Below are 122,234 nucleotides of genomic sequence, written 5' to 3'. Positions count from 1 at the left end.
ATTACATGCCGCTTTCTAGACATTTTTAATAATACTGCACAACCTTCCTTGGAGTTATATTCCCGCATTGCATTTCAGGTCGAAACTATGTATAATGTGAGAAGTTATTCTTTTATTCTCCTGAAATGTTGTTTTGTTGTTTGCCGTGTTGTTTTTATTGTAATTATCTGTATGTTTTAATAGATTGCATATAAAATATATAAAAGTTTTAATTCTGTTAATGTGTAATTGTTTTTTAATGATCCATCCTATGTTTTAGCTGCTCCTATTTTATCTGTAGGGACGCGGGTGGCACTGTAGGTTAAACCACGGAGCCTAGGATTTGCTGATCAGAAGGTCGGCGGTTCGAATCGCCGTGACGGGGTGAGCTCCCGTTGCTCGGTCCCTGCTCCTGCCAACCTAGCAGTTCGAAAGCACATCAAAGTGCAAGTAGATAAACAGGTACTGCTCTGGCGGGAAGGTAAACGGCGTTTCCGTGTGCTGCTCTGGTTCACCAGAAGCGGCTTAGTCATGCTGGCCACATGACCCGGAAGCTGTACACTGGTCTCCTCAGCCAATAAAGCGAGATGAGCGCCACAACCCCAGAGTTGGCCACAACTGGACCTAATGGTCAGGGGTCACATTACCTTTACCTTATTTTATCTGTAAGTCCCTGTTAGGGGGAAAAGGCAGGGTAAAAACAACAGCAGCAGCAACAACAACAACTGACTCATTTATAATTTAAATCAGAAGTGGGGAGCTTGTTGTGAACTTCAGCTGCCAGCACCCTTGGTCAGGGATGAAGAAAGTCTAATTTAGGGTTGACATATGTCCAGAATTTCCCAGACATAGGTGGCAATCAGCTGTTGGAAACTGTGTCCAGATGGGAATTGCTGAAACTTCAATTTTCTTTGGCCAATTTTTTCCCATAAAGCTCATCAACTTTTCTGTTTTTGTTTTTTTAAATATCACAACATCTGGAGGGCCCACATGACAAAGGACATTTTTCAATTCACTGTACCCTGCAGGGAATACCTCCCCTTGGTAGAATGGCTGCTTAATTATTGACACCTGAAGCACCTTAGCAACCTGGGAGGGATTGCTTTGAAGACTGAAGCAAGAACTGGCATCACAATGGCTGAGGAAGCTCAAGTGAGTTTTCAATTAGCCAAAGTAGTTCTTTGATACTAGAAACCAATTTTGCTTATATTTTCAACAACAGCAACAAAGGGGTTGGAAGCAAAAGAGAGAGAAGAAAGTATTTTGTTTCTGTATCTCATTGCACAAGTCTTGTTAGGAGAAAGGGGCCGTCTTGTTTGTGAATACAGTTTATTCCCAGTAACACAGTAATTACTATTTGTGCATCTGTTTTTTGAAGCCATGTGGATCAAATGTTGGGCCCAATGAAGTTGCATCCAGACAGCACTTTATTCTGTTTCCCTGACATTTCCTTACCTGATAATCCCATCATGCTATATTATCTTTCACTACTGCTTTATTCTACTAGTTTTCCAGAAGTTTGGTACACATTTTCATGTTACTTGCTTCCAGAAAATAATCTGTTTCTAACCCCACTAATCTGGAAAAGTGTGGGGATTTCTGCTCAATAGCAGGTATTTTCTTCTGTTCTTTTGTGCTATTCAATGTCATTTCCTCTCCCATATGTAAAACCAACAGATGTCTTCTTTTTGCCAAGGCTTTAACTGACCCTTAATATCAGATCTTGATTTATGTTTTTGAAGTCCTCAAATTCCTGTTTAATTTCTTTTCTTAAACAAAGCTCTATACTATAGTTTTATGCCATGTTTTTATTTTCATTATATTGTTTCTTATATTGTACAGTATTTAGGGATTTTTTTTAACAAAAATGCTAAGCAGCTTATACATGCTTTTAAGTAAACAAATAAAAATATAAGAGTATTTCAGCAAATGAGAACAGCATTACTCTGCTCCTTGTGGTACACTGAATGGTCACATTCGCGACATAGATTTAAAGCACTCGTATGCCACTTTAATGGTTATGGAGAATCTAGGAACTGCATTTTGTCAAGGGTGCTGGGCATTGCAGATCTGTGAGGTTTACACTCTTAACAAACTATAGTTCCCAGGAGTCTTCCAGGGAAGCCATGACGGTAAAATCAGTATATGACTGCTTTAAATCTATGGTGCGGATGTCATCCAAGTTCCATCATACTGGGAAATAGCTTCTCCTTACATGAACCAACCTGGATCCTGTGGTCATCATCTGAGCTCCATCTTTGTGTGCCCCCTCCACAAGAGGTCTGGAGGGTGGCAACATGAGAGCCTTTTCTGCGGTGGCTCCTTGTTTGCAGAATGCTCTCCCCAGGGAGGCTCATCTGGTACCCTCTTTACATATCTTTAGATGCCAGGCAAAAGCATTCCTCATCTCCCAGGGCTTTGGCTGATTGAACAACCTGTGACCTTTTCAATGTTTTGGGGTGTGTTTTTTGGTCATTATGTTATGTATCTTGTGATTTAATTTTCTGGTTTCATGTTGTAAACTGCCCTGTGATCTTCAGGTGGAGGGTGGTCTATAAATTTAATAAAATAAAAATGAAGAATTAAAAGGGGAAAGCATGCACAGGTCCTAGTGTAAAACTTAAATATTTCTTGCTGACAACTGGCCAACTACCAGACCTGACTGCCGCAAAGGTGATGAACTGGGAAGAACCCCAGCACCAAGTGTAAAGTTATTTTCTCTCTCTCCAGGCATATTATTATTTTCACCCATTTTAAATTTATCCAGTTGAAATGATCAGTGTAAAGCTTTGGACAGAATGAGGAAGTCTATGCAGTTGTTGTTTTTTTTAATTATATTTTTATTGGTTTACAAATACAAAAAAAGAAAACAAAGTTGTACATTCAAACTTCTTAATTACCTCTAAATTCCATTTTTTTACTTCCCTCAATTTGTCTGAACTTCATTCATTTTATAACTTGGAAGTCTATGCAGTTGTGCAGTTAAGTAATAACAGACTCTGGGCTGATGGTGCTAACACCTCTACTCTTTTAAAATGGCAGTATGCATTACTCCACCTACTTCTATATGTGGTAACCCAGCCTTGCTGCATTCCAGGATCACCCTGCTCATTCTCCCCCCAAGTCGTGCTTTTATGGCACCGTTGGGTATATGTCCAATCTTCATATAAGAGTACTTTGTCTTTCCATTTGTCATTAGAGATAAATAAATGGCAAAGGAGGCAGTGAATTGAAAGAGAGCACCCTGCGGATCCCCAGGAGGACTGTCATCTTAGATGAATATTACAGTAAATGTTGCAGCAAAAGAAATCTTGGTGGAAGCTTTCTGTATCTCTTATGCTGACCTCAAAATAAAGGCTGTGAGGCACTTGGAACATTTGTGACAGAGAATACTCAGGGTCAAGTTAAGCATGCAGAAAGAGCACTTTGTTCAGGTCTTCTTTGATGCTCTCTCTATTTTTAAAAATAATATTTTATTAATTTTTCCAAAAATAACAGCTAAAGCTTCATCAACAAATTTTTAAACCATAATTTTGGTTGACTTCCCTCCCCTCCTCTTCTCGGTTTCATTGTTTAATACTCATTCACACACGTCCTTAAAACCTTATAACTTAATATTTCATTTTTTAACCTTCTTCATCTTATTACAAGTGACTTTTAGGTCTTCTTTGACACTCTAGACTCCACATGGGAGATCATACATCTGAATGCCCCATCTTGTACGAGTATCAGAGAATCCTGACAAAAATGGAAAATGAAGCAGAAATTGCTGCAGTTCGATAGTTTGTCTGTAGTCAGGAATGGAAATCAGTCAACAAAATGCAATCAGTATTCATGTTCACATTGTTGTTTTTTTAAGTCTGCAAAGGATAACAAACAAATTACTCTTTTAACTAGTTTTAATGTTTCCTTTGCATTGAAATGAATGTAAGTTACATTACTGATAGAGTTATGTAGCTTAAGAAACGAGAAATAACAGACAGTGAGATGAATATCATAGAATCTGGTGGAAAGTGAACTGTAGTGGAATAGAAACAGGGCTGATTTTGACAAAAAAGTAGCAGGAACAGAAATTGTTGCTTACTTAAACCCCTACCTTGTCTAAAACACAAACCAATATCATCCCTGCATCCCTGACTAGAATGTCAGGGAAATACTTTGTGGATTGTATGGGATTTATGTCTTAAAACAAGAGTGTCAGGAGTGCGTGCAGGAGCCAGGCCTTGTGACCAGCAGGGTTTTGCAGGACTGGGACCTTCCTAAGTTTGTTCTGGAGAGGCAAGGTGCGGCCGCATAGGTGAGGCCACTTGGTAACTCACTGCACCTGGTGGCAAGTGCCGGGAAGGGATATAAGGTTACCATTTCCTTTCAGCTCTTTGCCACAGCAACAAGTTTCCTGGTTTGCTGCGTTTGGCTCCTTGCTTCCTGATCCTCAGACCTCGGCTCCTTGACGCCTTGCTTCTTGATCCTCAAACCCCTGACTTCTGAATTCTCGTTCCTGCTCCCACCCTGCCATCTTGCCCCTGGTCCCGACGTCCTCAGCAGGGACTTTGATCACCCGTTGACCGGACCGTGACAAAGAGAGACCTGTAAGAAAGTGTTTCTTTCTCAGCCTAACCAACCTCACAGGTTTTTTGTTTGGGTAAAAGAAGTGGTGGAAAGGAACTGCATGTGTCACCTTGAGCTCCTGGGAAGAAGGCAGGGATGTATGTGTATTAAATAAAAATGCATATATTTGGAGAGTCACAAAACTTTTGACAATGCCAATGCACAAATTTATGACCCGAGAGCGTGAAAAGCTGTGAATTCCTGGTTATAGGAAAGTGTACATTTTGAAGTTATTATTTCAGACATTTTTTGGCAGGGCACGCTGCCAAGCCCTATGGAAGTGGCTCCCTCATTTGGCTTGCTCTTTGTCATTCTTTAAATCCCTCATACACTTAATGTAAAATGTAAAGAGTGTATCTATTTCCCTCTGTCAAAGACGATTGGAGGGTACACACTTGATGTGTTAGCCAAATGGAGATCTTTTCAACATGATTTTCATTTTTCTTATATGAATAATGTAACTCTTAAATGCTGTCAGAAAGCCAGTATATGCATAACATTTTAAGGTACATTCATATGCTTGTTCATCTGCATGTCGATAATGGTTGTAGTGGTCTGGAAAAGCCTGTGTGGTCTATAGGCCTGTTTGATTTTCCATGGTTCCATCAGCCTAGAATCTAGTGTCTAGATCATGGAGACCAGGAACAGATTAATTATTGGATAATGAATGGGCAATTCACCTGTAATTCTGCCTGACGCTGAACAGAAAGCAATTAAAGGCAAAGGAAAGTATTCTTTCTGAAGGAGAAAGCTGCTTATTAAAGGTACAGTAGCCCTGAAACACCTTGTTAATGTTTTTCCTGTCCACATTTGAATTGTTTTTTAAGTGGAAAGTAAATCCACAAGCTGGATTTGAGAAAGGAAGGGTAGACAACACAGAAAACAGTGGAACGCAATGTGTTGGATAGAGTGCTGGATTTATGTATAAGCTAAACAAGCTATAGCTTAGGGCCCCACTCTCTTGGGGGACCACAAAAGAATTTAAAGGGGAAAAATGCAATTACTTTGATAAAATACATATTTTGTGTTGTGCAAATGGCTTTAGATACCTACTAGGTCCATAAATTACCATATAACATATATTCAACATAAAAAACAGTGACAATTTGTTGTTGACAAAGGATAGTGGGACATATAAAGAGCCCCATTACCTTCAGTAGCTTAGGACCTCATCAAACCTAAATCTGGCCCTGGTTGGATAGCATCTAGGCTCCCTGTATAAAAGTGATTAATTGAAGGGTGTCAGTTTCAAGACAAAATAGCTAGTGTGCAAGCAACCATTAACAGCGAGAGCAGATGAGGAATGGGAAGCTGTGGGGAAAAGGTCTAGGATGCAGGGGGTCTAGAAAGAAATGGAGCTCACCTGGGATAGCAAAGTAGAAAACAGACTGAGAAGCTGTGAAGATGAGTGGATGCAGACCAGAGGGAAAGGCTGACAAAGGAGTTGGGGAAGGGGGACAATAGGAAAGTTGGAGATAAAATGACTTGCAGAAGGGACAGAAAGGAAGAAAAACAAGAGGAACTTGTACACTGGAAACTCCAGATCAGGAAACAGAGGAGATGTGTTTTTCTGCAGTTCATAATCCCAGTGATGCACCACGCAATATAGTTAACACACATGCTGTGTGGGAGTATGAACTACCCCAATGAGATAGCTAGCCAGTCACTTATTTACAGAACATCAGAGCATGGATAGAGCTGCAGAACGCAATGTGCTGAACTTGCTGACCTAATTATGGTCCTCTGCTGCTGTTGCAGGGACTGGGAGTGAACCAGTATGAGCTCAGCTCAGCTCAAGGCTTCTTTGATTTGCAGAAATCCCCCAAAGGCCCAATTTGTATGCACACAGGATGCAAGAGGACTCAGTCATCTTTCCTTTCTTAAGAATACTTTTATGAAAATTCACATTCAACTTTGCTCTTAGTGGCATAGTATGCTACAGATGTGGCCTCATAAAAGCAGCTATGAATCACCAAATGACATAGAGCTGCCTGCCACACACCTTTTGGTTTCGTAACAAACACATCCAACTGGAGAGACTTGCTGGCTGCAAATGAATAGGGATAATAAACGCTCAGTTCTCGTCCAACCTATAAAAAGAACATTTTTCAGCAGAGGGCAGCACAGCTATTAATCTTTATTTATTTATCAAATATGCTGCTCAGCTCTAGCAATTAGTCCAATTTCCTCAGTTAATGGGGTAAACATCATTGACTGGTGATCTCAGTTTATCAAAAAGGTTGGCCAGTAGTGGGAATAGCTAGCGGGGCGCTGAGCAATGAAAGGCTTTAAGTGTTCACCCTGCTTATGCATAACATGCCCTGTTCCCAGCATTCAGTGTCTGTGACAACATTAATAACCTTTTTATCAAAAGCAAAAAAGTGCTGTGCTTTGTATATATAAAATGCAATTAAAAGATACCCTGAATACTCACGTTGGATCAATATTTTGCAAAAACTGCAAGGTTTTTAGCTGGGGCAATTAGAATAAGTTCTATTATTTGATTATATTGATGTAAACCTCCAAAATGTATTTTGTATAGGAGGAGGAGGAGGAGGAGGAGTTTGCATTTGATATCCCGCTTTATCACTACCCTAAGGAGTCTCAAAGTGGCTAACAATCTCCTTTCCCTTCCTCCCCACAACAAACACTCTGTGAGGTGAGTGAGGCTGAGAGACTTCAAAGAAGTGTGACTAGCCCAAGGTCACCCAGCAGCTGCATGTGGAGGAGTGGAGACGCGAACCTGGTTCACCAGATTACGAGTCTACCATTCTTAACCACTACACTATGCTAGTTAAGTTTTTGCCTCTATCTTCAGTACATTTTAGTTTATTGCTATGGCTAGTAGCTGATGCAAATAAAGACTCTTCTGATCTGACCTTGCAATGGTTGCAAGATATGAAGGCCTCCAGAGTTTCGTATCACTCCCTCAGCTCCCTTTGAACACAAAAATCATGAAAGGGTACAGGAAATGATGTATTTAGTGTACAAGCCATGAGCCTACATGAGAGTAAAACCATTAGGGCCTCAGTGTCTATTGCTATAAACAGCGGAAAAACGTCCAAGATAATTGAGACAAGAATCCAGGGGAAGTTAACTTGATGCCCTCCAATTTATTTATTTGCACTCTTAGCAACCATATGCATCCACACATCCATTCTTACACAATGGAATATTGATAGATAGGCAATGTCACTGTCTTCCAGGGACAGTCTCAGGTTTACAGAAACCATCACAGTTTTTGATTTGTTCCCAGAATGTCCTGCTTTTCCATAGGACATCTCTATTTTCATCAGAGATATGTTGGAGGGTATGGAGTAGGATGTCCCTGGTTTCATCGGAGAAATGTTGGAGGGTATAGGATAGATAGAGAGATAGTGTAAGAAGACGCAGAAACGTGTGCTATTTTAAACCAAAAATCAACATTTTATTTAGAATATCCATATACCAAAAATAAAATCAAAATCAAAAATTTCCTTTGTGTAGTGAAATATCAATATTTTGAAAATGGTAAAATAAAGCTGTTCCTAGTCATTATCTCATAGATATTTTACAGAACTACTTGAATCTGAATGTACATCTAGCTCAAGCGTTAAGACACTTAAGAGCCTAAAGCACTGAACGGCTTCGGAGAAAGCAGACGAGTGAGTGAGAACAAGAAGGCTTACATGTGGCAACCCACATAACAAATAGAACAGCCTTTGCCAGCCCAGCACGCTCCAGATGTTTTGGACGACAACAGCAGTGCAAACATCCGGAGGCACTAGGTTGGCAAAGGCACTAGGTTGGCATTGCAGGGAGGACATGGGGGTCAATGGCTCCATATTTGATACATGAGAAGAACGACTCCAGACAAAATTAAACACTTGGGATACTGGTGGCATCTCATGCCTGGAAATGGACATGCTGAGGCACTGGGACTCCAGCCTACCCAGAATGTCTCAGTCCAGGCATCAGCAGAACTATGGTGGTGTTCCATACAGCACCTCAACAGCTCAGCTGCAGCTCAGACAGACTCTGTTGCACAAGTATGGGAAGCAGCAAATGTTGCTGTATGGAATGACAAGTGAGAGGAGATCATTTCATCTCTTCCCAGTTGCCCATGGATAACTTTAGCTGCTTTGGTACAAAATATTATCTGTGCTGCAATAGCTAAAGCTGATCCAAAGGGCTGGTCGGAAGTAGCCTCCCTCAGCAAAGCTGATGGAATTAAGCTAAGACAAATGGCTTCTGCTGATTTTGCTAGGTGGTTTAAATTGCTTTAGCAAGGAACACAACATACTACTTGTTTTGACAACAGAATCAAATATACATACATGGACTTTGCAACTTTGAGAGTTAGTCTGCAAAAGCAAAGCGTTCAACAACATGACTTGGCTTCCTGTAAATCTCTGAGATGGATTTAATTGTGGAATTGGAAAAAAAAAATAATTACTAGCGTTTTTATTTTAATGCCCTGGGTGTTTTTGTGTGTGTTTTTTGAGCCTTTGAAATGTGTCTATTTTTAAAAACATCACAGCAACCTATTACAGCACAACCAAGCAGGTCTACTCAGAAGTATATCCCATTGAATTCAATGGGACTTCCTCCTAGGTGTGCATATAGCATTGCCGCCTTAGAGAAACTGTTGCTGAGTTTGATGGACTTTGTACTAACTATTTCATGCGCCCATAACTAGACTCAGGGATCCAGTTTTATCTAGTTGTGCTTTGTCACCTGTGACACCTATGGCCCTGGCTGAAGAGACACCCCCAACCTTACTGGGCATGTCGATCAAGTTCAAGGGGGCACTGGTAAGAATTGTGCAGCATATCAGCATCCAGATGTGCTTCAACATCAGCTTCCTGTGTGGAAGGGGAGAGCCCTTAATAGATCGGGGCAACCTTCTATAACAAAAAAGGATGGAGAGAAATGGAGTTGCAGTCTTAATTATGCTATGAAAACAAGCAGCAAATTGCCTTAAAAGGTCTAGCTCTCATGCTTCTTTTTTGATGACTGGGTCACACCTTTTACCCATAATTTCCAAATGGTGAATACTTCTAATAATTGCACCCAGTGGACAGAAAGGTCTGAGATTGCTTATGACCTAGAGCACCAGACTTGAACGTTCTTTATGACGTGACTACTACTCGTGGTGAGAGAAGTAATGTGCATCAAATGAAAATAATGGGTAAAATTGGCATTAGTGGAGATTTACTGGGCTAAGACTGTGACTCAGTGGTAGAGGGCATAGATGTAACACCTAAATATCAGTGTCAGTAAGTCAGCTTTATTGTACATGGCCAAGGGCCTTTACAAGCCAGAGGTCTTTTCATTTTAAAAGAATGAAGGTGCTGGGAATGACCTCTGTCTGAGACTCTGGAGAGACATTGACAGAATAGACAATATCGACAACCGGACCTTGTAAAAATGAAGAGAAACTTGGCTTGTTCACAGATCCGTAGCCTTATCCATCTGAGTCCAAGATACGTTAGCGCTTTTCCAAGGGTCAAACTAAGTGTGACGGCTGTATTGTTTAAACTGGGACTGCTCCAATTGTGTTAAAAAATGACTGGTTTTAACAGCAAAAGGGGCAAGCAAGTGATGCGCTTACTCCCTGAATCCATCTCCCTGAGCTCTTTTTGCCCAGCTGAGTTTTGGCATTGGAGATTATCTAAGAAGAAAGGTAAGTCTCACACAGTTTGCTCTTCCCATCCACGTGTCCCCATTGCTGCTAAAATCAGACAGCACCACATCCTTTTAATTGTAGTAAATGGAACTGATGCCATCCCACCTAGTTTGCCCCTAAAGCATTTCTTCTTAGGGTCGCTGGCTCATAATTCAAGCATGCATTTATTTTAGAGGGCACGTATCCATTGCTACAAGTAATGCTGCAAGGATTACTTCACAACTCACTCAACCCAACGAGATTTGAGCAGTAGCACAAGTGGCGCTGGGCATAAGAAACTCTTGCCCAGGCTACAGCGAAGTAAAGTGCACAGCTGAAAGATTACAGTTCCTATACACTAATAATAAACTCCCCTTCTCTGAGCATGGAACCTTATGTAGCCAAGATGGCACTATCCATGCACATGAGTGAGTTATCAGCACATTTTGAGAAAGCCCATGATTTGAAGAATGAGAAAGAGAGAGGGTGAGAAATGAAGGAAAGGAAAAAACAGCCCAATGTGGATTTAGCATGCTCAGAGGTAATAGAATGCTGGCTGTTGCTGCCTGGGGGCAGGGGATAGAATGGAGTATCCTGGCAGGCTGGAATGCTGAACAGGAGCACGCTACACTTCTGTTGTAGGTCACATTGATACCTCCTATGACCAAAAGCTAGGAAAATAGTCTCTAAATATGTCCCCCCCCCATTGTATAATGTTTTTGAGTTTTCATTTGGTTTTCTGCGCCTGGTTTAAGTGTGATAATATAGGTGTGTGAAATACTTATGTCCCCAGGATGCCATAAAACCTGCAGTCACAGTTAAGGAGTTCTAAGCCCATGTGGTTACCACCAGCAGTCACAGCTTTCCTCCAGATAATAGCTCATGGATGCAGGTGCCATGCGTATAGAGACTGCTGCACCAGTTAAAAACCCTTTAAATGTAACACCAGGCAGAATGGAATCCTGTGCAGCTAAATGCTTTATACATACCAAAAGTGGCTCGTGTAAATTGGGTTCCAGCCACGAGAGATGGGAAGTAAGGACCCAGATTCTGGATTTCTGACCAACATAAAGCAAAGAGAACTGTCAGCCATAGCTTCAAGCCATTTACTACTTTGGAGATTTGGGCTTGAACCAAGTCTCATTACTGAAATCGGTATTTGAGATATCCATTTCAATGTTAGTTAAAAAATACTGCTTCATACATACTGTGTTGCATAACATTAAAAAAATCACTGGGAGGTTTATTTTTCTTGCTTTCAGCTACAATTTCTTACTTTCAAATATATGCAAAATTTTAAGAAATGCTTCATGTCCTTTGGCATTCCAGATGTTGGTGAACTACAACTTCCATTAGCCCTAGTAAGTATGACCACAGGCCAGGGATGATGGGAGTTGTAGTTCAGCATCTGCCCTAAATCAATGGAATGATCTTCAAATTATTCTAAAGTGGGAAAACAAGTGGAGGGCATGCACACCTAAGTAACCATCATTCATGACAAAGTGTCACAGATTTCAGGAGGACTGACTCATGAGTAAGTGTGCTGGAGCCTTTTGCAGTCTTGCGAGCTATGTATGCCATTCTACAGAAAAGAACACTTCACACATGCTTTGTTCCACTACCCACCATGTTGCTGAGTCTGCGAGACAAATCCTACCCACTTTTAAACATGCATTTTAAATGCAAACTTCCAGTTAAATAGCCTGACTATTGTTAACTTGTGCCACAATTTCCACACCTAAGAGGTATCTATTTGTATAAGCAATGGCCAAAAAAATCAAGATTAATGGAAATAATGAGAGCATATGCTGTTCATATGTAGACCCAGATGTTGTGTTGGCTGGCAGTGTTTTCAGGTAATTTGGGTTCTTAAGGTGTAGAGATCATTCACTTTTACATTGCATATCTGAATCAAGAGATGAACACATGTGGGAAAGCTCTCCTATCCATAATGTTGTGCAGTCCCAGAACAGTTAAAACAATAGACACTGCACATTAGAAGCTGGTTAAGGAATCTATGGGCAATAAACAACTATATCCTAGAGCAGGGGTAGGCAACCTAAGGCCCATGGGCCGGATGTGGCCCAATTGCCTTCTCAATCTGGCCTGTGAACGGTCCAGGAATCAGTGTGTTTTTACATGAGGAGAATGTGTCCTTTTATTTAAAATGCATCTCTGGGTTATTTGTGGGGCATAGGAATTCATTCATCTCCTCCCCCCCCCAAAAAAAATATAGTCTGGCCCACCACATGATCTGAGGGATAGTGGACTGGCCCACAGCTGAAAAAGGTTGCTGACCCCTGTGCTAGAGTATACCAATTAAAATCAACGGAAAAGTCCATTTTTTCTGTGGGTCTTCTCTGAGCATTTCTTAGTTGGATAGCAAAGACCCTTTCCCCTTATCGAGATTCAAAGATTGAGGTACCATCGGTTTCTGAAGGGCTTTTCTGAATTACTTTGAGTCTCATAATTCAAACTCATGAATGAGTAATCCTTCTGAATTCAATGTGATACTGACCCAAAAGTCGTGGACAGGATGGAGCTATTAATAATTGTTTTTATAGATTTTGAGAAGAAAACTAAAGGAGGTGTAAAATGTCCATTTGTCTCAAAATACTACACATATCAGCATAAGAAAATGGGCACAATCAAGTTAAAATTAAGCATTTTTAAGAACCATTGGTTTCAATGGGAAAGTTAGCTTATGTTTACATTTTCACATTTCAAATAATGGGATATAACAGTGCAGTCCTAATGGGACATAACAGTACAATATACACATCTACTCAGAAGCAAGCACCGTTAAATTCAATGGCACTTACATCCAAGTAAGTGAGAACACATTTCTTAGAATTATTACCTCTGTAAACATCCTATACTTTTTTTTGTCAATAGCTTGCTTGTTTCTTGTGATGTTTATTTGGGTGTTTGAACACAAAAAGTCTGAATAACTAAATGCAATAGCAACAACAAGAATAGTAATCACTGTTTAATCATGGTAGAAGAATTGAAGCATTATTCACAAGTGATATTAAGAATACCTTTCTTCACCTCTAAACTTTGAGAGTCTAAAGTATCATTGCCGTTAATGCAAGAGTGTAAGTGGAAGAAAAACACATTTTGAAATTTGCAGAGCAATCCTATATCTGCCCACTCAGAAGTAAGCCCCATTCATTTCAATAGGACTTACTCCCAGGTGAACATGTCCAGGATTTTAGCTTCTTATGTATGCTGTGATTACTGTTGTTTGTTCCTTTGGTTTATAGAGAAAAGAAACTATAATGCAGTATTGGCTTCCCTTATGAAATACCTTTTCATTTATTTCAAGATAAGATCTGTGGAAGTGTTGATTCACCAGATCAGTCAGCACAACAGGAGGAACAAGAGTCACAAAAATGAATGGCACCATTGAAAGTTACTCACTACTGCTGCCCAATAATTTTGTTATTCTATAATAACTGGTTTTGGTTTACTTCAAATATTAGAAACTGGGGAGAAATACTTAGGCAGAAAAGGCTCATTGTGGAATAGAATCTACTCCCAAACTGTAAAATAACATTATTAATTTTTTATACATTTTAATTGATATTTCCATTTATACAGGAGTCTATAATTTAAGATCATGTCATATGTTTCACTGAACATAACAATTTGCTTGGGGAGGGGGGTTTGTACCATATAACAATGTCAGAACATTAATAACTTAAATGACACAGACAGAAATTTCCCCCACCATTTTTCACAGTTATGATTAAACTCCAGAGAGCTTTCCAATTTCCTTTTCTTAAAACACTGTTCATATAATATAGAATGCAGCAGTTTTTCTACACATGGTGAAACACTAAAAGCCCTTGTTATGTCTAACAGAATATTACATCAGCTTTTTGTCATGAATGGTGGACAGCACAGTTGAAGCAAAAATAAGGGAAAATATTACTTGGTATTGTACAGTCTCAAAGCAGGGAAGTTGAGAATATTTTGCATTAGCTGGGGAGGGTGGAGATTTTGCCCCCACCCAGGTTTTTATTTTTTATTTTTGGACAGCTCACATATGTGTTATGGTTGTAGTTATAGGCATGTATGATTTTTCTATGTAGAACAGCAGTTCTTAATTGGTTCCGCTAGTTCTTCTAATTGTTTAGTTAAAACTACCAAACTGATACGATTGAGAATACTATGTTAACACAGTTATAACATCAAGTTTACACACTTGTTTCTTTGAAGTACTAGGAACGTTTACACATTTTATTTGGCTTTGTAAGGACTGAAATCTTACAGATAATACAATCTACTTTTCCTTGTAGAAAATATGGCTCTTTTCAGCTATTTCTCTGAGGTTGTCCTTTTATCTGCAGCTGACTGAAGAACCAGGTGTCTTTTTAAGCGACCAAAGATGCTACAGTATATTTTTCTACAGATTTCATTTTTTTAAAAAATTAAGAATAGTTCTCTCTGGACATTAGAGTTAATTTGTTGCAGCACAATTACTGCATTTAGGCTTGCAATCCCTTCCCATTTAAAACCCGCAGTGTGATGACGCCAAGCGTATGCCTTTTACGGTAGTATCTCCGAGTGACCAGATGAGGGCACTTTAAACATCTTTGCATTGCTTGTGAGGCAAATGCAGAAGCACAGTGTTACCTAAAGTCACATATAATCCTGTAGAACACTATTAAGGTTGCAGATATCTATTCTTCAAAGTTCATAAAAATATAAAATATGTACCATACCACAGGGTTGTTTTTTCCTGAAGTTTCCATCCAACACTAACAACACCCTCTCTAAAGATATTTAGTTTTCCCATTTGTCTTTGCACCTGTCACTCCAATTGCATTTACTGACTGCTGTAACTTCAGGGCTGTTCTGTGTTTATAGCAGCTGCTGTTCTCGTCTGCCCATGATGGCTCATTGCTTGCTCATGGTTCTTGGGATTTTGGATTTATGTGCTAGGAGCAGAACCGGACATTTTGCATGTGTCTCCTCAAAAATAATAATACTATTAAAAATCACAATTTTTCTTTCATGAAAATGACTTTGCAGATCATGTGGTGGGAACCATCATGGGCAGCGCTAGAATCAAAATGGAAGCTGCCACGATCAGGATATTTTAAAGTACCATTTCCTGTTCCAAAGACCAGTCCACCATAATGTTTTGCATTCGCAAGATGGCTTTTGGAACAATTCCTGTGGTGGATGTGTGAACACAGGGCCAGCTCAATATACTCTGCTGCCTGAGCTGAATCAGAAAATGGTACCCCCAGGAATTGGAATTTGTTAATGGTCCTGGGTTGGCGGAGGGATAGGCAATGTTAGGTTCATGGAGGCAGGATCAGCTGCCCCTCCCAGCTTGCCAGAGCCTGCTGCCTTGAGGCAACTGCCTCACCTCGCCTCATGGGCCCTGTGTGCATAGGGAAGCGTCACATCAGAATCTATTCAGCTTCTCGAAAGAGACTGCATGAAATGGATCTGTCTGTAGGGTGGCCGTTTGCACAGCACCAAAAAAGAAGAAATCACCGTCCCCCCTGCCCCCCGCCAAAAAACAAACAAGAGGGCACAGTTAGCATAAAATTTGCATGTTCTTTTTATAACGATAGATGCCAATTTGGAAAGAATAGCTGAAATTTAAAGAGAAATATAATACTTCTCACTCTAGTGAGAATGGCAGTCCGTTGCCTGAGGGCTGGCTGTGGTTGGGCAACCTCAAGACTCCTTCTTTCCCTTGTTATGGTTCTTACTCTTTAACCTGTGCTTGATGAGTCCCTGGAATTGACTTTGGGCAAGTGATGTTGGTGATATATTCCCAACAAAATGCACCCACAGCAATCACACTCGGAGCCATCCTGTGCGAGAATTAGACTTCAGAAAAATAAATTATATACTGTACTATGACTCTCAAACGCTTCTCACCAGTATTTTGTAGGGCACGTTGAGGACTGGCCTACTCTGCCTTTTCTTAGCTCCTTGATTCCTTTTCCCTGCTCTCCTTTATTACTAGCCCCAAGCATATTTAATTATAACTGACTGTATATTAAACTGCTCTTCTATACACATTGCTTTTGACCAGATGATACACTGGAACACATTCTCTCTGATACTGCATCTCAACAGTATTTAATTCTCAAATCAATATCTCATACCAGGTCTTCTCACAGCATAATACACAGTACTAAAAACAAAACAGAAACCCAACCAATTCCTCTCCATTTATTACTTCAATTGAGCTTAAATGGCTGTCTATAGCAGGCACTCAAGATTAACCTTTCATTTTCACATTGAAGCTTTTAAGGTTCAACTCTTTCAAGGAGATAACTTTTAACTTTGCAAAAATCTGGTATTGTTGGGGGTCAGAGCTCAGTGGGAGAGAAGGTACTTTGCATGCAGAAAATGGCAGGTTTGATCCTGGGACTCTTTGAGTTTTTATTTTTATTTTTTAATGGCTGTCAGGTTGCAGAACATCTGCCTGAGACCTTGCAAAGCAGCTGCCAGTCAGAGGTGACTCTATGGGGCTAGATGCAGCTCTGACAGGTCAAAGTCCTATGTTCATATGACACAGATTGTGTGTTTCCTCTGCTCAAATCTTGTTCAAGTTTTGTATTTTAAAAACAACACGTTAGAAAGTATATATAAATAATTAGTTTGCTTTTTAAAAATAAAAGTCATCTATGCTCAGGGAAACCATTTCTTTTAACATTTTATTTTGCAAAATCATTATCATCTTTTGCTTTCCCCCCCTTCTTAAAAAAAAGTGTGGTTGGTTTTTTTTAAGAGCAGTAAGATGTCTAAGAAGGAAGATGTCTTACAGCAGCCTTTTGAGATGCAAGATCATTCAGTGAGTCCTCACCATGACAGGATCATAAACTTACTGGTTTTGAACAAACTTAGCTGTCCCTTAGCTGCTGAGTTTTAGTTGCACCATATATAAATGTTTCCTTCTTGTGCCATTTCTGTCCCCCCCTCCTCTCTTTCTCTCTCTCCCTCTTTGTGTTTGCCATTTTGTGGATGACCTGAGCAGCTGCTTCCTTCTCTCTCTCCTTTCTAGCTTTACTCGGCCTTCCTTGTTTTTCTGGTGCTGCTAACATATGCGTCAAAGAAGAAATGGCAGAAGAGCACAAAGTAGCTGAGGTACATAAGAGAACACCAGATGACGTTGGAAATGTGTGAGTGACACTGGCCTTGTTGCATCCAGGCGAAGACCAGGTAGTTGATGATGCAGCCCACGAACATCTGTGTGATCTGCGATAGTGTGATAAACATGGCAAACTTCCGGGACACTCTGAAGCCAGCAGCCCGCAAGGCGTAGTAAGTGTACATGAGTGCATGCACTCCATAGTTCATGGTCATAAACCAGCCACCACCAGCTACCATGTCCTTGTATGAGTACCAAGAGTAAAGCAGTACAGTAATATGGTGGTACCAATGGAGGAAGATAAGCTTCTGTTTCCTAAGAACAATAAATATTGTATCTCCTGGGGGGAGGAAAAAACATAAGAAAAATGTTAGAACCCTGAAGCGTACTTGTGAATTAGGTGGCACTCCTAGCCATGGAGATCATCTGGCCCTCTAATAACAAAGATGCAACCAGGACTACCCCCAAACTATGTACCTGCCCATTTAGACATTTACCTGCCCATCCAAAACAGGCAACTTATCTTCCAGACATGGAAACCACAAAACTTCAATCTTCCCAGGGTTCAAACTCAGTTTATTGGCCCTTACCCAGTCCATTAAGGCCCTGGTCCAGAATTTGCACAGCCTCTTCTGATTCAGATGTTATAGAGCAGGGATGTCCAACTTCCAAGAGACTGTGATCTACTCCCACTAAAAAAACCTGGCAGTGATCTACCCATTGTATTGACCAAAGTTGTTGAGCTTTCTTGACGATCAACCAGGATAGACCAGGGACGCCCTGTGATTGACCGGTAGATCGCGATCGACCTGTTGGACATCCCTGTTATAGAGAAATTGAGCTGTGTGTCGCCAACATGCTAATGGCACCATGCTCCAAAAATTCTAATGGCCACTCCTAGTAGCTTCAGATGTTAAGCAACATTTGAGACCAAAGGGTGCCCTGCAGAACCCCATAGCACAAGAGTACTTGCCCAATGTTATTTTCTTGGGTAGGAATGGAACTAACGTAATACAATATCTCTGATACCTCTCCTATTCAATTGATCCAGGATGACACCATGGTGAATGGTACAAAAGATGCTGAGAGATTAAGTAAGCATGGCAGGGTTGCAATCTCCCACTACCTCTCCTGATTCAGGTCATCCAGTGGGGTGAGCAAAGTCAATTCAGTCCCATAACCTGGCCTAAACCCAGACTGAAGTGGTTCTATTGTAGATCATCCGTGTCATCCAGGAACATTTGCAGTTGATTATACTGTCAAAACTATGTAAGGTCATTTAGGAATTTTTTGTCCAATTTAGTTGCAAAGATCAATTTTTCAATGAGATTGATGCTGCAATTCTACTCTCACTAACCTGGGAGTCAGTCCCATTGAACTCAAATGGGACTTTTCAGTTGACATGTATAGGATTGCAGTGATAGAATCGAAAGTCAGCTTATGACTGGGTTTGCACGAAATTTAAGCAAAGGTAGACATTTCACAGAAAATATTATTGAGAAAAAAACTAAAATACATTTTTGAAATAACCTATTATCTTTCTAAGCATGGATAATGGCTATTTATCTTGTATTAGCCTGAGGAAAATGGAAGTTAAATATAGATGAAGAAAATGCATATCAATCCAAGCCCTAATTATACTATGGTCTCTGAAGTCATTACATTTAGTCAGGTCAATAGGTTCCAACACAAATTAACTTTACATTTAGGGAGAAGAAAAGTACTGTGCAAATGAAAAATATTGTGCAACTGGAATCAAATCCCTGAATTTTGCCTATAGAGAGACAAATTGCTTTCTGAACAATGTACGACTTTAGAAAGAGCGTAAGACAGAAAATCTCCCCACAACTCAGTTCTTAACACACTACTTAGAAGATTAGATCTATTCAAAGAGACGCTCCCCAGCTAAAATGGCACAGCTCTCTCATAGACTGAAACATCACAGCGTCCAGTTGGGATGTTCTTATTGAAATTGCCTCTATGGGAAAACTCTATCAATATCTAAACATATCTCTTTAGATATGTTTAGAGAGGAAAAGATTGCAAGTAAACAATGCCCTATCAAACTTAGTTATTCCATGATTCTTTCTAAGATCATTTTGTATATTGTGAGGGAGGTTGGTGTGGTACTAATGCCCCAGCAGAGCCAAACTGGCACCCCCACTAATGTGTGTGCAATGTGCCAACGTTCTCACTGCCTCACCCCTCTGGTAAGCTGCAGAGACACTGGTTCCAGGAGGCCAGTAACATCGCTGCCCTGCCCTGCAGCTGCCCCTGCTTCAAAACTCAAACGAAAGAATACTAGTAAGGGATATGAACCAGTGTCTTCATTACCTGTAACCCAACTCCATATATATTTATTGCAAAGAGGAAGGGGGTGAACTGGTGGTGCTTAGGATGGTAACCTAAATCAGCAGTAAAGCTGATTAGTAAATCAGTGTTCATATTTCGCCAGGTCATTTTGTGACCAAGTGAAGATGCCTGGGCACCAGGATGGCACCTGACATCTCCACCATCTGAAGACATCTCCACTATCTGGAGGTGCATGTCTGGGGATCCTTAGATCTTGACTGTTTTCACACACTAATAGCACAGCCTGTGGAATTATATCCGTTATATTTTATCTGCACAATCAGAATGAATTTCAGGAACCAAAAAGTCGTATTGAAAAAATACAACTTTCAAGTGGTCTGGCCCCCAAATGGCAACTAGACATTCCATTTTGGCAACTATAATGCTGGTTTAAGGAAATATTTAGTGCCTAGCTTATATATACACGAGTTTCTAACACTGCCCCATTTCCATAAGCAACTGCAGGACTCACAATAGGTTTTCACACATTCCCAGTGCTTTTTTTCTGGGGGGACGCAGGGGTATGCATACCCCTAAACATTTTGTGAATCTAAGTTTGGCTTCTTTGGGGGGGGAGTATTTCAGTATGAGTAGGAAAATGAGAGTACCCCTAAACGTGTGGTTTTTTTTAGAAAAAAGCACTGGACATTCTCAACAGCAGTCTGAAGGGTACAAAGTGGTACCATTCTAAATGATGTGGAGCAGGTCTGGCTCTGGCCAGTGCTTAGATGAAAGACTACTTGGGAAACACAGGTTCCCTTGGTCCCCAAGAGGAGAGTAAGGCAGGATACACAATAAAGTTAATATTGTGTATCTCCTTCTAGCTGATGCTGAAAATCAGCAATGCACTGAAACAGCATATTCTTAATAGTCATCATTGTTTTGTTGGGTCGGAAGCCTTGTGAGGTTTCCTGAGAAACAAGCTGTGGAATGTCTGCCAAATCACGGCTTCCTATTTCCAATTAGAATCTGCCTAAGAAACTTTAGGATAAGCAAACATAGATGTGCAAATGGCTTTGCTACTTACAAGCTTTTTAAAACTACTCGTGAGGAAACTGCTTAGACACATCTTCATAAACTAAGTGATGAAGGGAGACTAGGTCTGGACATTATTTCTAGGTGAGGAATTTGTTAGACCATCCTGTTGGCAGGCATATGAGCAGGCAGTTAAATATATGACTGATTTCCGTATTATTGTTTTTTCCTGTTCTGTTGGCCCTTGAGAAGTTTGACCCTTGAGAAGACTGTGTTGGTTATATACAATATTTTGATAGGAGTAGAAGTACTTCAGAATGAACAATATACGACCGTATCTGTGTTAGGGAGACTCTGCGCCACCAATGGGTTAAGGTTTTTTGGCTGCATTGGCCATTCACTGGGTTGGTGAATGGTCACTTTGTGTGGTTGCTAAAATGCTACTTTCTTGCTCTTGGAAGATAGTTGAGGAACAGCAGCAAATATAGAACCCATGAGCCTTAATAATCCAAACAGTATGAGTTAAGGACAACTATTCCATCTGGAATTTTGAGAGTCTTATCTGTATTTGTTGTTTTTTTCACAAATGTGACCCACAATGACTTAACTATATTACAATTTTGCTCCACTGAGGAAAACTCATTTGAGACCACAAATACAAGTGGTTGTACAGTGATTAATATATTGACTGAATGCAAAATTTTAAAGGCATTTTTCGAGCACTATTAATAAGCAGTCAAACAAGCACCTTTTTCAAGCACATCAAGGTGATTTACAAATATATAGCATAAAACAAGAGAACTGCTAAGGAACAATCCTGTCACACCTTTGTCCTTTTGCTCCAAATGTACCCCATGAAGTGAAAAAGGAGAGAAGGCACTCACCTAGTTCTGGTGCTTTGCTTAGCACAAATGCATAAGCCCAGAATTTGCTGACAGGTCCATTGTAAAAACTCTGGTCACAAACTGACTGCTTCAGTCCTTTGGTCATCAAAATGTACACCATATAAGCACCCGTTCGAACAGCACCAAATATACTTCATGACCATAAAGGGAAAACAAAGAGCAGTTGGTTATCATCAGAAAGTAGAAGATAAAATCCTTAGAGAGCCCAGATATAGTTACTGAGTGCAAGAAGCAGGAAGTACCTTCATTGTGCCTATCCTGACCTCCATTTAAGAACATGAGACGAGTCCTGCTGGATCCGGTCAAAGGTCCAGTAACTTGTTCTTATAGCAGCCAACCAGATGCTCATGGGAATACTCGAATAAAAAGTTCCCACAGAAGAATTTAGTTAAGGATGCTGCTATTCAACACATTTATTGGAAACACATTCCTTTGATTTTGTTGGACTCCAACTTCCATCAGTCCCAGCCAGCATGGACAGTGGTTATTCTCCAACATAGAGCTTATCATGTAGATAGCTCAGCTGGTAGAGCATGGGACTCTTAATCTCAGGGTCCTGGGTGAAATATTCCTGCATTGCAGGCGGTTGGACTAGATGACCCTTGTGACACCCTTCTATGAATCTATGTGGGAGTTCAAGGCTACCCCTTTACAGACAATGTACACTTCCTCCATGTCTCCTTTGTGAGAGATACTGCTTCTAGTTGGGAGGATGATTGGCGAGTCAATAGAGTTTAGCGCAGGGGCCTTCCAGTTGTTGCTGGACTCTTAACTCCCATCAGTGCCAGTCAACAATGGCCAGTGGTTCAAGATGATGGAAGTTGGAGTCTAACAACATCTGGATGTCCATAGGCTTCCTATCCGTGCCTTAGAGCAACAGAACTCTTGAAATAAATATGCAGCACCATATCCTCTCCATAGCATTTCACATCTAGTTTCTAAGTAACCCCCTAGAATGAATCAATACTGAATTTCATTGCTACAGAAGTCTTTGCTTTTGCAAGATTCCTTTATTTTGAAATTACTCATCCGCTCAAATACATTTGTGGGTAAATTCAGCATTTACAAATAAATATATCAAAGCTTCCATAATTATGCCAAAGTCTGCTGAAGGGCTTGCGGAGACTGGGGCATAACCAATAAAATTTTTTATTAAGGAAATATCTTAGTTCCGCCACATTCACAGTTAACAAGACTGGACAGCTTCTGGATTTTATATGCAAAGGCAATACTCACTTTTTAGCTAAAACTCTGTTTGGCAAGAGATCTCATTGGAATTAAGGAAGCCACTTAATAATCTTTAGGATGGCACAGGAGGGATTCATAAGCATGGTATAACACTGAAATAATCCTTAATGAATACTTCAGGGATGTAGCCCTGTGAAGTTACTGGGGTCAGCGGGAGAGGGCTAGGCTCCAAACAGAATCTGAAAATACTGCAGTAATCTGGAGATTTGAACAGTAATCCGAAAAGGCAGAATACCTGTTTCTAGAGGATACTCTTTAAGGTTCTTACAAGATCAAAGGTATCCAGTTGTTATAGCAACTAGAATACTTAGCCCTGAAAAGTATGTATCTATGTGCCTGTTGAAAATTATCCTGAGCAAACAATGAAAAAAGTAAGAAAGCCGTGAGGCAAATGAATGAACTCAAATGAGGCTAAACTATAAAATAGTTTAAGCAGATTATAAATGGCATGGAAAGTTTCGGATGGCTGGAAGGAAAAGCTGAGTTCTAATACAATTATAATAAATCGGTGAAAAGAAAAGGTCTTCAATAGGAGGATCTAAGCTGTTTTAAACTGGGGTTTTTTTCAATTTTGTATTTCAAATTGTGGCTAAATAAATAAATAAATAATAAAGGGAGGGAATTTCAAAGTGCCACCTCATTAAATCTCTGATTCTTATACCAAACACATGGAACAGTATCTGCAGGAGGCGCTGCACTGCACAGCAAAGCAATCCATTGGGTATCTATGTTATATATAATTTTTTTGGTATCCTGGTCCCAAGATGTGTAGGGTTTTGTATACCAGTGCCATCACCGTGAACTTAGCCTACAGCTAACTGGCACACCAGGGTACTGTGGGAAATTAAAATGGCAGTTCCCAGACCATTATTATTATTATTATTATTATTATTATTAGTTAGTTGCTTTATCTTGCACAAGGCAACCCAAAGCAACTTACAACCAAACAAATCCCACATAGATATGTTGTTAAAACCAAGAGGAAAGAGAAAAACATCCCACCCACTTCTAAAAGGCCACAGATATTTAAAGGCCAACAGCCTGGCTATAGAGGAATGCTTTAGCTTATATTAAAGATGGGGGACTAGATCAGGCATCAGCGGTGGTAACAAAAATGGCTGCATGCTGATGTCAGGCCTGATTGAAAGTTACACTGTTCTTTTAAATCATACTTTATTGCAACAGCCATTAGGTTCCATGCAGAAAGCACACTTTTTCAGGATGTGAAATCTAGACTCTTGCCACATGGGGGTGCTTTCACCATGTGGGAAACATGTTTGCATGCCTTTCATTTATTTCCATCCAGCCTTTTCAACGCCTGTTCCTGGTGCAGGTACCAACTGAATGCCGAAGTTTGCAATGTTAGGGCAGCTGGCAGTAGCACAATGCAATTTTCTCGCTCATACACTTTGCCTAGCCTTGTGGTTGTTGTCTTCCTTCCTGTCGCAATGCTTGTAGTGTGCTGGAGAAAGCGGTTAAGAAACCGGCAGTAATTAAAGCAGCCTTCCCCCACCAAGGCCAGATTTAGGGCTGTTAAGGTAGTTCCTTCACACAGGCCGCTGAACTGAGGGGGCGCAGAATGGAAGGCGAGAGGGAGTGAGCTCACTGCCTGGACCTCCTACCTCCTGTCTGTACTTTTGATGTCAAAATTCCCCAACCGCAGAGGCTGCTGGGTTACAGAATTAGCTTTTCTAAGAACTGACAGCTTCTATAGTAGCTGGTTTGTGTTGCCTTGCTACTAAGGACTAACTAAGCAGAGGTCAAGTGGCGGGTAAATCACGACTGAACTCGTGTCAAGTGGGTCTGTGACCTGGGTCCAAGTCACAGGAAGGCATGAAAAAATGGGGAAATGGAGGGGGGATTTTATCCTTGCTCAAGGTGCCATATGACCAAAGACTGCCCTGGCCCCAACCTGGTGCCCTTTATCCCGTGAACCGCCTTGAACCTGTGGGTGTAGGAGGGCATATAAATTTAATAAATAATAATAATGATGTAGTTAAACTGCATCTCTCACCATCACTGGCCATTGGCCATGGTGTCCAGGACTGAGGGGAGTGGTTGGCTAAAACATATGGAGGATATCAGTTTGGGGTAGGCTGCATTACAGGATATTGATTAAGGGGCATTCTTGTCATATTCCTCTACTTACCTGAAGACTGCCAGGCACAGAGACCAGAGCACTAGTGGTTTCCTCAGTTCAAATTTTGCTCGTTTGTTCATTAGATGTCGACCACCAAATATAAAGGCAGCATAAAGAGCTGAAAACAGGAAAGATTTTTTCCTGGGGGAAAAAACACAAAACCCACAATCACCAAAAGATATTCAGTGAGCTTTTTAGCTGCATCATCATCATCATCATCATCATCATTATAATAATAATAATAATAAAATAATAATTTATTTATACCCTGCCCATCTGGCTGGGCTTCCCCAGCTACTCTGGGTGGCTTCCAACAAAATATTAAAATACAGTAATGCATCAAACATTAAAAGCCTCCCTAAACAGGGCTGCCTTCAGATGTCTTCTAAAAGTCTGGTAGTTCTTGTTCTCTTTGACATCTGCTGGGAGGGCGTTCCACAGGGCAGGTGCCACTACCGAGAAGGCCCTCTGCCTGGTTCCCTGTAACTTGGCTTCTCACAGTTAGGGAACTGCCAGAAGGCCCTCGGCGCTAGACCTCAGTGTCCGGGTAGAACGATGGGGGTGGAGACACTCCTTCACATTTACAGATCATCAAGGTTGCAACCCCAGATCCCTATATCTGTAAGACCTATTAAACTCAATGGGACTTATTAATGATTGCCCTGTTGGTTGGGGAAACACATTTGGTTTGGAACAAGTTAGTAGAGATGTTTCACACAATACATTCTTTTGTCCCTGAAAGCAGGTATATTCCTGGGTCATGCTGATAAACTTTGACCAGTTTGCCGCCAGAGCATTAACCACAGATTTCCTGTCTAGACTCAAGAAGCATTCACAATGTTCTCAGTCTGTAAAACAAACAAACCGCATAGTTTCTTGGTCTGAGTTAGTTATATATTTATTTCAACAATTTATATGCTGCTTCACATCACAATCTGTTGAATAAGGGTACAAAAAGATACAACAGAGATCTCTACATCAGAACCTGACCAATGTTTCTCATGCACAATAGAAATACATCATGACTTGATAAATCACATGCAGATAAATCTGCCTGTTTTAGTTGCAGAAGGGTTTTTCTTTTTTTAATAAAAAAAATTATCCAGATCACACAGGCTGTACAAGTGTGCCTCAGGAGCTGCATGTAACCAACAGGCCATATGTTGTCCAAATCTGCTCTGCTGAGTTATTTTCCATCAAAGATTTGCAGTCATCATACACAGCCTGAACCAAAATCTAGTGAAAGCAATTCACCAACACAAAGGCCAACCCACAACCCAAAATTTAATGGATTTAAGTTTATTTATTTATATATTGCATTTATATGCCACCCTTCTGCCAAGTCAACCCAAGGCAGTTTACAATTTAAAATACATTAGAATAAACAAAATATATTCTCTCCCAAGCTTCAGGAGCTGGCGGCTATTAGCTCCCTGCCCTGCTCTTCTTCACTCCTGCCTTCCCTCAGGGCACTGCAGCTAGCAGAGTGACATCTCAAAAGTTCCTGTCACATGTTTCTAAAGCAGCATATATCATGCCGATTCAGGAAGAAAAGCCAAGCCCAGCTTTTACCCTCCAGGAAAACAGGTTTGTAACCTGAACACAGCTAGACACAGTGTTTTGTGAACTGCCCTGAGACCTCCAGGTATAGAGAGGTATATAAATTCAAATAATAATAATAATAATAATAATAATAATAATAATAATAATACAGTCATACCTTGGGATGAATATGCTTCAGGTTGAGCGTTTTTTGGGTTGCACTCCGCGGCGACCCAGAAGTAATGGAATGCATTACTTCTGGGTTTCACCACTCATGCAGACACTCAAAATGATGTCACGCACATGCGCGGAAGCGGTGAAACACAACCCGCGCGTGCACAGATGCACAGTCACGTGTTACGTTCACTTCAGGATGCGAATGGGGCTCCAGAACGGATCCTGTTCACATCCAGAGGTACCACTGTAATAGCTAGGGCTGGAGGAAGAGGGGTAACTTCTGCCTGAAACCCTGGAAAGCTACTGCTAGGCAGTGTAGGCTAGGGATCTTTTCAGCCCAAGGGTCAATCTTCCTGGGACCACATACCAGTGATGGGCAGGACCAGAGCAAAAGTAAGTGAAGCAATGGATGTTGATTTTACCTTTCTATAGCAGACTAGTTTCTACACAAACACCCCTCTCTATCCTCCCTCCAGGCAAGCAAGGACACATTCCAGCCAGGCAAAAACTCTCAAGGAGGGAATGAAGGAGAGCAGCAGATGTGCCTAAAGAGGGAGGGTGGCCTGGAGAAAGCCTCAAGGGCCAGATAGACAGGACTGAAGGGCCACACTGGCCACCAGCCCTGAGATTCTCCTCCTCTAGTATGGATAATACTGATTAAGATGGGCCAACTCTCTGGCTCAATATAACACAGCTTCCTGTGTTCAAATGCTTTATCACTGAGCTACCATCCTTCCCCAGCTGCTTTTCTGCCAGTGGGATGTGGGAGGTACGAGTCCCCCCCCCCCATATTTCCCCCTCTACATTTGAGAAAAAACACCATCTTGTCCAGCATAGTCCTAATTAGCCCCTCACAGAGCTACATTTCCCAGAGTGCCCTGGGAAGAGGGATTGATTGTTAAGCCACTCTAGAAGCTGGGGTTGGGGAACTGGGTGCAGAGTTGGGGAGGCTTGTTCCAGATCCCACTTTCCTCTCAACCTGCTATCAACCTGAAGTTCATTCTCCCTCACCATTCTGGCCGAACCATTCCTGTCAAAATAAATAAAATCACCTTGTTGGAATCTTTGCCACAAACCAATTCCAAATTTCTTAATAAATATTGTAGTATCACCATTGAAAAAGCCACTCTAGGAGCTGTTGCTCTGCAAGAGGAATAGGGGTCTACAACTCTTGGCACCCTTGACAAACTACAGTTCCCGGACTTCCGGGGGCGGCGCGAACGACAATGGCGGTCCTCTTCTGAACGGGAGAGGAGGCTCCGCAGGCAACGGGTCGTCCGCTACGGCGAAGCGGAGACCCACATCGGAAAACCCCAGGCGGCAAGAGCCTGGGGTCTTGAGGCTCGGTGGGCGCCTAGAGCGACCCTCCAAGTGCAGAAGGAACCCCGTAAGGGGCTCCGGAGCACGGAGGGGGGTTGCGGCGCTGTGAGCTGTTTCGCAGCCTGAGGAGCGAAGCCGCGCTGCTGCTGTCGGTGAGCGCTGATCCCTTTTCCTGCCAAATTACGGATCCGGACGAAAAAGCAACTAATTTGTGAGTAAAAGACTGAATCACTTGGAATTTGAGATTTTAAAAGGGAAATTTAAATTGGCTTGAACTTGGCTGTGAGCGGAGAGACGTGGAAGCAGGAAGTCCGTCTTCCGCAGCCATTGAACTTGAAAAAAAGCAATCAGCTGGAGGAGTGGAGGCTGAAAAGAAAGAGACTTTAAATTTTACAGATCTAAGCATCTATTTGAACTTGCATTTTAAAGTAAAGACTTCAAGTTAAAGATTTGGGATCTTTATTTGTACTTGACTTTCCTCCTCTTATTGGATTACAAATTTAAAGGTGAAACCCAGAGTCAGGAGCTGCCTGAGTACTAAGGGAGCTGTCAGTACTGCAGATTTGGATACAACATATTGGAACTGGAAACAATCTGAGGGTATTGATACCTTTTAAATTTGAAACATTCTTTTTGGAAATAAATAAGCACTGTCTGCAACAAGGTAACCATTTATAAACTCTGCTAAGTATTTGTATCTGAAGGTTCTTGGACATTAATTTAGACTCTGAAAGATAGATCAAGCTCCCTCTAGAGGACTGGATTATAACAGTGATTTTACATACACTTTTTACTTTCGATTCCCTTGCTGTTTGCTTGCTCTGGACCTTTCCATTCCCATGGGAACAACTCAGTGTGACCTTGACTGATAGATAACGTTGGAATGAGTGGCACAAGAAAAAGAGGGAGAGCTAAACAAACAACTTTAACAACTCTAACCTCAGCCTTACAGACACGCAGATCATCTGTGCCTGCTTTGCCCTCAGAAGTGGAGGGTGAGGGCGAAGCGGAGCAGTTACAATTGGAAGATATGGCCTCAGGAGCATCTGCCTCTATACTAGATAAAATCTTTGAAAAATTGGAAGCTTTGGACAAGAAAGCAGATGCCCAATCAGCAAAGATTGATAAAAATACAGAATGTTTAAACAAATTAACCACACAAGTGACACAGAATGCACAAGCAATTGGACAGCTAACTGAGGCCTCAGCAGAAAATCGGAAATTGACTGAGGACACTAGACAAAGATTTGAAAATTTAGAGCAAGAGGTAAGACCACTCACTAAACAAGTTGGGGAACACCAGATTTATCTCTCGATGATAGAACTGCGAAATCGTGAGAATAACTTAAGGATTAGATCACTACAAGAGGCAGAAGAAGGAAATCTAACTGAGTTTTTGACTAAAGAATTCTCCAAGTTCTGGAACTTGGAAGAAAAGGACTTTAAAATTGTGTCAGCTTTCAGACTTGGAAGATTCATAAAGAAGGAGAGGCCCAGAGACTGTTTGATAACATTGAGATCAAAGGAGGAAAGGGATAAGATTCTGGGATTACACTTTGTAAAATCACTGGAGGTGTTGGACAGAAGAATTGAAATTTATAAAGATATCCCAAGATTACTGCTTGACCTCAGAACCGCCTATTCTGAACTTGTTAAACTACTAAGGAGCAACGCAATTCCATTTAGGTGGGAATTTCCTCAAGGATTATCTTTTACCTTTAGAGGGAGAAAGGTTAAAGTTAGAACACTGGAGGAGAGAGACAAATTCCTGTCTACACACGGAGAGGACCTTCAAAAAAGAATTGAACTACCTGCTGGGCCTGAGGCAACGCCAACACCAACATCAGCACCTGTGGAACCTGAAGTTCTTGAGAAGATACCACCCCTTGAAAAATAACCAGATAATTCAGGATGTCTCTGCAACTGTTGAGCTGGAATATTAATGGCTGTAACATTCCGGAAAAAAGGAAGAAAATATTTCATATATTAAAAAAAGAACAATTGAACATTATTTGTTTACAAGAAACACATGTGACGAGGCTCCACAGAAAAGTGTTAATAAATAAAAGATTGGGCCAGGAATTTGCATCTTCGGACAAAGTTAAGAAGAGAGGCGTAGTGATATATGCAAAAGAGAGCCTGTCACCTAAATTCCTATTTAAAGATGAACATGGAAGAATTTTGGCCATTGAGATACAACATCAAGGAGAGAAAATGCTGATATTAGGAATTTATGCACCAAATGAAGGGAAATCGGAATTTTACAAGAAGTTGCAGGAGACAATGCTGGATTATCTAGACTACAACAACATCATAATGATGGGAGATATGAACGGGGTCGTATCAACTAACATGGACAAGTCACAAAGTCAAAATGTTACAAAAGACGGCAGACTACCTAAAACCTTTTTTGAAATGACTGACAATATGGACTTGATTGACATTTGGAGGACAAAGAACCCACTAGGAAGAGAGGGAACATTCTTTTCTGAAGCCCAACTGACCTGGACAAGAATCGACCAAATATGGATTTCTAGAGGCCTGGCACCTAAGGTCAGAAAAGTGGAAATCTGCCCAAAGACCTGCTCCGACCACAATGCAGTAAAGATGGATATGACACTATTACCAACTGGATCCTTTAGATGGAAGATGAATGACAATTTGTTTAGAGATCAGGAAATTACCAAGAAGGCCCAAAAAGTTTTGAAGGATTATTTTGAGATAAACATGAATAATATGGTGGAAAAAAGAATAATCTGGGACGCAAGTAAAGCTGTAATGAGGGGATTCTTGATACAACAGAATGCAGTGAAGAAAAGAACACAAAATGAGAAAAAAGATAAGATCTTGGATAAAATAAAAGAACTAGAGAAGAAACTAAGAGTGAATCCGAAGTCACAGCCAACTCTGAGAGAAATTAAACTTTATCAAACACAATATTCCAAATTGATAAATCAGGAAATTGAATGGAAGGTTAAATTAATGAAACAAAAAACGTTTGAGTCGGCGAATAAATGTGGAAAACTGCTAGCTTGGCAGTTGAAGAGAAGACAAAGATTAAATACTGTTACAAACTTAGAGGTTGATGGAAAAAATATCCAGAATCCAGTGGACATTAGAAAGTGTTTCCAGAGATATTTCAAAAAATTATATACCCAAGGGCCGCAAGATGACGTTGAGATTAAACAATTTTTGGCAAAAAACGGATTATCTAAATTGTCACAAGAAAATAGGACAATCCTGAATTCTAAAATAACACGACAGGAGATCGAACAAGCTATCCAGAACATGCAACTTGGCAAATCTCCAGGACCAGATGGGCTGACCTCCAAGTACTATAAGACATTGAAAGACTACTTGATACAACCTTTGATGGAGGTCAGCAATGAAATTATGGAGGGGAGGAGGGCACCGGAGTCGTGGAAGGAAGCGTTTATCACATTAATACCAAAGTCGGAAGCTGAAAAGACACAACTTAAGAACTACCGTCCCATCTCTCTCTTAAATGTGGATTACAAAATATTTGCAGACATTTTGGCAAATAGATTTAAAAAAGTTTTAAATGAAGTAATTCATAAGGACCAGGCTGGCTTTCTCCCAGGAAGACATCTGTTTGCTAATACAAGGAACATTATTGACATTTTGGAACTTTTGCAAACAGATATAAATACAAAAGCAGTTTTAATTTTTATAGATGCGGAGAAGGCCTTTGACAATATCTCCTGGAAATTTATGATGGGAAATTTAAAAGAGATGGGAGTGGGACGGGGTTTTGAGAATGGGATTGAGGCGATATATTCAGAACAGAAAGCTAAACTGATAGTTAATAATGTGGTTACGGAAGAGTTTAAAATTGAAAAAGGGACACGACAAGGTTGCCCTATTTCCCCGCTGTTATTTATTTCGGTTCTGGAAGTGCTATTGAACATGATTAGAAGGGACCGGTTGGTGGAAGGAATTCAGGTCGGTCAGAAACAATATAAATTAAAAGCTTTTGCAGATGACCTGGTTTTGACCTTGCAGAAGCCAGAGCCCAGTACGAAAAGAGCATTACAACTGATTAATGATTTTGGTCGGGTGGCTGGATTTAAATTAAATAAACAGAAAACTAAGGTTTTGGGGAAAAACTTGACTAATACAGAGTCAGAACGGTTTCAGAATGAGATGGAACTTAATGTGGTAAAAAAAGTAAAATACCTAGGGGTAAACATAACAGTAAAAAATCTAAGTCTATTTAAGGATAATTATGAAAAATGTTGGACAGAAATTAAGAGAGACTTAGATAGTTGGTCAAAATTGAAACTTTCTTTGTTAGGCCGAATTGCTGCTATCAAGATGAATGTATTGCCAAGGATGTTGTTCTTATTTCAAACACTTCAGGTTTTGGACAAAACGGAGTGCTTTCAGAAGTGGCAGAGAGATATTTCCAAATTTGTCTGGCAGGGCAAAAAGCCCAGAATTAAGTTTAAGATATTAACCGATGCAAAACAAAGAGGGGGCTTTGCCCTGCCAGACTTAAAGTTGTATTACGAAGCCGCAGCGTTTTGCTGGCTAAAAGACTGGCTACTTCTTGAAGACACTGATGTGTTGGATTTGGAAGGGTTTAACAATACCTTTGGATGGCATGCATATTTATGGTATGACAAGGTTAAAGCAAACAAGGCCTTTAAGAACCATATTGTCAGAAAATCATTGTTTAATGTCTGGTCAAAATATAAAGACTTGCTGGAAAATAAAACACCAAGGTGGCTTTCACCTTTGGAAGCCAAGGCCCGAAAAAGACCCAATATGGAGGCTAAATGGCCAAAATATTGGGAAATACTAGAAAAGGATGGAGACAAATGGAAATTGCAGAGTCTAGAGAAAATGAAAGACAAAGTGCGAGATTGGTTACACTACGCTCAGATCAAAGAAGTTTTCAAAAATGATAAGAAATTAGGGTTCCAGGTGGAGAAATCGAAACTAGAAACAGAATTGTTAGAACCAAAGATTAAGGTACTTTCAAGGATGTATAACTTGCTGTTGAAATGGAATACACAAGACGAAACGGTTAAATCGGCTATGATAAGGTGGGCACAGGACATTGGGCATAATATCATGTTTGAGGACTGGGAGAGGTTGTGGAGTAATGGATTGAAATTTACTGCATGTAACGCCCTGAAAGAAAATGTAATGAAAATGATTTATAGATGGTATATGACCCCAGTCAAACTTGCTAAAATTTACCACCTGTCTGATAATAAGTGTTGGAAATGTAAAGAGTGTGAGGGAACGTTCTTCCACCTCTGGTGGACTTGCCCTAAAGTGAAGGCGTTCTGGGAAATGATTTATAATGAACTGAAAAAGGTATTTAAATATACCTTCACTAAGAAACCAGAGGCTTTCCTTTTGGGTATTGTCGGCCAAGGGGTGGCAAAGAAGGACCAGACATTTTTTATGTATGCAACAACAGCAGCAAGGATACTTCTCGCAAAACACTGGAAAACTCAAGATCTACCCACACTGGAAGAATGGCAGATACAACTGATAGACTACATGGAACTGGCTGAAATGACCGGCAGAATCCGTGACCTGGGAGAAGAGAGGATTGAGGAGGATTGGAAGAAATTTAAGAACTATTTACAAAAACATTGTAATTTGAGTGAATGCTAAATAAGATGCTAGACTAAAACAACTGAGCACCACTAAATTTAGAAGTTTTTTAAGAAATTAAGTAAGACTGTGAAAATTTAGCTCCTTTTGAGAATTATATGATTATGAAATATAGAAGGGATATAAGATTTTAAATAAGATGATAAACTGCTGACAAAATGTTTTAACGATGAAAATGGGAGCGGGAGATGTGAGGAAGTCCAAAGAAAATGTGAAAATATGTTAAGATCGATGTTACATTGTTTATTATGTCTATTTTTATTGTAAAATTTAATAAATTGCTTTAAAAAAAAAAAAAAAAAAGACAAACTACAGTTCCCAGAATTCCTTGGGGGAAGCCAGGGCTATCTAAGTGCTATAAGGGTGCTTCAGACATATGGTAAGGCCATGGCCAAGGGCTAATTTGTAGTTCAAACTCAAAGCAAAGAATTGGGGGGGGGGGTTTGGCGTGAAGAGACAAGATGGGATGGTGTCTGACATTTCAGGCTGCTGCCTTTCTCTTTTGACTGCACCCAGGGAAGGATTACTTCCCACACAGCTGGCTCTCTGCTGGTCTGTTTTCTCTTAGCCCCATGAGGTACCTCTTGTGTCTTCCTTTGCAAGATGGTAGGCTATTGGTGGGTGCCACAACACTGAGGTTTAGCCGATCCTTACATTTCCCCAGGGAAGCCAATTAAAAGCAGTCAGATTTGTTTATAGCCAATCAATGGCATCCTCTGGGCCCATGGGCAGAGTAAAACTACCTACAGCTCATATTTAAAATCTAAAACTACAGGACAGACTCAAATCCTTTCATGTAGCTAAACAGCTCTTTGGCTCTTTACCTCTGTTGTGAATGTATATCAAGCCGAATAAAATTACAAAACCATTTCTTCCCTGTTGAAATAGAACTTACATCAGTGCAAGATAATAGACTGGAGAAACCTGACCTCTCTCCCAGTTCTTTGATTTTTTTTTATAGGCACAATGTAGTTATTTAACAGAAAATGGCACCCAAATTACCCCTATTACTTTGTGTTCAAGCTGTATTAAGTAGGTCAGCATCTATAATTATATCTTAGGTCACTTCACAACTTTTTAATTAGCTCCTTATTTCTGACTTTTAAAGGTCATACATTCTACATTATCTGCCTGTCTACATTATCTACAGAAGGCGTTATTGCTGGGGATCAGTAAAATGAATGTTTTGCTTCCCTGGCAAGATATTTAAACAGCAGACCCTACAAATGGGCCATAGAGGCCTAAAATCTGTGGGGAAATGACATTATGGAACAAAGGAGTGATGGCGTTCAAAGGAGCAAAAGAAACACAAAGAGTTATGGTGAATACAGAAGACCACATCAAAGTGTGGGAGTCTAGTGGCTGGTAATCCAGTCATCCATACTGTCATTCACAGGTGAGGAGAGCAGGAAAAGACAGCAACCAATAGAAGAATAATACATGGGATGTTAGAATGATGTTGGATTGAAGTTAAGTGGTTTTTAGCAGCAATGTTATAAAGGAATATGTAAAAATGGATTGTTAACAGGTGATAATCTGAAGTTATAATATATTAAGATAAAAGATTAAGATAAAATCTTAAGGGAAAGGATTTGCTGAATTAACTAATTTGAACTGGAATACAAAAAAGGGAGGTGTGAGGAGGTCAGGGAAACAAGCAAATGAAAGATAAGATATGGAAAGACTGATCTGTTTTTTAACTGTTTTTATCTTGTATTTTCATTTTCTATTTTCCCCCCTCTTTTTTTTTTCTTTTTTCTATTATTTTCTATTATTTTTGTAATATGTTGAAACTTTAATAAATATCTTAAAAAAAAATAAATAGAAGAATAATACATGGGGTAGCAGAGCCTGAAATTCCATTTGGTTCAGGTGTAAATCTTGTGCGTGAATTGGGCAGGCTGAGAGAAGCATGCAAAACTCTACCCTGGCATCATCCTCAATGAGCAGTGGGAGCTTGCAGATGCTCCCACATATCTGGATAGCTCAGCTGGTTAGAGCATGGTGCTGATATCTCAAAGGTTATAGGTTTGAGCCCTGTATGAGACAACTGCATATTCCTGCATTGTACGATTTAGAACCCCAGTTATGCAGGGCATTAAATCATGCAGGGAACTTCTATGAGTAGAGGAGACTTCTCACTCCCTACAGGGAACATCCCCACTTGTCTCTACTCAACCTGCTTGTGTGTAAGGATTACGTGCAAACAGAACACCCAAGTAGAGTTGAAGAGCATCAGGGAATTGTGGTACAAAACCAATCCATCAGAAAGACTGATTTTTCTGAGTCATGAACCTGAGTAAAAAAGCAAGAGGAAAAAGAATGGCCTAAAATGAAAGAGGGGGTCTGAAAGCATGGGGGGGGGGAAGGGTGATACTACAGTACAGTGGTACCTCGGGTTACATATGCTTCAGGTTACAGACTCTGCTACCCTAGAAATAGTGCTTCAGGTTAAGAACTTTGCTTCAGGATAAAAACAGAAATCGGGCTCCGGCGGCACAGTGGCAGCAGGAGGCCCCATTAGCTAAAGTGGTGCTTCAGGTTAAGAACAGTTTCAGGTTAAGTACAGACCTCCGGAATGAATTAAGTACTTAACCCGAGGTACCACTGTACAGATAAAGGTAAGGTCTTTATGCTGTGCCATCAGTGTGCGTTCATGGAGTACAAAATCACAGATCCCTGCCCTCTTACAAACTAACATGTGACACAAGCGAAACAACAGATGGAAGGGAGGGGATACAGCAGCAATGTCTCATTTATATTCTTTGTAAAGTACTGAGAAAATTTATGGACCCACCACTCTACTAATCTCATAAAACAGTCTTCCCCAAAACCCCACCAGTTGATGTTGGATTCCAGCTCCCATCGGCCCCAGCCAATATGGTCAATGGTAAGGGATGATGGGAATTGTAGTCCAGCTATTATCTAGAGGCCACCAGGTTGGAGAAGGATGTCATAAAATTATAGCTCTGGTACCAAAAACACTAGACCAGGCACTGGCTGTGGTCAGTGTCATGCTAAACCATTGTTTAGCATTACATGCACAAGCATGAGTGAGCCAGGATGAGGCTTTAAAGATATTTATTTCCATTTTCTCTGAATCTTGGTTTCTTCTGTTATCCAGAGCAGGGATTGCAGTTTATAACAAAATCTGATTAGTTTAAGAAGCCAGGCTCATCGCTGATACTGACCTTAAAGAGCAAATGAATGGAAAGCAAAAATGTATGGAAATGTGTCATCGTTTATGGGAATGTGCCAGAGATGTACCATTTTCTTCCCTGAAATAAAATATTTGGCTACCACATGCTAAATAATGTGTTTCTGTGGACTACCAACATTGGTTTATATTTTCTATTCAAGTATATTTTGTTTGAATGAACAGATGGTTCCAGCCGCATAACAGATACATAGAAATATTTTTACATTATATTTGGAAGATTGTGGGTTGCTTCAAATATAAGCATCTAATAGTTGATGTGAATCTCCATTGAACTCAAGTAAGGGAATTCCAGGCTCAGCCCATCTGAGCTGTATATATTAGAAACCACATAACATCCATTGTGATGGCTTCCCTTTGAAATCCCTTCTGTACCTTTCTCCACAGTGGACTGACAACACAGCAACGGATTGTAACAGACAGCAAAGCCATCTCATTTACCTCCCTGCTCCATCCACAGATTGATTAGCTCATAGTGAGCTGGACAACATCAGACAAATGCTTGGAGCTGGCTGTGCTCCAGTAGTCTTGGATCAAAGACCTGTCTTCTCTGTAACAGGGGGAAATCCAGCTGTGCATATTTTCTGTGGTCAAAATGGGACCTTGTGTATTTTGGTTCTGTGGTCCTTGAGAGGTGGACACCTACGGAAAAGGACTGCAGAGCCAGAAGGAGGGCACCTATGGTCCAACAGAACAAACATTGGGGGAAGGCTCCCAGGAAGGCAGGGAAAGATTAAACAGGCAAAGGGGGTTGGAGGATCTTGGGCAGGGCCCAGTAACCTGGCTATAAAAGCCCTGACCCCACCCAAGGGGAGAGAGAGAGGGAAGAGGAGAAAAGAGGATTGAAAAGAGGCAGCAGAGGAATAAGAGAAACAGGAATTCCAGATCTGGGGGAGGTGTTGAAGGCAGAGGCCCTACTAGCAAAGTCCACTTTTGGAGCCTCAAAGTCCTCCACTATTCTGAGGGCTGCTGAAAATTCCTACTACGGATTTATTACATTTATGTCCCCTCCTTTCCTCCAATGGTCTCAAGCGTCAGGGACTGGCTGGATGAGGAGTTGTGGAAGTCGCTTGACCAAGAGACCTCCAGGGAAAGCACAGAAGGGGAGGGTTTGGATCCTGACTCCTGGTGGTGGGAAACCAACCACACCCCAGAAGAGGGGAAGAGCTGGGAAGTACTGGAGGCTGGGAGCTTGAAGGATGATGAAGAGGAGGAAACAGGCAGGTGCCCCAGCACAGGGAATCAGACTAGGCAGTTCTACCACAAAGCCACCCTGACAGCTTCTCTGCTGACAGTCTGCAAGCCCCGCCCCCCCCACTCCCAGAACAAGGTGTCTATTGCATGTTAAAGAGCAGAGAGCCAGGCAGAAACAGAGAGGGTCTCTTGGGGCTGGCCGTAGGCAGAGGGAGGGGCCTGACACAGAGGAATAGGAAGTGAAGGGGGCAGTTACAAGCAGTCCGAGCAACTGCTTCATCTAAACAGGAGCAACCCTTAGAAGTCTTTGTGTGTTTCTGTTCTGCTTTCTTAATAAAGAAACTAACTGTAAGTTAGCCCGTGTTTCTTTGTCTTTCTCTGATCTGCGAATGCCCTGCTTTCCTTGTCGGCTCCCTGACATCAAGTGATGTACATGGTTTCCTCCCTCCCCATTTAACTTCACAACACCCCTGTAAGACAGGTTAGGCAAAGAGACAGTGTCTGTCTCTAGAGCACTGAACACTGTATCTCTCTGTGTGTGGTGTAAACTCTCTTTCTCTCCCTCAGAAAAGATGATTCAATGCTTCCTATGGTCCTGGGAGAAGGTAAAATGTAAGATGAAATTCACCTAACCGGAGCACAGCAATTTTTTTTACTAACCATGGTCAAAGATGTACAGAATTTAAATGTGAGTTTCCTATTCATCATCTTCCCTAACCAAAAAGATTCAAACTTCCTGGCTGAGATTCATTGCCTGCTTCTACCCCAGATAATGCACATGTTCCAGGTAGGTCTCAAGATGACCAGATTTATTTTAATACTGTGTATAAACAGGGTGAAGGGGATATTGGGGAGAAAGGAGAAATATACTTCTTGTTGTTTAATTGCGATCTCATCAACCGCAAAATTCACCAGCCACCATCAGCTATTACCGAATGTTGAATTATCCTTGCAGACATAAGCAAAGCCAAAGATATAAAAGTATAACATTTCCTATTTTATCATTGTTGTTGTTTTGTAGCTATGTCAGAAGCAATGTATTTTCAGTGGGAATTTCTACCTCGCCTACCACTGTTCCAGCAATACAGCAAACATTAAGTTATGTTGCTACTTGAATCTCCTAACACCACAAACATGTCAAAAACTGTAATTCCATAAATGTAATAGCTTTCAGTACAACAGGGAGCTACATTAATCCATGCCTAGATGAATTAGTTAGGAAACATATAACATATTTTGTACAAACATAGTGCTAAAGCCAGCAATTGTCAAGGCAAATCAATTTTCTACGTCTATCTATAAGGATTTCTGAACTTTGTTGCCCAGGGAATTTTATGGGCAAAGACTAAGATGATAAAATTAGAAATTAACAAGACATCCTCCATACAGTCATGTGAACTGTACCCTGTCTCCTGGAACCATTAATTTTCATTGAACAGAAAGCATAGCTGTTCATGGGGGAAGGGAAGGGGGTAGTTGCCCCAGATGAACCATAAACTCCAGATTCTCAGCTTTCATTTAAAAAGAAAGTAAGGGTATAGTCACACTAGCACAGGCATAGGCAAACTTGGCCCTCCAGATGTTTTGGGACTACAATTCCCATCATCCCTGACCACTGGTCCTGTTAGCTAGGGATGATGGGAGTTGTAGTCCCAAAACATCTGGAGGGCCGAGTTTGCCTATGCCTGCACTAGAAGCTTAAAATGCAGCAAGGTCACCCCCCCTGATAAATTGCATGCAACATTTGCATGGGGTTGTTCACATTGGAGAGGGGTTATATTCACCTGATGTGCATGACCACCTTGGTTTCCCTGCCCATGGTACCCCCCTGAAACTCCTAATCATTAGGAAATTCTCCAAAATATAGACTTATGGGCCTCCATACATCCAGAATTTCCTGGACATAGCTGGGATGTCCAGGAAAATCCAGACATATGGCAACCCATAAGACACTTTTGTGTCTGGATTTTCACTTTCTGAAAGATGGCAACCCTGCATTAAACTGTAAACTGTACTTGTATGTCCATCTGCACCTGCACAATCAATCATTTTATTTGCATGTCATGTTTCCAAAATAAAACCATGCTCAAGGCGGCTTACAACATATAAAAAATTACATAGCTACAAAAATAACAAAAGTAGTGATAAAAAATAAACCAAACATCAAAAGGTACACAACCAAACTGAACACTTTCCAAAGATTTAACAGCAACAACACTCGCAATACCTCAGCCCAATATTCTGTTCAGCAGTCTCAGCTTTTGTAGCTGGAGTCAATCAGGGTTCCACCCTCACAGACCTAAATATACCAAATGAGGACAAGTTGGGTATATAACAAGCTGGGTAAGTTCCGATCTTTCTTCTAGGGCCCACAAAGAACCTGATAAAACTTGTTTCTCTTCTCTTCTTCTTTTTTCCTGCCTGCCAATGTGGGGAACCCAAAACCTTGGGGTTTAGCTGAAACCTTTTGCCAGGCCAGAAGATATTGCTTGTGAGCAGCAGTTGGTTCAGTGGGAAGTTGCACAGGTCCAGGCAAAAGGGAGCAAAAGGGAAGCCAAAAATTGCCTCCATGCTGCTTCAGAAATAAGACAGTAATGTTGTAAGACAAGCCTTGAAACAGAAGCCTCTGGGGAATACGGTTAAGGCGGAACTTACAAAAAAAAAACCTGCAGAAAAGAGCAATGTTGGAGGGGAAGACAATGCCACCTAAAATGAGGTCAGTGAAGGTGCCTAAGGCAAGACTAATAAATATCTTTGCTCCTCAACTCTTCTTAATAGAGACTTTCACCACGATGGCTTTATCTTGTTAAGAAAGACTGACAGAAGTAGAAGACTCTTCCATAGGGGGCTAGAGGCCCCTATAACTTCTCACCCCATAGTTCAATTGGTAGAGCATGAGACTCTTAATGTCAGGGTTGTAAGTTAAATATTAAGAGTCTCTATAACTTAAATAATAGCCAACATAAACAATGCAGCCTGTACAAAACAGCCTGTGCTTGAAAAGTAGATGAATTCCGGCACTGAAAATAATACATTATATTTTCAGAAGCATTTTATCATTTCCCCAACTTTTCTTTGTCAGATAAGGCCCCGAGAGACCAGGGTTCAAATCTCCATTCAGCCATGAAGCTCACTGGGTGATTTTGAGCGAGTAACCGACTCTCTGCCTAACCTACCTCACAGGGTTCTTGTGAGGACAAAATGGGGAGGAGGAGAACTATGTATGCCACCTCGAGCTCCTTGGAGGAAATATAGGTTATAAATGTAATAAAACAGACAGTCGGGTGGACAGACAAATAATAAAAAATTGTGATTGCTTGAATTGTTTATACTTCTGTGTTGTTAGCTGCATTGAATTCTACTGTAGAAGAAAAGGAAGATATAACAAAAATTAAATAAATAGCTGTGTAGCACAGAAACCTGAGCATAAATGTAAGACATTATTTTGGATCTAAGAAAACCACTATGGTAAAAAAGAAAAAAGAAACCAACCAGCTTCAGGAGCAGAAGTTGTGAGAAAAATTACCTTTAATTATCCTGCACAAAGTTACAACTTCCCACGCCCTTAACAAATTACAGTTTCCGGAATTCTTTGGGGGAAAGTCATGTGCTTTAAATGTATGGTGTGAATACAGCCATGGTTGTAAATTTTGCAATGCAAATGGATTGCAATGCAATGCATTCTGCAATGCAGAAAAACAGGACGAAAACAAATAGACAGGTCAGTGTCTTTTTAATTATTGAGCCTACATTATAAATATCTTAAGTATGTAGATAAATATATAAACAGGTGAATGTGCAGATGATATAAACATAGTATTTTCCTTTAAACAACCTGTAAAATTTAGATTTATCAATATCAAGTGCATAAATAGTTGTTCAGAATGAGAGTCAAAAACTTATTTATAACCTCTAAAAGAGGGCTTAACAGTAACCAAGTTACCGTACTAATTAATTCATCTTTACTTAAAAATCGCACATAGTTTATTCCGATGCGTGATATTCATAATTCTTTATTGATATATTGTGTGACAAAATTCCATCTGTTCATAAAGTATTGATATGTCATAACATCAATGTTACTTTTTAATGTTACCCAAAATTGGTCCATTATTATCCTGCCCTGGATTAAAAGTTTTCATCATTTTGTTAGGCCCTGCTCCTTATTACCCTGTCAGAGGAGTTCTATTCACACAAGGCTTTCTTGCCCCTTCTCCAACTGTAGGCTTCTGAAATCCTGTTTTTAATGGTCAGGGTTAGGGGCCTCCAGAATGGTATGCTGGGGCTGCAACAAGAGAAAAAAATGTAGATTTGGGGGTGGGGAAACTCAACTTCTATGGAATTGGCTTTCTACTCACAGAATAAGCCACTTGCATTGGCAACACTATATTTTGTTAATGGTGGACTTCTATTTATTTCTTTAATAGAATGTTGTTTACAGTGTTTGAATGTATTTTTGCAATTTTTGCATTTTCTGGTTCTCGTCCAATGAATTAATAACATTAATATTTTATACTGGGAACTGGGCCTTGTGCATTTTAGTGCTGACCTTTGGTTTTAAGCAAATAAATGACTGACTGAATTAACAGTTCATTTTTATTGTTCAATCAATGCTATTTTTTTAAAGGAAAAGTAAGCATATAACTAGTTAATAGCTTTAAATAAGAGCTTGTGAGGTCAAATGCTCCTGCTGTACTAATTGTATCACATAATGTGCCTTGAAAAGGAAGACATTGATGAATCTGTACATTTTACTTAGGCATGTAATTTCACTGGCATCATGACAAGATGCCATTATTACATGATTCCCAGCTGCAATGATTGTTTAAAAACAATTCCTTGACTTTTAAAGTGTTGTTAGATTTTTAAAATTGTTCTTATTTATTTGTAGCTATGCTGGAAATGGCAATGACCAAAAATTTCATAAGATGGTGTGTAAGCTTTCGAATTCTCCAAAATTCTTCATGGGGCTAAATCAGGTGTGAGGAACCTTGGGCTCTTCAAATGTTGCTGTATATCTGCCATCATCCCTGGGCACTGACTACGCTTACTCGGGCTGATGGGAGTTGTAGCTCAACATCTGGAGGGCCACAGATTGTCCACACCTGGACTAGATGAGCAGAGTAAGGGAGGCACAGAAAGAGCCTCATTTGAATGTTTGCTAGCTCCTCCCATATTCCATCTTGGAATGCAACTATTATAAATGAACAAATGGCTCCAACATTTAAACAACACCCCCACCCCACCCCAGCCCCCGGTCCTATCCCTTTACCATCAAGCCTAGTGACATTTTGGTTAATCTAATTAAGGTTTTGTCCAAATATGGATTTCAGAATTTTCTTCATGGGTGAGCAATGCTATTTACATTTTGTGTATAAATACAGCAATACTAAAATAATGTCATTTCTAGTGTGGCTGTTGTGAAGTTAGGAGGGAATGAAGTAAATTCATTATACCACATTATTCCTTCATCCTTTTTGGGTGTAAACCCAAATCTATCCATGTGTAAACGAAAACATGAGGGGGATCTGAGGCACACTGCCAGGCACCCCACCCATCACTTTCACACCATTTACAGTTCTCCACAAGTTTTTAGGGTGAAAGTCTGAAGTGGGGGTGGGGAAACCCTGTACTTATCAAGTCTCCCAGAGAGATCTATAACAAGGGGCATAGGAAGGGGTGGGATGGGGTTGCGGTCTGCCCCCGGTGCCATCCTTGAGGGGGTGTGTGACAAAATGGCACACCGTGGGGGGCGGCACTTACTGCAGGGCCTGGCCTGAAGTGTGCCCAAGCCACACTTTTCTCCTGGGAGTGACGTGGTAGCTCAGGGCCCCATGCTGCCCGAAACGGCAGCATGGGGCTTGCGTCCGCCAGACAGACTCCATGGGCAGCTTGCTGCACCACCCCCCAGGGTGGATCGCCCCACCCCACCGCTCCGGGTGCCGAAGCAGCTAGCTACGCCCCTGTCTACAACCTTGTTTGTACTCATTAGCTCCATTTCAAAACCAGTGGCAAAATGTGAATACAGTGGTACCTCAAGTTACAATTGCCTTAGGTTACAAATGCTTCAAGTTATAAACTCCACTAACCTGGAAGAGTTACCTCGAGTTGAGAACTTTGCCTCAGGATGAGAATGGAAATCGTTTGCCAGTGGCACAGCCGCAGCAAGAGGCACCATTAGCGAAAGCACCCCTCTAGTTAAGAACTGTTTCAGGTTAAGAACGGAACTCCGGAACGAATTAAGTTCGTAACTAGAGGTACCACTTTACCTTGTCAGCTACTCAGTTACCAGTTCTAATTATTAGCCTTTAAAAAATGTCCAAGGAGCTGCCAAATGACATGACGACCAAGAACAATGATTGTGGCAGACAAGCAGAAGAACAATGCTTGGATAGTGTGTGCAACCATTGGCCCACAAGCTTCAAACAGCATAAAATGTCAGAGTAACCCTTGGTGAAGTCTGCAGCATGTGCTCCTTCACACTCAGAAAGCTTGTGATGAGTGGAACTGCCTCCTAAAAACTATTTTTAAAAAGCATGTTTAATTTATTTCAAGAAAAACTGGAAAGGGGTGCAATGATTCTGGAACCCACAAATCCCCAGGATCTGAAAGCATGGTTCTAAGCATAAATGACCATGTGGAACTCTGGGGATCGGGAAATCCTCTGAGGTTTGATTGCCTGCTTTCTGGACTGCAGGTATGATGTTGTAACAAGTTAAGTTAAATTTGTGGTTAAACTATCAAAGGTGTGAGGTCCATTCTCATAGCACCCCTCTGCAGGAAACACCTGAGTTAACTTGGATGCTTTAGGTAATGCGTGAATAAATGCCTGTAGTTGAAAAGTACATATGGAAAGTACAAAGAAATGTGCCAAGGCGCATGTCTTGGACAACCAGGATGGCAAAAGCTACCCAGTCACTGCTCAGTCTCAACTGTGAAACCTGTTGCAAGGGGAAATCGCTGCTGATTTTTGTACACGTTTACATTGGACTATATGAGATTTTTCTTTGGTTGTCTACAGGAACTCACCAAGCCTGGAGCCCAGGACAGAGAGCCAAAGAGACACAGAGGAGCCATCATCATAAAAAAGAAGAAGCAAGGATGGCTCTGCTCTGCTGTCTCCACCACTGTGAACATGAAGAGCAAAGAGGACCTTGGATGTCTGAGAAGACCTGATCCATCAATGTTCTCTGCTCCTGGAGTAAAAAAATCCAGACAATCTGCCTAACCCAGAGAGACAATGATCTACATGAGAGGTATAGTTTGCTTTGTATGTGCTTTTATTAGCCTCTTATTGCTAAATGCGTTATGCTAATGTGCTTAAACAAACTGATTAATTCGTGAACTCTTGACCTAGTCTGTTCAGCTGAACCTAAAAGAGGCTGTGGTTACTGTAATTGGCTTACAGACAGCAACACAGTTCTACAGAACTGGAGTAGCCAGCAGGGTTCCAGGATTCCAGGTTCCATGGTTGAAACAACAGAAACAACACAGAGTGGGCCCATCTGGGGCAGAGTTAAGCCTACTGGGATAGCTGCAGACAGTCTGAGCCAATAGGCAATTTGAGTCATGGGAACTGAAAAACAGCGAGCACATTTGCACTAATAGGAGAAGGCAGTGATTGGTTGTTGCTTGCTATATTATTTGTTGCATATAAAATCTAAACCTTTAAACCTGGAACTTGCTTTCTGCCCTGTCAAAAGCCACCTCTCATTTGGAATGAAAGGAACGAAAAAGGGGAATTATCCAAAACTAGGGAAGGTGAGTCAAGGTATGCCCTCCAGATGTTGTTGACCTACAACTGCCATCATCCCTTGCTCATCCAACAACATCTGTAGGGCATGACATTGGCTGCTGACGCATTAGGCTAACTTGAACTTTTCTGATTATGTTTGTGGTGCACCTTCCCTAAGCTGGTGCCCTCCAGCTGTTTTGGAATACAACTCCCACCAGCTCCTCCAGCACTGGCTAATGGGAATTGAAGTCCAAAACAGCTGGAGGGCACTAGGCTGAGGAAGAGTGACCTAAATGGAGAAAAGAAAAGAAAGGCTGCAATAAGAAAGGTGCTGTAGCAACATGGAATGTGGCAACAATCCTACACACTAAGCTACAAGATTTGTCAGAAAAGAAAAAACCAGCTTCAGATGGCAGAAAGCCAAGTTCATAATATAGACACCAACATTTTGGCATGCTTCTAAAAGATGGAAGGAAGTGGCGTAAGGGTCATAGTTCAAAGACAGAGCGTCTTGTTAACATGCAAAAGGTTCCAGGTACAATCTTCAGCAACTCCCACGTAGGGCTGTGAATAACCCCATTTCAAATGCCAGAGTACTGCTGCCATTCAGCATAGACAGTACAGTGGTACCTTGGTTCTCAAACTTAATCCATTCCAGAAGTCCACTCCAAAACCAAAGCATTCCAACACGAAGGCACGCTTTCCCATAGAAAGTAATGCAAAATGGATCAATCCATTCCAGACTTTTAAAAACAACCCCTAAAACAGCAATTTAACGTGAATTTTACTATCTAACGAGACTATTGATCCATAAAATGAAAGCAATAAATAATTACGTACTGCAGTCACACAATCAATCAATCAATCAACCAGTAGCTGAACTGGGTTCCACACAGTCACAAAAACAAAACAAAAAAGCCGCAAAAACAAAAACGCAAAATAAATAGCAAAAACAGACAGACCTCAGCGTAACACTCAAAATGGAATTGTGGTACTCAAATTGGAAGCGTAACACTCAAAAGGGAGCACGTTCGGCTTCCAGAAAAGGTTCGCAAACCGGAACACTTACTTCCAGGTTTGCAGTGTTTGGGTTCCAAGTTGTTTAAGTACCAAGACATTTGAGAACCAAGGTACCACTGTACTGAGCTATGTAGGGCAATGGTATGATTCAGTGTAAGGCAGCTTACTATGTAAACATTTAACCATGTGGGGGGAAAAGTCAAGCACTTCCTTGAACCCTGCAGCAATGAGAATATATAATAGGGGAAAACCCTGTACAACTACATAGCACAAATGACCTCCTTAATTACATCCTATGCTGCAAAGTCCAGGAAGGGCATGTCCAGGAAGGGCTATGAAAGCTTGTGTCACGGTAAAATCATTAGTCTTTCAGGTGCCACAGGGCTCTCTGTTGTTTCTGAAGAAACAGACCAGCGTGGGTATGTTGTCATGTATGGTTATTACCACAAGTCCCCAAATCACCTTGAAATGAGCCACAACTGGAAGATAAAACCAGGACTCCATGTTAACTCTTTTAAACAGCATTAAGCCAAGAAAACGAGCAAATGAAACTATAAAGACAAGAGAAGCTTTTTGGGTTTATGAAAATCCTAAGCATATATGTGAGAGGCAAAATATCTTTGGCTTAATCTCCAGCTTCTCCACATAGGGGCAGGGCAGCCAGCCACTGTAGACGTAAAAGCAGGAGGAGGAGGAGGAGCATCTCTACCCCCATCGTTCTGCCCGGACACTGAGGTCCAGCTCCGAGGGCCTTCTGGCGGTTCCCTCACTTTGAGAAGCCAAGTTATAGGGAACCAGGCAGAGGGCCTTCTCGGTAGTGGTGCCCGCCCTGTGGAATGCCCTCCCACCAGATGTCAAAGAGAACAACAACTACCAGACTTTTAGAAGACATCTGAAGGCAGCCCTGTTTAGGGAAGCTTTTAATGTTTAACAGACCACTGTGTTTTAATATTTTGTTGGAAGCCACCCAGAGTGGCTGGGGAAACCCAGCTAGATGGGTGGGGTATAAATATATTATTATTATTATTATTATTATTATTATTATTATTATTATTAGGCCAATGGTGCATCTAGTCTAACATCCTTTTTTTTTTAAAATGATATTTATTCAAAGTTTAGGATTACAAAAAAAGAAAGGAAAAACCATACAAAATAAAATAAACATATAACAAAAAACAAACAATAAAAAACTTAACAAAAAATATAAAGATACATTGCATTAAAATAAAGCAAAAAACAAATTAAACCTTTACCTAACCTTTTTTCCCTTTACTTATTTCCATGACCTCCTCTCACCTCCCAACTTTGTATTCTAGTTCGAATCGTATTTCCAGCAGATCCTTCTAGCCTTCTTTTCATTTACTTATTTTAACGTTCAATAATGTAATTAATCCTCCTCTATTTCATCAATTTCCATACCTCATTTTTACTTAATCCATTATATCATATCTGCCAAAACGACCTAATATTCTTTTTCCAACCTCTTTCTAACATTCTTTTATATTACAATATTTTTGAAGATATATTTTAAATTTTTTCCAGTCTTCTTCCATCGACCCTTCTCCCTGGTCTCGAATTCTGCCGGTCATCTCAGCCAATTCCATATAGTCCATCACTTTCATCTGCCATTCTTCTCGGGTAGGCAGTTCTTGTGTCTTCCAGTACTTCCCAATGAGTATTCTTGCTGCTGCTGTCGCATACATAAAAAAAGTTCTATCTTCCCTTCGCACCAATTGGCCAACCATGCCCAGGAGGAAGGCCTCTGGTTTCTTCAGAAAAGTATATTTCAATACCTTTTTTAATTCATTATATATCATTTCCCAGAAGGCCTTGATCTTTGGGCAGGTCCACCAAAGGTGGAAAAATGTACCTTCATTTTCTCTACATTTCCAACATTTATTATCGGGCAAGTGAAAGATTTTTGCTAGCTTGACTGGAGTTAAGTACCACCTGTAAATCATTTTCATTATATTTTCTCTTAAGGCATTACAAGCCGTAAATTTCATACCTGTGGTCCATAACCGTTCCCAGTCAGCAAACATAATATTATGTCCAAAATCTTGTGCCCATTTAATCATGACAGATTTAACCGTTTCATCCTGTGTATTCCATTTCAGCAACAAATTATACATTCTTGACAAATTCTTTGTTTTAGGATCTAACAATTCAGTTTCCAATTTGGATTTTTCCTCCTGGAAACCAATCTTTTTATCTGAATTAAAAGCCTCCCTTATTTGATAATAATGAAGCCAGTCTCGAACTTTGGTTTTTAGTTTGTCAAAACTCTGCAGTTTTAGTTTATCTCCAACTTGTTCTAAAGTTTCACAATATTTTGGCCAATTTGTCTCCATATTGGTTTTTTTCAAAGCCTTAGCCTCCATTGGTGACAGCCACCTTGGTGTTTTACTTTCCAACAAATCCTTATATCTCACCCAAACATTAAACAGTGCTTTCCTGACAATATGGTTCTTGAAGGCCTTATGCGCTTTAACCTTGTCATACCATAAGTATGCATGCCATCCAAAAACATTGTCAAAACCTTCTAAGTCCAAAATATCCGTGTTTTCAAGAAGCAGCCAATCTTTCAGCCAGCAAAATGCGGCTGATTCATAATAAAGTTTAAGGTCTGGCAGGGCAAATCCACCTCTTTCTTTAGCATCAGTTAAAATCTTAAATTTTATTCTTGGCTTTTTGCCCTGCCATACAAATCTCGAAATATCTCTCTGCCATTTCTTGAAACAGTCCATTTTGTCCAAAATCTGTAGTGTTTGAAACAGAAACAACATCCTAGGCAATACATTCATCTTTATCGCAGCAATTCGGCCCAACAATGATAACTTCAATTTTGACCATATTTCCAAATCCTTCTTTACTTCTAACCAACATTTTTCATAATTATCTTTAAACAAATTCACATTTTTAGCAGTCATATGAACCCATCTAGTCTAACATCCTGTTCTCACAGTGGCCACTCAGATTCCCGTGGGAAATTCTCAAGCTGGACCTGAGTACAAGAGTACTCTCCTGTGGTTTCCAGCAACTGATATGCATTACTGCCTTCAAACATGAAGGCAGAGCATTCATAGCCTTATCTTCCAAATACTCAGATGGACCAATGATCTGGTTTGTTATAAGGAAGCTTTCTGTGTCCCTAAATTACCAGCCTAGCCTGTCCATATTACTTGACACTATTGACTACACCATGAATCAAGTCCCTCCCTCCCCCCTCTCTCTTTCTGTGTGTGTGTTTGTGATGGCAAATATTTTTTTTTTAAGTGATGGAGATAGTCTTCTCAATGAGCCTACAGATAAGTGACCATTTAGCAAATCTGTATTCAGACTCTGAAGCCCACACTCTGTGGCTTTACATAGGTACAGTGATGTAGTGGGGGTGGGGAGCAGGTGAACATGGTTCCAAGACTTACTGAAGAGCAGGAGTGATGAGGTCATTTGTCAAAGCACCAGAGAAATCTATGAACCCATTTTGTTCTGGGAAGTGAATGAAGTGATAATGAGGCTTTCAAGTTTGTTTTCAGGTTGGAATAAGAGACTCATATGCCCCTCACAGAGCTGCAATTTCCAGAATGGTTTAACAATACCTCTTCCCAGGAAACTCTGGGAATTGTTACTTTTTTCGGCGGGACTAGGGGTCCCCTAACAACTCTCAGCACTCTTAACAAACTATTGTTCCCAGGATTCTTTGAGGGAAGCCATGACTCTTTGAAGTGATATGATACTGCTTTAAATGCATAGTGCAAATGGGACCTAACATAGAGGAAGTCGGTTGCATTTCAACTAGCAGTAGATACTTTGTTAAAGTTCTCTGTGTTTGACAAATTGCACCCACATATTCAGAAAAAATCACCACTGAGATCTTTCCCCAGGTGACCGTGTACAGTGGTACCTCGGGTTAAGAACTTAATTCGTTCTGGAGGTCCTTTCTTAACCTGAAACTGTTCTTAACCTGAGGTACCACTTTAGCTAATGGGGCCTCCTGCTGCTGCCACGCTGCCGCTGCACAATTTCTGTTCTCATCCTGAAGCAAAGTTCTTAACCTGAGGTACTATTTCTGGGTTAGCGGAATCTGTAACCTGAAGTGTCTGTAACCCGAGGTACTACTGTATAGGATTGCAGTCATAGTGATACTAACATTTTTGGCATTGTGCTATGTACTACTACTATTTGAGATGCATGTGTGTGTGACAGATAAACACAGCAGCTTGCATTTCTGAAGTCTTATTGGGAGTGTGGCTAGGGTGATGGGGAGCTCCTGCTTTTAAAAATTCACCGCTACATCACTGTTCAGGAAGCTGAAATGCCCAAAATGCTCATGGAAAACCTTGGGTATAGGTCTCATAAGAGGAACGTTTACCAGACCCAAAGGAGTGATGAAAATCCTCCATCACTTCCCCCATTCACACAAATGATTGGTACTGCGTGCTTGCTGTTTTCATGCCTAGGCAGTTTGCCTCAGTAGTTTGTAAAAGTGATTAACATTTTTCCCTGCTGGCATTCTGTACCTTTAAGCAAGTAAAATTGCAATTGCACCTAATATATCTGCTGCTGCTTCTTTCAGAGGGCTTCTGGTGAGCAAAGGCAAATTGCCATATGTATCAACTTCAGTAAAGAAAATTAAAGCTGCAACTTCATTTGCTGCTCTCCTGAAGCTGGATATACTTGTAGATGCCAAACACGTATGCAGACACAAGTAAAATAGGTGAAAAGAGGGTAGTGATTATGAAGTGTGATGGTCAGGCAGGAACAATGTGGGGTTGTGCACTGACCACTAGAAGCTGTTCATACCCTAATCTGGTGCTTTGGAAAATAGCCTGCCCCAGCCTGAGAGGCTTTGTAGGCTGCCCAATTTGGCCCCATCTGAGTCTGCTTCATGCCCTGAGCTATTGGGAGATCAAAACAATGGTTTACTTTTCTTTTTACAGAAATTGATAAAATTTGAAGGCATAGTAGCCCCTCCAATCTACAGACAAACAGGTCCTGGCTCTTTTGTGGTTGGCCCCTTAAAGTTTGGGTTTTTGGAAGGGGAGAAAGGGACAGCCCTATACCCATTTTGAGGAAAGAATTGCTTTTTGAGGAATTGCTTTTTGAGGAAAGGGACAGAATTGGATAAAATTTGCTGGCAATGTCACTCTTCTGAGGTCGTGTATCTTGCTGACTTTGAGAAGGATAGCTGTAGTGGCTTTTCTGCAAGGGTAGTCAATTCAGTTTGGAAGTAAATAAGAAATGTATCACTTAATTTCCCCCAGTGTTTAGTTGGCAATTGCTCTGAAAGTTGTAGACATGAGAGAGGTGTGCTGGGTAAGGAACCAGCCAAGTCACAGACAAAAAGCCATGGCACCTTTGAAGCTGATTTTTGAAGGGAAGAACCAAAGGGGATTTTTCTTCTGAATAAAACCACTCCCCTTAAATAAAATTTTACCTGTCAATCACAACAGAGCTTTCCCTCTTCCCACATTGGTGTTTGTTCTCCCCTCCCCTTACACTCTACTCCAACATCATTCCTTGTATAGTAAGCTTAGAGACATCACTTTTGCATTTAGCAGAGTGTTGTCCGCAGCATTTTTTAAGATGCCTGGATCATTGAGGAACTACAAAGCCCTTCAAAGACCTCTGTTTTGACTCATGCAGACTTGTACTGAACGTGTTTCACCTCTGACAAGTCCAAAATCCCTCCAAGGCCTTGACACAGGATTCATCCAAATATGACACACACCCATACATTTTAGTTTCCACTCCAAAATAAGTAATCAACTGTATTTGAATAGCAAGTTTAATGACAAACTGTATTTGAATAGCAAGTTTAAGTACAAGAACTACTTCCACTTCCCCAACCTGGTGCTCTCCAGATATTTCAAACATAAATAAGAATGACATAAATGTTCTTGCCCTAACAGTTAGGTGTGGCTCATCCTTCAGGGTGAAGCGGTGATGCAACTCATTGCTTCCCTCACCCCACTTACAATTTCTTCCCAGCAACAGAAAGTTCCTGTAAGTCATGTTCCCACAGCTGTGAAGGTTTAACATGTCCTTGGTGCCTAGATGAAGAAAGGTAAAAGCCCAAGACACACAACACTAAGGTGATATAAAAAAAAAGGAGAAAAATTGTCACTCTTTAAAGCAGACTGCAATTTATACCCTATACTCTTTAAAGAAGACTGCCCAAGTGTTTGTGGCTGTGCAGAGATTGTAGCAGAGGTGCAATTAAGGTACAAAATATAAAGCTTTTTGATTTATTATTATGTAACTCAGCTCACAGACCATTATTTTCAACGGAGGGCAAGAGTGCTGTTAGATGAGAGTGGTGGCCCTTATAGTGGCAACTCTGGTGGTACTGGGCTGCAGTGGCTGGGCATTTCTCTGGTGCAGATCTGCCCTCTTTAAGGGCATTATTGCCCTTGGTCTCAAGGCTGAGAGAAGGTTGGTGCACCTGGTTGCTCCTGGCAGCCTCAAGCTCATGATGAAAAGGTTGTCTGCAATGTGTTTTACAAAGAAGCTTGGATAGCGCCTGTAAGTGAATTATCCAGAGAACTTGTTTAGCTGAGCATGAAGAACCCTAACTATATGTTCAAATGGGCTGCAGTGGATAAAGTATATGACCCGGGCCACAGATTTGTTCAGTTCATGATATTTATGTTTGCTTTATTTTGAATATGTCCCAATTTTTTTCCATGGGAATGGGTTAGGTCTGCACAAGTTATTTCAAGACTGGCTGGAAGGTTTGGAGGCTGGCTATGTAATCACTCTCATCTGATGTCCCCAGCTGCTCTTAGTATGAACTATCATAAAAATGTGTCCTCTAGTAAGGTATAATATTCTAGCTGAATGTAGCAGGGAAGTCTCTGGGCAATGTACCGTTCAGTAATCACAAAAGACTACAGAAAGAAAAATTAAAGGAACTATTCATTCACCCTTAGGTCAGGTCACTCTAGGTCATGACTACAAGTACATACACATGGCTTTACATATACAGTTCACATCGTCTCCAAATATATTTAGCTGCAACCTAACCTCACAGAGCTTTTTCTGTACGCTTGTGTATTTACACGCATCGAGGTGAGGTGGAAAATGTGCAAGTTAACAGTCCAAACCTAGAGGGTTGCTGCAGGAGCACAGAAACTTGGATGACTGAACAATTAGTTGTCAGCCCCGCAGGCTACGTAGGAGTTTTTGGAGTTATCGCATCAATGATCTCTTCATGCCGCAGCAGAGCTGTGTCGTGCTCAGTTCTGCCCTATCCTGACTTAGCTTACTATTAACACTTCCTATCTCCTTGGCATCACTTGGGTCACTTCAAGGTGCTTGCAGGATCCAGCCAAGAAAACTGGGGTGGTTCCACTGCTTGCTGAGAAGTTTCTCTCCTCCCCCCCTTACGCATACACAATGGGGCTGGCTGCTGCAGAGGTGGCCTTGAATTTCTCAAACACATTTTGCGGAGGGCTGCAGAGCAGTGGTGGAGTATTTGCTTTGCATAAAGAAGATCTCCATTCCAGTCCCTGGCATCTCCAGGTAGGGCTGGGTGAGACCCCTGCCTGCAACTCTGCAAAGCTACTGCTACTCAGTTTAGATAATACTGAGCTGGATGGACTGAGAGTCTTATTTGGTATGAGGCAGCTTCCTATATGCACATGTTTGTAGATATGATAGGGGCCAAAAACAGTGATGGCAGTTTCTTCTCATTATCTGTCTGTCCAACCACCTTCCCCTGTGACCATTTCCCCCTTCAACAAGCCACCCAGAAATCCTCCTACAGGTGACTCTCAACTTATGTGGGGGCTACATTCCAGGGATAGTGCATAAAGCCGAAATTGCATAAAGACAAAACACATTGGGTGCAATGGCAGGTGGGGTTGCCAAAGCCTTTTCCCCCGGAAGCCCACTCCCTTTTCCATTTATTTTTGCTAAGCAGGTAAATTTGAATGCACACAAGTTAAATGTGTTTGAGTTGTGTGTTATAGGCAACAACTGATTTACACATGTCTGATGTGTGATTGTGCATGTGCTGAACCCGGAAGTGACCAAAAAACATCACTAAAATGTTGCTAAAGGGGAGGAACGCTGACGCATGCGGGGGTCCAGAACATAACCCCCATAGAAGGGGGTTCATAGAAGGCATGGTTGTTGTTCTGGTGGAGTGCTGCTACCTAGCACTCAACAGCCTCATTCTAGTGTGAATGTGAATGTATGACACCACACACACATATCCTAGCTCTTTGCCGTGCAGTTAATTCCAAATTGTCTTTTGCTCTCTTATGCACTTTAAAACGGTGTTTGTTTGATTGACGTTTAGTGGCTGATCTGTGATTGTAACAACAAAGATTGATTGAATTTAAAAAATATGTTATTTTTAAAAAACAGAAACAGCAGCTTTTCAGGTAAAACTGTTGCAAAAATAAATAAATCATAACTTCTCCCATCTCTGAGGATGTATTGCTTTTTCAGAGCCCCTTCCCAAAGACCACACAAAGTTCCATGAAAAATTTAACAGTGGAGCTTCTGGGCAGGTTCTAGTTTATATACCACTATATCAAAGAATATAATGTTACAGACAGGGGAACCCTGCATTTCCAATTGTGATCTACTTAAACTATGCAACAAGTAAAACAGTGCTAGCCAAACAGTGTTAAGGGATATCTCCAAATTATTGACTGTGTTCTCAGGGGAGACTGATGCTCATTGTGTTCATTGGAAATCACAGCGACTCAGCTCCTATTACCTGTGTAGGCCAAGTGCCAGGGATGTGTCTAGCTGTAAAAGAGATACTATTCAGTTTCTCTCTAAACAGTCTCCAGAAGGGACCAATCCAATTGAGGGATTACCCCTGTTTTTCACATTCATGCATCTTTTGAGATTGTGAGGTTATAAAAAGTTTGCACTGTCATAACTGCTCCAGTGTTCCAGTGGTTTGATTTTTCAGGCTAGATATCCTACATCAGAACTGGATCACCCAAGTCAGATATTGGACAGAATCTGCATTCAGATGATATGGTAAGCCACAAACTATGGTTTGCTGCGAAGGAGCAGCATGCCCAGTGCATACTGATGATTCACTCCTGCTGCCCTCCTCATCTAACATGAGCAAAAGCAGCACACCACAAACCCTGGCTCATCAGGGCAATCAAATCAGAGCTTATAGTTTGTGGTTTGTTCAGGGACACAAACCATGAGTCAGGGTTCAGACACCTCAGGAAGCGGGAATGAACACACACTAGCACACTGCTTATTCATGGCAAGCCATGGTTTATGGCTTACCAGATGGGTAGCAAACATGGTACCCTTCAGATATTGATGGACAACAACTCCAATCAGCCCCAACCAGCTTTGCCAAAGGACAGCGATGATGAGAGTTGGAGTCTAACAACACCCACATTGGCTACCTCTGGCTTACTGTGTCATCCAAATCCAGCCCAAGAGTGATTCACAGAGGGATACATTATCATTATGGATCTTTCATCAGCACTGGCATAGATTTCATCTGAGGAAGTGCAAAGGATGAAAAATCTCTTAACTCAAGTCTCCTGTTTTAATTGCTGTGTTGACTTAATTGGACTTTCCCCATATTTTAATTATGGGTATTTGTATTTTATTTTTTTAAATAGGTTCTTTTACTGTTTTAATTATAGGTGTTTGTTTCTTATCTCCAATGCTGTTTGCTGTCATGAGGCATTTTGGGGTGAGATGCCACCAGCGTGCTGATGATACTCAGCTTTAGTTCTCCATAACCCCTGAATCTGGAGAGGCTTTGGAAACCCTCACCCTGACCCCTACCCACAAACTGCTTCAGGAACAGATCCAGGAGGGGTTAAGTGGGCCTTGGCCCCCAGGCAGTACAAGGCGAATCAGTATAATTGGTTGGGGGTCATAGGATGGATAGGGAATCCATGAACAGCCTTGGTTGCAAATATTTGGTTACAGTAACTACTTTCCCCACACCCTTAGCTTTTTGAGGGACTTAATGGTGTGCCAAACAAAACAAAATGTATCTTTTTATGGCTACAGTAGCAAACTGACCAGGATGTAATGTTACTGCTCTCCTGTTTCTGATACAGTTATCCCATTTGCAACAGTGTCATTTCCTATCCTACCCAAATTAAATTTGCTCTCTCAATGAACAGTAGCTCTGCTATTAGTAAAAGGCAAGCGAGACACAACACAGTCAGTGTGCACATCAGTCTGCATTAACCCTTGCCAACCTGGCGCCCTCCAAATGTTTCAAAATAGAACTTCAATCAAACCCAGCCAACCTTCCTCCTCCAATTTACTGGAAAAAGCAAAAATCAGGCTGTCCTGTATAAAACATATACCCACGCCATCAAGCATTGACCTACTACACTTTCTCATGCCCTCATGATTAACCTTCCTCCCTCTCACTCTTTCTTTAAATTAAGTTGTAAGGCCAAAGCTCATCTATTTTTATGCTATTTCTGTGAGTAAATTATAAATGATATTTTTTTTATTGTGACTTTGGACCAGAAGCTGCTCCCTGTTACATTTCAGCAAAGTGTCCAGCAAAATGAGTTGATTTTGTGTGGGCCACCCTGGTGTTATTACTGAATCATGGTGCTTCCAATTTTCCAGGGTGCTTTTTTAAAAAGGAGGAAGTTTCAGCTCATGACACCAACTGGAAGGAGTGCTGAACACATGGGAGAGCTAGACTCCTCTACCACCTTGCAAGGGTGGGGTGTCTGAGTGGTCTTGGGTGGGGTATCTGGGTAGTCTTGGAATTAGCATCTGCTTCCTGCCCATCACATTTCTGATTCATTTCTGCTTAAGGCTTGCAAGAAGTATTGACAGACCTAGAATAATGCTTTGCAGCTTCAGATGTTATAATGAATTGCTGCAAGAGGAAGCAGAAGCAATTTGGCCTTATGTTTGAGTCTCCAATGTTGAAGGAGGGACTTGCAGAGCTGCTTTGGGGAAAGATAGGAAAGTTTCAGAAATGCATAATACAGTCCATGCATCTTACTGTGTGGAAAACACACACACACACATTTTATATGTTCCACAGACAATATGACATAAATGTAATTTGTGCTTTCTCTCCTGCATCTATAGAACATCTGAAAATGCCCTTTGTTGTGAACAGGAGTAAGGATAATGTGATATGGACTCTGTAATATGTTGCAAATGCTAACAGGGGATGAAATGAAGAAAGGTCTAGCTGCGTTATATCTGCATACACATTTCTGATGATTTATTTAAATGATTGTATTAAAAGCAATTCAAACCTGGCACTCTATATTTAAAACACACTTCCAGATCAATGTTTAAATGAGTCTTGTCTCTTTCATGAACTACAATGAGCTTTTGTTTTTGAAATTAGTCGCTCTTTGCTTTTTAAAAAGGTAACATTTACCTAATGAGAGAGAATTTATTTTGCAGGACAAAATCAGCCTCTTCTGCTACTAACAGATGCACTTCAGTGTAATTAGTTTCATGACTATTAATGAAATAAATCATTTGAGCTTCTGCCACTCAAATGTTAATGAGGGGGACTGAACAGTGGCTTTGTAATGGGATCTAGATCCATTTACCTCTGGTTCATTAGTTCAAATCTGTCCACTGTCTACAGTGACCATGGGTCACTTTTGCCTGAAGGATATTAAAGCTGTGCAATTCAACAATTGTTGTCAGCACTCCAAGCATCATAATCTTGACCAAATCAATGTCCTCCTCTAAAGACGCCATTCCAAGACTACTGCACACTTTATTATTTTGTTTAACATTTTGTTGTGGCAGCTAACAGGGCTCTCCCATTCATTTGCTGACCAGACCCAAACCTGCTAAGCTTCAGCAAGGTGGCCGTATCATGTGTGTCTCCAGACCATGCACAAATTATTCAAGCACAGCAATTCACAGCAAGTAAATTTAAAGCTATTTACAGTAAACAGTACTTTCAATATAATGTCTATCCTTTCTAGACTTTTTTACAATTCATGTAAGATTCCCCAGTGTGCTTTCCCCCTCCTCCAGTGTAGACATCCCATTGCAGGGATACTATTTTTGCCAACACTTGATCCGCAAAACTTTGTACCTTGGAAAATACTATTCATAGTTGCACTTTTGAAACTTGGCCCACAATCCCTACTTGTGTAGAACAATCTTGTGCATGTTTATTCAGGAGTAAGTCCCTCTAGCAGAGCTTCTTCCAAAGTAAATGCACAAAGAATTACAGACTTAATGACTGAGAAATATGCATTTCATTTAAAAATAAAAGGAAATGCCCTTCTTTTTAAAAATGCTATATTCATAGTGTTTGGGAGTGTTGCACTGGAGGCTGAAAAGTGATCTCAAAGCAACCAGTTTATACCAACTTGAATGAACATTGTCATCTAAAATTGCAGTCGCTCCTTGGCTAGCTGCTTTTTTGAACATTAAATCAACTGTGCTTCATGATACTTCTCACAGGTCTTGGAACATTCTCACTCACTAGTTAAAACAGATGGATATGTTTTGGTCATTCCTAAGACAGGGATACCCAATGGATGCCCTTCAGATGTTGTATGAACTTCAGCTCCCATCATCTTTGAATATTGGTCATTCTGACAGGGGCTGATAGAGTCAAATAACATCTAGAGGGCACAATGTTGGTCACCCCTGTCCTAGAATGCTAATCGATGCATCTATCTCTTTACATGGGTGATGTCATCTATGAATCATTTATCTGTGATGTAAATCTGGGGACCTTTCGTCTTTGCATGCTGACAATTTTCTTCTGAAAGTTGAGAAGGAAGCACAATAGAAGCCAGAACTTGAGAATACCTTCCAATAGCATTGAGAATACCTTCCAATAGCATTCCTGAAATAACTGTGGAGAGAGAGAATAATGAGTCTTCTCTTGACTATAGCTTCTCTAATACAAAGTAAGCAGCTTAAGAAGGCTTAGCTCATCTCTGCTTACCTAACTGAATATTTTCCTTCCATGACAAGCTAACATATACTATTCTTCCCAAGACAATACAGTCAAACACACATCCTCCCTGCGCAACAAGAGCATGCACCTGCTCTGCCCCTTCATATCACAGCAAGGCATGCTGCCAGTCATTACCACTCTGACGCTCTCGTCCAAAGAGAGAGTCTTCATTCTGAGAAACAGCAAAACGTGTTGGTAGTTTCAGTGCTGGCAGTATTTTTACAACTGTTTCTGTATTTTGCCTGCCTTTCGGTGAATAATCATCAAGCTGCATCCAACTTCCTGAAGGCTGGCACCACTTCAGGAAGAGGCAATTGGCACTGCTCTGTTTACACAGGATCAGCCTGCAATGGAAAAGCGCCCCCTCTACAAAGAGCATGAGGTCACTTTGCTGAGCAGAGCAATCTGAATGTGGGTGAGCTAGAAAGGAGACTGGAATACAGCAGCACTTTGACATCCTCCTGCACAAAGGATTCCCTGGACACTGTTAGGAATAATAATATTGCCAGCTTAGCTACCCATTGCCTGCTAAATTATGTATTCGGACTAGTTAAGTTCATGAACAGGACATCTGTTGTTTTAAGACTAGTTGTGTGTGTGTGTGTGTGTGCGCGCACACACACACACACACACAAAATACACACATCTGTAAACAAACAAAGCCCTGCAGATCAGATGCTGTGTATATTTCAGTGATTCTGGCTCTCTGAGGCCTGCAACACAGTAAAATGCAACAGATCTTTCTTAACTGCCTGGAAGGAATGATCCGATTCTTCAAAAGAGGGGTGTGCTAGCAGTTAGCAGAGGAGGTTAGCTGAGACAGAACTGGAACAGTAGAAGCAATTTTGAAGAGCTTGTGAATACGTATCCCATATTTCTAATGTAAAGAGTTCCCTTTGCTCTTGAAATCCACACCCAGATTGCCAACACACTACAACCTGATTCATCTGAACAGCTTGGGAGAGATGCAAAGTATACACGTCATTACCAGAAGTTTGAATAACTAGGAGAGTCATTTGTTTTAAATTCTAGCTAGCCTTTTCACCCACAGTATTTTGTGTGTTCATTCTCACAGAGCTGTATGGGACACTGTCTACCTCAAGGAATTACTGTACTGACATGTTTTATCAATGCTATATATTATGCTGGGGATCATGAATAAAAATAAAAAGTATATTTGACAGGATTTGTTTTGCTTCACTCATTCACCAAAATAAGTGTCAGATTATCTTCTAGACACAAAAGATGATGCCTTGGGGAAAGTGTTTGGTAGCTATGTAAATATGCACAATCTGATTTTAGAATCATAGAAGCATAGCATAGCAGAGTTGGAAGGGGCCACAAGGGGCATCTAGTCCAACCCCTGCAATGCAGGAATCTGTGGCCCAACATGGGGCTCAAACCCATGGACCTGAGATTAAGAGTCTCATGCTCTACCAAATAGTGGTGCTGTGTAAACAAACACAGTTGTGCAAGTCATGCATTTAATTAAAATTTCTGTGGTGTTTTTTAAAAAACATAGTCACAAATGAGTGGGGAGAGATGAAACTCAGATATTAACTCTGGGGACCAGTGCATCAGAAATCCAGTTTCTTTAATTTTCATCCTCATGTGGACAGCTGTATATGTGTGCAAAGTTATTATTATGACTGATTATAAATGTATGCCATACCTTTATCCAAAAGGGCATATAGAGGCTTACACAAAACCAACATGGCGCAAAATGAAACCTAAAATCAGAACAAACTAAACACACAAAACAAGCAGCAGTAAAAAATAAAAAAGCAGCAGTTTTAAAAGCAATGGATCACATAATCCAAACACTGGAAGCTATGAGATGGCACATGCCTTCACTACTTTTGCTCAAATCCTCTTGCTAGCCTGAATCAGTGTTCACCCTGAACCAAGCTAGCCTCACTCAGCCTCAGCCTCACTGGCAGTACTTGTGGTTGTCACCAGTACCATTGTTCTTCCTTGCTCCACTAACAGTAGTAGTGGATTCCTACTATTGCAGTAATTCCTCCACAGTTGCGAACAAGAAGGGAGCTTAGCAGCTGCAGTCAACATGCTTTTGAATAGCTGCTGGCCCAATGGATTCCCCACCCCTTCCACAAAAAGACAATCCACTGCTCAATCAACTAAAATTGAGATTGCAAATATGTGCAGAGCTCTAGGCATTATTTGTCCTTTCCTCCCCTGGTATATATTACTGTTCAGCCTGCTTTTTCTTCAGCCATGCTTTCAGGCACTGGCATGAACGTGAAAACAACACTGACCTTTATCTAAAGAGCATCCTTCAGTTGCATAGATTCAGGCAGGTAGCTGTGTTGGTCTGACGCAGTCGAAATAAGTTTAAAAATTAAGAAATTGTCCAGTAGCACCTTAGAGACCAACTAAGTTTGTTCTGGGTATAATAATAATAATAATTTATTTATACTCCGCCCATTTGGCTGGGTTTCCCCAGCGACTCCAGGTGGCTCCCAACAAAATATTAAAATACAATAACCTATTAAACATTAAAAGCTTCCCTAAACAGGGCTGCCTTCAGATGTCTTCTAAAAGTCTGGTAGTTGTTGTTCTCTTTGACATCTGGTGGGAGAGCGTTCCACAGGGCGGGTGCCACTACCGAGAAGGCCCTCTGCCTGGTTCCCTGTAACTTGGCTTCTCACAGAGAAGGAACCGCCAGAAGGCCCTCAGCACTGGACCTCAGTGTCTGGGCAGAATGATGGGGGTGGAGACGCTCCTTCAGGTATACTGGCTGTTTAGGGCTTTAAAGGTCAGCACCAACACTTTGAATTGTGCTCGGAAACATACTGGGAGCCAGTGTAGGTCTTTCGTGTGCATGCACATGTTCAAGATACAGCAAGCTTTAGCGCATATGAAGCTTACTTACACACATCACTTCATGGGGGAAACCATGAAGCCAGCCAATGCTCCCCTTTGCAGATTATGGTGAGCGGGGGAAGGTTTTCCACCCCAATATGTGGACCATAATCAGAAGGATGAGGCATGAACCAGAAACTAAACCCAGGGCCAGCCCAACCAGTAAGCAAAGAGAGGCAGTGGTCTCAGGCAGCAGATATTGGAGGTTAGGGAGCGGTGATGGGGTGTTCGGAGGACTGAGTGGCAGGTGCCACATGATCCACCCTGCACCTCCTACCTTAACTTGCTGCCCTGCCCTCAGATGTGGTGGCCATTGGTGTTTCATTTTGATCAATGTATGTGTCATGCAGCCAATACTTTTTTAAAAAAATCCACAACCTTATGAGTCACACAGTTCTCAACTGTGCAGGCTGCAGTGCCAACAATTTCCATATTTATCAGCTATGTTGTTGACTATCACCACCTGCAAACGGAAAACTCCCAGCCCTTCCCCACCCAGGCAGATCCAGGCATGCTGTATAGCTCAGTAGTACACATGTGCTGATTGTAGAAGATTCTGGCTTTAATTCCTTGCATCTCCAGGTAGGGCTCAGAAATTCTAGAGAGCTGCTGTCAGCCAGTGTCAAAATCACTGAGCTTGATGGGCCAGCGGTCCCTGACTCTGCATAAAGCAGTTGGTTACATTCCTGTCTGCGTGCTTGTGCGAGGCAGCCCTAGGCGCTCCTGTGCAATCGGAATGCGGTGCGTTATTTGTGCATTTCCTTTTCTTCTTTTATTTGTTTTTACCACCTGCCATCTTCTCTCCCTTTGTTTACCTTTTTAACTTAAGTCAAGAAAAGTAACAGCCAGTTCCAATGGAGAAGCTGCCACAGGAAGGCTGTTTTAATTGCTTTCCCCATGGCAGTTCTCTCCGTGTGGCACATTTCACCAGAGGCACCAATTACAGAAGGGTGCGGGACCTCAAACCACTTGCTTGCCTGGATGGAGGTTAAAGAGGGTTGTGGGGGTGTAGAGAGACCTGGATACCGGCCATGTGCCACAAAGAGAAGATGCCCAGGTGCCAGGATAGTGCCTGATATCTTCACCATCTGGAGGTGCATGCCTGGGGATAATAATAATAATAATAATAATAATAATAATAATAATTTATTTGTACCCTGCCCATCTGGCTGGGTTTCCCCTGCCACTTTGGGTGGCTTCCAACAAAGATTAAAAATACATTAAAATCCTTGGATCTTGACTGTTTTCACACACTAGTAACACAAACAACAGGTGCTGGCTATAGGGGGCAGAAGGGGTTTCAGCCCCCTCAATATTTTGAGGCAGGGGGCTGAGCCCACCCCAATTGAGGGGGCCACCATCCCCTGCCACCCCCGGGCATGCACCAGGCAGGGGTGGGAGGGTTGGAGGGCAATTTTCGCCCTCTGTGTTTCCCGCCACCGTTGCCAGAGCATCCTGGTAGGTGCCCGTATGTCCTGACAGATGTGGCCCAATGGGGGGTGGGATGTTGCACATGTGATGTCATGCATGTGTGATAGCTCCCCCCCAAATGTTGGGCCCAACTTGGTGCACCTGACATATCCTGTAGAATTCAATTTTATCTGCACAATCAGAACGCATTTCAGGAACCAAAACATTGTATTGAAAAATACAATGTTTGAACTGTCTGGCCCCCAAATGGCAACTAGACATTCCATTTTGGTGACTATAAGTCTGGTTAAAGGAGCCATTTGGCACCTAGCTTATATATCTGATCTTGCTGTTCAAGGTCCAATATGCTTTTCTCTACTCATGCCAGTATCTGTACCTTAGGTATACATATTGAGCAATAGCTATTATTCACTAGTATGTAACAACAATTATACAGCCCAGTGAGCTGCCCTTGAAACACCACAGGGTGGAACTGGCAACCATTCCTGCAGTTGACTTCCCCTTCTTCCTATGCAACAAGTTGGCAGGTGGACTGGGGTGTTCCTTCTCATTTCTGCTAAGCTTTTTAATGGTCTTCTGTCTCCATTCTGAGCAGACAAGTTTCTGTGAGTAGGGCTAAATTTTCAACCAAGTGTGACTTTCAACTACAAAACATGAAGCCTGAAATGCTATAGCCCCAATAAAGGCCTAGCACCTTGTTTGTGACTACAGTCTTCCCCCCCATTTGCGAGTGATCAACTTGCATGTGGCCACATATATGTGCGGTGCCGGAAAATAAATTAACAATTTGATTCATACCTGGAAATGGCAGGAGCAAGCTGGAGACTCTTTGTGGCTCACGAGGAGACCCTCCCCAGAGCCTGAAGAGGATGGAGGAAGCCCCAAAGCGTCTAGAGGTGCAGCAGAGCTTTGTTTATGCTGCTCAGCCTCCCCACCTAACAGCTGATGTGCAGCGTAGTGCAGCAGCAACAGCTGCGCTTTGCTGTGTATCCTCCAGCCTCCCACCAGCTCCAGAACTTCAGTTCTAGCTGTGGATATTTTTTGATACAGTATTTTTGGTATGGATTGAAGAGAGAGGGCATTTAAAGGGTGTTTAGAGAGTGCCCCCCCACATTACGCGATTTTTCACTTATGTGCGCAGGGCACCAGAACATAACTCCTATGTAAGTGGTGAGTCCTCTGTGTTTGAACCACCCAGTTTTGAAAAGTTCAGATAGTGTTGTTCATCAAACATTTCCGTGGGATTTTGTTGTGTACAATGAAGTACACATGGACAGGACTAGGACAAAATAATTCCTAGTATAATGCTGCTGAGTTGGATTCCAACAACTGATGATGCAGTAAGTAATGTTATTAATTGCTATATGAATTCTGTTATTCAGTAAAGACATTCATTACTGATGACTCTGCTGTGATTTCAGTACAGTGGTACCTCGGGTTACATACGCTTCAGGTTACACACTCTGCAATCCCAGAAATAGTGCTTCAGGTTAAGAACTTTGCTTCAGGATAAGAACAGAAATCGTGCTCCGGCGGCGCAGCGGCAGCGGGACGCCCCATTAGCTAAAGTGGTGCTTCAGGTTAAGAACAGCTTCAGGTTAAGAACAGACCTCCGGAACGAATTAAGTACTTAACCCGAGGTACCACTGTAATTACATTTACTCAATCTTGCGCTGGAACAAATGTAGATCAGGAAGTCTTAACATGCATTAACATCTACAATTCTTCTAGCATGCATGTGATACTTGTTTCCTCCTGTGGATACAAGAGCACATGTGCGGAGAGATCCCTACAAACTCAACCATTTCTAGCTGCCCTGCTTAGTTGGCTACACTTGGGCAGGTGTGCAGCCACTGTAGTAAGGCAACTTTTGGAAATAAGGAATCTGTGTAACATTTTGGAAATAAGAAATACTCCTCTAGCTCTCTCCTTCTAGCACAATCAAATTGTGTGAGTCCCAGAGTAGGGAAGGATCATATTCAAAGTGCGGTTGTTGCTGTTGTTTTGCAACAAACAATAGAAAGTCCAAATAAATTATATTTCTGCCTCATGCAAGGGACATATTGAGGTCCTGTTTGGAAGAAGAGAATGCCTTGATGCAGACAATTCATCACACAATACAAGAAGCAATATATTTCTCCCTAGGGATGCCACAAAACACATCTTTCAGGTCTCTTGGCCAATCACACAGTTCAAAACTGACACCACAGCATCCTTGAATGCTTCTTCAGCATCACAAATTTTCAAACTATTTTATTTAAATGCTTTAACCTCAGGCTAAACTCTGCTATCCCAGCAAAAAGCAAACAGAAAATTGCAACTCATTCTGGTTAGGCAAACCAAATAAAGTTGCCTTGTTTGGGTGCAGTAATTTTCATTTTTTACATCAATTAGTTTCTAATTTAATTCTCGAATCACAAATTATATACACCTTCCTCAAATGTTCCATTATGTAGTGGGCAAATGATAGCAGTTAGTTGTAGGAAGCACTGCCCCTCAAATCATTATTCCTTATCAGTATCTGTGGTGAAATACAGCTGCGAAAACCCTGTCTTGTTGCAGCCCTCTCTCCAGCTACCCCTTCCATCTTTGTGCCAGTAGGACATTATAGTACTGAGAAATCTCATGTGACCCTCCTACACCATAGGTTGCTAATGTAGTTCTTTGATCACTCATCATGGGATGCCAAAGGAGTCACAACGCGTTCCTGCCTCTCACCCAGGGGGAAGTTTTAAAAGACTTACAAGGCCTTAATGTTTTTATATGCAACCACCCTCTCAAGAACATTGCCCAATAAGGTGAGACTGGCAACACGCCAGGAATTACGGTACTTATGATTTTCTGAATCCACGGAGGATTTCTTTAGGAGTAGTTTTACCACTGCCTTCTTCAAGCAGACAGGGACCAGCCCATCTCACAATGAGGCACTAGTCACCTCCATGGCCCAGCCAGCTGTCAACTACCTTCTACTTTTCATTAGCCAAGATGGGCAAGGGTCCTAAGAGCAAGTGGTCACGATGACCAAACTAAACTTCTTGTCTATGTCCTCCAGCCTTACCAATTGTATTCTTGATCACACAGAAGAAGGGAATGGATCCTGACCACTGCAACTGAGTGCTGTTCGGCACCCGCTTATGAGAGATTCCTTTCCTTTGCACTGTGCTAGACAGCTACATTCTGAATAATTCATTCTGCCACAGCAGCAAAGCCTATATAAGCAAAATACAAGTGTGGGTGTCACAGAGTGTAGGGAAAAGGGGAGCTCATTTGCCTAAGAACTCAAAGTTTCATCTTACCTTATGGCACGGTGCCAGGTATATACCCAGAACATTTGTTTTGCTTTTTTTATGACAGAACCAGGATGCAAATATGTGCTCTCGTCCAGTTTACAGTTACTAGAACAATTTAAGTTCCTTCCCCTTTCAGTTTCTGGATGACATCTGATGTACAAAAGAAATGGAAATGATGTCGATTGATGTTCTCCCTGCCTTAAAATAGGTGGCATGGAATATGTTTTTCTCACAACAGAAATAGAAATCCAGAAAATGGGGCAGATCTATTTTCTTGCAAGAAACTCTCTTTCTTCATGTGCCCTTTCCATGGCTAATTGCACGCCATTCTTTTCATCTGAAGCCAGTGCAACTGTGTAGGATGGTTTAAAGTTAGAAGAGTGTACAAGAACTTCTAGGGAAGTACCCACACAAAGCAGGTGCTGCTCAGAAAGAGTCCTAGATCAAATAGTGCCAAAGTGAGAAGCATGACTTCTTCCCATATCAGAAGGGATCATAACTCAGGGAGCCCATGCCTTCAATCTCAGGTGATATGGAAGATCTAAACTGTGAGCTGCCAGCCAGGGTAGACAAATGTTGCATTGTCCTGCTTTTGCTAACCTATTGTGCAGGTTATAGTGCCCTTCCTGATGGCAATAATGGAGCAGCCGGTGCAGAAGATCCCGACAGACCAAAAAGGCCAGCTGAATGCCCCAATAGAAAAAGAGGAAGTAAAAGAGGTGATAAAAGAGCTGAAGACAGGGAAAGCTCCGGGACCTGATGGATTTACATCTAGTTATTATAAAGAAATGAAAGATGTGTTGATGACCCCTTTGATGGAAGTTATGAATAATATTTTAAAGGAAAGAGATATCCCAGAAACGTGGAAAGAAGCATATATTACATTGATTCCCAAACAGGATTCGGATCTAACCCAAGTTAAAAATTATAGGCCTATCTCGCTATTAAATACGGATTATAAGATATTTGCGGGAATATTAGCGAAGAGATTGAAAAAGATATTAACAAGACTTATACATAAGGATCAAGCAGGTTTGCTACCAGGCAGACAAATGAAAGATAATATAAGAAATATAATTAATGTTTTAGAATATCTGACTGCTAGGAACGATAAACAGGCAATTTTAATGTTTGTGGATGCTGAGAAGGCCTTTGACAATGTTATATGGGAGTTTATGTTGAAAAATTTAGAATATATGGAGGTGGGGAGAGAGTTCCTCAATGGTATAAAGGCAATCTACACAGAACAGAGAGCAAAAATGATAGTTAACAATGTTATTACTGAAGATATAAAAATATCTAAAGGAACAAGACAAGGTTGCCCACTTTCGCCATTGTTATTTATAACGGTTCTGGAAGTCTTTTTAAATGCAATTAGACAAAATAAGCAAATAAAAGGGGTGACAGTAGGTCGGAATGAATATAAAGTTAAAGCCTTTGCCGATGATTTGGTAATGACTTTGGAAGAACCAATAGAAAGTGTAAAAGAGGTATTGGATGAGATGGAACAATTTGGAAAGGTAGCTGGATTTAGACTGAATAAGAGAAAGACCAAAATGATTGTAAAAAATATGGAACAAACCAAGATTGAAATAATGCAGCAAAACAAACGGAGATAGAGGTAGTGAAAAAAGTAAAATATTTGGGAATTTGGTTATCATCTAAGAACATTGATTTGTATCAAAACAACTATATTCCAGTTTGGAAGGGAATAAAGAAGGATCTGGAGGTGTGGGGTAGAATGAAACTATCCTTCTGGGGAAGGATATCTACGATAAAGATGAGCGTGCTGCGAAAGATGTTATTTTTATTTCAGACTATATCCATTATAAAGGGTATAGGAATTTTTAAAGAATGGCAAAGAGTGATTTCAAGGTATATCTGGCAGGGGAAGAAGCCAAGAATAAAATTTAAGTTATTGACAGATGTAAAAGAAAGAGGTGGCTTCGCCCTGCCAGATTTGAAATTATATTACGAAGCGGCTTGCCTATGTTGGTTAAAAGAATGGATAAAATTAGAAAACAAGGAATTATTAGACCTCGAAGGTTTTGATAACAGATTTGGTTGGCACGCGTATTTATGGTGTGACAAGAAGAAAGTTCATAAGGGTTTTGGAAACCACATCTTCAAGAGTTCTTTAATAGAAGTATGGGATAGATACAAAAATATATTGGAGCCAAAAGTCCCGCATTGGTTGTCTCCGCTGGAGGTAATGAGTGTTAAGAAAATTAATATGAGAGGCAAATGGAGTACATATGGTGAATTGGTAATTAAAGAAGGAGTTAAATGGAAATTTAAACCATTTGAACAAGTTAAAGATCATGTATATGATTGGCTGCATTATCTTCAAGTAAATGAAATGTTTAAAAAAGATCTGAAAGAAAAGGGGTATGTAGAAAAAGAATCTAATTTTCAAACAGATATAATAAACAATGAATATAAAACTCTGTCAAAAATGTATAAGATATTGTTGGAATGGTATACGAAAGATGAAGAGGTTAAATCGGTAATGATACAGTGGGCAAAAGATTTTGGGTACAATATCCAATTTGATGAATGGGAAAAACTGTGGAAAGAGAATATAAAATTTACTGCATGTATGACATTGAAAGAGAATGTTATGAAAATGTTCTACAGATGGTACATCACACCTGTAAAGTTAGCAAAGATGTATAAGATGTGTAACAAATGTTGGAAATGTAAAGAAAAAGAAGGGACTTTTTTCATGTGTGGTGGGAATGTAAGAAAGTGAAAAGCTTTTGGGAAATGATATATAATGAAATGAAGAAAATGTTAAGATACACCTTTGTAAAAAAACCGGAAGCTTTTCTTTTAGGGATTGTAGGAAAGGATATAAGAAGAAAAGACTATAAACTCTTCCAATATGCAGTAACGGCAGCCAGAATCTTGTTGGCCCAGAAATGGAAACAAGAGGAAATACCGACGATAGAAGAATGGAGACTGAAATTGACAGACTATGCGGAACTGGATAAATTAACTGGGAAAATCAGATATACTAAAGACCAAAAGTTCATCGAAGACTGGGGAAAGTTCGTAGATTATCTGAAAAATACATGTGGTATGAACACAACACTAGTGGGATTTCAAGAGGCACTGTAAAAATAGAGAAGTATTGTTTATATGGAATAGTGGAGAAGGGAAGTATAATGGCAATACGAAAGAAGGGAATGTGTAACTAAAGTTATAAATACGGATGATTGTCAGAGACGCTGAAGGAAGTTCAAAAAAGAGACAATTAGATGTACTTTGGATAAAAATGTATAACTGTATGGAAAATTAATAAAATTTATTATAAAATCAAAGGCAATAATGGAGCAGCACTTGGTTTGTGTGGGTACTTCCCTAGAAGTTCTTGTACACTCTTCTAACTTCAAACCATCCTACACAGTTGCACTGGCTTCAGATGAAAAGAATGGTGTGCAATTAGCCATGGCAAGGGCACATGAAGAAAGAGAGTTTCTTGCAAGAAAATAGATCTGCCCCATTTTCTGGATTTCTATTTCTGTTGTGGGAAAGTATTGCAGAACAACTAATAAAGCAGAATAATGTGTGGGTGATCTGTTATAAATCTACCACTAATCCCCTACTATTGCATCAATGCCATGTTGCAAAACACCTGAAAACCAACAACAATGCACAGTCTGAAGCAGCTCAAGGAGTGAAACAAGACTTTGTTGCAATTTAAATGGAAAAAAAGTCTACACTGGTTGTGTCAATCTTCTCTTCCCTAAAATCTGTGGGGGGGGGGGTTGTGTTAGGAAGAGCTAAAAGTGTCATTGCACTTTTCACTCCTTATCTGCTTCCTATTCACAGCTGATCTATTACAGTACTTCAGTTCCAGGCGGGCATCATCCAGCTGTAATCCTACCCAGTCAGGGATCACACAAAAAGCTTAATGTCATTGTATAACCATGTTTTACAACCTTTGTCCAGCCTTTAGAAGGTTCTACTCTTCCCACCAAAGGAAGGGCAGTGAAGCAGTTGCTTCAAGCTTGGATTTGGTCAGAGACAAATGGAAAGAGATAATAGTTTGTAGGTGTAGCTGGACTGGTAGAGGAGCTCTGGCAGGATTACTGGTATGCTGTTCATCCAGGGACAGTGATGCAAGTTCTGTACGGTAGGAGTTATTTGGTTACGAAGGTGCTCCCCCATATTTGTAATTAAACACTGCACATTGTAATTAAACATTACACATGTGCCATTAATCTCAAGTGCTCTCTTACCCAAATAAAAGTTACAGAAATATTATTATCATTTATTTGATTTGTTTACCACCCTTCATCATAAAGTCTCAGGGCAGTTCACAGACTAAAATAAAGGATTAAAACAAGTAAATAATTAAGCAAAACAATAGCCCCATCTTCCTACAGACACATAATTGAAAGGCTGTAGAATATTAATCAACCAAAAGCCTGATTGAAAAGGAATGTTCATGACTGGTGCCTAAAATATATATAATGAAGGTGTAAGGCTAGCCTCCCTGGGGAGAGCATTCCACAAACAAGAAGCAACTGCAGAGAAGGCCCATTTTCATGTTATCACCCTCATGTGGAGGTAGAGGAGGCACACGAAGAAGGGCATCAGATGATAAATGCAGAGTCTGGGACAGTTTATATGGGTAGAGGCATTCTTTGAGGTACTGTATTGTGGTCCTGAGCTGTTTAAGGCTTTACAGGTCAGAAACTGCACTTTGAATTGAGCCTGGAAGCTAACTGGCAGCCAGTGCAGTCAGGCCAGGATATGCTCAAATATTGCACTCATGTCTTGCTTGTGGGCTTCTGATAGGTCTATGGCCGACTATGGAAGGAACAGAATACTGGACTAAATGTGTCTTAGTCTGGTCCATCAGGGATCTCATGTTCTCAACCTGTTGCACAACCCTGAACTTCTTGGGACAGTAGGGTATGTAGCAAAGATCTTGATAGTGGTTCCCCATTTATGGAATTCCCTCCAGCCTGAGGTGTCTCCCTCTTTCATCATTAACATTCAGGAAGAATTTTAAAACATTCCAATTCTCCCTGGCATTTGCCATCTGAAATAAACTGCACTTGAAATTATTAGCTGTGACTGTTTTTAAGCACTTTAAAAAATTGTATTGTTTTGCTGTTGTGTTGTTTTCTGCTCTGGGCTACTTTGAGAGAAAAGACAGGTTAGAAATTTAAAAATAAAGAAATAGCAGTGCTCTAAGTCTCCCATCTCTCTTGCACCCTGTTAGCTAATATCCTCAGGCAACTCACAGAAAACACCTTATATCTGCAACTCTATTGCATCTTGCTAATGTAAATGAAATCAGTTTCACCTGGTTGGGTGAGGCAAGGAAGAACAGCTGTGTGCTCACATCTCGGTCTCACAGCCTGGTGTAAGAAAGATGAAAATGAATAAGGCTCCGTTCTTTTACATATCAAAGCCTACACTGTGCATTTCTACAGAAGAGTCTTCAGAGGAGGTGGGGGTGGAGGACGCCTTTCACAACCATCTCCTCAATGCATTGCAACGTGATTGCCTGAAGAATGGCACTGACAAGCAAAACTGCAGTTCTCTAAAAATGGAAGAACAAATTACCAGAATGTAACTTAAGCTCAAGGGGCCATAGTCAGAATGCTTCAACCCAGTTGCTCAAAGGTTCACATGGGGACTGTGAGGTGTGCTTCCTACACACCCACCAGAAAAGAGCTTCATGCCCATAGGGCCATTTTGTAGCTGAGACCCTCAGAAAAATTACAGACACCAATACTGAACCATTAACAGGCATCAAAACACTGGACTGATCTGCTGAACTGAGATCAATGCAGACTTAACAGCAAAAGTACGCCCTGCCTTGATTTTCCTATAATGCCCTTAATCTTGCTACTCCAGTAAACCAGACCAATTAACATTTTGGAATCCCTATGCCAGAGCCAAAAAATACTCCTGGTTTTGCCAATTTCTGGGATTACAAAAACCCAGCCACCCACAATGCATGGCCAGAGGTTTGGATCGCACAGATGTGTACTGTAAAGATGAAAACAAAAGCCCCAGCACTTTGGTATTGGTGATGTAATATTTAGTCTTCTCCATAGGGGAAGTGTCAAGAGCCAGAGTTAGAGAACATGCTTTGAATCCCTGTTATCTCTAGCTGGGAAGGGGATCGAGCCCTCATGGAAACCCTGGAGAACCACTGCTGACCTGCATGGACCAGCTGTCCCTTCCCTGAAGTTCTCCAGATGTTTTAGACTACAGATTCCATAATGCTTGATCATTGGCCATGGTGGCTGAGGCAGTGTTAAAAATGGAGATATGAAAGCTAGGAGCTAGATGGCACCTTAAACCTAGGTTATGGGCACAACAATGGAATGTCTAGGCATGCTTTTTTATATATATAACAAAGCTGCAAATGAATGAACTGCAGCTAAAATATTATGTTCATTTTATACATGGTCTGGTCCTTCCCCTGCCCACCCCCCTAATATTCTTAAGAGGGTCTCTTCTACAGTCTTCAGAGAGTAGCTGGAAATGGGGAAGCAGGAAAAGGTCTTCCTTTCCTTCCACTCCACTCCACTGTTTTAATCTGAAATCTTAGGCGCAGTACTGTACCCAGAGCACAGAAGCTGCTTGCGCTAATGCAAAATGCGCCTAGAACAATGGGAGTTTCAAACACTGGGCTGGGGCTGATGGGAAATATAGTCCAAAATATCTGGAAGGAACAGGTTTTTTGAAGGCCAATGTAGCCAATACTGATCTAAATGGTTCAATGATCTGAATAATGTAGCTTCCTTTGTTCCACATAAACACACACACACTTAACCCTACCCTCTAGGTTAGGTAGTTTCCATGCAATTCATTATTTAAAATGTGATATTTGCAATTAATATACACATTTGTCAGGAGCATTTATACGGCAAGTATAGTAACAATAAGTAGACGAAATCCTTCCTAGCATTCGGGGATGGTAGTGTTTAGTAGGCAGAGGGTGAGGAACTTTAATATTTGAGGCCATTGGAGTCTGGCTTCAAGGAACACACAAAGCATTTTAATGGCATATTGACAACTCTTACCAGAGTGTGCATGCAGGACAAACAAGAGCATCCTGGGATTCAATGCCTAGTGCACTGTCAGAGCTAATTGCATTTTAAAATAGTAGCAGAGGCAGTAGTTAGATTACAGCCGCCAAGCACCACCACACAAGTAAAGATAACATCAAATTATGCCAGAGGTGGGGGAGCAGTGCAACCGTGACTCAGCAGATTGCCTTAATCTGTTCGATTGACAAGCATTTCTGACTATTAAGATCAATGTGTGCAATCAGACTTCCATCCGGCTCTGCTGAATGAGACAATACATCAGCCTCCTTATTAAGACCTCCTCTTCTGCAGCAGGATCTATTTGTTTCAATAATACTTTAAGCAAGGCTGAACTGCAGTTTTCTTTGCAATCTCTGAGGCCAGAGCAAAATCTAGATGCCGTTTCAACAGAGCATGGTTGCAGCTGTAAGTTTATGGAGTGCATGTAGCTGCTGGGATGGGAAAGGGAGCTGTGTGGGACTTCTGGTAACCATTTGCCAACTGAAAGCATTGGGAAACAGAGGCCATGGGTGATGGCGCCATTAAAAGATTTGCAACAGCAGTCTAAGAATGCATATATAGGAGTACATTGATCATAATGGGCACCATGCTATGATGGGGAAATTGAGGCTAATTATTTGCCTGTCTGCACCTTTGCCATTGTGATAGGAATTTTATGGTCTTAGATATATGGTAATGTTCATAAGTGTACGTACCAAGCACATACATAGATCAGCACAGGAAGGCCAACCTGGAACCATTTTGATTCCTAAACTGACCAAATGTTTTGTCTGCAAGGTCAAAGTGGGAAACCTCCCCATTGTCTCTTTCCTCGCAAATCCTGTCTTAAGGACACATTTAAGATATGAATAGGGTGTGAGCCTGTGACCTGGCCCAGGAACTAAGTATCTATCAGTACAAAAGAATGGCTGGGCTCCCCAGGCAATCCAATCAAGTAACCTGCCAGACAGGAGATAAACAACAACAGGAGAAAAACAATATTCAAATTTCTGTTTTAGACCGCCTTTTCTGTGATGTAGGTGTGATGTATCTGAGGGATGGTCTTAGGTTACACCCCTTCTGTGATGTATGTAGGATGTTTCTGGGGGTGGTCTTGATCTACAGGATGGGAATTTCAAAAGTCTTTATAAGGCATTGCATGCCATTTTTCTAGGTCCCTCCTCTTCTCCTACGGGTGAAGGGAGCACCCTGTTGCAACAGATCAATAAAGATCAAGCTTACTAGCTGCTTTGCTTCTCAATATTCTCTGGTTGGCCTCTTGTTATTCTCGCCTACCAATAGGGAACCTATGTAAGGACTCTATATGGGCTCTTGGATACCCCATAAGGGAAAAGGGTAATTTTTGTTTACAACACCATCTGCCGGCAGTTTGAGCTGGCACAATATGTTGCCAACTCAAAATGTATGAAACCGGTATCATGATCTGAACATCATACCAGTCTCAGATAATTAAACAATATATCGCCCAGCTCTATTAGGAATGGCATACAAATGCATCATTTTGATTATTCTCTATCTTAGGATGTCCCAGTTTTTCTAGGAAGACTCCTGAGCTTTCATAAACTAGCTGACAAACACAAGGGCAACAGGTGATGCTTTGCCTATTCACTGCACCTTCGTGAGAAAATCCTGAAAAATTTCAGGTTGAAAACACAGCTGGTGAAAGGCACAGGAGTCCAGGAATCAAAAAGAAAGGAGGTGGGGAAATGGAAGCAACAATCAAACTCCGTATTTACACAATCTTAAAACTCTGAAAACAATGGACTTTTTCCCTGTGGGAGTTTCACTGATATAGGATTGCTCCTCTTATGTAAATACAAGCAGTGTATAACCAGATAAGCTATGGACACACCAAGTAAAAAAAAAAAAAAAAAAAGCATAGTGGTGGGTGTGCCTGAAACCAACAACACAACCCTTACTGACAACAAAATGTCCTATACTGCAATGAGATGTTGTAACAATGTTCTGTCCTAAGTACTTGGTGGCTCACAACCTTTGACATGAGTGAGTTTATAGGCTGGAGCTTTTACTTGTCAATTCTGGGCCTTGCTATTTATTTTGGTGCTGGCTACAGTACAGTATTTTGATTTTATTACTTGATCCATTTAACTTTCTGCATCTTGTCGTAAATTGCTTAGAGTTCATGACCCTGTGGGATACGTAGAATCTCAGAGTTGGAAGAGGTCTAGTCCTACTTCCTGCTCAATGCAGGAAACCCAGAGTTTGAGCATCACCAGTGGTTAGCTGTAAGCAATTAATCAATTAATAATACTGGGGATCATAAATACAAATACACAGCCACATCACAGCATGTTATGAAAATAGAATTTTCATTTGTCTCATAGAAATGGAAGCAACTAGAAAATCTGGGCAGAAGGCCTTCCATGTCCCACTGGGATTCAACAAGTTGTAACAGCCATCGCTAACCCGGTGTCCTCCTAATGTTTTGGGCTATAACTCCCATCAACCCTAGCCAGCTGTGCTAGCTGGTTGAGCTGATGGGAGCTGTAGCTCAAAACATCTGGAGAGCGCCAAGGCTGACACAACATAAGGGAACATTCATGATACACAAATCACAACTATCACCTCTAAGCATGTTCCCTATAGGAAAAGCATTTGCTTGACTGACATATACAATAACACAAAAGCTAATTGGAAGTAGGTTCAAGGCAAACCAAACCAAAAGTACTTCTTTGCTCAAAACAATATTAGTTTATGAGATGCATTGCCACAAGCTGCAACAGTTATTGATTTAGGTAGCTTTTCTAAATAATTAAGCAGATTCACGTACACCTTCATTCCCTCTCACAAGTCTATTTCCTCCACCATTTTCAGGTTTCTCTAACTATAATTTCTTGTGACATTTGTAAAAGGTTAAAACCTTTAGTTGCCCAGGCATTTTAAATTATGATATTTTTAGCTGGCTAGCTGGTTTTCTTCCTATTAATTTTACTGCATTACTGGTTATGTTTTATGTCGCACCTGGAGATTTTAAATTTTCTTGTACACTGCCTTGAAATTCATTTTCGGATACAGGACAGTTTAGACATTGTTAAAATAAATTGGACAGCTGTAGTTAGCACTTGCCTCCAAACTATGGTTTGGGTTTAGCACTCACCATAGATTGCTTGATTTGAATGTCATAGCAAACTACTGATCTTCAACATGTGGATGAGGGTCACTAGTAAGTCATGGCCTGATCCAAGGTGGGTCACAACAAGAGCATCACCACCATGCAAATATATGGGAAAATATTAAGAATGGATCCCCAAATGGATTAAGAATGGGTCCCCAAATGCATGTTTGGGTTAAAAGTCAGTCCTGGGTCAGAAAAGGTTGAAGATACCTGGTTTAGAGGAAACCAGAAATTGGAAGAAGTAACCAGTATGTGCAAGAAGAGAAGGGGAGGGGAGGAAAAGCTCAAACGGACAACATATCCAACATATTTCCAGTCCTCCAAACAGTGATCTGAGCAGACAATTGAGCCACTTTTGTCCAAAAATAAGTGTCAGAAAATAGGCTAAGTGGTGAAGCTGAGTGAAGAGTTCTGTAGGTGTCCTGTTCCCTGCCTATCTCTATTCTTGTTCACCCTGTATGTTACAATAATTCTACTCTGGAAGCAGTAGTAACTCTTCTGGTCCTGAGAACTGAGCTGCAATTACAAAAGACTGTCATCAGCTATTGCCATAAAATTGGCGAGTTACAGAAGGCAAGTCAACTGAATGTTGCATGCTGCTCATCTTGCAGTGCTCTTCACTCTGGGGCAGGGTGGCAGCAGATGGTGACATTTTTTTAATAGATATTAAATTATTGTTTTAATTATATATTTATTCCTTCCCAGGGACCTTTGGGGAAGGGCAAGTTGCAAATTGTACTGATAAATAAGCACATTGAGCAAAACTTATTATAAAAGATGGTGTAACTTAGGCTGACCTAAGTTACCCAAACTCCATTCAGGAGCATTTGGGAGGAGCTACTGTTGACTGAGCATGAAGGTGAGTGTGGGCCCAATTATTGAGGATCAGGCCCTGGATCACATTGCTGAGCTGAATAGGATTTGGAATAGGTGTCTCTTCTTGCCTTCTTTCGCCTTTGCCACACCTCCAGAACACCTCTTTTGGGGACTAACTTCAGCATAAGTTCCACTGCCTGAGGCCTGGCTGAGCCAGGGTGAGGGAATTGCACTAACATAGCCCTGGCTGAGTTCAAGATCCGTTGAATTCAAATGTTCTCATCCTGGAAGAGCTTTGGCTTGGATTTGGCTGACAATGATCTAAATTAGAGCCCTCTGGAAGTTGCCCTAATTTGTATCCAAGATTGGCTGTCACCAACTACACAATCAAAGTAAAAATGGCTTTTTCACTTAACAGCATAAATTGTTGCAACTCTGTGTGTGAGGAGTTGGAAAGATTTGACATTTCTGCTATTGATCTAGAAAGCTGAGGAAAAGGGCATCAGAGAGATTGCTCTGTTGTACAGAGAAAAATAAATGCAAATATAATTTTTTTATATCTATTCAAATATCTCTTTAGTTTCGTATTTTTTCCACCAGCGCACATAAAAACAAGAACATTCCTTTTTAATATTTCGATTTCTTTTTCATGCACCACTTTTCTGTTACACTAATACTCCAATTAGTAATACTCAAATTTTTAAAGCCATATTTTTTTCTTGCTAGGACTAATTGGTTTCAAACTGCTACAGGGAGTAAGCTCGCATGCCTGTTTATAAAGAGCACTATAAACTTAGCCTAGGCTTTTTAATCAAATGTGTTTTTTATTATTTAAACACTGCCTCTTTTAAAACAAAATCCATTGGCTGTTGTTGTGGAACAAGCTTTCCTAGAAAACACATTTGTAGTACACTTATTTAAAGCAAGTTTTCACATCACTTTGTATAAAGAACTCTGATCTTATGTTAAGTGTGTGTGTGTGTGTGTGAGAGAGAGAGAGAGAGAGAGAGAGAGAGAGAAGGAAACTGCAGCCAGTTTCAGAGCTGTAACAAATATATAAATCCAAATCCAAATGAGTCTTTAAAAATACAGCTTTACAGGGCAAAACTATACTGAATGCTTCATGGATGTTCTGAGAAGAGAAGAGTCAAGTTTTGATGGCATTTCAAACCAACCCCCTCCCCTTCTGATGACATAACCTCATTCAATTCTCTCTGAGCGGTCAGCACAGACTTCCTGAGTTCCTATTGGTGTGCTCTGCATCAGCAGACATCAGAAGACAAATATTACTGGATGGACCATTACAAGGGAGGTAACTGTCATTTACTGCTGATAGCCTAAAGCTGACAGTCTGTACAAATGAAAGAAAAAGTGGGGTGTTGTTGCTTGCTCAGTGGTTTGCTTGGTTTCCTTTTTTAAAAAAAGAAAGAAAACAAAGTAATTCTACAGTCACCAACCAATTTTTGATACTTCTGCAGCTGTTTTGTCTGAATAGCAGCTTCAGAATCTATTTTACAGACCCTTTCAACTAGGGTGGTCTTAAGTTTATTGTATGCAAACTCTGTGTAACTCATCTTTTGCAAGAAGTGCAATCGGATCAACTGCATGGCTGAACTTTTGGGTATAATTATATGCCTCCTTAGAGAAGACGGTTGTTCTGCACAGGAGTTTGCTCTGCTGAATGTTTAATTAAAGACTGCAAAGGAAAAATCTGAGGTGTCCTGTGTGCTTGTGCTAGCAACCCCAAAACATAATTCCAGTGTGCCTAAAGGACCTCTACTGAAGAAGCCCTTCTTGAATCCCACCATACTGGATAGCTATCAGAGCATCTCCAACATCCCATTTTTGGGCAAGGTGTGGTGGCATCTCAGCTCCAAAAGTTTCTGGAGCAGATGGATTATCTAGATCAGGGTTTCGCAAACTTGGGTCTTCAGCTGTTTTTGTACTACAATTCCATCATCCCTGACCACTGCTTCTGCCAGATAGGGATGATGGGAATTGTAGTCCAAAAACAGCTGGGGACCCAAGTTTGGGAAACCCTGATCTAGATCAATTTCAATCTGGTTTCAGGCCTGTTTATGGGACAGAGATGGCTTTGATCATCTTGGTGGTTGACTTAAGCCAGGAACTGGACAAGGGGTTCTGTTCCATCCCCCATGCTATTTACCGCTTACATGAAACTGCTGGGAAAGGTTATCCAGAGTTTCAGGGTTCTGCATGCTCCTTTTCTCCTTTCCACCTAAATCCAAGGAAGCTGTCTCAGTTCTAAACTGGTGTCTATCATCAGTAATGGCCTGGATGAGGGTCAACAAGCTGAAACTTAATCCAGACAATCCAGGTTAGTCAGAAGGTGCAACAGGGAATAGATTCGGCCTGCGCTGTATGGGGTAACACTCCCTCTGAAAACACAGATTGGGTGGGCTTCTGCACTCAGCCCTGAGTATGGATGCCCAGATCTCTGCTCAACAAGATTTTGGGAACTGACTGCTTTTAATGGAAAGGCTGGTACTGTGCTGCATTACTGTAATTATTTGTCTGGTTTTAAGAGATTTTATATAAGTATATAGTTTTAATTCTATATATATTGAAGGATTGTTTTTTCTATGTTTTTGGCAGTTCTTGTTTTTACCTGTAAGCCACCTTGAATCCTATTAGGGGAAAAGGTGGGGTATAAATATATGATAATGGTGATCATCATGGTGATGGTGGTGCTTATGTTAATGACCTTATACCAGGTCAACTAAAGAGTGTCAAAAACCTGGAGTAGGAAGTGTGAGCTAGTGCAGTATTGACGAAGTGTTGGATTTACTTTGTCAGCCAATTACTCGCCCATTTTTCAATATGTACTCTGCAATACTAGCCAATTATGTCTGTGCAGCAACCAGGTGTTGTGAAAAGAAAAAGTAGATAAGCTCGTTGGCTGCAGGTTTGGAATCTGAGAAAGGAGGAGCAGCGACAAGTGGGGAAAAGGACAGACCATGAGATAGCACTGAATACGAGCCTCCGCAGATGGACAGGTGCTCCTTTCCCCTTCTCACAACTAGCGCCATTCCACCTTTCTGAATTGATAGCAACAGGCGCTGGCATTCCTGCAGGATCAGGACAATGGCCTATCTAGTCCAGCATCCTGTTCTCACAGTGGCTGCTAAGATGGCTGTGGGAAACCAGGGAGCAGAAGAGCATTCTCCCCTCCCATGGTTTCCAGCGACTGGTATTCAGAAGCATTGCTGCCTCCAGCTGTGGAGGCAGAGCATAGCCATCACGGCTAGTAGGCATTGAAAGCCCTCTCCTCCATGAATTTGCCTAGTCCTCTTCTAAAGCCATCCAAGTTGGTGGCCATCACTGCCTCCTGTTCCATAGATAATACAGTGGACCCTCCGGATACGAATTATATTCATTCCAGGGATCCGTCCGCAACCCGTAAAATCCGTAGGCAGAGGTGCCATTTCTGTGCATGTGCACGGTGCACAGAGCGCTCCTGCACGTGCACGCATGGCAAAACGTTCGTAACCCGAAAGTTATGTATCCAGAGTGGTATGTAACTAAAGGGTCCACTGTACATTAAAAATCCCCACCCCACCCCAAGAAAACAGTTTGATTTGCTCCATTCATGTCCTAAAGCTTTGACCACAAGGCAATGGCAGCAGTTTGGAATCTATCCACCCAACTATCTATCTTTATGGAGGCGAAAACAACACTACCCATAGACAAGACAGAGGAAGGTGTCAGTAGGTGTGGAGAAGCCGCAGGGTTCGCAGATCCAAAAGAGGAAAATAAGAGTCGGCTAGCTTAATATGCATGGCATGATGAATGACTCCTGGTAACACACTCCAGCTTCCACCTGAGGCAACCAACTGCCTCACTCTGCCTAATGGTAGGGACAGCCCTGCAGATGCCACCCATATTTTAAAGCATAATCACACTATCGCACACAATTCCATTTCACACAGGTAGAAAACCAGGCGTGGGGAGGGGAAGAATTGGAATATTCTGGAAGAGGACATGGAACCCTAAACAGGAGCACTCCACACTGCAAAGCTTTGTCTCAGGTCTCATGTGTATAAACCTCACTGGGATCACAGGCATGTCGTTTTGAGAAGGGAGTGTATAAACAAAATATTGGTAAATAGGATTGTGTTCTGGTGCTGTTGTTTTTCAAAACGCATTTGGGAATGTTCCATATTTTTGTAAAGGCTGTGTGTTTGAGCTCATTTCTATCCTCTGACTCCACTGAACATAATCAATAGGAGCTACTTCCAATTGGTAAAATTAGATTAGTATTTTTTATGTATCTACAGTGGTACCTCGGGTTAAGTACTTAATTCGTTCTGGAGGTCCGTTCTTAACCTGAAACTGTTCTTAGCCTGAAGCACCACTTTAGCTAATGGGGCCTCCTGCTGCTGCCGCGCTGCCAGAGCACGATTTCTGTTCTCATCCTGAAGCAAAGTTCTTTACCCGAGGTACTATTTCTGGGTTAGCGGAGTCTGTAACCTGAAGCGTATATAACCTGAAGCGTATGTAACCCAAGGTACCACTGTATTTATGTTGGGGAAAAACAATTCTTACCTTCATCCTAAAGTCCCAGGGTAAAGAACTTTGGGGAAAAACAATTCTTACCTTCATCCCAAAGTCCCAATTGTGAAAACAGATAACACCATTACAGTTATAAAACAGGTATAGCCTTCATTCCCATGGGAGGCAGTGATGGCCAGTAACGTGGGTGACTTTGATATAGGATCAGACAAATTCATAGGACTGGGATATCAATGGCTACTGGATATGATAGCTATGCTCTGCTGTCACAGTTGGAGACAGCAACGCTTCTGAACCCCAGTTGCTGGAAATCATGGTAGAGGACAGTGTTCTTGTGCTCGGGTCTGGCTTGCTGGTTTCCCTCAGGCAACGGGTTGTCCACTGTGAGAACAAGATGCTAGACTACAAGGGCCATTGGCCTGATCCAGCAGGCTCTTCTTATGCTCTTATGAAGTCTACCTGAAACTTTGGATTAATTTCAAAACTTGACCTCAATAAGATCAATAGCGTGTTATGGGATGTTTGACTCCATCAAACATTTTGTAACATGCTACTAACCTTATTGAGGTCATCTTTTGAAATTAGACCAGAAATTGTTTGATTGACCTTATTGAATCTCTACTTAAACAGGATTAATGGTGTGCTAACATACTTGTGTTGGTTGTACAATGGTAGTATGCAATCTACTGTGGCTTTAAAGTAGCTTCCATTTGTTGCCAAATAGCCAGGGAGGGAGCCTGAAATTGCAAGATAGTTCCCTTCCCTGTTCCTCACCCACAAATCCCCATGCAGATGCTGACAAGACTGACAGCTGGTTATTATTTTGACAATGACAATGGAGAGGACTTCGCAACATGGTGATTGGACTGGGAATCTGATGGCTCTATAAGATTTGGCTCCGTAGAGCGAGGGAAAGAGCGAGAGGGTGACATGCCTCCCCAAAAAAACACAAGAGGAGCATTGGGGTGTCTCAGGGTCCTACAGACTCACTGATGGCCCACAGATTGACTCTCTAGAAACTATTTTACTTCTGGTAAAGTACTTTGGGATTTACTCTGATGATGTCAAAATTAACAGATTTACAACTATGTACTTAAAAGGCATTTGCTGGCTAAAAATCAAGATCAAAAGAAGAGGACAAGATTATTCATTGTGAACACTGACTAAAATAAATTTAATAACATTGATTTACTATAGTAGATACTCTTCACTGATTGTTAATATCAGGAGACTTTAAAAGCAGCTACTGCGCAGTGTTGAGAGACAGAAAAGAGAACATCAGAGAGCCCCAACACCACTGTCTTAAACCTTCAACTTATGGTTGTCCCACTCGCTGGATCATCACCTTGTCATCCATAGTCACTTATGGACTCATTGTTAAAACCGTATTTATGGAAGACAATCTTACTCAGCTACGAGTGATCGCCAAAGAAGAAGAAGACTTATGATTGTGGAAAGGAAAGTTTTTAGCAATTCAAATCTATTTAATATTACTATGTTGGATTTTATAATTATTTTGATGTGAATGGATGCAAAGATTTGAACATATAATTGTTAAAAACTGATATTTGTGAGCAATGTGGGAGACGGGGAGGGATTAGGTTTGAAAAATAGTCTTCCTCTACAGAGTCTATGACCTTGACCAGGGGTCAGCAAACTTTTTCAGCAGGGGGTTGGTCCACTGTCCCTCAGACCTTGGGGAGGAGGGGGGCAGACTATATTTTGAAGAGAAATAAAATGAATGATTTTCGCCCTGTAAAGAGGCCTGAAGATGCTTCGCTTTACATGTCCCAGTTATCATCCCAATAGCCGCAGTTGGGCTTCCCAGCCAGCCAGACACCATGGCGGGGTAGGAGGCTGCGTTGGCCGGCGAAGACAGAAGCTGAAGCCCTGGCAGAGGAGCCGTGGATGGAGGTCGGGGAACCGGAGCGTCGCCAGAGCTTTTACCCACCACCTGCTGCTGAGAGGCACCACGGAGAAGATGACAGAGCCGCCCCCCAACCAGCAAGCAGCAGCCACGGCCAACGCAATGACCTGCCTGAACGCCATGGGAGGAATGAAGGAAGGAGGTGACGAAGAAAGGGTGTGAGGAAGCAGCACAGAAAAGGGGCGCAGAGAAGGAAGGAAGGGCAGACTGAAGGAGAGGGAGGAGCAGCAGGAGGAAAATGCCTCAGCAGCCGGCAGCTGGCGTCACACGCCCCCTTTACAGTGCCACCCTGCTGAGGTGGGCAGGCAGGTGAGCCAACTCCTGCCACTGACAGCACCCGGCATGGCACAAGATTGCTCCATCCCTGAGGAGAAAAGTGCCACCATGTGAGGGAGAGGGAGGGAGAGGGAAAGAATGCGCGCAGTGGCGATCCACGCGGCAATTCCTGGACCGCCCGCGGGCCAGATCTACGGTAGAAGGCAATTGGGCCTGATTCAGCCTGCGGCCCTTAGTTTGCCAACCCATGACTTTGACAAAGTACTGATAAAACTAAAACTAATATACACCATGGTGGGAAAGAACTTTGTGTTTTGAAATTAAACTCTATAGAGGTAGCTGGGGAAAGGGGAGAGAATTGCCCCTCCCCCCACTCTAAACAGGAAATGGCAAAAGGAAAAGGTTCAATGTTAAAACTAACTAGCCAGGCCGCAAGGCAAGAGAATTTAAAATATGAAGTGTCTGATTATGAGAGCAGGGTAGTGAAAGTGTTAAATTAAGGAGGCTCATGTCTAAATCTCTCTCAGCTATCAGTGGGTGACCATGGACCAGTCGTTATTTCTCTGCCTAACTGGGTTGTTGTGAGCTCAAAGTGTTTGTCCAGGGAGAATCGTACATACTACACTGAGCTCCTTAGAGTAAAGTCATGATGAAATGTGGATCAGCTGCTGTAAGTTTGGTTTGGGGGAAGGCAATTCTTGCAAAGGTCCCGTAGACTGGAATATCTTTGCACTGCATGAGGATTTGCAAGAAAGGGGTGTCTAGTGCCAGGGATCTGTGGGCATTGGGCTGCAAGGAGGAGGAAGAAGGCAACAGAATATTGCAAGGGCATTAAGGCTCATGTAAAACTGGTCCTGCCATCCAGTCCTCATCAGCTGTGCCCCCTGCCACCCTTGCTTTGGGAGTTAGAAGAGGGAAGCATGCTCTACATGCTCTGATTTTGAACCCAGCACAATCAGCTTTTCACACCATGGGGAGAGGCTAAATGCCTAGAGCAACCTCATCGCTTGAGAGCCCCCCCCCCCCATGATGCATGGATGGCAATAATAGCTTTCCTGTACAATCCTACCTCTCACCTTGCATACATAAATTCCATTAATAACAATAGTGCTCATCTCCCAGCAAACATGCCTAGAATTCCAACCCTTTGCTAATAATGCAATCTTTTTTCTTTATTGCGGGGTGCTGGTGGAAGTGGAAACTGGATGTCTTGAAAATAAGCAGTCCCTAGAAATGTAGGAAACATTTGCATGCAGAAAGTTCCAGGTTCGATCCCTGGAATCTCCAGGTAGGGCTGAAAAAGACCCACCCAAAACCCAGGAGAAACCTTTCTGCAGTCCTAAGTGTAAACACCACTGAGGTAGATGGACCAGTTTCCTGTCCACCCTCCTCAATCTTTCCAGTATTTTCAAGGAATTTAGTAAACATCTCCCGAGTCTCGGTTCCATTCCATTTTCTACCCCATCCTAAAGCATTATGAAATTAAGCTTAAGGGTTTGCTTCACTGGGGCCCTTTAACACAGTACGCAGAGTCACACATTTGATACAGACTTGCGGCTGATCTAATACCTGAAACTGGAAGGAATCAGTGTAAAAGCACTAAGTTCCCCCATGAGGCAAAACAGTGAGAGCTTGCTATTACTGAGATCCCAGCAGGTAAACTTCTGCAGCGAATTAAGATACCCAAGGGATTTCATAATGAGGGTTGTGGTTTCTTCTTTATTAATACACAGCACCACATTCTGCATTTTCCCTGTTCGCAGAGAGTTCCAGAAACAATAAGAAATTAATCCTCTTCGAGGTAAGCGTTATCCTCATGTTACAGCTGGAGAAACAGAGGCAGTTGTATGATCCCTTCAAGGTCACTCAAAAAAGATGCACATCAGAGCCTAGCTGAGAATACAGATTTATACAATGGTACCTTGGTTCTCGAACGGCTTGGCTCCCGAACAAATTGGCTCCTGAACGCCACAAACCTGGAAGTAAGTGTTCTGGTTTGCAAATGTTTTTTGGAAGCTGAACATCCAACGCTGCTTCCACTTGAGTGCAGGAAGCTCCTGCAGTCAACCGGAAGCCACACCTTGGTTTTTGAACCATTTCAGGAGTCGAATGGACTCCCAGAACAGATTAAGTTTGACAACCAAGGTACCACTGTAAATCAAAGTGTCCCTGTAGTTGACTTATTTATTTTTTAAAACTGATACTGTACACCACTTTATTGTAAAAATAACCTCAAAGCGACTTACAAAAAGAGTTTACCTGCTGAATCACTTTTGTACTGAATAATAGTTCTACGTTAATAATCTTGGAATGCAACATGTATTGCCCAATCATTGTAATACTCTAAAGTAATCTACTTCATTTAGCTTAACAAATATTTGGCTGTTGATTTTTTTTTTTAATAGTGTGACCTAGCTATTAAAAATAATTGCTTAGTATTAGAACCAGAGGCATACCTAGGGTTCCTTGGCAAGGAACTGTTCCAGAGTCCCTCCCTCCCCCCCCCAAAAAAAATTCACTTTACCGCAACAGCCACACCAGAAATTGCTACATGTTACAGAACCCAAGTACTTGAAGAGTCCAGGGTAAGGACAAAGCAAGGAGGAGGAGGGAGGTAGGGAGAGAGGGAGGGGAAGCATGCCTTTGTGCTACAGTGCAGGAAGGAAAGGAAGCTTCTCCTACATTTTATCTCACCACAATGCCGCACACATACGGTATATTTCACACTCCATAGTATCCCACAGTCTACCTTCACACTCTCACTCGCTAGATCATCACCTTGTCGTGGTGAGTGGGCTTGAACGTTCCTATGACCCTTGTGAGTGAAGCCGCTGGGAGTCTCGTACTCCCAGCAGGGTCACCCAAGGCGGTAAGGTCAAAGGGGAGGAGCTAGACAAAGAATGACTCAAGAAGTCCTCAATGAAAGAACAGGTGGATGATAACAAGCGGTATGTTACAACGGCTGTGAAGGCAGATGAAGGCTGCGGCAGAAAAGAATCTACCAGTCGTCGTGATACTTATGCCATTGGAATAGAGCCTTACTGCAAAGACCGTGTGTTGGTCAGCGTGCATTGATCTACACAAAACAAATTCATGCACAGGCGTCTTCCAAAAACCCATCCCAAATGGACTCACTGTTAAAACTGTGTTTATGGAAGACAATCTTACTGGGCAAAGAAGAAGAAGACAACACAAAGAAGATGAAGACACTGCCTTGCCATTTCTCCTACCGCTCAGCTCTCAGCTCTTGCCTAAACTTACCACCTTACACAGGTAATTAAAGACAGATTTCTTGCAGCTGGTTTTCCCAATCCTTAGATATGCCTCTGATTAGAAGGAAGTACCATGTTGCAAATCAATATCAATTATATTTACTATGAAACACATACCATAAGTAGTTGAAAGATACCTGGTGTAATTCTTTAACTGAACCTGCACACACCTTGAGTTTGACTAGTACACCTAAGGAAATGTCTGGGAAGCTAAAGCACAAGCTCATTACAATGTAAGCAATCACTAAAGATTAGCAGCAAATATCATCTGACAAAAAGCATCAGTATCACATATAATTATTGCACAAGTTTGAAATGTTTCATTTTCCCCTTTAGTGAGCAGTGTGAAGCTCAACATATATTGCTCCCAGCCCTACAAAGCTCCAAGAAACTTACCGGAGGCAACAGAAACTATCTGTTTCAAAAGCAGACAGTTTTCAACCTTTCAAGGCTACCCTTCCTCATAGGAGACAGAAGAAGCATCCACACATGACTTCTTTTGTATTACTTTCCAATAAATTTCAAAGTTCACACAGAAAATTCTGAAGATTCACCCAACAGAGTACAGGTTTGTTTGGCATAGTGAGTAAAAAATGAGAGTTGGGTATTGATACTTGTCCAGCTCTCAACGATTCTGCTACTGTTAGTGAGAAGTGGATAAAATGCTTACTAAAGATATAGGAGAAAGACATCTGGACAAAATTTTGTGTGTAAATCAGTGATGGGGTAATAATTTATCCCTTCCCTCCCAAATGGATAAAACAATTAGAGAGCTTGTTGGTGCAACAGATAAAAAAAGCAGAGATGGGTTGAACAGGATAGCTCATTGCAAACAATGAGGCAAAGTACTATAGAAGACTATAGAGAGACCATAAACTAGAATACATAGAATCATAGAAATGTAGCGTTGGAAGGGAACCTGAGGGTCATCTAGTCCAGTGATGACTACTTGAAAGAGTGAGATACAAAGCAGATGCCGAAAATAAGACACAGACTGGAGCATAGGTGTGCTAGCAATGATGATATGTGGGGGTACAGAAGATAAGCAACAGACTGCAAGGTGGCACGCTGCCTGGGGAACATGTATGAAGCTGCCAACAGACACAAGCTGAAGAAGTAAAAGATAGTGGGTGACAAAAGCGGGAGGTGACACAGTGGCATCCGGAAAAGAGAGGGAAAGGATGTGGATGGAGTTGTGGAGAAGGGCCTGAGAGCATAAACTGAGCTAAATTGCATCTGTTTTCAATAGTTAACAGTAAGGTGGTACATTGATGCCATTTCTATAAAGGTGTTTCCTGTTGAAAGAGAAGTGCCTCAGATCTATTTGACGATTTGATCATACCATTTTTTTTCTTCAGTTAGGCTTTCAGTGTCAGTAGAAGAACCAGATTTTTAATTCAGCTTAGAGTTCCTAATGTGAGGCCCATTTTTGGAAAGTGATGTGCCCTGGCACATAGATCTGTATATGGTGAAACTGTTTTTTTCTTCCTGTCTCCAAGCTGATCAAGTCCTTATGAATGTACAAAACATGCCTTCTTTGCACCAGCTATGGACTTGAGTCTTTCAAGGGGTATACTATTCCATCTAGAACAGGATATACTCTATAGCCCAATTCCCAGGTCAGCTTTCCTATTGACCAGAAAGATGTTTTGGCTGATAGTATCAAAAACCAGGACTACACTCCCCCTAACCAGAGGGTGGGGGAACCTGTGATCCTCCAGATGTTGTTGGACTTCAGTTCTCATCAGCCCCAGCCAGCATGGTCAACGGTCAGAGATTATAGGAGTTGCAATCCAGCCACATCCGGAGAACCACAGGTTCCCCACCCCTGCCCTAGTCAATTCCCAGTGAAGGTCACCCACCAAGTCAGTTCCCAGTGAAGGTCACCCACCAAGGTGACCAAGGCAGTTTCAGTTCCAAAATCAGTCCTCAACTCAGATTACAAATGATCCCAATAATCAGTTTTGACCAAGGAAGCCTGGAGATGAGTCATTGCCACTCATTGGAGCACTTTGCTATGAAATGAAAAAATGAGAGACTGGCTTAGAATTGTCTAAAGTGGCAAGGTCCACTGAGGTCTTACTACTGCTTGCTTTAAAGTAGATGGTTCTGTACCTTCTGCAAAAGGTAAGATTTAACCAATCTTGCCATCTTGCTCCTCTAGTGGCTTTCACCAGCCAGGATGGACAAGGTCAACAGTAACAGGTTTGGTCTCAAAGCTCCAAGCAACTTGTCCACATCCACAGGTTGAAGAAACTGAAATGTGTCCATCATAATGTGTCAAGCTGGTATCAAGGGCACATACATTGCTCATGATTTAAATGCAGAGTGAAGTTGGAGCGGATATGGGCAACTTTATCAGCAAAGTGTTGGGTTTTTAAAAATAATTGCTCAAAGCGGGATTTCAAAAGTTCGTTAGCTCCAGATGAAATAAGGACCTAACCACTGGAAAAAGCTCTGCTGGCTGGCACTGTACTGATGCGATGGTAGCAGAGAATTCAATTTCTTTGCTGCCATCATAACTATAGAGTAGTCTCTAAAATGATCTAAAGCTTGTGTTTGATGTATCAAAAATCTTCATCCAATTATTATTATTATTATTATTATTATTATTATTATTATTATTGTATTTATGTCCTGCCTTTCTACAAAAGTACACAAGGCAGCATAGGCAAAAATCAATGTCATGCCAGCACAATCCCAAAGGTTACCTGGAATACAAATCAAACTACCATCACCCTAAGCCATCTTCAGTCATTTCAGTAAACCAAAGAGCAGGAGCACTTGCAGGCAGGAGAGGGTGCTTCAGGTATTAGGAATGAAGCCCCAGCCACAACTTCATCCTCCAGAGCAGTCAGGAATCCATCAGTGTCTGCAGACAGACCATTTTAATTGGCCCTTCGCCCCTGCAGAGGTTACGCATCTCAGGAAGCCTAGATGCTACCAGTTAAGGATAATTAATTACAATTAAGTGTAATTGTCATCCCCAGATCACCACATCCTATCCCAGATGGACCACATCAAACATGTGTGACATCACATGATCAACTGAGACAGGCCCATGGTGGTCAAGGAGGGCATGAAATTCTGAGCTGCTGCAGATGAGGGGGACACAGGATGTGAAACCATTACCACCCCCACCAGGGAAACTGTTGGGGAGACAGATGGATATGAGAATTCATTTTAAAATTCATTTTTCAAAAAAATTAAAGGAGGGATATGAATGTTCTAAATACATTAAAATTTAGATTGCTCAGTATAATGCTATCACAGTCTTCAGTACAGCCATCAAGAAAGAGCTTGCAATATGATGTGCTGAAGGTCCTCAGTGCCCCCACCAGTTTACTGTTAAAAGAGCATTCTTATGGTCAATGAATTACTTTCTAGATTTTCTATCCTTTCAAACTGCCGAGAAGAGCTGCTTGTACTGGTTTTGATAGATGGCTTTTCTTTATTTTTTGCAATATTTTTTTATGCTTGTACTTTTGTTATTATTGCATTCATATTGTTTGCTGCCCTGGGAACTTTTGAGTGTGTTGAAGATGTGTGATATAAATTTAATGAATAAATTTATTGTGGAAGAACCCTCTAGCAATACACAGTGGGAGAAGGAGATGCGTTCCCCTTTCTCAGCTTTTTTTTTAGTGAGCAGTGCTGCTGAAGAAAAGTAATGGAGCAAAGAAATATAAGAACCTGGAGTTTTTGCAGGGTTGGGGGTGAGAAGAGAACGTATAGAAGGGCCAAGCCTTACACCAACATTTGCCATCCTAGTGCCCTCCAGACAGACTACAACTCCCATCCTGTTGAAGCCACATTCAAGCCGTGCATTTAAAGCACTATGATAACATTTAAAGTATTTTAAGGCTTTCCCCAAAGAATTCTGGGAGCTGTAGTCTCTTAAGGGTGCTGAGAGTTGTTTGGAGACCCATATTCGCCTCCCACAGCTGGTTCCCAGAGTGGTTTTTACAATAAGTCAATCTTCACATGGAGCACCTTGTGAGGGGAGAAGGCGGTTTTGTGAGGGGAGAAGGCATCTCCTAACAACTGAGTACTGTTGACAAACTACATCTCCCAGAATACTTGGGGGGGGGCGTGCTTTTTTAGCGCAGTATTATAGCACTTTAAATGTATGGATAGCTCAGTTGGTTAGAGCAGGGTGCTGATCATGCCAAGGTTGCAGGTTCAATCCCTGTCAGGGACAGCTGCATATTCCTGCATTGCAGAGGGTTGGACTACATGATCCTGGGGGTCCCTTCCAACTCTATGATTCTATGAATTTGGCCTGGAACTGATGGGAGCTGTAGTCCAAAACATATGGAGGGCACCAGGTTGGCAAAGGCTGCCACACTACCTGAAAGTGAGAGGGCCACAGCTCACGCAACAAATGTTTGCTGGCTAAAAGAAGTACAAAAGTTGACTAAAAGTCAAAAGTTTGCACAGAGTAGAGGAGGACAGGGGGAGAGACAGGGAGAATATTTAAGCTGCCAGACAAAGAGTATCTCTTTTTTTGGCATGTCCCCTTTGACAGCGGTTTGACCTGCAGCAATCATCAGGTGATTACGTCTGGCTCTATGCCCCGCCGCCCCCAAGTCTCACCTGATGACTGCTGCAGGTCAAACCGCCGTGAAATGGGGCCAAGAATGAAGCATGCAAACAGACAAATCTAGACAGTTGGCAACCTCGTCTGAGGAGAGTTCCAAATCGATCGTCTGGCAGATCTGTGCCAGGTGTGGAAAGGAGCATCGTAGCGAGCCGCGCACTTGCCTGCATGCCAACCTGATCAGCACACACAGACTAGTCATCCTCACCCCAGCAGGGATGACTACCTCGTGGCACCGTTGTGCAACGGTGCCCTCGTTGGCTCTTGGAGGGCCCAGACACTTCACCCCACCGATCTGCTGACCTCCCTCATGTGGCTGCTGCTGCTGCAGTTCAGGTGAGGACAGGCGAATGCTGCGTGACGACCGAGAGAAAGAGAGAGGGGTGGAGAGATTTTGCACGCGGGGCGCGCCAGGGCGAATCTGCTACCTGGCAAGCGCGCTCGCCGCTCGCCGGCTTGCCAAAGCAGCAGGCCCGGCCTACTTATGGGAGGAAGAAGGGGCGGAGCGGGATGGCAGATTTAAACCTGAGAGAGCGTGAACTGGCTAGGGGCAGGCACGTGTTTATGTCTGGAAGGATGGCGGCTCCCCGCAGGTCGCAGCGGCAGAAGCAGGCCAGGAGGACAAGAGGAGACACACACACACACACACACACGATCAGCTCCATCATTCTCCCTCCATGCAGGGAAAAGGGGTTGCCTTCTCCACCCATCTCCTTCCAACGCGAAATTTCTAAGACAACAGATGCCAGGTCTCAACCTAACCCGGCCCCTCCCCTCCTACGGTGTGCCGGCGGCCTGGGTCACTCCGTGGGAGCGCGCTCTGCTCATGCGCAGAGGAATTGGCCACTCTCCGGCTTGATTTGCATGGTCCCGGCGTTTCAAAAATAGGTTCAGGGACCGAGCCCGGGCTCAAAATTAAGCCCTATCCGCGCAGCGGCTCCCATGGCGTCACCTCATTTCCCCTCTCCGTCTCCCCACTGATTCGCCCACAACGGCATGTGCTTGTTTGAGGAAAGGCGCGCGCGCATACACACACAGTCTCGCTGGCCGGCTCAGGCTAGATCCGGGGGGTGCTATGAGCCTCTGTCTGGAAAGCTTCCCCCCTCCATTTTCCTCCTTCCGATGCGCGCCATCATCCTCAAAATGGGAAAAAAAGGATGCACTTTTCAGTCCTCTTGGGGTGGCACGTCAAAGTTTACTTGGAGAAGGTTGTCAGGATCAAAGGCACTTTTAAGCCAAGGACATTGTATCCGAGACTTTTATTGTAGCAAGAGCTCTCGATGGGGATCAGATTTGGGATCGCGGCAGCAGGGAGGGAGGAACCGCCATAAAATAAAAAAGCACCTGACGAGTCTAGCCTAAAGTCTAGCTGTGAGCAGAAACTCCCTCCTACGGCAGAGTCAGAGAAGATGCAGGCCACTTCGTCAGCGGCAAATGTATAATTTTACATTTGCCCCTCTCCCCTTCTTACTATTGCTTTACCTGAATGCTGAATGTGACCAGCCTTACTACTTCTCGGCTCCCAAGTTCCCAGCCCCTCCCTGCCTTCCAGGCAACCGGCGGCAGGAAGAGGAACCCCTCCTCTCATCCTCTCCAAACCCATCCACAGAAATCTACCCCGCGCTTAGATGCACGGCTATAACGCGAAGGCAAAAGTGATCCCAGCCCCACCGAGAGATGCTGGGAGCGGGGGCTTCATTATCAGCAACGAAGCGAGGAGGCTTTTTTATTTTTGCATGGATCGAAACAAGCCTGTATTCACCTCCTACAGACATACAAAAGGGGGTGGGGGGGAGGAAACATGCATGGTGAGGGGTGGGGGGGAGGTAAAGGACCCCGAGTAAAATTAGGAGTCATAACAGAAGAGAGGGTGCGAATTAAAGACGCATGGGGCGCAATGGGTGAAACAGAGCGAGGGCCTAATGCAAAACGGTGGTGCTGGAGAAGCAGATGGTTTCTAAGGACGAGGAACAATGTGGGAGATGTGCTCTGTTATATAATATATCTATATACAGTATAGGCATCCAAATAAACAACAGGAACACTGTCTTCCCCAGAAGACAGTGGTGTTCTTGTTCCAGCCTGGGAGGGTTCCCAACACTAGACCCATTCACGGAAAGCGTTACCTACACGCGATGCGCGCTGACCCACACGCCAATAATGCACTCCGTGGCGCACGCGCGCGCGCGCGCGCCCCGGACGCACAGAGGCGTCTTGGGCACATTGGGCGATCTGCATTCTCTCCCCTCCGCCACCGCTCGCCCCGCTCCCTCCCTCCTTCGCTTGTAATCCTAGCCACGGCAGGAGGGAGGGAGCGAGAGCATCACCCGGAGACGCACACGCTTTGCTCCCAGCCAGAGAGCACCGGCTCGCCCGGAGCCGCCGCCGCCGCCACCACCATCATCACTCACCAGTTCTCTTGCATCCATTGAATCGCTTCATTCTCGTTGAACTGCTTCTCGAATTCGTATTCTTGCAGAGTCAACACTGACATGTTCATTGGAACGATCTTGGAGGGGAAGCTTCCTTACGCCTGGCTGACAATACAAGGTCTGCGAAAGGCCCCCCTTTCCCCCCCGCTCAGCGTCTCGTCAGGTATCCCCACCACACGGCCTCATCCACCACCTTCTCCTTTTCTTCTTCGCCCCTCTTTCTCTCTCTCAGCTATATCCTTGTTGTAGCATTGCTTTTATCCTCTTCCTATAACCTCCTCTCGTGTCTGGAGATCTCTCCTCCTCTCCGCTTCTGCAATCCACCCTGGGCGGAAAGGGAGCCGCGGCGGTCTTAGTGCCCAACCGTCGTACAGAGCCTCCCCAAGTCCATTCATTCCTGTTGGCTTTCCTAACTAGGCAAGCTTCCAAGTGTGGGTAGAAAAGAAACGGGTGGAGGGGCGGTGAGGCGGGGCTTGCAGCAGTGCGAAGGTTTTGCTTTCCTAACCATGCTGAGTGACACATGCAGGCGATTCCCACGCTTGAATACCGTGAAGGACCTTTCTGCTCAGTTTGCACATCAGATAACACCTTCAACCTGGCCTTCAAACCTCGGCAGCAACACACTTTTTAGGGATGTGTTTTAAACTTGTCTTTCCTCTCCAGGCCTTCCTTGATTCCTATCATTCCCCTAACTTGATTAAAATGTTGCTTTGGGACAGCTTCAGTAGAAAAAAAAGCTAAGGAGTAAACCCTAAGTCCCTAAGACAATTGGATGGCACCTTGTATGCCATCCTTCCATAAACTCCTGCAGCCAAGCTGGTGACAAACATATTACTCTGCTTTCCTTTGGACCACATCAGTGAGGCTGAGAGGGGAGTCTTGTTGTCTGGGCAGCCCAGGACCTCCAAGCACACTGCTCAAGCTTATACCCCAGGGAGGTCATTTCAGTGCTGCTAACACAGCGGTTCAACTTCACCCCTGGAGGTGCACTCCATTGTTTCTTGAGATGGACAGATGCCAACAAGTAAGAATGCACCAGTGCCAGGAAGAACCAATTGAGCAAGATCTATTTGGGGAATAGATCTGAGTAAGAGTCTCTGTGGAATATCTTCCTTCGGTATCACTGGCATTGTTATATGTGCCACATTATGCTCCAGGCCAGGGCAGGCCCACTCTTGAGGCAAGGTGAGGCAACTGCCTCAGGCAGCAGGATCCACAGGGGCAGCAGATCCAGCCTCCAGGTAATGCAGTGGCAGTGACAGCAGTGTCACAGTCCTTAGAGGCCAGATCTGCCCCCTCCTCAGCAGGCTCCCCTCTATAGGGGCCTCTCAGCCAATAGGAGACATTGCTAGTCTCCTCCCACCCTTAGGGGTCTCCTGGATTCTGCACCCACCTTTTCCCCTCCCATTCCTTCAACCATCAGCTGGGGTTCATTTTATCCCCCCCTTTGTTCCCAGTGTAGATCTTTATCCCCAGCTTGATCTTGCTGTGTAGATCTTTACTCAACCCTCCTTCCCTGGTGAGGTGGTGCCATTTTGTGGTTTGCCTCATGTGTCAAAATGTCTTGTGCTGGCCCTGCTCATGGCATTTGCAAAGAAAATATTTTGACGTGGAGGCACCCATACTTTGGAGCACCCTGCCTATTCACATCAGGCAGGTACATTCTGGTGACTGCTACAAAAAAAATTCTATTTAGGCAAGTCTATCCAGATATGTGGTTATGCTGACATGTATTTTAATCTGGTTTTTAGCAAAACCAACAACAACAACAAACCACATTCTTTTTGAAGGTTTTTAATGGTTGCTTTTAACTGTGTTTTACTGATAATTTCGTTGTTTTATTCTTTTTGTTAACCACTTTGAGGGTTGTTGTTGTTTTTAACAACCAATCTGTCTCTAAATTTTGTGAAAAATAAATAAAATTCTTGTCATTTGTATTATTCCTCACTACCCTATACAAATGCAGTAGTGACTCTTTATTTTGTCTTGTCTTTTCTTTTTTAAAAATGATGTCATCATACAGCTTGGGCCAAACCTACTCTGCTGTGGGTGAAATGATGAAGGCGAAATACCCAGAATGAACAGAAAAAGACCCACAGTTTCCCCTTATTTCCGCCATATGTTCAGCACTGCATTCACAGCAAATAATGTCTAGGGAGCTACATAAGGAGATCCCTGCTGGATCAGGCCAGTGGCACATCTAGTCCAGCATCCTCTTCTCAGAGCAGCCAACGAGATGCCACTCTGCTCACCTTTGATTCTTAGCAACTGGCATTCATGGATGTAATGCCTCTGAAAGTGGAGGATACATAAATAGACATCATGCCTAGTAGATGCTGGTAGCCTTAGGCTCCACAAATTTGCCTAATCCTATTTTAGTTTAGGGGACGCGGGTGGTGCTGTGGGTTAAACCACAGAGCCTAGGACTTGCCGATCAGAAGGTCGTCGGTTCGAATCCCCATGATGGGGTGAGCTCCCGTTGCTCGGTCCCTGTTCCTGCCAACCTAGCAGTTCGAAAGCACGTCAAAGTGCAAGTAGATAAATAGGTACCGCTCTGGCAGGGAGGTAAACGGCGTTTCCCTGCACTGCTCTGGTTCACCAGAAGCGGCTTAGTCATGCTGGCCACATGACCCGGAAGCTGTATGCTGGCTCCCTTAGCCAATAAAGTGAGATGAGCGCCGCAACCCCAGAGTCGGCCACGACTGGACCTAACAGTCAGGGGTCTCTTTACCTTTACCTATTTCATTTTATTTATTTATTTTAATTTTTTTAAATTAACAATTTCAACATAACAAAATATCAAAACATATCATATTCATTATTCCCCCCCCCTTTCCCGCCCCCCACCTTCCCAAGTATACAGAGAACAATATGTGTTGAGAAATCAGAGAGAGGAGCTGAGGGAAGTCTTGGGGCAGGAAGGGGGGAGGGTACCTAATCCTCTTTTAAAGCCACTCAAGTTGGTGAAGCAATGATTCTTCAACATCAACTTCACTGTACTGGTCATGTTGTGCGGATGCCTGATGATCGTCTTCCAAAGCAACTACTCTATTCTAAACTTTAAAATGGAAAGCGTAATGCTGGGCTGGTGGTCAACAACAGAGGTTTAAAGACTGTCTCAAGGCAAATCTATATAAAAAAATGAAGTATAAACACAGACAACTGGGAAACACTGGCCTGCGAGCGCTCCAGTTGGAGAACAGCCTTTACCAAAGGTGTCATGGGTTTTGAAGACACTCGAACTCAGGACGCAAGGGAGAAATGTGCTAAGAGGAAGGCACGCTTGGCAAATCCACACCGTGATCAAATCCTGCCCAGAAACCAATATCCCCACCATGGAAGGACGTGTGGATCCAGAATTGGCCTCCATAGTCACTTACGGACTCATTGTTAAAACCGTATTTATGGAAGACAATCTTACTAGGCTATGAGTGATCGCGAAAGAAGAAGACATCACTACATCTTGTTTAACTAGGTAGCCGCACATTTTACTGGGGAACCACTGAATTCAGGTTTGCATCTAAGTAATCCTGCTCAGTTTCCAAGGTGCACCAAGTGCCTACAATTGTATCCTTTCCTATCTAGAAATAGATTGTGTCTTGTTAGTTTGTTTCCGTCATCAGTACTAGGTGAGAATCGCCAGTCCGCAGGCACTGTGGTAGCTAGGTTAGCCAACCTTTAGAACATTTTAAGCAATGTTCTGCTAGCCTTTTTTTTCAGAGCATGCTTATAGCACTTATCAGGAATCTGTTAATTGGTTCTCCAGTTCCAATCAGTCCGCCCGTGATTACCCCCCCAAAAGGGGGGGGGGATTAGAAACATTGTTTCAACTTCACAAATGCTAATCTAAAGAAAATCTGTGCATGGGATTCCATTTCAGTTACCTTAGCTGTGTGAAATAAAAGTGTTGGATCTGAATAACCCCAGGGAGGATCCTAGCATGGGGGGGGGGATGCAATTGGGACCCCAAGAAGTGTCTGAGCTCAGGGAGGGTACAAGTATTTACAGGGAATATAGAGCTGGATCTAGGGGAGGGACCAAGCAGGTTGGCAGAGGAGTGTACTGCCCCTGTGGAACCAGACACCCCATCTCAGATACCTCCTGTTGTGGAGCTGCTCCTCAGTGCCTCCTGAGGAGAGGAAATTGGATGTCCCGCCTCCGTCTCCAAGGTCATGGGGACCCCAGCACCAGTGCAAACAAACTTTGTAAGCTCAACTCACTTGAAGGAGTGTCCATCTGCTTGCCCAGTCCCAGGACTCTGGCTGCTTGCCGCACTAAGTGCTCTCTGCCTGCCCTGTCCTTCAAAAAGGATTCAATATGGCTAAACACCCACCCACCTCACTCACACACGAAAACAAAGATCACCACAGCCAATCACAAGCAAACAATCACACCCTAGGCCAACCCCAACCTCTCTCACCACCAAAGGATCACAAGTGAACAACACAAGCAACGTTGACATCAAACTCTACATACATTAAACATAATAGAAACACCGCCACCCGACCCCACCCCCATCCATCTTCCCTCTCTCCACCCCCCCTTTCTTTTTTCCTTTTTTTCTTCTCCCCCTAATGCCTCAACAAATGAAACGGATTTGTTAAAATGTTACATGGGAAAAAAAATACGAGGCATTACACTTACTTCTGTAAAACAAGAAAATCCTTAATAAAATATTTAAAAAAAAATAAACAAAAAGAATAAATCAAAACTGGAAAAAAAAGGAAGGTGCAGGGGTTATGTTGCTTGTTGGATAAATATCTTAGCTTGATTTAGGGGTTTGCCCAGCATGTGAAGACAGGCTCTGGGGGATTGAGTGCATGAGACCAATAGCGGGCCCAGTTGTCAAGAAGGTGGTTTATGTGCATGCTGTAGGGGGGAGTGAAGGGCAGGTGGGGCTTATCAACCTGGGAACGTAGTCCATCTAGGAGAAGGAAAAATCTGACCCATAACCTCTGCTGGTTTGCAGGATATCTCTGGGAGAAGAAAAGGCTAAGGAGTAAACCCTTCACAAGGGTGGAGTCCCTAAGGCGGTTGCATGGCATCTCGTACACCTCCTTCTGGCAACTCCTGTAGCCAAGCTGGTGCCAAATGTATTGTTCTGCTTTCCTTCGGATCACAACAGTGAGGCCGAGAGGGGGTTCTTGTCGTCTGGGCAGCCCAGGACCTCCATACGCACTGCCCCAGCTGCTACCCAGGGAAGTCACCATGGTGCTGCCAGCACAGCCGTTTGACCATTGTCTCTCAAGACAAATGGATGCCAACAACAGCAACATGTATCTTTATCTTTATGCACCTGCTGAGTCTTGTAACCTGTCCCTTGCCTATGCACCCATCGGATTTGTGGATTAAAGACTTCAGCAGAAACCAAACGAGGCGTTCTTCATCCAACAATGAGGGCTAAGACAGTGTGTGGGTGGTTCCCATGTGTACCTTATATTTTGGAAGTTAGATGTATATCCTGTTTTGAGGGATGCTACACTCCAACTGAAGGATCAGTTTCATAATCTGGGAGTACTCCTGGATTCCACCTTGTCACTGGAGTCTCAAATGACTTTTGTGGGTAGGAGTGCTTACCCCCAGCTTAGGCTTGTTTGCCAGTTATGGCCATTCTGGGTCAGGGATAGCCTGGCTTCAGTTGTTCATGCTCTAGTGACCTTCCACTTGGACTACTGCTATGTAGCCTACGTGGGGCTGCCCTTGAAGATTGTCTGGAGGCTGCTGCGTGTGGGCAACCCTGTGACACCAGTCCTGAAAGCAATGTCCTGTCTTCCAGTGAACTACTGGGCCCAAATCAAGGTGCTAGTACTAGCATATAAAACCCTAATAGGCTTAGGACCCAAATACCCAAAAGAACACCTTTCCCAACCACTTTGGGCCCTGTGTTCAGCAAGTGAGGCCTCGTTTGTGCTGCTGCTACAAGGGACTGCACAGTTGGCAGGGCCTGAGTTGAGAAGGCCCCAGTGGTGGATCCCTGGTTGTGTAATGTGCTCCGTAGTGAGGTGCACCTGTCTCCATCATTATTATCAGGATAAATTTGAAAACATCCTGTTTAGTCAGGCATTTGATGGCTGAATAGCACTGTTCCATGCATAAATATTGGTGTTTTCTTAATATCTCTTTAGGCATGTCCAGCTTATCCTGATCTGACTCTTAATGTGATACACCTTCTGATTTGTGTTTATCGCAAATGAAAATCAGATTATTGGGCATAGCTTAAATACATATTAAATCATATGTGTGGGCTGGGGCTGATGTCATTCAAAACATCTGGATTACACTTAGTTGAGAAAGGCTCTAATCCACTTGTCGTGGTTCCATTTGTTCTTTTCGTGTTCTGTTCTGCCTTCCAGTTTCTGCAACCAGAGGACATGGACAAGATTCTTGAAGGGGTGAGAGCCACAACTAGCACTCTTGATCTTTATCTATTCCTGGATTATATTTGCTACAAGAAGACTAAGCAACTGGACCAGGAGGGTAGTAAATGCTTACACAATGGAGAAGGTGGTTCCCATAAACCTGAAGAGGACTGTGGTTAGATGACATTGTTTCTCTTTAAAAAGCCCACATATGATTTGGCTAACCCTATTAACTTTAGACAAATGGTCTACTCCAGGAATATATTGGAGCATATTGTGGCAACCCAGCTCCAGAGATTCTTGGAGGAGGATATTTTGATCCTTTTCTGTCACTTTTGATTTGGTTTTGGGACACAGATAACCTTGGTTGACTGATTGAAGGTTCTGTGCTGGGATACAGAAAGGACCATGAACCTGGATCTCAAGTGACAATACTGGATCCAGGAATACCCCCAAATGATAAACCTGCCCCTTCCAGGGGAGTGCAACCCTGTCTACAACAGGCCATCTTCTCACCTCCTGGATTTGAGAACTTGGAACACATAACTCCTCTGTCTATTAGGATTCAGTTTCAATTTCCTGGTCCACATCCAGCCCATCACAGCCACCAAACACCTGTAAGCCAGATTCAGATGGAACAGAGGGACAGATAGAGCTGGGTGTCATCTGCATATTGGTGACATTCCTGATGACTTCCCAGAGGCTTCATATACAAGTTAAATAGCATGTGGGAGAAGATGGCAAGCTCTTGTGGCACTGAACAGTGACTTCCCATAACAACTTTATGGAAATGGCCCTGGAGCTAAGAGGAAACACTGAAGTGCAGTACCTACAACTCCTTGAGCTGCACCAGAAGTTAATGTATTGAAAGAGGTCAAGAAGAAAGAGTGGGGCTTAACTGCCCCCATCTCTCTCCCAGTAAATGTCGTCAGCCAGGGCAACCAAGGCAGTTCCAGTGCCATGACCAGGCCTGAAGCCAGACTGAAATGGATTTAGTCTCTTCCAAGCATTCCTGAAGCTGGACTGCCACCAACCTCTTAAGCACCTTGCTCTCTGTATGTGGGTCCCCCATGCACATCTTGTAACAACTAGAAGACATGCATTCAGTGTTATGGAAACATGTCTGTGGAATTCCCTCCTGAGATCAGACAAGCTCTCTGCTTGCTGAACTTCAGGCACATGGCACAGACATTTTAAAGTAATGCTCCAGCTTAAGTTTGGTTTTATGATGAACATTTATTGTTTTCTTCTCTTTATGGTTTATTTTTATATACACTGCTTAGAAATGCTAATGATTATGCAGTATAAATGCCTTAAATAAATAACAATGGACAGTGATTTAATTTTTACATGTCCATCTACACAAACAGTTTGCCCTCCTTTTGGCCTTCCCTCTTTCAAAAGTTAGGTATTTTAATTGATGTCAATGGGAGAGCGAAAGAGCAATCCCATGCCCAACTTCCTAGGAGTAAGCCCAATTGACCTCAGTGGAATTTGCCTTTGAATAGCTATGCAGAATACTAAGATAGATACACCCTATTTTTAATTCTTTTACACCCTATTTTTCATCAAAGGAGCTTAAGGTGGTGTTTATAGTTCTCTCCCCACCCCATAGTGACATTTTATCCTGGCAACAACCCTGTGAGGTAGGTTTGGCTGAGTGACTGCCTGGCTCAAAGTCACGGAGTGAGCCTCGTGGCCAAGTTGGCACTAGAATCCTGCTCTCCCCCAGGTCCTAATCTGACGCTCTAACCACTACACCATACTGTCTCTCAGCATTTCAGCGAGGCAACCAAATTTATCGTTCCAATATCTTCCTCAGAGGCAACTGAGGAAAGCTTTCACTGTTAGGTTCGAGGAACGCACTTTCCTTCCCTAGATAAAACGAAATCCTGGCAAACTACACTTCGCGAGCTTTAAGACCCAGGAGCGCCCTCGTGGTCTGCAGTTGGCGAAGCCGACAGGTTTCCTACCGGAATGTCACAATGGACTGCACCACCGAGAGCTGGCAAGAGGTGTGTGTGTGGGGGGGGAGAGATAGAGACTTTTTAAACATTATCTATATGAAAGATATGTGATGCACTGAATCCACAGTGCCGAAACATGAGTAGGTGGAAGAGATTTTTTTTTAAAAAAATAATCCGCTGCAGGGGGACCGATTTAGCTCAGGGGCGCGCGCCGAACTCAAGCAACCGGTTTCGAGGCATTTATAAACCGGCGAGAGAAGTTGGGCGGTCCAGCTTCCCCCTCACCTTTGTCTCACTTCGAACGAGCCCAGGATCTAGATTGTTCTGCAAACTGGCGGTATGAATGAAATGACGTCACGCCCAGCCGAATGCCCGCGAAAGAGGCAGAGCGCGGAGCAAGAGGGAGAGCAGCGCGGCGGAGGGGGAGCTTTGGCATTATGCCGGCCCACGGGCTGTAGGCGTGTCCTTGGCCAATCATCCGATGTGCGGCGGCTTAAGTAAATAAATATCTTTTTTGCAGGTGAGCCTACCAGCGCCAGATCACCACCAGCTGAACAACAACAGCAGCGTTCCAGTGGCATAGATTTCCAAAGGCGTTTGCATTTTAGTCTTGCAGCTTTGACTACTCATCCTTACTACCCACCCATACACCCCCGAGGAAAATCGCTTTAAAGAACGCTGACACATGTACATCGTACTTCTGCCAAAGGCGATGGGGCTTTCCCTTCATGACATGCAGAGCTTCACCTGTTGATTTATGCATGGCAAATCCATGTCAAAGTAGAAAGAGCACAGACCTGGCTGGCTAGGTTTCTTTTCTGGCCAATAGCCAGCCCTATCTCGCCCTATCATGGGCAAGATGTTTCATCTCACTTTGGTGATCAGCGGATGTTAGTATTGTGGTTTTTTGTGTGTGGGGTATGCTATATGCTTGAGCCCCCTTCAGGTTGGATTCAATTCTTGGAATAGCCAGGCTAGTTTCCTGGTGAGGTAATGGCCCTCTATGTACGGGCCATTAAGGTAACAAAGGAAGTGGTTCTGTGGCAAATAACAAAGGATGTCTCCCTCTCACCTTGCTGGCAGTTAGAAAGACAAAGGGCAGAGTGGAGTTATGTGAGCTAGAAGCTGGAAGTGTGCAGGCTGGGCTCCTGGGAGACACAGCTATGCCCGATTTCTGTTGGAATCCAAGGATGTGGCCATGGGAGAAGCAAGACCCTCTTGGGTGTTAGTGTTGTGAACCAATCCATCATAGGCTCAGGTTGTATAAGCAGTGGTACCTCGGGCTAAGAACTTAATTCGTTCCGGAGGTCCGTTCTTAACCTGAAACTGTTATTAACCTGAAGCACCAGCTAATGGGGCCTCCTGCTGCTGCTGCGCCACCGGAGCATGATTTCTGTTCTCATCCTGAAGCAAAGTTCTTAACCCGAGGTACTATTTCTGGGTTAGTGGAGTCTGTAACCTGAAGCGTATGTAACCTGAAGCGTATGTAACCCGAGGTACTACTGTATGTGTAAATAGACCATATACCATAAAGACACTACAATCTCCGCTGTCCCTCACGCTGAAGGGTAAGCACCTGGAAGCTCTGGAATCTCGCACTGCTTTCAGATTGGGGTGGCATGCAACAGTATATTACTTTCTCATTACAAGTTTTCAGCTTCCATAGGCTAAGGTTGCAAATCCTCAAACCAGTTGAACAAGATTGCTTGGCTTTAAGCCAGTTTCCTAAATGCAGCTGAACCACTGTAGATCCTATCATTCCAGTTTAACTAGTATGTTAAATGTAGTTTACTGTTGCATTTCCGTCACTTCAAGCTTTCTTTGTCACAATAACGGCCTGACCCAAAACATTATTATTAGTAGTATTAGTGTTAGCATTATTAGTTTATTTATACAGTATACTGCCTTTTCCCCTCATAGGACTCATGGTGGCTTACAGTTAAAAACAAGAATCGCTTAAAAACCCCCCAGAAAAAAAACCCACCCTTAAAAAAAACAACTAAACACTGATAGAACTAAAACTACAAACATATACGGTATATAATCTGTTTAAAACATACCAGTAATTACAATACAGCACCAGCACTTTCATTAAAAGCAGTCAATTCCCAAAAAAACCTGTAGGAACAAGAAGGTCTTCACACCTGCCAGTTGAAGGACAACAAGGGGAAACCAGTCTATGTTCTCCAGGGAGGACATTCCAGGGCCTGGGAACAACCACCGAGAAGGCCCTTTTAAAAGAGAAATTTATTGGAATTCTTAGTAAGCAAATGTAGACTGCAATACTAGATACACTAGCTAGTAAATCCCACTCAAAGCAGTGAACTTCAAATGAAACAGGAAGCTGCCTTACACGGAGTGAGGCTATTGGTCCACCCAGCTCAGTATTGTTTACACCGACTGGCTGTGGCTGTCCAGGATTTCAGACTGTGGTCTCTGCCAACCTTACCTGCGAGAGGTAAGGGAGGTGGACCTGGGATGCAGGGCACTGGACTTGGGATGTTCTACATGCAAAATGTAGGGTGTACCGCAAAACAACAACTCTTCTAATGTATAGGATTGTGTTACAACAATGAATAAAATATATAGCTTTTGAAATTCAGCTTTATTTGAAATGGAACAAAAAATAAAATAAAAGAACATGCAGAGTCATACATTCTCAACAGAGTGGTATGTGTGATTACTCTCTACGTACTGTATTCCAAAACATTTGCTCTGTAATAAATTCAGGCTTTCTTTTCTGTATCAGATTTCTTCACTGTTTCTATAGACACTCACTGGCTTGTTTCTAACAGATGCAGAACCCCCTGCAAAATCACACACATACACACATCAGGAACTATCTAGGCTTGTAGGTTCCCCCATCCCTTCATCAAATATCTCTACCCAAGAGGTGTTTGCAGTGTACACAGAACAGATACACATTGAAGAGGAGCTTGCATGAGGGTCTTCCAGATTCCCTCAGGCCTTTCTTCTTCAAATGGCACATATTTCTGCCTATTCAGTGAGTGCAGATTTCCTTTCCAGTTTTGCTGCTCTCCATCTCTTCCGATGGGTTAACAGAACCCTCTTTTGAGTCCTCTTGAACTGCTGTTTGTATGAGACAGCAACAACAGCTTAGAGCTCTTTGCAGAAAGACCAAGGTTTAGTCCTTGACATCTCGTCTTAGAAGAATCAGAACAGGGGTTCCCAAACTCGTCTCCTTGGTTCTATAAACTCATCTGCAGTATGCTCTACCCTATAAAAAGCATTACTGTATTCAGAATAGTGGTTTGCACAACCCACTAAGGAAGATAATAACATAATGAAATTCAAAATAGTTGCAACTAATTGCATATTTATTCAAAATCCCATTAAGACTAAATAGTTTAACTACTTCAGCAAAATTGAGGAACTTCATCCAGTGATCTCTTGTCATTTTCACCTTCAGTGCCCCCTTGCCTCTTAGTGCCCCACTAGGTAATCCTACCAGCCTCTTCTGAGATAGAAGGTGCTGGGGAAAATCTCTCCTTGAGAACCTGGATGTCCCCTGCCAATCTGAGCAATCAGAAATGAGTGGGCAAGATGGCCAAATTGTTTTTGTTGTTATTATGATATGCATTTTTGTGTTTTTATCTTGCAAACCACTCTGTGATTTTCGGATGAATGTTGGTATTGAATTTTTTTAAATAATAATAATAATAATAATAATAATAATAATAATAATATAGTTTGATTTGCTGTAAACCCCTTCATGGATCACTGCCCCCTCATGGATCACTGCCTTGCCGTGGCGAAGGGGCTTGAATAACTCAGAGAAGCTATGAGCTATGCCGTGCAGGGCCACCCAAGATGGACAGGTCATAGTGGAGAGTTTTGACCAAACGTGATCCACCTGGAGCAGGAACCGGCAAGCCACTCCAGTATCCCTGCCAAGAAAACTCCATGGACAAAGACAACAGGCATATAAAAGTAATGCTGATTGCCGAAGAATTGATGCTTTTGAATTATGGTGCTGGAGGAGACTCTTGAGAGTCCCATGGACTGCAAGAAGATCAGCCCTGAGTGCTCACTGGAAGGACAGATCCTGAAGCTGAGGCTCCAATACTTTGGCCACCTCATGAGAAGAGAAGACTCCATGGAAAAGACCCTGATGTTGGGAAAGATTGAGGGCACAAGGAGAAGGGGACGACAAAGGACGAGATGGTTAGACAGTGTTCTCGAAGCTACAAACATGAGTCTGACCAAACTGCGGGAGGCAGTGGAAGACAGGAGTGCCTGGCGTGCTCTGGTCCATGGGGTCACGAAGAGTCGGACACGACTAAATGACTAAACAACAACAACAACACCACAAATCTAGACTGTTTTTGTGATGTTCCAGGCAACCAACACATCTGATCTGTGCATAAAGCATGCTTTGAACTGGTAGAACCTGCTTCCCCTTAAGCAAATTTTCAGGCGTCATTTACATCAGTGATGACAATATGGCAAGTGCAATTTCCAGAACTTAGCATCTCCAGTTCTACATGTGTCTCTAGACTCTTACCTGCATGCCTAAACAAGCAGTTAAGGAATATCAGACCAATAATAATGAGAACTGGGCCTTTGAGCATTCTCAGCATCTTTTCTCTCTCTCCAAACACTGGGTGAGCTGCTCAAGATACGAAGCTTGGATGCCCACGCAGAGTTAAAGTGTCATTCTCTCCTGTCCCATGCTGGTTTCACTATGTTCAGTCAAACTAGGTTCTCAGCAACAGTGAATCAGCTTTCCTAATTCACTTGAAGATTAAAGTAGAAGTTACACCATTCAAGTGGATTAGAATGTTTTGGGTGTTGCTTCCCCCAATTAATGTGATTATTACTGTTTGTTTTGAGATTTCGGTGGTACCTTGGCTAGCATCTGCATGGTGGTCTTTTCTGGCACTGGGTGAAGATATTTTCCCCAGGCTCTTCAGCTTGTTTGCTTTTCAAGTAGTACACACCCTCCAACATTTCTCCAATGAAAATACGTACCTCCTATTCAATAGTAGTAGTAGTAGTAATCATAATCATAATAATTTTACTATGTATACCCCACCCATCTAACTGGGTTGTTCCGGCAACTTGGAGCAGCTTCCAACATATATAAAAACATATTAAAACATTAAACATTAAAAAAACTTCCTATACTGGGCTACCTTCAGATGGCTTGGGGGTCGGATAACTCCATACTGATAACTTCTGCTGTTTCTGAGAGCCAGTGTGGTGTAGTGGTTAAGAGCGGTAGACTCGTAATCTGGGGAACCGGGTTCGCGTCTCCACTCCTCCACATGCAGCTGCTGGGTGACCTTGGGCTGGTCACACTTCTCTGAAGTCTCTCAGCCCCACTCACCTCACAGAGTGTTTGTTGTGGGGGAGGAAGGGAAAGGAGAATGTTAGCTGCTTTGAGACTCCTTCGGCTAGTGATAAAGCGGGATATCAAATCCAAACTCTTCTTCTTCTTCTAGTTGGTTTTAGATTTCATGTTTATGCTTTATTTTTGAGCTTTATGAGCATAAGAGCCCTGCTGGATCAGGCCAGTGGCTCATGCTGTCCAGCATACTGATATCACTGATCTCACAGATGAAGATAGAAAGGACCTGAAGGACCTGCAAGAAGGACCTGAGTGCAAAAGGACCCTCCTTTCTTACCATTTCTCAAATCTGTATTACTTATACCCAGAGAACGTTTTGTTAATGGGACTTATAAATATTGTTATTAAAAAAATGTGATATAAAGATATAGAATTAGCACTGTTGGTTAATCTCTTTTGATTCACATAGGTCATTCAACAGTCAACATTCAGAGTTCATGGAAATTTTGTAAATACTACCTGAATTCCCAAAAATGGCAGCATTTCAATGCATATATTTTGTATTACATCTCCCCAGAGGGTGTTATACTTGACTAAGTCCTGCTCAGAGTAGACCTGGGTCTAACTCCAAGGCCATTGATTCCATCGAAGGTCTATTCTGTCTATGACTTATTGAGAAATAGTCCAGTATGACTTTAGGTTGCCACCCACCACCGTTCATTCTTAAACCAAAGTCTAAGGTTAGATGGAACATACAGAGATTGAAGTATTTGTTTATTTTGTGCCTTTATACTGTATTTTACCTTGTGAACTGCCTGGAGATATTTGGATGAAGGGTGGTATATAAATGTAATTAATAAATAGTAATAGTAGTAGATCCAAGCCTAAACTGCAATGTAAGCCTGCAGGCATGGTCTGTTTCATTCTTTAAAAGCTTTTCAGTGCCTAGCGCTCTAGATACTTAACAATTATAATTGGTAGTAACAACAGTGTTCATCATCACTATAATACAGTAGTAGTAATAAAAGGGAAGTGAGGTTGCATTAACTTCTGTATGATTAGTAACAAACCACATCTTTCTTCGTAACTCCCTGATTATAATCCTCTTAGGTAAGGGTCTCCATTTTGCCTGGAAAAGTGACCTCACATAGGACAAGTCACAAAGGGCGAGAAAAGAGCAAGCATACAATGGGTATCCTTTGTTGATATAGACCATTGGGGTGTCCCTCATGTTTATTCAGCAGATCTGGGTCCTCCAGAATATGTGCACATCCTTTCCACTCAGTCCTCCATGTGATAAGGTCTTGGGGTACCCCTATTAGTTGGCTTCTTAAAGACCTAGGAAAGGGAAGGCACACACAGCAGTACACATCAAGGTTAGGAATCCCCACCCAAAGGCTGCACATTGCACCCCCTTTGTACTACACACATATTCATTCCCCCTATGGTAGGGAAAAGGAAGTTCTACTAGAGTCCCATGGACTGCAAGAAGATCAAACCTATCCATTCTTAAGGAAATCAGCCCTGAGTGCACATTGGAAGGACAGATCCTGAAGCTGAGGCTCCAATACTTTGGCCACCTCATGAGAAGAGAAGACTCCCTGGAAAAGACCCTGATGTTGGGGAAGATGGAGGGCACAAGGAGAAGGGGACGACAGAGGATGAGATGGTTGGATAGTGTTCTTGAAGCTACTAACATGAGTTTGACCAAACTGTGGGAGGCAGTGGATGACAGGAGTGCCTGTGTGCTCTGGTCCATGGGGTCATGAAGAGTCAGACATGACTAAACAACAACAACAACTAAAAATAAAGGTAAAGGACCCCTGGATGGTTAAGTCCAGTTAAAGGTGACTATGGGGTGCAGCATTCATCTTGTTTTCAGGTCGAGGGAGCTGGCGTTTGTCTGCAGACAGCTTTCCAGGTCATGTGGCCAGCATGACCAAATCACTTCTGGCGCAACGGAACACCGTGACAGAAACCAGAGCACACGGAAATGCCGTTTACCTTCCCGCCGCAGCAGTACCTATTTATCTACTTGCACTGGCCTGCTTTCTAGGCTGGGACATAACAACGAGAGCTCACCCCATCATGAAGATTTGAACCGCCAACCTTCTGATCGGGAAGCCCAAGAGGCTCAGTGGTTTAGACCACGGCGTCACCCGCATCATGGAAGTTCCACTAACATTTATCAATACCCATCCTCTCCATTATCTTATGTGGTGGGGCAGGGACAGGACCCCACTCTCTTGTTTTATAATTCTCTCTCTCTCTCTCTCTCTCTCTCTCTCTCTCTCTGTGTGTGTGTGTGTGTGAGAGAGAGAGAGAGAGAGATTCAAAGAGCACTGACATCTAATTATAAGGAAAAGAATATTTGAAAAAATAGACAGACTAGGTAAATAATGGGTGAGGAAGATAAATGGGGGGGGGGGAATACTAGTTAAAGGTACTGCCATATGAATTAGTACTTTGCAGGGACTATATTGAGATAGGGGCGACTCTTAAGATACGTCGTAAAGGTCCGCCCAATATCCACATAATCCTCAAGCTCTGTGGTTCCCTGCAGCACATGCTGATGACAAGTAAGTTTTTCCATGACTGCAGTACACTCCATATGCTTCTCCGTCTGCTTCTCCATCTGTCACAAGTATTATAAATCAAGGCTGATCTTCATAAGCCTGGTGGAAAAGAAGCACTCGGTGCACCTGGTCGTTTCGCAAGGGCCCTTCAGGAACTCATAACTCACCAGTGCTCACCAGGGCCTTTTCAGTTGTGGCTCCCTGTTTATGGAATGGTCTCCCCAGTGAGCTCCAACTGGAGCCATCACAAACATTTGCTAAAACCTTTACTCTTTCCCCAGACATTTGATAGACTATGATGATGTTGCTGCTACTTTATTGAGGGTCACACATGGATTTTTTTTAGATTAACAATTATATGTTTTGTTATTATAAAGTATTTTATCCTCACAACAACCTTGTGTGGTAGGGCAGGCTGAGGGTGACTGATAGACTGTGAGCTTCCTAGTCGAGTGAGGACTACAACCCTGCTTTCTCTCAGGGCCTAGTCCGACACTAACCACTACATCACACTGGTTTAAAGGCAAAGTTACCTAATCTGCACTTTCTGAAACAAAATATGCACTTGCAATGCAGTTCTCCAGCAAGGTAATGTCTATAAAAATGCATATACCAGTGCAAAGTGTCCATAAAAAATGCATATATTAGTGAAAATAAATGCATTTGCAAATATATGTATATGGGGGGGGGAAATATTGCGTAGATAGAGGTGTATCTTAGGAGAAAATTGTACTAAAATGCTGATGTATTTTCTTGAGATCTTGCAGTTTGTTTTTTAAAGCAAACTAATGTATAAACCTGGATAACTGACCTCAAGAAGGAAAAAGGAGAAACTGAAAGAAACAGAAACGGACAGATCTGCCCACTCCTCCACACAACCCAGCAGCCCTTGAATCTGCTTCTGATGGACACAGTGTCCGCGCCAGACCCCAGCATTGCTGGGCACACGCCAAGTTCCCAACAGGGATCCCATGCACTGCTGCTTGTCCTCCTCGCCGCTGCTGCCTGTTCACTTGCCCTTTCAAGGGTGAGTGAGCAATGAAGGAGAGGAACATGGAAGAGAAGTGCAAATGTAAACACATTGCTTAAATGAGCAATGGGCTGGCTGTCCCTCCTTAAGAGAGGAATGGAGGGAAGTGAGGAGAAAGGTATGAGGACAAAAGTTTTTTGCTACTGTTCTCTTGGTTCATGCACTGTACTAATTCTGGAGAAAGTGATGAATAGCAGGCAAAAAGCTGTTCCTCCACTTTGAGGCACCTGCTTTGGCACTAGGCAGCGCTGAAGCACAGATTCATTAGTTCTGCTGCACCATCTGGAAGCTGTAGAGAGTAGAACATAAAAGGAAATTCTGGTCAGGTACTGCTTTCTACATTTCAAATAAATCTGTACAATTTAGTGCCAGGAGAGCAAAAACCCAGAGCTTTGACTTTTTGATGCATGTGACCCTAGCCCTCTTCAGAAGGATCTGCCACTTTTGGCTCCTCTCACTTTCTCTTTTTATTCAGTTTTGATTGCCACATGTCTGCAACACATTTGCAACCGTGTCAACAGTTTAGTGTGGAGGCAAAAACATTCCTCTTCTTCCAGGCCTTTGGCTAATTAATCAATCTATGGCCTTTTAAACTGCATGTGAGTATTGTTTTTGTTTGTTGTTATGCTCTGTATTTTTGTGTTTTTATATTGTAAACTGCCCCGTGATCTTCGGTTGAAGGGTGGTATAGGAATTTAATAAAGAATGCTAAGAAATAATAAATGTGCCCACATTTCTATGCAATTCTGCCTAATGGGCTCATTTTTTGGTAATGTTTTGTTGCCAATACTGGGAACAGTCATCAGGTGATTTGGGGTCAATGTACTGATGACACCCAGCTCCGTTTTCCTGTTTCATTAGTGTCAGAAGGAAAGCTCTTGAAATGGTGTCTGGAGGTGTATGGACTGGGTGTAGACAAACAAATTGAAGATAAATCCGGATTAGATGGAGGTGCCATGGGTGGTTGCTGCACTTCCCTTGTCTATTAATGGATCACTGTGACCTATTCAATTCCGAAACTATGCCTGAATCCAAATTGGAATGAATCCAGATTATCAGTATCTGCAAGGAAAACAGTATTTGCAGCTGGACAGTGTTGTAGACCAACAGATTCAGGGTAGCAGGGGTGGTGTGTCCTATTTTGTTGGTTGAGGTGAAATGAGAAGTACTGCTCTGCTCTTCTACCATCTCTGCCAAAATGGACAGATTCTTCCATGCCTGTATTTCATGCAATACAGCTGTTTTATCTGCTAACAATGGTGTTCCAACATTCTAGTATTGCATCATGTTTTTTATATAGTGCTGGCAGTAACACCACACGTTTACCCCGCCATATTCAATGGGGCTTTCTCCCAGATAAGTGTGCATGGACTGCAACCATTCTGCCTAAGTACTTTGGGTGAAATATTCCTTCGGCTTTCAAACAATACCATTTACTAAGATGTGCAAAAAGATTCACAAGGGTTTTGACAGAAACTGAGATAGAGATGGGGCATTTTATATTTCCCGAGTGCTGTGAAAATTTAAAATTATGCTGTTTTGTTTTCAATTTATTGATGTAATCTGCCATTCCCATTTAAACAGAATTGTGCTTTATTTACCATGTAGGTCCACCACGTGGGGAGAAAACTACCTCCATTTAGGTGAGTGATATTCTGCCAAGCAAGTGCTTTTCTATCAGAAATAATTACATATAGATTAGAAACAGAAGAAAATACTTCCTCGATATGTGCTGATGCTCTCTCAAGATGCACTGATCACTGGGCCTTCTCCTTAGTGTGTTCAGGATTGCAGCCATTTAATTCAAGTTGTCGCTGTTATGTTTCCTTGTGGTCATTATTTATGGACAGTCATATAACACATTATCACTACCTGACCTACCAAAGTATTTGTTCATTTCAAACCAACAGGAATCTGAATGTCAACAGCAGTTCTGGCTAGTTCTATGAATCACATTCTTCACTCCTTGAAAACACCTCCGAGCATTCAGGCCAAATATCAAAGCTAGGATCACCCAAGTGAATAGGAGCTTGTCATGGAGATGATATGTGTGGATCCAGGAAAAGAAGATCATTGTGCTGGGTCAGTCAGTGCTATTATCAACTTAGCCCACTATGTATGCATGGTTTGGCAGAAGAATGAAAAACCACACAATTTTACTTGTGGGGAACATCACAGATTTGTTTTTAAGGCCAGTTTCATTGTACAAATGCACAGCCATGAAGTGCTCTGTGATCCATTGGTGTGCCTAGATTCTCACTGATGATGATGATGATGATAACTTCATTATTTATACCTTGCCCATCTGGCTGGGTATACAGTAGTGGTCCATGGTTCTCTTTCACCAAGTTTCACATGCTGAGATATCTGCAACCCTTTGGATTAGAGCTAGTCTGACTTAAACCTTTCATCATAATTTCTTTGCAACTATGAGGCTATCATATACTCTGTGCGAACAATTATTATCTTAATAGCTATTTGGCAGGGGCAGACTTTTGTAATATGGAACCTTGAGCAAGGACAAAAATTGGCACCTTGTGTGTGGAAATTGCTTGCACCACCCTAAATTCGTCACTGTTACTTGGAAGCCTCAGTAGGATGGGGTTATGGTCACAGACTTCAACCCTTCACCTGATTACTTGAACACTAAATGTGTATAGGTGGCTGAGCTTAAGTGTACTATCTCAACCTCCCATGAACTTCGGATGCATCTCCTTCCCTGAACATGAGGCGCTCAAAGAAAGATCTGAATGTGGTAATGAGCCTCCTTGATACTGCTGGGCTTCTGGTTGCACCGAGGTTCCTAACTAGATCCAGATTGAATGCAACTAGAAACCCTCTTTAGAAACATTGATCGGAGCAAGAAAGTCTGAGCAGATGGGAGCCATGGGATGGGGCTTGTATGCACACCTTGATCCTCTGCAAATATCAGGGACTGAACTCAAGAGGGCGAGGTGGAGGAGGAGGGATGGTGGAGATCATCCCCTTCCCTTCTCCTGATGCTGCAAGGAGACAGCTTTGATTTACAGCAGGGCTTTGAGGGGTTTAAGGAAAGTCACAGCTCAGAGAGAGACAAACAGAAAAGTTGGGAAGTGTTAGAAGAAGGGGGTGGCCTGCAGCAGGGCAGCTAGATGACACGTTGTCACTGGAAAGTATTTCTGATCCCCCTTCTCCCAGAATGCGGCGTTCGTTAAGAGTACAGGAACGAAGGACTCAAAGACATTTGACCACGAGTGGCCACCGTAAGGGAAGATGCTGTTGCTAGGAAGGAGGAGCCCAGTTTGGAGCAAGGCCATTGTTGAGGCTGGTTGCGCTCTTTTGTCTCTTGCTATTAGGATTCAGTAAAACTCATTAAAAAAGGACTCTACCTTGTTTTCTCTGCTCTTGCTGCAACCAGGGGAGGAATAGCTTTCCCAAAGCCTTGACAGAGCCTTGACATTAACCCTCATGCCTTCAGGCAAATGTTATTTATTTTATTTATTGTTATGTTTATATCTTGCCTTTCCTGCCAGGAACTCAAGGTGGTGTACATCGTTCCCTTCTTTTCCCATTTTTTATCTTCACAACAACCTGTGAGGTAAGTTAGGCTGAGAGACTGTGACTGGCCCAAGGTCTCCCAGTGAGCTTCATGGGTGAGTGGTGATTTGAACCCTGGTTTCCCAGATCCTAGTCCAGAACTCTAAGCACTACACCGAAAGGGCTTTAGATGGCTTTAACGGTGGATTAGGCAATGTCATGAGAGATAGCAGTATTTTGAAAATTCTTGTATTGGTAAAATAGGATAGCAATAATCTTCCTCCTTTGTTCAGTGTCAATATTGTCTTAACCCTGGCCAACAGTATATTTTCCTTACAGTCCTCATTAATTTTAATATCATTAATCTTATTTACATAACTAACACAATATATTGGGTTTGATCCAAAGTGTCTCTTCTGAGAGTGAAAACACGCCTTCAGTTTTTGGAAGGCACTGAGATCCAGCAGAAGTTTCTGCTTGTGGAAGCAGAAAGAGGTAAGTTTCTATGCCACCCCTCATATCTCCTCCCACATCATTACAGAGTGTCCCCCAAACCTTCCAATTGGCTTTTCAATTGGCACAGAGGGCCTCAGAGAAAAGAGGGACCAGCAAAAAAATTGCCTCCCAACCTCAACAATGTCCCATGAGTGAAGTACAACTCATGGGACCTCTGGATACTTCTCATAAATCCTTAGGCTGAGTACACACCATGCATTTAACACACATTTCCCTCTCCCAAAGATTCATGGAAACTGTAGTTTACCCTTTATGGTGCTACAATTCCCAGCAACCTTGACATACTGCAGTTCCCAGGATTCTCTAGGAGGGGGAAATATGCTTCAAATGTGCTTTAAATGTAAGGTGTGTACACAACCATAAACCCTATGTATATTCTGTGCCACTATTTCTTAAACATTTTTGATCGTCTCCCCTAACTCCCATTTTCTAAAATAAAAACTGAAAGACCTCCACTGGGTGCTAGTACCTAGAAAATAATATAAGGATCAAAGAAGGTAAAAAAGAGATCCACCCCAATGACTCTGCTACAATAGACCAAGTCCTGGAAATATTCTCTACATTTCATTGTCCTGAATCCTATAGTAGGAACACCTTCATTGTGCTACACCATTCTTTTAGGAAACAAGTGCCCCAATCTATCAAGGGAAATGTGCAAACAGAAGAAAGTTTCTGTATACAGAACTGGCATGTTTTCAGCAGCACATCCAGCACTCATACACAGCACAGCATTTATCTAGAGTCCTTTGAACTAGCTGGGAATTTGTGTTTCCATCTGGGGCTTATAGTTGTTCTGCATCACTAGGTGCCCATAACTGGAGCTGGATGAGGGCCAAAATGCCTAGTTTGTACAAATTTCTGTCTGGGCATAGGGTAAATGCTGCAAGTGAGAGATGTGCTAAACTCATATGAAACAAGCATTAGTGCACGATAGACCACTGATGCAGAAAAACCATCTATCTCGCCGTCCTTTCATGTCAATTTATGCAAGAACTTTTGGTTTCTATTATAAAATCCATCTATGATTGTGGACTAAGTAAAATCCGCTTATGAAAAATTTAATTTGCAGTTTAGAGCTTGATAACTTTCTGCACCTCATGACGCCACATGATTAATCACCCAATAAAAAATATTAATGGGGAGTGTAATGGTGAATGAAGAATGATAGGCAGATCTTGATCTCAGTGATAATGGTATAAACTAAAGCCAGCCACATTCCATTCTCCTTTAAGGTTTGAGGCCATTGTTAATGGTAGCAAAATTCCTAAAATCCTGTAAAAAGGGGGTGATACCTTCACTATCTCTCAGAGAGTGAAGGTATTACCCCTTTTATACAGGATCTCAGAAATAAGAATTAGTGGTCATCTAGCATTCCTGCATGATGCGAGGTTTATTAAAGATACTTTGGTTTAGCCTTACTTTTATTTATATTTATAAACAACTGCGTCATCCAAAAAGTCCTTGAAGTGACTGTTTTAAAAGTACCAGAGGCTGCTTAACATGCATTCAAAAGATGCGCCAAAGCAAGTTTAATAATTTTTGCATTTTCAGATAAAGAAGATAAAAGTTGTCCCCAGAGGGCAAATGAATGGAGACCTCTCTCTCTCCCTCGCCTGGCTGGTAGTTAGAAGGACAAAAACCAGAGCAGAGTTTTGTGTGAATTACAAGCTAGAAGCAAGCAAAAGCTAGAGAGATAGAGCCACACTTTGTTTCTGCTTGGGAGAAGTAAGACCTTATTGGCTGGTGTGCACATATGCTGGCAATCCTGACATATATGCAATAGTGGCTTTGCTGGACAGGCCTCATAACAAGAGACAGAGCATTCCATGAGGGGCTAGATTTCAGGTCGTCTGATCAGTCACGTGTTTTTTTCTGCTTAGAACCATATAGGAGGGACCTTTTTTGCCATAGCTGTACTTTTGGATTAGGACTGCCTGAGTGGTAAGGATTGCTGATTGGCCAGAGAAAAACAGATTGACAGAAATGTTTGCAGAGCTTCTGTGAATTCAAATAGAAGTATAAAATGGGGACAGGAAAGAGTGAGTGGTTTTGAGATTTTGAGGGTATTAAAAAGAATGCTTGTAATTCCCACTGGGAGGGCTATGGTCCAGTAGCCCTAATGGGACCACCTTTACCAAGCAAACAGTGCTAGCCTGAATCACTAGTTTTACGCCATGTGGACACCAGCCCTTCTGAGCTTCAAAAATACTTGTTGTTGTTTAGTCGTTTAGTCGTGTCCAACTCTTCGTGACCCCATGGACCAGAGCACGCCAGGCACTTCTGTCTTCCACTGCCTCCCACAGTTTGGTCAAAATCATGCTGGTAGCTTCGAGAACACTATCCAACCATCTCGTCCTCTGTCGTCCCCTTCTCCTCGTGCCCTCCATCTTTCCCAACATCAGGGTCTTCTCCAGGGAGTCTTCTCTTCTCATGAGGTGGCCAAAGTATTGGAGCCTCAGCTTCAGGATCTGTCCTTCTAGTGAGCACTCAGGGCTGATTTCCTTAAGAATGGATAGGTTTCATTTTCTTGCAGTCCATGGGACTCTCAAGAGTCTCCTCCAGCATCATAATTCAAAAGCATCAAAAGTACTTATTTAGTAACAAATCCAGCCTCATACATTTCCACAGCTAATGCTAGGTTCTCTATCCCCATAGTTCCAGACTAGGGAGGAAGGAAATAGAACTAACAAGACAATTACCTAAATCCATTGTTCACATTATAGAGATGCATCGCTTCAACAATTAGCACAAGCAAATTCTAACTGGAGCAGAAATGAATCACATTTTTCCATCAGCTTGCACATTTTTGCCCTAGAAACTTTGAACTCTTTGACATTTTTATGTTCTAAAGCATAGCATAGATCAGCTTGCAAATGTCGTCAGATAGATTATTGAGGGGGCTGTTGTATTTGTTTGTTACCATGGGCATAGCCAGGATTTTTGTTAGGGGGGCAGGCCTTTTGTTGGGGGGAGGGTAGGACCTCAGTTTGCTATAAATTTATATTGAATTTTATTGATTTGGGGGAGCAGCTGCTGCCCCTGCCTCCCCTTGGCTATATCCATGCTTGTTACTATGTTATATATTTTTGTGTTTTTATACTGTAAACTGTCCTGTGATCCTCAAATGAAGAACTGTATAGAAATAATAATAATAATAATAATAATAATAATAATAATAATAATGCTATAGACAGAGATACTGTATAGATTAGTGTAGCGACTATATGGGTAAAAATTGTAGGAGAATGGAACAGTGACCTTACTGTGAGGGTCTGCTATAGACCGCCAAGCCAGACTGAAGACTTTGGTAATATGCTCTAGAAAGGCATCAAATATTCAAAAACAAACTTGGTGAATCAGGGAAATGCTGTGGATGTAGTGTATCTTGATTTCAGTAGAGGTTTTGGCAGAGTCCCCCATGATGTTCTCTCATGGAAACGGGTAAAATGTGGGTTGAACGAGGTAACTGTTAGGTGAATTTGTAGCTGGTTGACTGATCGAACCCAAAGAGTTCCTCATCATCCTGGAAAAAAGAGACAAGTGGGGTGCCACAGGGTTCTGTCCTGGGCCCGTTGTTGTTTAACATATTTATAAATGACTTGGATGAAGGAATTGAGGGGATGCTCATCAAATTTGCAGATGAAACCAAACTCTAAGATTCTATGATTCTATGAAATCTCTTGAGGTTGAAGAAGTTGCCTACTCATGCTTTAAGTTACTTCTTTTAAGCATCCTGCCATGCTCACAGTTATTGCAGCCAAAGGGTGATTTCTACTCCTAGAGTCCTTTAAGTTTCATAAAGGTGATAGTTAATGATATGTCAGCCTGTGAGAGCGAAAAGTCTAAAGCTGCTATTACCAGCCTGCTGCCACCACTTGAGAAATTTTCTTCTGTTTTATTGCACCGTACCTTGCACTGCTGGTTGTTGAACACTGTGAAAATTGTTGATCATCCCCACAACTACAATGTGGGAAAAGAATTGGCCAAGCCACACTGAATAAGCAATGATGTATTTTAAATAAGAGCAACAGCTTAATAGCATTCTGCAGAAAATTGACAAAACCAAGCAGATTATATAAAACAGGACAAAATGCTGCTTTACAGTAGCTAATCCCCATGTTACTTTCCCTTTAAGACACAGACCTTATTGCAATTTATAAATGGACTACTCCTTTCATCACATTCCAAGGATTTCCCACGTTTCCTTAAATCCTCAGTTTATAAGTGGTCTAACTGAATCTTCTCCCTCCCTCCAACTGCTCTTTTTTTAAAATATAATTTTTATTAACAAACCAATCAAATCACATTAATTCCAAATTACAAAGCCAAATTTTTAAATTTTTGTTGGGGGTACCCATGCTTCGAGCTCCGAAAGGGATCCAAACATCTCTCTTGCTACTGCTTTAATATTCACAGTTCTGTCCAATCTTCACTTTATTATTTTCCTCATCTTCTTGTTGTTATCATATATTCCTTTCTTTGTGACCTCTGATGGTGTCCACAAGCGGGTTGAAAACAAATGTTGTTATATCCTGTGTGAATTTTCCATTCTTCCAAGAGCCATATTCAGACAAACAGACGCCATTTCAACACTTCCGTACAAAGCATTCTTAAAGTCTGCCCATTAATCTTCGCAGGCCTGTCAGTCTCTCCTCAATTTTCTTAGGGGGTTCTCCAACTGCTCTTAGAGCAACACTGTTCAGTCACATTTCTACAATCTCCAGAGCCAATTGAAACAATGTGCCTCCTTTCTTCTTTCCTAATAATTAACATAGTGATAATAATTTATTAGTAGTAGAAATAATAATTTTCCAGTAATTAACATATAATATATTTTATTCTATATCTCTTAATCCATAGACTTTACACTGGGTAGACTTTACAATGATGCTTTTATAACTATAAAGAAGAGTGCACAAACAGAACTTCACACAAGCTGGCTCCGGATCCAAATATATAAGTTACTGTGATTGGCATGTAAAGTCCTAAATACTTCTCCCAATAGTTCCCCAACATCTGCCAGTCTTCCATCCTGCCTAGAGAAAAGCTCCTGCATCAAAGGGAGGGACCAATTTGTCCCATTTGTGTTAAGATGTCCATCCAACCTTTTTTTTAAATATCACTTGGCAATCAGAAAAGGCTACTGTAGCAACCGCCCTCATTAAAGGTGGAAGGGAGGCAATTCGATGGGATTTTTGATTGGTTTTAAAGCTTAGATGCTCCCTCTCAGAACACTTGAGATGTCTGGTGTAATATGTATGTGGTAATGTTTCTTAATAACCAGCAACAACCTATTGCAATCATGTGAAATTAGAGTTTGTTACTACTTGGCAAATTAGGGGATCAAAATAAGGATGTCATTGGTCTTACACTACTAGGAAAACACTCCGAGCTCCCTCTGCCATATGTCTCTCTTTGGGGCAGAAGTTGTGAGCATGTCAGAAGTGCAATGAGCTCCTGGCGGAACTGGAAGTGTTAGAGAGGAAAAGTGAGTGATGGATATGATAGCTGGATAT

General features: G+C 42.1%; 2 protein-coding genes and 1 long non-coding RNA gene across 3 annotated transcripts in view; 1 reads left to right on the top strand and 2 right to left on the bottom strand.

Moving 5' to 3' along the window:
• Positions 1 to 13,210: 13,210 nt before the first annotated feature.
• On the bottom strand, positions 13,211 to 95,759 carry ELOVL6 (ELOVL fatty acid elongase 6). The gene is made up of 4 exons (XM_081020412.1): positions 95,423 to 95,759; positions 24,990 to 25,121; positions 21,572 to 21,723; positions 13,211 to 17,700 (listed from the first exon to the last, which is right to left on the bottom strand). The coding sequence occupies exons 1-4, from the start codon at positions 95,509 to 95,511 to the stop codon at positions 17,276 to 17,278; spliced, it is 798 nt and encodes a 265-aa protein (XP_080876538.1). The 5' UTR covers positions 95,512 to 95,759; the 3' UTR covers positions 13,211 to 17,275.
• An 8,090-nt stretch (positions 95,760 to 103,849) lies between these two features.
• LOC308485184 lies at positions 103,850 to 104,558 on the top strand. The gene is made up of 2 exons (XR_013990457.1): positions 103,850 to 103,909; positions 104,290 to 104,558. It is a non-coding gene; the product is annotated as an uncharacterized lncRNA (long non-coding RNA).
• A 16,326-nt stretch (positions 104,559 to 120,884) lies between these two features.
• The window catches only part of LOC308486000 (uncharacterized protein), a gene marked incomplete at its 5' end in the record, with an annotated part of 11,658 nt that continues 10,308 nt past the window's right edge, over positions 120,885 to 122,234 (bottom strand). Inside the window, one exon of the mRNA XM_081022225.1 lies at positions 120,885 to 122,234. This exon is cut by the window's right edge and continues 1,137 nt beyond it.

The sequence above is a fragment of the Podarcis pityusensis genome, assembly GCF_964106645.2.
Source record: "Podarcis pityusensis genome assembly, chromosome: 9".
In the NCBI taxonomy this organism is placed as follows: domain Eukaryota; kingdom Metazoa; phylum Chordata; class Lepidosauria; order Squamata; family Lacertidae; genus Podarcis; species Podarcis pityusensis.
Note: the sequence above shows the minus strand (reverse complement) of the source record. Positions and strands in the feature narration are given on the sequence as shown.

Excerpts from the sequence above, each read along its gene's own strand:
- ELOVL6 (XM_081020412.1), bottom strand. The coding sequence starts at position 95,511 with ATGAACATGTCAGTGTTGACTCTGCAAGAATACGAATTCGAGAAGCAG. Across the intron at positions 25,122-95,422 it reads CAATGGATGCAAGAGAACTG|GAAAAAATCTTTCCTGTTTT; the intron begins GTGAGTGATGAT and ends TTTTTCCCCCAG. Across the intron at positions 17,701-21,571 it reads AAGCAAAGCACCAGAACTAG|GAGATACAATATTTATTGTT; the intron begins GTGAGTGCCTTC and ends TCCTCCCCCCAG.